General features: G+C 35.9%; 3 protein-coding genes across 15 annotated transcripts; 1 reads left to right on the top strand and 2 right to left on the bottom strand.

Moving 5' to 3' along the window:
* Positions 1–30,517: 30,517 nt before the first annotated feature.
* CUNH18orf54 (chromosome unknown C18orf54 homolog) lies at positions 30,518–50,653 on the bottom strand. 7 transcript variants are annotated; one of them, XM_046419489.2, is made up of 9 exons: positions 50,472–50,653; positions 49,889–49,966; positions 47,511–47,839; positions 45,710–46,495; positions 45,244–45,394; positions 42,283–42,385; positions 37,752–37,880; positions 36,153–36,223; positions 30,518–34,075 (listed from the first exon to the last, which is right to left on the bottom strand). In XM_046419489.2, exons 3-9 carry the CDS (start codon positions 47,791–47,793, stop codon positions 34,003–34,005), a joined length of 1,596 nt encoding a protein of 531 aa, XP_046275445.1. In that variant the 5' UTR covers positions 47,794–47,839; positions 49,889–49,966; positions 50,472–50,653; the 3' UTR covers positions 30,518–34,002. The 7 variants fall into 7 exon arrangements, with proteins under 7 accessions (XP_046275445.1, XP_046275446.1, XP_046275443.1 ...); XM_046419490.2 differs by having other exon boundaries at positions 50,507–50,653; XM_046419487.2 differs by lacking the exon at positions 49,889–49,966.
* Positions 50,654–50,707: 54 nt separating this feature from the next.
* On the top strand, positions 50,708–68,884 carry Stard6 (StAR related lipid transfer domain containing 6). The gene is given in 8 exon segments (XM_046419497.2): positions 50,708–51,488; positions 52,246–54,409; positions 54,557–54,606; positions 59,532–59,610; positions 59,612–59,659; positions 61,410–61,527; positions 63,925–64,018; positions 68,656–68,884. Coding segments are annotated over 7 exon segments (708 nt in total). The 5' UTR covers positions 50,708–51,488; positions 52,246–54,319.
* Positions 53,607–113,012, bottom strand: Poli (DNA polymerase iota). Of its 7 annotated transcripts, XR_009224504.1 has the most exons (13): positions 112,856–113,012; positions 111,084–111,209; positions 107,871–108,035; positions 104,418–104,570; positions 101,541–101,777; positions 99,738–99,916; positions 98,136–98,227; positions 95,510–95,640; positions 94,633–94,838; positions 91,227–92,041; positions 73,006–73,184; positions 66,742–66,895; positions 53,607–54,241 (listed from the first exon to the last, which is right to left on the bottom strand). XR_009224504.1 is itself a non-coding variant. In XM_058571335.1 (12 exons), exons 1-11 carry the CDS (start codon positions 112,893–112,895, stop codon positions 73,022–73,024), a joined length of 2,307 nt encoding a protein of 768 aa, XP_058427318.1. In that variant the 5' UTR covers positions 112,896–113,012; the 3' UTR covers positions 59,441–66,895; positions 73,006–73,021. The 7 variants fall into 7 exon arrangements, 6 of the variants coding, with proteins under 6 accessions (XP_058427318.1, XP_046275450.2, XP_046275451.2 ...); XM_058571335.1 differs by lacking the exon at positions 53,607–54,241 and having other exon boundaries at positions 59,441–66,895; XM_046419494.2 differs by lacking the exon at positions 53,607–54,241 and having other exon boundaries at positions 59,441–66,895; positions 111,084–111,206; positions 112,856–112,990.
* Positions 113,013–144,179: the final 31,167 nt, after the last annotated feature.

The raw sequence follows: 144,179 nt of genomic DNA, 5'->3' as shown, positions 1-144,179 counted from the left end.
ATGACACAACTATGTGATACAGTCAATTGAGCATTTCAAACTAATGAAGAGAACTCTCGAAAGTATCCAGTCTTTTCATTAGTCTAACTATTCATGCCAGAGAAGTGCTCCCTATATTCACACTGAAGCTTCAATCACAATTTACATTGATCAAAGCAACCAATGTTCAACAGAATTTTCCTTTTCCTTTTGTCCAAAAGAAGTCTGAATCCAATCTAAATCTCACAGTTCATCCATTTGAATGCTTATCAAAATATTTTTCTCAGACAGGCACAGTGATGCACCCCTGTAATCCCAGCAGCTGGGGAGGCCAAGGCAGGAAGATCTGGAGTTCAAAGCCAGCCTCAGCAAAAGTGAGGTGTTAAACAACTCAGTGAGACCTGCCTCTAAATAAAATACAAAATAGAGATGGGGATGTGGCTCAGTGGTCAAGTGCTGAGTTAAATCCATGGTACAAAAAACTAAAAATAAAAAAATTCTCAAATACCTGATTAAGGAATTCACTGAAAATTTTCTCATTGTTGCTGAGTTCACTATCATTCCTCCAGTGTTGTGCCTTTTGTATTACTCCTCCTGGAAACTGATATTCTTTTGAACCTGAGTGAGATGAAGTTTAAAAAACAAAATAAGGGGGCTGAAGGTATAACTTAATGGTAGAGTTATGAATAATCCTCTCGGTTCAATCCCTGGCACCACAAAAAAAACGTTTTAATTTATTATAAAAATAAAATCGAACAATAACAACGTACTCCAATGGAAATCCAACCAAGCGTGCAGCTCTTCTTGTCACAGAAAACTTATGTAGTAGAAATCACCGACAGTGGAGCATGGGGCCCCCACAATATTAACCTGACCCAGTCAGAGTCTATCCTACCCTCTAAGTGCTCTCAAAATTTCTAGCCTAGAGTGTCCTCTTTAGGAAAGTGTTCAACTCAGAGGACTGGCTAGAAAACTTGGGAGTCATCCTGCACACCATTTCCTATCCCACCTCTCACGCCAGTCAACCATCAAGGCCTGTTTGCCCTGCTTCTTTAAGTATTTTGCTTTGCAACCTTTCTGTCCCTGTCACCACTGCCAAGTACAGACAGGCCACCATCCTCCCTACCTGAGGGATTGTTACAGGCCCTTGACTAATCACCCTGCCTCCTGTCTGGCCCCTTTCAATCCATTTTCTACAATTCAGCCAGAGTGTTCTTCATTTCAAAGAGCAAAAAGGACTGTATTCCTCTCTCCTTTTAAACTCCTCAATAGCTCCTTTTTTCCATTAAGATACTGTACATACTCTTAGAATGGTTTCTAAACCCTGCATGATCAGATCCATCCTCTCTCTTACTTAGCCTTCTTTCTTGCAGCCTCCCCCAGCCCCAACACTCACCCCTCACACTTTGAAATCCACTATCACATTCTACTGTGCCTGCAGGACTATTTCTCAAATTACCTACTCTGTTGAGAAATATGGTTTTTCGTTTTTCTCTTGGTTATGGCCCACCATAAAACATACACATACACACGCACATGCACACACATGCACATTGATTCAATCCAAACATATATGATTTCATATATAAATGCTTAATTAAGATGGTTTCATAAAACAGCATGCTGTACCTTTAAGGTCATAAAAGTATCTCCACACAAGGCTGTCAGGAGACTGTACATAACTAGCATTCATAACCAGTTCTGCCAAGTTGGAAGAAAGATTGACCGCCTGATCCTCTTTTTGCTTTTGGAATTTTCTAATGAAATCAATTCCACCTTCAGGCTGAAAGACATAGGAAAGCAAATAAGATATTTGTGAAACATTCTACAAATAGACGGGTAAGTAGCCAAAGGCAGGATAACATCAGTAGCATGGTTTTCAGTAGCCCAGGCAGAAGAGCTGATCTCAATAAGACTTATGCTTGTGATCTTTATGAAAATTCCATAGATTTGCAATGTATCTTAATTTTAAATGGTTGGTTTCTTTATGGTCAGTACAAACTCTTGCAAAATTATACATTGGCTTCTATACTTACTGTTATTCTCCCTAATGAATCATTTCTCATACTTATCCCTATTGCTCTAGACTACTAGTGTCCACTATAAGGTAATCTCAAAAACTTCCTATGCAGATTTCTAAACTTAATACAGAATGCCCTCCAACTGCCTACCAGAAGCCACCATCAATTCTGCACATTTATACTCTCAGCATCCAACACTGACTCCCTGTAAGCAGCAATATCATTTGTCCCTCCAATGATAATATAAATATATGGAGAGATCAAAAGTAGTGATTCGTGGTACTAATTTTACAATTAGATAGAACCAAGAAGTTCTGCTATGCTATTGGTCAGTAAGATGACAACAGATAAAAATAATGTAATGTGAAAAATTATATAAATATAAAAAATAATAATGTAATGTATATTTTTTTAAAACTAGGAGGGATTTTTAAGGTTTTTACCATAAATAAATGATGTTTGAAATATATAGATATATATGCTTAACCTGATTTAAACATTACATCCTGTATCCATGTATCAAAATATATTGTCATACCTCATTAATATATACAATTTTATGTTTATATATACATCAGTTAAAAATGCATTTTAAGGGTCTGGTGTTGTGGCTCAGCAGTAGAGCACTCGCCTAGCATGTGCAAGGTGCTGGGATTCGATCCTCAGCACCACATAAAAATAAAGAAATAAAATAAAAGGTATTGTATCCACCTACAACTAAAAATATACATTTTTAAAAATGCATTTTAAAACAGTATTAAGTAGTGATTATTTAGAAAAAGTATGGGATCCTCTGCATGAGACTAAGAAAATATGTTTCCATTATCTGTAGAAAACTTCTCCCTACAGAAAGAATGAGTGAACTTATGGTTCCTTAGGAATATAAATTACAGTAATTTTTCAGTGATTACATTATATGCTTTCTGCCAATACATTAAAGTTTCCTATGGAAGACCTTCATGAAAGAAAATAAAAAGAAACTCAATTTCAACAAGTTTCTTTCTTCAGTAGGGACACAAGATCCCTTTGAGTCAATAATTCAATGTTTAGCATACTTATTAGCCAATCTTCTGGATCTGTACCAACTGCTGCCCTACAAACACAAAACACTCATAATCCCTTCGTGCCTACCTCACCTTCATGGTGAGATGTGTTTTTAGAAATGGTGCATACCTTAAGTGACCTTGAAGCAATGTCCTCAGGTGTAGAAAAAAATACATCATCAACATCCAGAGTCTGAAGTTCATCATGCGTAGAAAAAAAGAGTAAGAAGAAGCAGTCTTCATCGCCCACATTCTTTATCCAGTGTAGTGTGTTTTGGGGGAAGAAGATCACTTGGCCAGCTGTGACATTGTATGTAGTAACTATCTCACCACCATCATCAACCACCCCAATCCATGCTGTTCCCTGAAACATAAAAAGAAAAGCACACCCCACTTTGCTTTAGAGCAATGTTTCTCAACCTTTTTTTTTTTATTACCTTCTTTCCAAGGTATGTTTTTAAACTTTTTTCCCTAACACCATACAGAATTTTAACATGACAGATAGACTCTAGATCAGTGTTCTGGATACTAATACTGCTTATGAGCCATTATGTGTACCTATACTTTATGTGTATCTATCCCCCGCCATGGGGGCAATATTCCCTTCATGGAGCTTCCATTCTACAGAATCTGAAAAGACTCAAACCACATGTTGAGGATATGTGCATGTTCATCGATGACTGTGCAAATACCCATTTGTAAGTATGCTTGTGTGTATGTATGCATACAGATGTGAGTGTGCTTTCCAGATAGAAAAAGTTTACACACAACTTTAATAATAAGCCATCTACATTTTAGTGACAGGGATCCAAGCATTTTACTCAATTCAACTCAATTATTCCTTATATCTACCCTATGAACACTAAAACTACCATTATCACATTTTACAGATTTAAAACTAATTTAAAAAATTAGTTTGGTAAGAACATAAAATTTCCCCAGAGTTACTCAGTTTGTCAAGGGCAAAGATGGTATTTGGGCCTAAGTAGTCTGCTCCAAAGTAGACACATTTTTATCCACACTGCACCATACTTTGATTCTGCTGATATAAAATTCTATGCTTTCTCTCATTCTCTACTTTTTCTTTATTACACTTTGAGGCAGGTAGTGAAGATACCATTATTTACGTTTTACCACAGACTCATAGAGTGGAATGTATACAAAAAATATGTAAAATATATATGAAAAAGAAGTCTTTGTTCTGTCTGCACAGACAATATGTCTGAAGTTCATCATGTGTAGCTTGGATTCACTTGGGTATTAAAGATAGAGGGGAAAAATGAACCTCAAAGAGCTCTTTTTTCAATCCATACACAGAGAAGGAACATCAGAAATCTCCATCTATCCCTAGCAGGGCACCAACTATTCCAGATGCAGAGCAGAGAGAGTAGGGTGCTAATGGGATCCTCCTTGCATACCAGGCGTACCAGCCACCTCATCCTCCCTCTTCCCTCAGGGCTGCCTGCTAGTCCCAGGAAGACCCTCAGAAGCACAAATATCTCATGATGAGTCATGGAGGGACTCCTCCTCATCCTATTTGATGGTTCCCTGCTTTGATTGTGACAGTTGGTGATCTTACAGTTTTCCTGGGATCTAGAGAATGTTCTACTCCACACAGTTCACATTTAGAAGCTCACATTATAAACACTCTCTGGACTTCCAGAAGAGCCTCCCCAGGCTGAGTTAAGATTACAGGGCTGTTATCTCTGAAGTATGTTCCAGAGCAATGTCCCTAGCATAGAGTTTATTGTATAGTTCCCCTTCTAAGCAAGTCCACTTAGCAGCCTTATCTTTCAACAACCGCTCTGCCACTGCTCAGTGAGGGCTATGAAAAATTAGTCTTTTGGAGATCATCCTCCTTCACATATTTTTATATGTGGAAAAAGACAGGAAGTCAGAAAGCATGTCAATAACCACAGTATATCTTATAGCCAACAACTATAGGACTTCTTTAGAAAAGTCACCTAATCTTTCTCAGTCTTTCATGGAAAATAAGAAGGGCTTGGTCTCATATAGATGAAACTCCAATCTCTTTTCTTGTTGTACATTCTAAAACTGAATGAATCATCCAAATGCAAAAGAGGTTTAATTAATTAAAACAAAAAGATACACCATAAAATTGACTGTACATCCAAGAACCAGATCATCAGAGTGTGACCAAACTCTGAAAATTCTGGGAGGAAGACTTATTCACCACTGCTTTCCCAGTATCTAGAATACAGATGGAGACCTATAAATACTTTTTGAAATTAATGAATTCTTTGAAAATTCAAGTAAGTTCACTCATTTCAACTCCAGCCATCTCCTCTTACTTCATTTGAATTCAAAATATTCTGAAAGGTCTAAACCACAAAAAAGCATCCAGGTGGCCTAATCTTGGAGACTCAAAACTCAACACAGAAAACTAGTTAGTCATTCAAGTTGCTGGTTTTCTCCATGGAAGAGAGCTGCTGTTTCTTTGCTCATTAGATCATAGCTACTACTTTTAGCTTTCATTCACAGGACTAAAGAGTGATCTTATTATAAAAAATAGTGTGTGAAAATGATTTCATACTGAAGAAATTGATGCCAAAAATAATTACAATAAACAGGCTGATACTTAAAGGGACTGCTAAGTAATCTAACTAAATCTATTTGAAACCCTGGATGGTTGTCTGTCACTTAGTTAAGTAGGCTTTGTGACAAAATAATACCCAGAAGACATACAACATATATGCTTAAGAGCAGAGTGTAGGCGAACAGTTATACCTGTACCAGATAGCCATGTTCATTAGCATTGAAGTGCCAGTGAGGGGCCCGGAGCCCCTTGCTTTTTATTCTCAAGGTCCCCAGAGTCATATGTGATTTCTGACTGTTCAAGCTAGTTCCAAAGGCCTCTTCTTCATCATTGAGATAGTCTTTGACATTGTTTCTGTACCGGGCCCACTGGATTGCACCACCAGAGAACTCAAACACCTAAAAAAATCAAATACAAGCAACCATCAATATGGAGGGCATCCCCTGAAAAATGTGAGGCCACTTATCTACAGAGTAAGAAAGAGGTAAGACAAAAAAGGCAATGGAAGTGATGTGAATTTTGGAGTCTCATAAAGGAAGATAATGATTAGCCAAGTTATATTGTTATATATTGTGTACACATAGGAATATGTAGGAACAAATCCTATCAGTATGTACAATTACAATGCACCAATAAAAAATGTGGGAAAGAAAGAAATAAAATGAAAAAAAAAAAAAGAAGACAAGAAATAGTTCTGCAAGAGTCCAGGAATGACTGACAATAGTGATATATGCAGAGCTATCATCTAAGCTCTGCCAAAGACATCTATACTAGCAAGAGAACATAGGGATTTTCATTTGTGCACCTGCAATTCTCCCTTCCAGACAAACACAGAATTATGTACTAAAGAAAATTTCTGCCTGAAGCTGACATCAACTAACTTTCCCTTCTTCTCTATTCCTCACCTCCCTTTATCATACTGGCACTTCAGGACAGAACACAGCTTAGTAACATGAAAAGGTCATTTTGAACACCATTAGAAAAATTTAAAAATTATGAATTGCTCAATTCATACCTTAGATTTTGGTAAGTGATTAAGAAACTGGAATTTTGGATCAACTGCCTTTTGCACTTTAGGATCCACTGTGGTTCGCAGAGGCCAGACTCCAGCCGCAAACTGAACATTTAAACGAGACTGGGAGTTGTTAATATAAACCAAGGAGAGAATCAGTACTCCTATAGCTGTGGTGACGACGCAGGCCAAGAGACACACCAGGAAAATGCTCAACAATGACCACTGCTTCTTCTTTTCCTAGGAGAAATGATGAAGCCATTATTCTATACCCAAGACACATTAAGAAGAAAGATTGCCTCCTTTCTCTATTTCTTAAATTTTTCTTTCCACGAACTTCAACTAAATTTGACTGACAAGTGTAGTAAAAAGAATATATTTTTTAAATAATACTTAAATTGTATGTCTTATCTATTTGGTATTGAATCAGAAAATGATCAGAACAGTAGGCACTACCTCCCTAAGAAAAGAGTATTTCCTGAGTTCTGGATCAGGATTCTGGGAGAAGCCAAAAACAAAAACTTGGCAGTAGAAAGAACCTTAAAGATTTTAGGTTAACCTGTATGTCCCATTTTCCCAGTGAGGCTCAGAAAAGAGCAATGACTTGCGAAAAGCTACACTGTTACTGCAACTGTAGATCTAGGAAGAAGTCCTTCTGAGTCTGTGCTATTTCCACTAAATCATAGTGCTACTACTTCATATCATTTGGCAATCATTAAACTTTGAGTCAATTCTTATGGTCCAATACTCTCAAAGGAAAGTTGTTGTTTTGTTATTTACATATGGCTCCAAGCTCACCTTTAGGTTAAAAACAAAAGGACAGCATAAAACTTTATACATTTCAAAGAGTGTAACTTTACTAGACATTAATATTTTTTCCTTGATCACTGACCCTCATCAATATTGCTCAAATACTTTACAATGTAATTAATACATTTCCCATTGTGACCTAATACAACACACATATAAACACACATGTATGCAGGCATGTGTATGTACACACACACACACACACACACATTTAAACAAAAGTTTCCATTATTCTTTCCATTTTTAAATGTATATTTTATGACTACTATATTCAACCTGTAGTTTGTCTGGATCCCTTTACATAGAAGAGAGGATGAACTCTTATTCTGCCTCTTCAAATTGATAGAGAAAGGAAACATTATGAAGAAGAACTATGAAAACCAGCTGAACAAAAAAATTCCTCCTTTAACTTGTCTGAAGCTCACTGATGAGCATGGATTAAAAACATTGCCTCTAGAAAGTCCCAAGTAAGAGGCAGGTTTTTAGCTGGTGATAATAACCATTAAGTCAAAAGCATTTATTGGTACTGTGAGCAACAACTCAGAGAGAGTTGTGCCATTAAAGAGCTAGAGAATATATGAGTCAAGTTTATGAGAGAGAAGGTAGAGCAGGAAATATTCAGAGCAGATGTTTCGTCTTCAAGAGGGTCTCTTAGAAGACCTGGGTAAAGCTCTTTCCTGAGCTCTGCATAAGGGTCTGGGGGGAATCTAACCTCAGGATATAAATCTCCATCTTACCATTCTGGAGATGGTATTGATCTTCCCCATAGACAAATCATTCTGTGCTCCTTCTTCATGCACTTCAAATGCTGGGTTGTCCATTAGCAAAAAAGTATAAAGAAGTTCACTGGGAAAAAAAAAGGATAAAGGGAGGAGAGGATAGCTTTAGCAAACTAGGAAATTCCTAGGAGAAGAATGAGCACTCCCACGTATGGGACTACATATATATAGCTGACAGTTAAGGAAATGAAATAAGGAAACAATCTCTCAAATTATAATCAGTTAGAAAAAAAAAAACCCTAGAAAGAATTGCCAAACAAGAGACCAATAAAATACTTCTCAATCCTTTGCCCACTGATGACACATACACAGATATCATACATACACATGTATGATAATAACATCAGCCTAGGTTCCAATAAGGCTTCAGGTAAATCTACACTTAAGTGATGGAGAAGTAAACTCAGGGCTTCCTTCTAAATTTAAGATGCACAATTTCCCACATTTTGACATCTGAAAATGAGATGGGTTTCAAAATGAATGGTCTTTTAAAGTCACTGAAACATAGTGTGACCTCTTTTGTTTGTTTTATCAGGCAACAGTATTATAGCAATCTTCAAAGCAAGTTTTAAACAATATTTTTTGTTTTACTATATTTTAAAATATTTTTAGTTGTAAATGGACACAATACCCCTATTTTACTTATTTATATGTGGTACTGAGGGTCGAACCCAGTGCCTCACATGTGCTGGGCAATGTGAGTTCTACCACTGAGTTACAGCCCCAGCCCTTGTACTCTTTCTTGGAAATGTGAAAATACCACCAGTATTATTTGGAGACTATACTTAGCGTTTATTTAAACGACAGGACCAGCTAATCATCAACCAAACTACATTAAAACTCCCAGATGGACTAAATCAAACACTGCAGCTGGATAAGTTCCCTTCTGATCTTTACAGATAAGAAAAGAAAGCCCAAAGAGGCTCAGTATTTTTCCCAAGGTAGCAGAATAAGTCACTTGCAGAACCAAAACAAAAGGCCAGCTCTCCCACTGTCAGCCAGAGGTTTCCCTACAACTTCTCTTTGCAGCAGGAGGACTTCATGCCTTTGTTACACATGTAAATAGTTCAAGGTGAATTCAAGCAGGACCAGGAATGCAGGAATATTATAAAAATGACATTAGGGTAAATGAATGTCATTCCATGGTGTGGTTCAAAGACCCCTCACTCCAATAGTGGGTATGTCAGCCATTCACATCACCCAGAAATGGATTTGGCCCTGTTAAACCAGAAATGCATAAAAGACTGGGAAGAAAAGAGAATTTTAAACTAAACCAGATTATACAAACAGAAGTCAAGCAAGTGCCAGACATACAGAAAGAGTAGATAACTAGTGACTTCATTTAGATTTCTTTGTATAATATTTAGACACACATCTAATAATCTTTTTTTTTATTTGGCACCAGAGATTAAACCCAGGGGCATTAACCACTGGGCTACATCCCTTTTTTATTTATTTTTTAACCATATGAATAATATTTCCTGATTTTCTAACATTGAAATTAATCTGCCACTGTGTACAAGTTTTACATGGAAAATTCCAGGCTCCCCAACTAGACTGTACATTTGACAATGGTTTCTGCTTTCTTCATTTACTCCAAAGCCATTTGTACAGAGTAGACCATCCACACACAGCATGGACAAGGACAGATGAGAAGAGGGGTGCATAGTCTACCCCCTGACAAGCATGCCCTGGGAGCTTAGGCTCTCTGTGTTTAATCCTTATCCAGTTCCTCATTCTCCAAGATCCAGAGAGGGGCTCATATCCCATTGGTACAGAATCCATAACCGGTTCTCAGTCTTGGCTCTCTGTTGGCATTGTCGTCATCTTCCTGGATGTGGTTACACCTCTCAAAGTTGCTTCACGTAGCCATGAAAAATTGATCATTACAAGTGTTCAGTGGGCCCTCAGTTCAGGTCCACTGTTCCTTTGCAGTTATCTGGAAAGCCTGTTTCATACTTTTACCTGCACAACACACACAGCTAAGCCCAGGCTGCCCTAGGGATATTATGGGGTATCCACTTTCTTTGGGGTTCCCCCATACCCACAAAGATTGGATATGGGACAAAGTTTCAGGTACAACAGAGACTGTAGGGAAAGGCCAAGTAAATCTAATAATCCTAGCAGCTTCTCTGTGACCAATTTTATTTCTAATCATCTTCTAGAAATAATACCTCCATTCCACTTAGCTCTTAAGTCTACTTAGCTCTTAAGTCTTTCTCTGTTTTTGTCAGACTCACAAGACTGAAAGCTAACACCACTGACCTGGAGAATAGGGATTGGGCCTATTTGCAGATGTTTTACTAAGCCCTTGACAGCTAGCTGGTAGCTTTGGTGCTGTTGCATGAAGCTGGCTCCCTGTGTCAGTTTCTCTGTGAGTGCAATGCATAGACCCATCCTTCCTGAATATTGCCTAAGACTTGTCTAACTCAAAGCCACTGCTACAAACTGCCTGATGATCCACAGCCACAGAACAAAATCTGCAGAAGAGGCTTTAGATCCAGGCATTTCCCTTCCCTCTCTTCTTGCTGTCCTTCTGTCTTGCCACACTTCCCCATAACCTGTGGAGGTTGTTTTCCTCGTTAGATGTGATGGAGTCTCTGGAAATGTTGCTCCCTGGGTCTGGATCGCTATCCTGCCAGGGCTGTCTATGCCCAGGCATTGACTATGTGGGCAGTCAGTGAACATCGAGCCTCTAGAGGAGAAAGACATAAAGAGACAGAGAAAAGACAGAGCTCCACTCATTTCTGATAAGAAATGCTTCTGTCTTATCCACTGGAAACTGAAAACTTGTTCATAGCATTGATTCCTGTCCCCTGGGTCCTCTGTCTCTGGGAGAGCCATCCTATAGGTATCATGGTTAGCAGATCCCCTCAGGGGCCATCCAGTAATTGCTTCGATGGCTGAAAGTGCCTCTTAGTTTTCCTCTCTCTCTGAGCCACTTAAAGTCATATATAATTTTTTATGCCAATACTTGTATTATTGAGAAAAGTATAAAAAATATTTTTCTGTTTCATCTTGTATTCTTTTATTCTTCAAATTTAAGCCATAAATGATCAGCCACAGGATGGAGCACACATTAGAGGATGTTTGTGGTCCTTTCTTCTGGCTTGCACACAGCCTCATCATCCCAAAAAGGGCATATCAGAGGCTACACCATCCCCCTTTCCCTCTGTAGTGACCACAGGGGCACATCCTAGCCCTTTCTTATATTTTATTTAGAGACAGGTTCTGAGTTGCTTAGGACCTCTGCAAGTTGCCGAGGCTGGCTTTGAATTTGTGATTCTCCTGTCTCAGCCTCCCAAGTCACTGGGATTACAGGTGTGAGCCACTGCACCCGGTTCTAAGAATCACTTCTAAACAAGAATCATACTACTTTATACTGTGGCCAAAGATAGGCATGCACTAAGACCTCGTAGCTGGAAAGAACAATTGCTAAATACATGTCCAATACTTCTATTTTCCCTTCACTGTACACCACCATCAAATATTTCTTGAGGTTTATTTATGCTGTCAAGTTAAGCATAATTAGGAAATACAAACATTTTTAGTTACCAGTGGCCAAGCTTACACCCTAAATATTTAACAACCTATGGAGCACAGGCACTGATGAATCAGAACAGAAGTAGTTGGTTGGTGTGGTCACACCAGTGGGGACTGGATAAATATGAGTTCTGCCAATAGCTACCAAGCTGCACAGGTTTATAGTGAAGTGGCTAAGAGCCAGACCACCATGGTTCAAATCTTGATTCCACTACTTACCTGCTAAATGAGCTGGGGCAAGTTGTTTAACCTTCCTGTGCCTCAAATTCTTCATCTATACAATGGTACAATAATACTGGTTTGAAAGGAATGAATTCATTACTATTTGTAACTCTCTTAATGCAAGGCCTGTACAATAGTAGATGTCCAATAAATATCAGCCTTGCTCCACAAGCCGACTTGATATTTTAATAATACATCTATTTTAATATGGCATAAGAACACTTTGAATTCATAAAATGAATAACTCCTAATTATTCAAAGTACTACAACCTCACTTATTATACTAAAGGATTGACAGTATTATCATTACACTACATATCAGAAAATTAGAGCAAAAATATCTCTTTATGTTAATCCAAAAGTGAATTATACCTAAATCTCAGCTTTTCTCATTGTCATCTCAGGGTACTTCTTATCACTACAAAGCTGTGGTGGGATACCCTTTATCGTTTAACTCCTTCACCTTTTCTAAACCACTCCTCACTATTCAGCATCATTGAAATCCATGGCCACTTTAATTTCTAAAATGGAAGGTGTGGGAAGAGAAAAAGAATTATTGATAGTCATGTAATTATCCGATATATACAAAAAAATATATCTATTTTTAATGAAAGAAATAAAATTATAATTAGAACATCACAGTAACAATTGCTGCAGGCAAATTTCCCTGATGGGTGCTAAGAACATTGGTTGAAAACTTAAGCTGAAAGCAGAATATCTGCATATCCTTAAAGTATCTCTCTCAAATGTTTGATAATTACAAAGGGAAAATAATAACTTGTATAACAGAGTATTGGAAGATGTTACCTTTTCAAGTGATCTATATTAATATTAACCTTATTACCCCTAGATATTACACACCCTTGATATAATGCACCGAGAAGGGTAAATCACCTCCAGTCTATGGTAGCATTCCCAGTGAGGCATAACTTCAACCTAACCTTGAAAAAAACAGTAAAACATACAAATCAAGAAACAGTTTACAAAATTAATGATTCTCCAAAGTAGCAGCAGCAAAAGAAGAAATCAACAGAGTGAAGAAACAACCTACAGAAAGGGAGAAAATATTTGTAGACTATTCATCCAATAAGAAATTAAAGGCTGGGGTTGTGGCTCAGAGATAGAGCGCTTGCCTAGCATGTGAGGGGTCCTGGGTTCAATCCTCAGCCCCACATAAAAATAAATAAATAAAATAAAGGTGTTGTGTACAACTACAACTAAAAAATAAATATTAAAAAAAGTAAATTAATAACCAGAATACATATGGAACTCAAAAGAACCTGACAGCAAAAAATAAATTAATAACCTAGTGAAAGAATGGGGAAATAACCTAAATAAATATTTCTCAAAAGGTTATGCATAAAGGAACAACAAATATATGAAAAAAATGTTCAGCATCATTTATCATCAGAGGAATTCAAAACAAAACCACTCAATGACATATCATCTTAGCCCAGTTACAATGGCTGTTATCAAAAAGAAAATAATAATTATACATGCTGGCAATGATGAAGAGCAAGAGGAATTCTTACCCACTCTTGTTGGGAATGTAAATTAGCACAGTCATTATGGAAAATAGCATGGTACTTCCTTGAAAAAGTAAAAATAAAACTGTTTTATAGTCCATCAATCTCACTTCTGGTTATATAGTCAAAGGAAATGAAATCTGAAAAAATATCTACACTCCCATGTTTATTGAAACATTGTTTACATAGCTAGATAAGGATCAACAGATCAATGGATAAATAAAAGGTAGTATATACACAATGGATATTATTTGGCTATATATACACAATGGATATTATTTGGCTATAAAAAAGAATAAAATTATATAATTTGCAGCAACATGACCAGAACTAGAAGATATTATGTCAAATGAAGTTATAGGCATAGAAATACAATATTGCATATGCTCACTTACATAGGGAGGCTAAGAAATTGATCTCATAAAGCAGAGGACAGCATAGTAGTTACCAAAGCCTAATGTGAATTGGGACACAGCTACAGAGAAGAAGAGCTTCTGGTGCTCCGCAGCACAGTAGGATAACAATGGTTGACAGTAATAAATTGAATATTTTAAAATAACTAGTAGAGAGGATTTTGAATGTTCCCAGCAGAGAAATGATTAATGTCTGAAGTGATAGTTAAAACAATTGCCTCAACCTAATCATTACACATTGCATAGATGTAGAGAAATATCACCCTGTAGCCCATAAATATGTGACACAATTGCCATGTGTCAATTAAAAATAAAAATATATTTAAAGAAAGGCAACTAGGTCATAAAGGCAGAAAAAGACATTGTTACAGATTGAGGTCACTAAATAAATGTGACAATTAAATAGATTGGATCCTACAACAGAAAAAAATGACATGACAGGAAAAACTAGTGAAATCTGAGTAAAGTCAGCGGTTAACAGTTTTGTGCCAGGATAATTGCAAACCATACTGTAGTTATGTGGGAGCTAACATAAGGAAGAGCTGAGAGAAAAGCACTCAGGAAATATCTTTGCCACCCTAAAATCTAAAATTACCTCAAAATGAAAAGTAAAGATGGGCGCAGTGGCCCATGCCTGTAATCTCAGCAGCTCAGGAGGCTGAGGCAGGAGGATGGTTCAAAGACAGCCTCAGCAAAAGCAAGGCGCTAAGCAATTCAGTGAGACCCTGTCTCCAAATAAAATACAAAATAGGGCTGGGGATGCAGTTCAGCGGTTGAATGCCACTGAGTTCAATCCCCAGGACCCAAAAAATAAAAACTAGAAATAAAAAAGAAAAAAAAAAGTAAAGAAGCATTCAGGAGGAACACAAATTCAAGGCAAGCCTCAGCTACTTGGTGAAGCCCTGTCTCAAAGATAAAAAGATCTGGGGATGTAGCTCAGTGGTAGAGTGCCCCTGGATTCACTTACAAGCATTGAAAAACAAAACAAAGTAAAAAGAAAGGGAGAGGGAAAAAAGGAAGAAAAATCATTTTTTAAAATCTATTCTTTTTTCCTAGGTACACAACTGATGAATATTTCCCAACATCCTTTAAAGTTAGGTGTTGTCATGAAATTGAGCTTTATTCAATAGACTAAGAGCAGAAGTTCCATGTGCCATTTTTAAGTTAAGATTTTCTTTAAAAGGCGGGTGAGGGTAAGCCCCCTTATACTCTCACCATCTGGGTTCTGTGACGTCCTGTGGAGGATGAGGGGAAAGTGGCAGAGCCACTGGTGAGAGGGGCCTGGGTCTCCCACTTGCTGTGCCAAGGAAACCCATCTGCCAATGAAGATCATTTCAAACCCCTGCATATACAAGTGCTTAAGTTTTGACACACTGTACCATTATACTTCTGGGCAACCTATTTTTTTTTCCCTATCTAAAATCAAAACATATTTATAATATTTCCAGCCCTTATTTCACACTGGAATATGCTATAAACTTTATTCCTTGAAATGTTTATCTCTATCACAAGGACTAAGAGCATACAAATAATAAATTTGGCAAATACAAGAGATGTTAACTACAGTATCTACCAAAGGGATAAACCAAATATATAACTCTTCACCTCATGACTTGAGTTTATTTTGCCAGAACACATACAATCACAAAAGGATAATGTTTTCCTCCAAAAACCTGAGCCAAGTAGATCCTTCCATATGTCATGCTGTTAGAGGAGAAAAAGCAGTGGTAGAAAATTACCTCTAGCTAGGGAATAGGGGTGGCAGGGAAAGGGAGGGAGAAGGGGGATAGCAAGGATAGTGGAAGGAGATGGTCATCATTATACAAAATTCATGTATGAAGATGTGAATTTGGTATCAACATACCATATATACAAAGAGAGATTTGATAAACTGTGATATAAAGGTGTATTAAGAATTGTAATGGAAAAATAAATAAATAAATTTTAAAAAAGAATTGTAATGCAAAAAATTATGAATGTAATGCACTCCACTATTGTCATGTATGTAAGAAATAATAAAAAAAAGAAAAAGAAAGAAAATTCCTCCCAAGGCTGGGGCTGGGGTTCAGCGGTAGTGCACTTGCCTGGCATGTGTGAGGCACTGGGTTTGATTCTCAGCACCACATATAAATAAATAAATAAATGTCTATCAACAACCTTAAAAAATATATATTAAAAAGTTAAAAGAAAATTTCACCCAAAGGACTTAAAATCAGCATACTACAGTGATGCAGCCACATCAGTGTTTATAGCATCTCAATTCACAATAGCTAAACTATGGAACCAACCTGGATGCCCTTCAACAGAAGAAAGAATAAAGAAAATGTGGTACATATGCACAATGGAATATTACTAAGCCTTAAAGAAGAATGAAATTATGGCATTTGCAAGTAAATGGATGGAACCAGAGAATATCATGCTAAGTGAAATAAGCTAATCCCCAAAAAACAAAAGACAGAATGTTTTCTCTGTTAAATGGATGCTGATCCACAGTGGGGGTGCTAAAGGAGTAGGGAAGAATGAAGGAACTCTGGATTATGCAGAGGGAGTAAGGGAAGGGGTGGGGCAGTAGGGATGGGAAGACAGAATGAGACAGACATTATTACCCTATATACATATATGATTACACTACTGGTATGACTCAGTGGCATGTGCAGCCAGAGGAATGAGAAGTTATGCTCCATCTGTATACAATGTGTCAAAATGCATTCTACTGTCATGTATAACTAATTAGAACAAATTTTTAAAAAAGAAATAAATTGCTCCTGTCTCTCAATTATCTAACTGCTAAATTTAACATATTTAGGAAATACAAACATTTCATCTACCAGTGGCCAGGCTTATACCCCAGATATTAAACAACAAACAGGACACAGGCACTGACCAATCAGAACAGAAGTAATTAGTTCAGTTGGCTACACTAGTGTGTATTAGATGAACATCAGATCTCTCTGTGGCTACAACCAGAGCACAAGTTTATAGTGAAGTGATTAGGAGTACAAACTCTGGAACAACCTTTTAGGGAAACAGAACTGTTGGGCAATCATTTGGGTGAAAAGGCTGATAAGACAATGTTGTGCTATTCTTTCTGCTTAATTCCTTTGAAGCCTCTACCAGTAACAGGATTTATCAATGTTCTCATTATGCAAATGTTTCTTATCTATTGCTCAACTTCCAGATGAGCACTAGCTATCAGGAACTGATGACAATGTTGAGTATTACTAAGTCCTAAGAGACATAGCCCCTTACCGCAAAGATTTTACAATGCAATGATTCATTTCAACTCACACATACAAGGAAAATTGAACATAAAAAATTGTGTTTTATGGTACCCTGATAACAAGATGGGGAAATCACCTCACTAACCCCAGAGATAATACCATCCATTTAAATTCTAGATCTTTGTGGGTAAAGGTCAACACATATCCCGAAGAATACTCCCACACCCACCGTTACCCTAGTACCACCCTTGTTTTTAGGAAAAACTTGAACTGTACTGGCATTGGATGGAAATGAATCTCCAGGAAGTGTCAGAAAATTCTGGGAAGGTACCTTGACCTTGTGAAAGTAGGGAAATGAAACTATTCTATTCATTCAGCTCTATGTCACGTAGTAATACAATTTTGGACTAATTTCTTAACCATGCTAAAGTGTTTCTTTACGTGTATGAAATGAAAGCTACAATCAATGACCCTTCTATGGTTTGGATATGGGTTGTTCCCCGAGGTTCATGTGCTGGAAGCTTGGTTCCCAGTGTGGCAGTGCTGAGATGGTAGAGCCTTTATGAAGTATGGCCTGGGAGCTGGGAATACAGCTCAGAGGTACAGCACTTGCCTAGCATGTACAAGCCCTGGGTTCAATCCCTGGCATCACACACACACACAGGGAGCCTAATGGAAAGTAATTAGGTCACTGGAGATCAATCCTCACAAATGGTTGAATGCTGTCTCAGGGAAACTCAAGTCTGCTACGACTGGATTAGCCCCTTTGAGAATGGGATGTTATAAAGCAAATTCAACTGTCTTGGCTTGCTTTCTTGAACGTGTGCCCCTTCTGTACATAACCTTTTCCTTTCCAATTCTTTATCATGTTTTGAAAACCCAGAGGGGTTCTTGCCAGGACACTGGCACCATACTGTCTGAAACTTCCACTCGCCAAAATCATAACTTTCCATATAAAGTTCCCAGTCACCAGTATTCTGTTATGGCAAAACAAATGAGACTAAGACAGACTCTTGACTGCCTAGCTCTATCACTTGAGTTGGTGATATAATGATTTTGAGAAATTGCATCAAACTCCTAGCTTCCCAACACTGCCATTCTGTTAAGATTCCATTAGATATAACAATAAAAACATAATAACAAATATATTTAGCATTTCAACTATTTGGTTCCCCCCCCCAAATAAATGCTTCATGTGTAATCTAAAATGCCAATCTAACAATATATTGGAAGTGAAGTAAGACATAAGGTACAACAAAATCCAGCTAAATCCAAAGTCAGGAAACTTTTATCATAACTTATGTGCATTTGCTCAACAAATACTGATTGAATGCCTACTATGTGCCGGGCATGGTTGTAGGTGCTTGGGTTTTATTAGTAGACATAACAGACAAAAATTCTCTGCCCACATGAAGCTTAGAGTAGAAGAGTTGGATAGACGGATGGATGGGTAGCTAGATGAAATAAAGTGATAACCCTCACACTGTGTTTGAAATGGTAAGTGCTTTGAGAGAGAAAAAAATTAAGGGGAGGGCATTAGTGCATGATGTCACAGGAAGCTACTGTAATCAGGTGGTCAAATTTGTCTTGTCAGTGGTTTAGTAAAATTACAAAGAAAAGAGAGTTCTGTGCTTGTCTCAGCTTTATTGGTGGTAAGCTGTGTGCCTTTAGGCAAAGAATACATATTCTGGTGTCTGTCTTTCTTACTCTTCAGGTAAACAGGTAACTTCATAAGCATGAGCCCTTGCCAACAACTTCTGAAAGCTGTGGTAAAAATTCAAAGAATACAAGAGACAGTGTTTTAGAAAAAACTTGAACTCATCATAAAATGGAAGGGAATAGTAGTTGTCTAGTCTTCTTCCCTTTGGAGGAAAAATAAATATCCATCTAGATTTTTCACACTCCTGACAATTTTTCATATTCAAAAGCAAAACCTCTGACTTGAGAATTAAATAACAAAGTAAATACTACACACAGTTCTAAGAAAGAAGCAACCAAATAAATCACTAAATTAGGTCCATGGAAATCTTTCACTGAATACCATTATAGCAAACAAATTGATCAACTGATATATATAAAGTTCTTGTTCAGTCAAACAGTGTGTTAAGAGGCTGAGAAGAAAATCAGAAAACAAAACATGATCTCTTCCTCAAGAACAAAATTTTCCTTTCATAGCAGCTGACCAAGGGAATAAATATGCCCCCCAAAACCTCTGTACCTTTCCAAGGCCTTGCTCACTAATGACCCAAGCACATAATGTAAGCCTGTGGGTAAGGAATGCAGCATCTCTGATGCAGTCATACAAGTTTGAGGGAACTTGTTTTGAACAATGTCAGTGCACATTTGCTGACAAACCCTGACGTTATGCTGCCAGTCACCACAGAAGTAGATTCTCACCTCAATGAATGCAATCTGTCAATGTTTTTTTTTTAATTTTCGTTTTGGTTTTGCTTTTTGTAAATTAACAAATCTTTGGAAGAAAAAGAAATTATTCTTAAAATTAATGGGTAAATGAACTGAACACTTTCCCAAAGAATAAATGGTCAAAAGTTATATGAAAAAAAAAAAAACGTTAAACATCTTTAGCCACCAGAGAAATACAAATCAAATCTACACTGAGATTCTATCTCACACCAGTTAGAATGGCAATCATCAAGAATACAAATAACAGGGCTGGGATTGTAGCTCAGTGGTAGAACACTTGCCTAGCATATGTGAGTCACTGAGTTAGATCCTCAGCACCACAGAAAAATAATAAATAAAATAAAGATATTGTGTCCATCTACAACTAAAAAAATTTTTTAAAAAAGAATACAAATAACAAAAATGCTAATGAAGTTGGATGAGGGCTTTTATATCCTGATGGTGGGAATGTAAATTAGTATTGCCACTAGGGAAATCAGGATGGAGGTTCAGCAAAAACCTAAATATAGAACTACCATATGACCCAGCTATACCACTCCTTGGTATTTATCCAGAAGAATTAAAGTCAGAATATTTTAGAGATACACATATACCCATATTTATCATAGCACAATTCACAATAGCTAAGTTATGGAATCAGACTAGGTATCCATCAACAGATGGACAAAGAAAATGTGGAATACACACAATAGACTTTTTTTATTGGTTGTTCAAAACATTACAAAGCTCTTGACATATCATATTTCATACATTAGATTCAAGTGGGTTATGAACTCCCATTTTTACCCCAAATACAGATTGCAGAATCACATCGGTTACACATCCACATTTTTACATAATGCCATATTAGTAACTGTTGTATTCTGCTACCTTTCCTATCCTCTACTATCCCCCCTCCCCTCCCCTCCCATCTTCTCTACCCCATCTACTGTAATTCATTTCTCTCCTTGTTTATTTTCCCATTCCCCTCACAACCTTTATGTAATTTTGTATAACAATGAGGGTCTCCCTCCATTTCCATGCAATTTCCCTTTCTCTCCCTTTCCCTCCCACCTCATGTCTCTGTTTAATGTTAATCATTTCCTCCTGCTCTTCCTCCCTGGTCTGTTCTTAGTTGCTCTCATTATATCAAAGAAGACGTTTGGCATTTGTTTTTTAGGGATTGGCTAACTTCACTTAGCATAATCTGCTCTAGTGCCATCCATTTCCCTGCAAATTCCATGATTTTGTCATTTTTTAGTGCTGTGTAATACTCCATGGTGTATAAATGCCACATTTTTTTTATCCATTCATCTATTGAAGGGCATCTGGGTTGGTTCCACAGTCTAGCTATTGTGAATTATGCTGCTATGAACATCGATGTGGCAGTATCCCTGTAGTATGCTCTTTTAAGGTCTTCAGGGAATAGTCCGAGAAGGGCAATAGCTGGGTCAAATGGTGGTTCCATTCCCAGCTTTCCCAGGAATCTCCATACTGCTTTCCAAATTGGTCGCACCAATTTGCAGTCCCACCAGCAATGTACAAGTGTACCCTTTTCCCCACATCCTCGCCAGCACTTGTTGTTGTTTGACTTCGGAATGGCTGCCAATCTTACTGGAGTGAGATGGTATCTTAGGGTGGTTTTGATTTGCATTTCTCTGACTGCTAGAGATGGTGAGCATTTTTTCATGTACTTGTTGATTGATTGTATGTCCTCCTCTGAGAAGTGTCTGTTCAGGTCCTTGGCCCATTTGTTGATTGGGTTATTTGTTATCTTATTGTCTAATTTTTTCACAATAGACTTTTATTCAATCATAAAGAATGACATCATTTTCAGGAAAACAAGACAACTAGAAACATAATTATAAGCAAAATAAATCAGACTCAGAGAAAAGTATCATGTGTTTTCTCTCATATGTTAAAGCTATATGGAAAAAATGGGGAAATAAAAAAAGAACTCTATGAAATTAGAAGGGAGACCAGTAGGATACAGGAAGGGGAAAGAAGAAGAGAGGGCAGGTATTAGGGAATTGATCAAATTATATTTTTATTTATGCAAAAATATGCCACAATTAAACCTATCATTTTGTATCATCCATATGTACCAATTTTTTAAAAAACCTAACTATAAGATAGTTGGTGAACAATGTCTTTGGAGAAGAATCTTGATCAAAATAGGAATATGAAAGTTGTCAGAAGGAAAATGGAGCCACTGAATCAAACCTCAACAAAATAAAGTCAGGAGGTTATAAAGGAGAGAATATCATGCACATATGGCTGATACAAACACTATCACAAAAGATTCTACCAGGACCGGGACCTTGCACAAAGGTTACCAAAACCTTACACACACACACACACACACACACACACACTTCTGCAAGGTAGTTGCTCCAGATTAGGTTCTCAGAACACCCTATTATCTTACTTTTGAAGTGCTTGTTTAACTATTTGTAAAATTATCTATTGTTAATGCTACCAATTCCCAATTACAGATTGCATAGAATGGAGATATCATCATTAAAGCTTAGTATTAGGCCTGGCACTTAGTAGGTTTAAATGAATGATTCATTCTTACATGATTTTTACAATACAGTACATCTGCATATCTTCCCCCAAGCTACTACCAACTAGTGAACAATGCAGTCAGGACTCATTAGTCTCCCCTTATCCTACACTTCTAGAGCACTGCTAACATAGGAGAAAATTTAAAAATTTTTTTAATGTATATGTTATAGGAATATAAGATGTGCTATATAAAAATATCAACATTAATTCATTTCAACATTTTCCAGTGGTTACCACTCAACAATCCAACTGTAGTAGCTATACTTCTGCCTTCCTAGAAGATGGTGTCTATGTCATAGAACAAGAAAATATCAGGAGAGTCTACAGCATCTTATTATTCCTCCTGTTGCCAGAGAGCAATGATGTTTTTAAGAATATCAACACAGGGTCAGGAGGGTGGCTTGATGGTAGAGTGATTGCCTGGCATGCATGAAGCCCTGGGTTCAATTCCCAGAATTAGGGGGAAAAGGAAAAAGAATGTCAACACAAAGGAGAATTTCAAGAGCTCCCACAAACCAGACTGCGATAATTTGAGCTTCAAATAATAGTTATGTTGTGGTTAATTGGGATATACTGAATCTATAAAAGGTCCTAAGTTCATAGTGATACTCTAAGGATAAAAAGTATTATAGAATGTTGATAAAGGCATTTTATTGTACTATGAAAATGTACATAGAATACATGCTATACTTCAATAAGCAAAACATTAATATGTAATAAAATTTTCTATTCATGATAAATGATTAATAAATTATATATACTTATTTTTGTGTAGGTACAACACTAAATATGGGGAAGGGAATGGGGAGTGTTCTGAGTAATCCTGGGAAAAGCAGATACTGAACCCAAACAGGAAGGACTGAGGATCACCAATGGCCATTTATAACTGGAGGAAAAGGGGATCCAGCATCCAAGCTCACACTGTCAATTTGTAAGCGTAGCACTGCAATCTGTAGTATGCTGAGCTGCGATGCAAAGTCAAGAAAGCTCCAAAAATGGTCTCTGCTGAAACTACTCAGGGATGCCAATGTAGTGCAGATTCATCCATAGAAAATCTATGATTACTTTAAGTTCCAATAAAATTTGTGGACACTGAAGCTTGAATTTCATAAAATTTTGGTGTCACAAAGTAGTCTCTTAATTTTATTCAACCATTTAAAAATCACTTATTTGATAGGCTGTACAAAAAACATCAGTGGGCTAGATTCAGCCTGTGAGCTATAGTTTGCCTACACCTGCTGTACAGTACATATGTCTTCTCCCTGTTCCCCAAATCAGGAACTTGTCATTTAGAAAGGTGTGTGATCATAATCCATTAATCATCATTTATTGGCTTCTCTTTCAAGCAGGTTGGATCCTACCTTATTATAGGGATAATTGTTCATAGGAGATTGCTAATGATCTAGTTCCAGAATAACCAGTAGTTGTCTACTTCTAAGTCAATAGCTTTTGGAAAATCTCTTATTGATGTTTAATTTGACCTTTACTTCAATATTGTCAACATCAAGTGCCGGGTTTCTGTTCTCGCGACTTAAAGGCTCAGGGGTCACTCCAGGTAAACTGGGCTAAGTGAGCTGCGCAAAATAACCACACAAGAGATACAAATACCTTTTTCTTTGGGGTCGCTGTGACGGCTCCTCTGAACTTAAGGGTCCGCGGGAAGAGAGAGAGAGAGAGCGAGCGAGCGCGCGCACGCGCTGACCCCTTTTATTGAGGAGAAGCTATTCAAATGAGGCAAGGGGTCAGGTTTCAGGGGACTGAGTCTATCTTCATGATGTCCACTGTCAGCAGGTTGACTGACACCTGGGTAGGCCACGCCCAAGGGCACAGTAAGAGAAGGGGACACACACAAGGCACTTCCATGGAAGATTCTATCCTAAACAGGGCAAGGGGTTATATTACAAAGGAACAGGTGAGCATAGCTTCACCCATGGGGCTGTAGCAAGACAGTCACTGGAACCCTAGAAGAGCGGAGCAGTCTAGCAGCATGGGTGCCTGACGCCACATTGCCCAGCAGGGGAGGGAGTTAACTCAATTTACATGCGAGGTTGGTCTCCCACAATCAAAAGTATTCCTACTTTGTCCCCTTTCTATGTACCTCCCAAATACAGAAAACTGTAGAAAGTATTAGCTCACTCTTGACAAGCAAGATCCTCTTAATATCCAGGGAAGCCCCAAGAACACAGTCAGAACTGAGTTTGAACTTTCTCATTCAAACCTGAAATAACAGATCCTAGGGAATGCTACTTTCCACAAATAGAACTGAGTTACAGGGCTCTGGCTCCCAGCTTTACAATTCAGTTTATGTCAGTTCAAAATAGTGATATAGTCAAACTTCATATTCTACCTATTTTATGTTGACCCTTTCTGTCATTGCCTTTGCCTACCCCATAGCTTCTCTAGATGGCTTAGAAATGATGTTGGAGAGACTATGCCATTAGTTCAGCCTTCCAACTAAACTTGTTTTAATCATATGGATGGGACTGTTGGCTCTCCAGGACAAGCCAATGTCTGATACACATTTATTCTTTTCTACTTTCTCCAAGGCCACCCCTTTACACTGGCAAAAGCATATGCCAAGGCACAAACAAAACCTTGAGCATGTGATGATATCTGGGTAGAGATTGGCACAATGTAAGTTCATGGTGGTCTAGTAGGAATCCAGGGGCTGATGCATACTAGAGGGAAGGGAAAGAAACTGGGGCCCAAGAGTCATAGTGCCTTAAGTCTAAAAATAAATCTGGCTTACAGAATGGTGAAATGCACTCTGGGGGAGTGGGAGTAACAGCTCTAACAGGCCTATGCCTTGTTCCTACAAAATAGACTGAGTAGTAACAAGAAATTATAATCAGCTGAAATTCTGACACAAGATGACATGACTCTGATTACAGACAATAGCTACTGAAGAGCACTTACCATATGCCAGGAACTGTACTAAGCAAGCACTTTACAGGCATCTCCTCCTTTAATGTTTACAACTGTGAGTTAGGAACCATACTAGAAATTTAGGGTCAGAGCTTCAATTTGCCCTAAGTATCCCACCAAATAAGAGAAACAGAGATAACAGTTAAATTTTTAAGTCTTCCTAAAAAAAAAAAAAAAAAATCTCATAAAACTATATATGTGCATGCATGTGCACATGTGTATACACACACAAAAAAGAGAAATAACTACAGAAACTTGGAGAACATTTGTTATACTTCGCTCATGTTTTTCTTCCAACAGCTTTTTTCTTTTTAACCTAAGAGTAGCTCTACATCTGAACAAAAATAATAGGTCTACATTCTAATTTCCAGTACTATCTAAAGAAATTTGATGCCATGGTTTTCAGGCTTTAAAAAACTGGTTACTGGAAAGTTAAATGGTTGGTTTTAGATTTTGAGGAAAAGTTCTACTTAACTGGAAGCACAAATCAATGATGGGACTATGAAAAATTATATTCACACTAGGCTGTATAAAAAATGGTCTCCTTCCTTTTAGCCTATATAGAGGACAAAATCCAAGATTCTTATGTGATTATACCAAGTGCTTCAGATGGGCCAAGCCACCATCTCAGATTCATTTACTCAGCAAACATTTATGAAGCACTGTTACTGCTAGGCACTATTCTATTGGGAATATAGCACTGAATGAAACCCAGTCCCTACCTTCAATATTGTGAAGAAAAGGAGAAATACGGCAAATAGCAATGGCATCAGGGGAGGTTGGTGATCAGGGCTGGCCTCTGCTAAAACTATCCTTGAACACAAAAGTCATGGAGTATTGGAGGATAGACTGTCCAGGTGGAGGACAGTGCAAAGTTCTGGAGGCCAAGGCATGTTTGTACATACTTGAGAAAAAGACCATGTGGCAGAATCACAGAGCAAACGAAATGATGGGAAAAGTTTGGGTTTGGGAGACAAAGGGAGGTGGTGGCATGCCACACAGGCCTTTTTAGATCTGGTAGGAATTTCAAATTTTACTCTGTGATAGGAAGGCACCAAAAACTTAGAAGAGCTGCATTACATCTGATGTGTCTGCAAAGGCAATATTCTTGCTGGTATACAGATCAAGGAAACAGCCTCCTATCTTACTCCTAGTGCCTCCTTCAACTAAATGACTGCATTAGCAGCTAGTGAGATATGGGCCACATACACCTTTTCTCAACTAATCCTAAAAATGAATCTTAAAGGTACAAAAATGAGAGTGGGGTGGGAGTATAGCTCAGTAGTAGGGTAACTTCCTAGCATTTGTGAGTCCCTAAATTGGATCCCCATTGGAAGAAAAAAAAGTGGGGAGGTGAACAGGCCCAGGCAAGGTCACATCACTTGACCACAATATTAAAGAGAATAATAAAGATCAGGATGATAAAAACAAATCTGATTCCAAAGTCCATACTTCTTCCACAACACACAACATATCCTCCTGATTCAATACATTCTGCATCAGAATGTTTTAGCACTCAGGTCTTTGTATTACCTTCCGGATGTTATAAATATACCTTGACCCAATTCCTCTGATGAAAACTTGTTCATTTATCTTGATCGACTTAAGCATCCTATACTGAGTGAAATTTTTCCTGATTTTTCTCAGGCCACTGAGTCGTTCCATCTTCGGTGCTTCATTATCAGTTGTTCCATCCCCATTTCTCTGAAGCAGTACTTACCTGGTTGTAATGTATCTTTACCTACTTATATATTTCCACCATTAGTTTATGATAATCATGCCTTCCTGCTCATCTTCATCCATCCCACCCATTACCTTCCCCTCCCCCCCCACACACATCCAGCACAGTAATTAGTAAGGAAATCAGAGTTCTCCCAATCAACCCTATGCATCTTAGATATAGGGTATCACATTTAAAATAAAAGAAAAACACTGAAAGCTAGAAAATATCCAGAAACTTGAAAATGAAGAAACAAAATTTTGTCCAAAGAAATATTTTAGAAACTGTAAACACTCAGCCTGAGGATGGAACATTGTTTTTGTTGTTTTTAATATTAGGAAGACTGAAATATGTATATGAGATGGTTTTGAAGGCAAAATTAAGAGCAGTATATGAAAAACACAGAAAATCACATCATGGCTTAATTGAAACAAGAAAATAACAAAGCATTCCAATTGCAGGGGATTTTCCACTTCCAGAAACATTTATATAAAAGCTTATAGCCACCTTGAGGAAAAGCAATGAATGCTCTATAGCCCTGATATTTTGAGGGTAACATTCATAAAACTCCAGAATACTTATAATAGTGCCTGATTTTTTAGTTCATGAACTGTTTTTAGAAAGTTATCATATTCATTGGGTTTTGGAAATAATGGCTCAAACCTTTTCACTGTTCTTCAGTTTTTTAAATGGCTACCTTTCCTATATGTCTGCATTTCTTGGACAGGCTCTGCAGTATGTTGCAAAACACAGGACAGAGGTGGTCAGCTGAGACATCTTTTTTGATGTTCCCTCCCACCAAAACCTTTCTAAAACCTGATTAACTTGAGTTGCCAATTTATAGACCCTCAGCTCCTAAGTCACCCTGAAGGGCTTTCCTGTTGCTCTCTGGCCGCTGCAGCATCACTAAAAGGAATGGGTGTGAAAACATCTGATAGCACTCTCTTCAGCCACAGTCCAAGATCCTGCCATTCTCCCTAGAGACTTCACAGCCTGGCCCAGGAGATCACGGTCCCCAACACTCCCAACAGACATCTCCCCCTCCAAGGTTCCTGACAACTCCAGCACCCCTTCAGCTGTGGTGTGTGCAAACCAGTAACCTCTACCATCCCACAGGCTAAGCTATTCTTCCTACAGTAAACTCTAAACCCAGAAGCTGGCCATTCTCTTCCAAGTTTGTCTTTCCTTGGATTCTCTTCCTGAGTTCTAGGGTATCACAAAGTTCCCTTAGTTTAAAATATTTTAATATTAAATCTCCCTTGTGGACTAAGGACGCAGCTCCGTGGTAACACTTGTCTACTATGTGGGAAGTTCTGGGTCCAATCCCAGTACCACTAAACAAACTTCCCTTATTTAAAACCACAGTGTAGCTGGTGTCTAGATTGGACTTAAACTGACAGTTACCACCAAGCCAGGGTCAGAGAAGCAACACAATGCAAAGCTAGGGTCTGAACGTGTGCTCCCAAATCCAGGTTTTTGAAAACTCAATCCCCAATGCAACAGTTTTGGACGGGTGTTTAGTATTAATGTCCTTATATAAGGGCTTAACTTAAGGAATTTGGTTCCTTTCAACTTACATCCCTTCTACCACCAAGACAGAAATCCTCCCCAGCTTCCCAGGATGCATCATCAAGGCACCAACTTGGAAGCATAAAGCAGCCCTCAATAGAGAGACAGCAGAACCTGCCAGCATCTTGATAGTGAACTTCCAAGCCCACCTGAACTGTAAGAAATTTCTGTCCTTCATGATTTACCCAGTTTTGAGTATTTTATTACAGCAATAAAGATGGACTAAAAGAGTCACTAAAATTTTTCTAGATTTAGCTCTGGGCATATAAAATGGATGGCAGATTTCATGAAATGCGAACTACTGAACACTTTTAAAAATCTTGAAGTTTGAGGGCTCAAGAAGTCAGAGGCTTATAACATCCATAATACTTACACAATTGTTGATCCTATTTAATGAACAGCAGCAGCAGCAGCAAAAAAGGAAGAAATAAGTCTCCAAAATATGTATAATTCACTTCATTTTAAAATGTGTTTACATAGCATCGAGAGAGGGAGGAATGAATAATAAGAGTATGATGATTTTTAGGGCAATGAAATACTACTCTGTATGTATGGTACTATAATAGACATATGTCATTTGTATCTTTGCCAAATCCACAGAATGTGTACCAAGAGTGAACCCTAATGGGTGAGGATATGACAAGCCAGGTTCATCAATGGCACCAACTCTATGACTCTGGCAGTAAATGATGAAAAGAGGGAAAGCTATGAGTGTGTGGGAGCAGGGAGCTGGTGGAAAATCTGTTACTCTTAACTTGCTAAAATTGTTTTTAATAATAATAAGAGAAATAGTTATCAAAATGTTTTTTTGTTTTGTTTTGTTTTGGCATCAGAGATTGAACTCAAGGGCACTCAACCACTGAGCCACATCCCCAGCCCTTTTTTGTATTTTATTTAGAGACAGGGTCTCACTGAGTTGCTTAGCGCCTTGCCATTGCTGAGGGTAGCTTTGAAATCGCAATCTACCTGTCCAGCCTCGTGAGCCGCTGGGATTACAGGCATGCGTCACCACGCCTGACAAAATGTTTTTAAATAAAAAGATTTGCAGAATATCATATAAGTAAAGGATGTGGTATCTTTTGTCTTAAATTCATAATTTATACAGAAAACTACATTTAGAATCATCAATGAATACCTAAGACTACTTTATACACAACAGAGTTTACTTTTTCCTGATTATGTAAAGAAATAGAAGCTGTACTATCATCAAAGAAATAAAACACAATCAATCAGCTAACATTTTTTGAGATTTATCCTCTCCTGAAGAAGTATAAGGAGAACTATCCAAACATCAAAGCAAGGAAAACAAAAGCTAAATGAGTGAGAAGCAACCTACCCAAGTTTGGAAGATGGTTAGAATGTCTGAAAAAGGAAAGGTAAACCTCGGTGACAGCTTTAAAAAACAAATATAAAAGTAAGCTTTAAAAAAAGAATGAAAACTGGATGAATACCTTTAATCTGAAAATCCTAACACTGACATAATGCTCAAAATTTTTTAGATTTGGTAGCATTTCATATTTTGGAATTTTGGATTAGGAATGCTCAACCTAAAGTCTATGCAAACATTCTGAAAATCTGAAAAATGCCAAATCTGAAACACTCCTGGCCCCACACATTTTGAAAAAGGGATATCCAATCTGTATTTTCAAGTGTGAGAAATAATATGCACAAAGATGAGGAGACATGTAGAAAGTTTGCAAGATTCTGAGTAAAACAATAGTGTTAAGGCAAATTGTTGAAATAAATCAGCAAAGTTAAGAGTAGTGGTATACAATGTTAAGTCCACTCAGTCTAGTTTCCCTATAAAAGTGAGCAGGGAGAAAAGTTTAAGGTAGGAATAGGCATTAGAAAACAAATAAACCAGTCCCAATGAATGTAATAAATGACTGATAAAGTTGTTTCAATCTGAGAAAAAGTGTTACTGTCTAGAATAAGGGCAATGTAGAATAAACAGGGAGAATAAAAAGCCAAGATTTTTTGCCCACAAGAGACATGGGATTATGAAAAAACAAAAATGAAGGAATAATATGAAATAACACAGGAAAAAATACCTAACAATATAACTTGTACAACCAGTCGAGGTTGAGGCCTAGATTTACCCAGTCTTACATAACAGACAATGCAATCCAACATATCATATAACCAAGTATAAAACATCTATACATGGAACAGCATATACAGTTTTGCACATTTCAAGAACTCTCACTTGCTCAAAAACTATCAACTTTATTGGCCTTTGCTTCTTTTTTCTCTTTTCATGCTACTTTCCTTTTGACAAGTTCATTTCCTGACAGTACTTCAACTAAATAGATTTTCAAATACAGGAGTAAAGGGTGAAACAGAAACAAAACAAAACAAATAAAAATTCACATCTGTAAGAGCAATCCCGTGTATTCAAACCACAGGAAAAAACAAGGAATCTTGTCATGATTTATCTTTGGGTGACATTGTTTTGTAACTACATATAATTTAACAAGGCATTATAAACCATTAAATACAAAATTCCAAAACATTGCACATTTATAAATTTCAAAAAGAACATAATTATAGTGATACATGTCCAAAAAATAAACCTCATTTTTGTCAGAAATCTCTAGGAAGGAGAAAAGAATTGTCACAGAAAAGACTGAAAGTAGAATTCACGCTGATAATGACGACAACATGTTTCAGTCTTAAACTCTTCCTATATTGATTATATCTTTATTCCTTGATCTCAAAAAATTTGGGGGATTAGGCTTTTGTAAAATACATTTTTCATATTCAATTAAAATTTTTGAAATATCTTACTAAATTTGTTAATTTTTTTCTATTTAACAATTTCTCAATATACCTAAAACAGTGAAAGAATTGATAAAATTTTGTATTCACAATATAATTTTTTAAATATAATTGTTCTCATTATCTGTCTTAATTAATTCTCTACTTAGCAGTCTCCATACTGCTGGTCCCTCTTTCCTCCCAAAATTTCAAAAACAAACAAAAAACCTTGAAATATTAACTAAGCATGTAACTAAATCATTTCTGTACAGAATTTCCTGAACATTTATTATTTAGATTTTTTTTAGTTGAGTCACATGTTTCTTTTGAGAAGAATGGATTTTGATAAATTCATTTTTTTTGGGGGGGGGGGGGGGGGTACCAGGGATTGAACCCAGGGGTTCTTTTAACACTGAGCCACTTCCGCAGCCTATTTAATTTTTTGTTTTGAGACAGGATAGCACTAAGTTGCTCAGGGCCTCGCTAAATTGCTGAGGCTGGCTTTGAACTTGCAATCCTCTTGCTTCAGCCTCCCAAAGCCACTGGGATTATAGACATGTGGCACCATGCCTAGCCTATAAATTCCTTTTTGTAGGTAAAAGAATAAAACTTTTCCATATTTAACACAAAAGTGAAAATACTGCTCTCCACTGGTATTATAAAGTTTCTTAAAATATTAGTTATAACATACAATTTTAGAATAGGATTATCTTGTTCATTATTGGAACTACATTCTTGCAAATAGGAGCACAATCCAAACTGGCACTATTCAAAGTCATTATAGCACAATCTCCAAAGAGATTATGGCTATGGTATATATTATGTTGGTCTACATACAGCTAACATGCAATTGGAAATCATTGCCTGATGTCTTTATTATCTCTGCCTTCTTTAGAATTTGTCTAATGGAGGGTATCACAAGGCCTGGAACTTGATCCACCCAGATCCACCTGAAGTTTACCCACTGAAAATCTGTGTTTTTAATAGCCAAATATAGGGCTGGGGATGTGGCTCAAGTGGTAGTGCGCTTGCCAGGCATGCGTGCGGCCCAGGTTCGATCCTCAGTACCACATACAAAGATGTAGTGTCCGCCAAAAACTAAAAAGAAATATTAAAAAATTCTCTCTCTCTCTCTCTCTCTCTCTCTCTCTCTTAAAAAAAAATTAGCCAAATATAATCTTCAAAGTAATTCCCTATTTGGTTATGCAAACTCTTTGCTGCACAACGGACCATAATCATAAAATAGAATGTCAGTGGTAAAAACATCTCCACAAAGTAAACAAAATAACTTTATTGGTAAGTGCCTCTTGAACCAGTCAAAGCAGTAAAGTTAAAAAAAAAAAAAAATAGCTGAGCACAGGGGCACACGCCTGTAATCCCAGCAGATCTGGAGGCTGAGGCAGGAAGATTGTGAGTTCAAAGCCAACCTCAGCAGCTTAGCAAAGTGGTAAGCAACTCAGTGAGACCCTGTCTCTAAATAAAATACAAAAAAAAAAAAAATGGCTGGGGATGTAACTCAGTGGTTGAGTGCCCCTCAAAATTATGAACATTTTCAAGGTTAGTTTTTTAAAAAATATACTTGAATCAAAAATACAATAGTACATGGCTTGTATTAACTCTGAAAGCTTAAGCAATAGGAAAAAAATACATATTTGTCCTGTGGTGACTATTTATTGTGGTGACAATTTTATTTTCCTCTTCACATTTTTCGGTAACTGTTTCAATCCCCAGTAACAAAACAAAACGAAACAAAAAAACCTCCCGGGCTGAAGGTAACCCACAGGATTTAGTCTTTAGTGTTTGACACTTCAGTTCTGTAACAAAGGTACTAAATACAAACAATATTTTGGGGAAAAAATTCTTTGATACTATGTGCTTAGAAATACCTGACAGTAAATCTACTTAGCAAAAATGCTGCCATTGGGTAAAGTGTTAGTATGTAGTACTTGAAAATATATTCAGATATTCTTTAATTTCATTAGGCTGTTCAATATGTTATATTAGTCATGCTTTATGACAATTTTTAATTGTTCATAAAAATGCTTCCTGTTTATTATAAATAGTTATAACACCTGCTTGGAAGAAATTACAAAAATCAAAGAGCTATGTTCAGTTCTAGCTAGAGTCAAACTCTGAAGACTATAGAGGCTTTAAAGAAAACCCAACTCTTAAAAAATATCTTTAAAATACACAAGTTGATTTCCACACTTTTAAAGTTTAGTTTCAAATTTCATAAAGCAACTGGAATCTAAGTCCAGTTTTTAATACCTAACCTTAAGACTAAAATCTGGAAAATAATCTAATAAAGTTCATATGTCTCCAGCAAAGTGATTTGTAAACTGTCAAGTATTATAAAGATTATCTCACATAGAATCAAAGCATTAGTTGAATGAGTTGTTAGATGTCACAATAAAAAATTCCTTTTAGCTCTATATAACCCACTGTTAAACTGATACCATAAAAAAGTACAACATATCTTAGAGATATTTGATTTCTGAAATTTTAAAAGTAACAGACTTCCAAATAAACTATAACAATTTTGGTATTCCTTTAAGCTGCTTAAAAGTGAATGCTATATTTTTATTTATTTTTTTTTTAAAAAAAGGGAATACTAAAGAAGGTTAAGCATAGATAAAAACATCAAGAATTAAAATCATCCATGTTTAAATATTACACATTTCCTGGTCTAAAGACCAAGTAACACTTTAACATAAATTGTGGGTCCTTCAGTTCACATTCTACTATTTAGGCACAAAATGAAGATAGGTCACAAATTTATGAACATTTTCAAGGTCAGCCTTCAAGAAATATACTTGAATCAATGACAGAATAGTGCATGGCTTGTATTTACTTTGTCAGCTTAAGTAATAGGAAAAAAAATACATATTTGTTCTGTGGTGACTATTTATTTTGGTGACAATTTTATTTTCTTCTTCACATTTTCGGTGACTGTTTCCCACTGGTATCATCAACCAGGTCTCTCAGGCGAGATAAGTGGTGCAAGGCCCTTCATTAAAAAGTATAGAATACATTATAAACCAACATTAAGGACTGAATAGCCAATGAAGACAGCAACAAAGGGTGATTTACATTGTTTATTAACTTCAAAATTAGTAGAAAAAATGAACTCAAGAGAATAATATAAATATCAAACTACTGAAAACTATTCCTTATAAAACTTTTCAGATCTGAATATTTGAGGGTTAAAATAATTTCCTAATCTTCAATAAACATTTATTTAGAAATTGTATTTTTGACATTCAATTTTTAAGTTAATCTGCCAAGTAACCTAAGAAGAAAGAATAACATATCATTTGTATCATACTTAACAAGTGACAGCACTTTTAAGGTCAGTTACAGTTGTAAATAAAACACATTTTTATTGAGTGGGAGGAAAATCAATGACTTCTCCAATATGAGTGAATAGTGTATATTATCCTAACCATAAAACATGGAAAAGATGACCATATACCTAACCAGAATACTTTGCAACCTAGAAAGCATAATTCTGGAATTGAATTAATTTTTAATTACCCTTAAAAAGTCAATTTACAGACTAAAAACAATGAAAAGTATACTGACACACTTTTGAACATCTGAATTTACTTCCTAACAGTTCAAATTCTTTACTGACAAAACTTTTCAAATTTAAGATTGCTCCTGTTATCCCAACAAAATCAACAACTAAATGCAATCTAACAAAACATGAATTTTGTTCTCCTTAAAAGTAGAATTTTGTAGGTAGCACACTCTAAAAGCACATATGGATCAGTATCAGTTTTTATGGTGACTTACAGCCCAGTGTTTATTTTTAACCAAGAAAAAGATCTCTTAAGATACGTACTTTATCTCAGAAAACACACTTGGGTCTGCAACACAAGTACAATATCAATGTTTTTAACAGCAATGAAAAGCTTGAAATCATTCACTTCAAAATCTAAAGCAGAATGATGTCTTCATCCTAGATGATCAGCTAAGGTCCTATTCTCCATGAACAATTTACACTACCATTAGTGTTAGAAATAGGTTTTCAATCCAGACTGCCTACTCTGTCTGAGTCCCAATGCTACTTCTTACTAGCTTTGCAACCTTGAGCAAGTTTATTTATTAATACTCTATAACAATTACGTAATCTATATTATGAAGACAAAAATAGTACTTTCCTCAAAGGGTCTTAAGGATTGAATGAATTATACTCAATAGCACTTAGAACATTCAAATATTCAATAAATGTAATCTGTCATTATACACTGATTTCTACTAAGTATAAAACACCATATTCAAGTACAATGACAAGCTACAAAGAAACAAGCATTATTTCTACCAAACATGTATATAATTAAATTAGAGTCCTAAGTTCACATCTTATGTTTATACTTTTCCACTACTTATTTACTTAACAGAATCCTAAGCAAATTTTGAAAATAAAAAAGGTAGGAAACATTTAGTTAGCTTCACTTATTGTCAAGTTTTGAAATAAGTTACAAGAGAAAAATTTTTTATCTTATTATTTCTTAAACTTAAACTCAGTAATTCTATCTTCTGAGGACACTTCATGGTCACACAACCAAATTCATAAAGAGCTTTCTCTTTTGTCAATATCATAACCATAGAAAAGATTTATATTCTTCACTTTTATATTAGAGAATTTAACTAAGAAACTTAGATGTATCTTTATATTCAAATATTATACTTTATATATACTTTGTATATAATTTTAGATGTCAAATAATGATACATTTGTTGCTATTATATGTATTCTAAACAAACTATAAAAATTCATTTCACAAGTTATTATTATAGGATATCCATACATACTATCTCAAATTATTGCTATTACTCAGAAATTAAAAGAGAAAGTGAGCTGTTCATATCTGTTATATTTTAAGTGTCTAAGGATATCTCATTAGGTCCTTAGAACATTTTAAACAGGAAATAACAGATTTAACAGAAAATGTTTTTCTAAGAAGCTTAAATATGCCTACTATGCATCTATTTTTGAAACTACTTAATTCCATCCTAATTTTGGTCAAAGGACTGTCGATTAAGTTGAATTTGTATCTATATTAGTAAAGAATACTTACTTTTGAAGAGACCTAGTAATAGGAATCATACTTCCCTTCAATTGTAATTTAGAGAAATCATCCTCTGAAATCTATTATTAAACACCAAAAAGCAAAAAAAAAAATATTTTTTTAAATTTCAAAATTAAATGCTATTAAAATATGATTAAAAACATAAAAAATATATTTTCTCCATTTTCAAGAATTCATTTTACCATCAAGTTAAGAGAGCATTAAATGTTTTTATTTTTCCTTTATTTTAAAAATACAACTACCACTTAGATTCATCTTTCAATTATACATTAAAAATTATACATCCAGGAGCTAGGGTTGTTGTTCTGTGGTAAAGCACTTGCCTAGCATGTGTGAGGCACTGGGTTCAATTCTCAGTACTGCATACAAATAAATGAACAAAATAAAGCCCACCAATATCTAAACAAGTATTAAAAAAGAAAAAATTCTACATCCATTAAAAATTAAATCTTTGCCTCAAATTACAACTTCACTGAATAAGGTGGTATCTCAATGATGCTTAAAAGGGGAAGGGAAAGAAGCAGGGTTACACTCTGTATGTTAATGTTATGATTATTAGAATGTTGGGAGAAAAATTTTTAAAATATAATTCAAATGAATAGGTTGTAGTAGTTCTCAAGAGCTGATCCACTCATTAAAAACTGAATTTTAGGGCTGGGGTTGTAACGCAATGGTAAAGACATGGGATTCGATCCTCTGCACCACACAAAAATAAACAAATAAAATAAAGGTACTGGGGTTGGGGTTGTGGCTCAATGGTAGTGAGTCTGCCTAGCATGCATGACGCACTGGGTTCGATTCTCAGCACCACATACAAATAAATAAAATAAAGATCCATCAACAACTAAAAAACAAATATTAAAAAAATAAAATAAAATAAAGGTATTGTGTCCATCTACAACTAAAAAAAATTAAAAACTGAATTTCATAAAACTCTATTGACTAATAACAACAAAACAATGACAACCAAAACAAAGCTAACATTTATTGAGTATTTACCAGTTGCAAAGCACTATATTAAGTACTTTATATCATTTGTTTCAATTTCTCAACAACCTCAGGTCCAAAAGGATAAATGCTACATGATCTCACTTATATGTGGAATCCAAAAAAGTCCAACTAACAGAAGTAGAGTAAAATGGTGGTTACCAATGGCTGGTAGTTGGTAGATAGGAAGGTGTTGGTCAAAGAATACAAAATTTAATTAGGAGAAATACATTCAAGGGAGCAGCTGTACAACATGGTAACTATAGTTAATAATAATGCACTGCACACTTAAAATTATTGGCAGTATATTTTAAGTGTTGGTAATATATGTCAATTAACTCAATTTAACCATTCCACAGTGTATACATATTTTAAAGCATCATGTTGTACACCAAAAATATACACAATGTTTATTTGTCAATTAAAAAAAATATATTAAAACTGAAACTAAGGAGGTGAAATGATATGTACAAATGTTCTACTTGCTAGTAAGTGGCAGAATTAGAATCCAGACTTTAAAAACTATACCTTTATGAAGAAAATTCATCCCCTATAGAATAGCAGCCCAGATCTCAATTTATAAGTCAAGTTTTTGCTTACTTTTACCTCTTCTTTTGGATCTGCAGTTCTATTCTGATTAAAACTTTCTTGTACTGCTTGAAGATTAAATAACATTTGTTTCAAAGCTTCAACAGGACCATGATGTTTGCCTCCAGAAAGGGTAGAGCTCTACAGTTAAAACAGATAATAGTAGACCATTCAAATGTGAGAGAATTTAATAAGAGTTTTATTTTGTGTTATTTTCCCCCAAAATAAAATTAATACAAAAATCTAAATAATGTACATTAAAGTGTTTTAAAAAATCAAAATTGTAACTTAACCACTTCCTCATACCCAGTCCCCAGATGAAGCTATTTGGAGATAATATGATTAAGTTTGGCATATTCTTTCTAATCCCTACTCTTTCAAAATGAATAGTAAATGTTTATATTTAAACAAATTAATTTCGTAGGCTTAAAATTACAGTTTTTTATGATGGAAAAGATCTTCAGAGAGCAGGGAAACCAGCATGCTCGTTTCAGATATGTAAATGATACTAGTTATCAGCTGAGTTAGGACTAAAATTCCAAATATAGCTTTCTCTGCAAACTTACATGTATGTTTTCATAAAGAGAATACTGACCTTTCACCTCTTCAGGTGAAAGAACTACCTAAATATCACATCTCATTTATCACTGACCTTACCTGTGTCCAAAAAAGGCAACAGCACTTAGCCAAATAAGGTGGACAAATAAGGTAAGATAATTTGTAAGGGATATTTTAAAACTTCTTTTAAAAAGCCTTAACAGTCTATATTTTTTCATATTTTAAATGAGTTGCTATGTCCTAAAGGCTATACACAAAGTAGCAAATAAATTTCTGAAGATATCTGTAATTTAACATATTTCAGCATTGGCTATGCAAGTATACATAATATTTAAACTTCACTTAAATAGGAAGTGTTTGACTTATGTAAGACATTCAAGGAAAGCAGAATGACTAAAAAGATTTTAAAGATCCTCCCACAGTTAGATGAACAGAATATAAGAAACAGAGTATGGGAATATAAATGGTACATCCACCATGAAAAACAGCATAATAATTCCTCAAAATTCTAAACACAGAATTACCCTATGATCCTGCAATTTGCCTTCTAGGTATATATCCAAAAGAAGCAAAGGCAAGAACTTAAGCAGATATCTGCATACTCATATTCATAGCAGCATCCATAATAGCAAAAAGCTGAAGAACCCCAGTGTCCATATGTGGATGAATAGATAAATGTGGCACATGCACAGGAATATTATTCAGTCTAAGGAACAAAGGAAATTTTTGTCATATGCTCCAACATGAATGAATCTTAAAGACATTAAGTCAAATGAAATAAGCCAGTCATGATAGGAAAAATATTATATGACACTTCATATATGTGGTTCTGAGAGTAATAAATTCAGTGACAGAAAGTAGAATGTTGCTTTTACCAGAGGGTGGGGGGAGAGAAAATGAAGAGTTGGTGTTTAATGGGTGCAGAGTTCCCATGTGGGAAGATGAAAAAAGTTCTGGACTTGAATGATGGTGATGGCTATACTATGTACAAATACTAAATGCCTCAGTAGTACACTTAAAAAGGGCTAAACTAGGTTAGCACAGTGGTACAGCTGTGCCTATAATCCTTGATACTAGGAAGGCTGAGGCAGGAGAAACACAAATTCAAGGCCAGGCCCGGCAATTTAACAAGATTCTGTCTCCAAATGAAATTTAAAAAGCAGGTGGGGATTTGGCTCAGGGACAGAGTATTTGCCAAACATGTGCAAGGATCTGGCACCAGACACACAAAAAAAGGTTTGGTTAAACTGGCAAATGTATATATATTTTTTGCTATAAATATATATAAATTTAAAATTTTAAGAAGAAAAAGAAGCAGAGTATAACGATTCAGTTGGGCTTAATAAATGTTGGTATTGTGATATATATACATATATATATACATGTATACACACACACACACACACACACACATACATATATGAGATTTGTCATTAAAACTGGTAACAAAGTGGGGCACAGTGGTGAATGCTGGTAATTCCAGAGGCTTGAGAGGTTGAGGCAGGTGGATCACAAACCAGCCTTAGCAACTTAGAGAGGCCTTAAGCAACTCAGCAAGACCCTGCCTCTAAATCAAATATAAAAAAGGACTGAGGATGTGGCTCAGTGGTCAAGCACCTCTGGAATCAATCCCCAGTGACAAAAAAAAAAAACAAAACAAGACTCTAGTAATCAATGTCTCTGGGTACATCTTTTTGTTTATCTCTCTCAGAACCATAGTAATGTTTCAAACATTCAAAAAACAGACAATTTAAATTAAACGGAACATGAGGGAAGCCCAAAATGTAATAGTAAATTACCAACAGTATAATAAATAAATACAACCACACTAAAGGGAGTTAGTTGGGAAGAAAATAATTAGAAATAAGGAAGAAAGCATGGGTGATGTATACCCATAATCCCGTGACTTAGGAAGTGTAGGCAAGAGGATTGTAGGTTCAAAACTAGCCTCAGCAATTTAGTAAGTAACCTAGTGAGACTCTATCTCAAAATAAAAAATTAAAAAAGGGCTGGGGATGTGGCTCGGTAGCTGAGTGCCCTTGAGTCCAATCCCTGGTACCAAAAAAATAAAAATAAGGAAAAGCTAAACCAAACCTTGTAGAATTAAACTGAAAATCTTAAGTATCAGTATGAACTCCTGGTTTTATATATATCTATATACACATATACAGGTATAGAAACATAGATGTGTAATAATATATGGTTTGGTATAAACATGCTTCCATCAGCCTGATGAGTCTAGAATGAATAACAATCCAACAGCAATAAGCACATCCAGTGCCTAGCTCTTTGTTTCTAAATACCATTTTCTAATAAAAACAACCACAGCTCCTCAGAGAAGAGCTCGAAAAAGAATGGGGGCATGTCAAAAGGACACAGGAACTAAGCGCAAGGAACTCTTATGGTCCTAAACTGTAACAATTTGAACAATATAAATAATTTTGTATTATAAAACTAGAATTAAAAAAAAAATCTGAGTCCCTACTGATGTCAATAATTTCATAAACAAATAGGGGAGAAGGCATAACTATTATTACACAAGAATTTCAATTAATACATGTTGAAGACAAGATTCACCAATGATATTAAAATTAGTGGATATAACTTTGCAGTCTCCAAGTACCTTCCCTAAGATACATACTAATTATAATGGGAAATGGTAGCTTTACTAAAGCTAATAAATACCACCTTAATCAAGCACTCAAGTTTAACACCATCAATATGAACAGAATATTATACTGTTATATTACTATTATTTTACTGTTAACATGTCAATATTATTATCAATGACATAATACTGTCAACCATCTAAAATAATGCACTGAAAAGGCACAATATTACTTCATTGGTATTCTTGCCAAAAATGCACAACCCCATCCTCCTTATCATGAGAAAACTTCTACAAACAAACTATCTACAAAAACACTGACGAGTACTTTTCAAGTGTGTCAAGGAAAGACTAAAGAGCTGAACAGAATAAAGTCAATTGAGGAAACACTACAACTAAATGTAATGTTGGATCCCAGAGTGGAACCTGGAATAGGTCACTGAGTAAAACTTGTGAAAGCTACACACTGAAGAGTTCTGTAACTAAGACAATGACCTGCTAATTATTGTACTATGGTTCTATAAGTTGTTAATATTATGGGACTCTGGGAGAAGGGAACACAGAAATTTTTATATTATTTTTGCAACTTTCTATACATTTAAAATTTCAAACAAAGCAAACCTCAAAAAAGAAAAATGATCCTGGTAGTGAGGTTGTGTATGTGTGGGCAAGGGTGCTAGGGTATCATTGATTAGTATTAATACTCATCTATCTTAATCTTAAAAAAAAAAAAACTCCCAAACTTATTCTTCTACCAGTACTCCTTCTTTAAATAAACGCCACCACCAATCCCCTATATTGCTTGGCTCAATCATATTGTATTCATCCTATCAGGACTATCTTCAAAATATATCTCAAGTCTAACAATTTGTGACCACCTCCAACATGCCAACTCTAATCAAAGTCATTACTCTTCCAATTCCAAAAGACTGCAATAGCCTCCCAATTAGGTTCCCGGCTCCTTCTCTAGGTAGTTTCAAGATATGCTTCACACAACAGCTAGTTTCTACTTCAAAATGTAGATCTGTCATTTTCTATTTTAAAATATTTATAAATGTATATTAGAAACACAAACCTCAATATTCTACTGACCTGAGAAAATAAAATTTCCTGTATAATGGTCTATTTACATGTTTTCCAGAAACAAACAAACATTATAATAATAATTTAGCCTATCTGCAGAATTCAACCCCAGGTCCTTCTACTTTAGAATATTAAAATAAAATTACCAATAATTCTGAAAGGAGTTATGGTTTTATGGATGTGTGTTGAGAATCTGGGCTATTCTTGTTGTAAAACACCTAAGAACTTAGAAATTAATAACTATATATTAGTCATAACCCTTCTTTTAATAAGTTAAGATTTAATTTCACTCACCTGATTATCATTGTTTAAAAAGTCTTCAAGAACCTCTTTAGCATACTTTTCACTTGAAGTTTGTCGAGTACTATCATTAGAATTAACAGGAACAGGAGATTTGCTAAACAGGATTGAAAAGATATAAAACAGCAATTAAGTTCCCAAATTCCAAAAATTATACAATATATTACTTTAAGGATTTTCAAATGCAAGTGGTCACCAAGAAATAACCATCATGAATATGACTCACATCAATGTTGGATGGTAATTCCTCTATCTTCTCCCTAAATTGATACTAGAATCCAATCCAATCCCCCCCTCCCGTCCTCCTGATTCACCTTTCAAGCTTTGAAGAAAAACTTTAAAAAGAAACTGAAGATACAAGTCCTCAACTAAATGAATAAGCCCTTAACCACAGAACAGTCATTAAAAACTCACTGTTTAAAATGAGCAGTACAGCCGGGTGCTAATGGTGCACACCTGTAATCCTAGCAGCTCGGGAGGCTGAGATAGGAGGATCATAAATTCAAAGCCAGCCTCAGCAACTGCAAGGTGCTAAACAACTCAGTGAGACCCTGTCTCTAAATAAAAAATACAAAATAGGGCTGGGGATGTGGCTCAAGAGTGCCCCTGAGTTCAATCCCAGGTACCCCGACCCCTGCCAAAAAAATTGAGCAGTCCATTTTTCCAATTAAACATTGTTAGGACTGGGGGTCAGTGTGCTCAGTAGTAGAGCACTGTCTAGCATGTGCAAGGCCCTGAGTTCAATCCACAGCACCACAAACAAATAAAAAGATTTTTAAAGCTATTTACCCAATGATAATAAAAAATCCCACAACTCCATAAATTTCTACTGAAATGGCAGTTAGATGTTCTCCCACTTCAAGGTGATAGGACAGACCACCCCTCCAGAACTGGTTTTTACATGTGGATAGATTATAGATTATACTGGGAAAAGGATTACTTTTGAAATTAAAATTCCTGAGCACAATCCCAATCCCATTTCATAATATGATCTTAGGTAATTTGTCAGAACTTCAGTTTCCACATTTGTCACTACTTAAAGGTAATGCAAAAATCACAGTGTTAACTCTCTATGAAGCTGGTACATTTACTATAAATACTCATTTCTTTCTTAATGATTAAGTAATAGAGGAAAGAGCACTCTCAGCACTCTATTCATTCCATTTGTTACTCATATACCACTAAAAAGAATGTAACTCTCAAGAACTCAGAGATCTGAGAATCTTTTTAAATAATTTAAATGTCACGTGCTAATATTATTTCTTTATAAAAAGCACTTCTTTATTGGCATATTCAATTGCTAATTTACCATAAGCTTTTTCTCACTTTAAGTAGTCTTTTCCCTTATTGTTTACCAATAAAGTTTATATATCCATCAACCAACTGTTGTAAAAAGACATTTTCACACCCAATCACTGAAGATGATGTGATTATTAATGCAGAATTAATTATGTTATTCCTCTACCTTTGTATTTGTTTGAAATTTTTCATAATAAAAAGTTGTTTAAAAAACAATTAACTGTTATGATTATATTCTTCCTTTTAGAATTCTACCTTTAGTTGCTTCACGTTCTATTTTGTTTCAGCCTAATGTCAGGTTGATAATAATTTGTCAATCTGAAACAGATTTGTTTTATCTACAAATATAAGCATCAAAATGTTAACTGATCCTTCAAAACTGAACTACTCTGTATGCAGATTGGTAGGCCAAACCAAATTCAAGAAATTAAGCTAAAAGAAGAAAATGAAATATTCTGGATGATCATCATCGCTACTACGACTTATAAAAATGTTCATCCTTAGTCACAAATTATACTAAAAGTAATTTAACACTCTAACCAATTGACTCTTCATAACAATTTCAGAGCAGTTATTTTTTTCTCCAACTCTAAAGGGCAAAGATGGGAATCCAAATTGGAATTACAATCAGTGTCAACATTCAAAAATTAGGTATTTAATTTAGAAGTAATCAAAAATAAACCCAGGAATTAATAAACTCTAACAAAATGAAAGCCCAGACAACTAAAGATAATTTAGAAGAGGCTGGGAACAGTGGCAGATATCTGTAATCCCAGGAGCTCAGGAGGCTGAGGCAGGAAGATTGCCATTTCAAAGCGAGCCTCAGCAACTTATGGAGATCATAAGCAATTTATCAAGACCCTGTTCTCTAAATAAAATACAAAAAGGGCAAGGGATGAAACTCAGTGATTAAGTGCCCCTGGGTTCAATTCCTGGTACAGAAACTAATGATAACAACAACAATAATAATAATTTATAAGAGCCTAAGGCATGATATGTCACCAATAATGCATTGCTGGTAAGTCCAAATGTAATAACATCACTAACAATAAAAACTAACTCCACATTCACACTCTCAGGTGGCTAGGTAAACATTTTTAGAATTATTCTGAGAAACTATATGATAGAAAAATTAAAAACAACAAATGAAAACAATTTTAGAAACTACAAAAACCTAAATGATAGACCATATAAGAAAATGCTCATCATTTAAGGAAAATGGTAACTAAAAGATAATGTAAAATATAAATGAAAAGGAATGAATAACTAAATATAAGGATATATATTTAGTGAACATGGGGAGGGGTGGAGCTTAAAATTGAAAAAAGGAACAAGAATTGCCTAACAATTCTCCATTTGCAAATTAACCATTTTTGGTTCTAATCCCTCATATTGACATATACCAATATTTAACAGTGAAACAAAATGAATATGTAACAAAGATAGAAATTACATAATGTACCTATGGGCATGAAACATTACACCATCTTGTGGTAACAATAAACACTGCAATTTAAAGTAACCAACACTGAAGGATGCATTCTACAGAATTACAAAGTTATTATTAATTACCATTAAGTTATTTAAAAAATAAATCTGATGTTCACACAGCATTTTTCATTTGGGAAACTCAACAGCTTTTCCATTGTCACTTACAAAGTAACAGGAATATTTTCCCATGATCTTTCAGCTTCAAGTTTATCTAATGAACAAGGACTGTCATCCTTTTCCACAGACTTTGGTAATTCTTCAGTACACTGATCCAGATTTTTCTTGGCCTTCAGGATAAGCAGTTCAATTTTGTCACCTAATTTAAAAATATTATATTAATTCTTCAAAAACAAATGGAAAGCACTACAAAATCTCACAAAGGCAACAAGATTTAAGATAATTAAGACATTAACAGCAAATTATACTAAATGTTAACACTTCAAGCAAAGAAAAAAGGGGAGAAAAAAAATAAACCTAAAGAATCTGCATTAAATTAAGGTTAAAAGCATTCTAAAGACATATATCATTACAGCAAAAATAAAACATAAAAGATCCTAGATATTAGTCCAAATTTTCAGTACTTCCTTTTGTTTAAAAAACCAAAAACAAAAAACTAAAAACAAAATATTACCACTGAATGGCTTTTTGGATTGTCCTGAGAGAAGTGGATTCTCATACTGACATTGGCTATGTTCAGAATCACATCTGTATTCATTAACTAATCCTTTATCATCACTCAAGTAATTTGAAAAATTTGAGGGCTCAAAAGAATATTCACAACAATCTAACTTATTTGTAAGCCGAGAAGTTCTTTGTGCCTGATAACTATGTCTAGAGGAAGAATGGTCTTCTTTAAATACTTTATAAACCTTTTGACTACTTGCATCAGGTAGCAAGTCTTGATTGTGGAGCCAGACTGGGTATTTGAAATCAGGTAAACTACTTATCCCTGAAACATTGAGGTCAGATTTCTGGCTAGTGAGCCATCTTGGATAATTCTTTTCAAGACTGTGTTGTGAACTCTCTTTCAATGATGATTTCTTGGGAAAAGATAAAGATGATTCAAAAATACATTTATTGGTCCTATTCATAAGTTTTGGGCTTTTTAGTTTACTACATTGCTTTCCATTTATATTTGTGTCTACAACACGTGTAACTAAGTTATCCTTGCCCATGGAAGTGCAGGAATCTTGAAAATTCAGATGCTTTTTAATGGCCGAGGAACCCAGTCTTCCAGTGCATTTCTTGTTTTTCTTGCATAGTTTTACTGGTCCAACATCAGTGAAAGAAAATAATCCATCTGCTGGAAGTCTTAACAGATCATCAGTTGTTAGGCTAATGGAATCTATGTCATTAACAATCTCTCTTCTATATGATAAGGAGTTTGAGTGCTTTTTGTGACCAAGATTTTCAAAAGCTGAAAAATAAAACATAGTTCAATTTATCTTCCTTTATCATCTATACTTAGTAACATTCAACAGTAAACAAGAATTAAGGAACTGAGAATTGTTTTTGTCACCTCATTATCCTCACTAAAGTTTTAATTGAATGTATAAAAGATACAGGTTAAGAAAACAGAACATGCTTGCTTTCTCACATCTCTTCAATGTTTAATTTCTATACATTTCTCTCCAATCACCTAAATTTCCCCATGTTTTTTACTTTAGGATTTCTTCAATTTTCTTCATCTAGACATACCCAATGAATTAATACAATCAAATCAACATGGTTCATTCAATATTGGCTGTAACATAGAAAAATATGCGGTTCAACTAGGTGGAAAAATTAATTTTTGTTCTCTCTTACCCTGCAAAGGCATGGTTACAACACAGAAGACAGGTGTTCTAATTCTATTCTTCTGAAAAATATTGTTCATAACTAAGAATTTAATGCAAACTTTTTCTATTCTAGGCCTATTCTGTAAGTGCTCAATAAAGTGCTAACTGGTTTATCAGCAACTGCATTATATGAACTTGTCTTCGTGGAAGTTTTATCAAGAAAACTCTTTATCTTTTGAACATTATTGTTCCATAAGATATAGATCAGAAAGACTAATACAGATCTATCTTATCAATTGAAATTGAGCAAGAATAAACTTAGAAAGGGTGCACTTTAAGGTCATTAAGCTAGTTAATGAAAGCCAAAAAGCACATCAGTACTCTATCCATTACAAGATAGTAAAATGACTTAAGTTAGGAGCTACCTGCTCTTAGACTCATCAACTTCCCTTGCAAGGTCAAAGAGGAATTTTTAAGCTGAAAATTTCTGAGAACCAGAGAATTATGCAAGCATTTCACAAAACTATTCAGATTTTTTTTTACTATAGGTTATTTTTATTCTGACATAACAAAAAAAAGTTTAACTTTATAAGACTACAGTCAATCTCTGAAATGCTTCAAATTATTAGACAAAGAAAACAAATAAAAGCATACCATTGTTTGGTTTATAAATATATTTGGAGAATTGAGGCACATTCGCAGATCTCTTATCACTGCTAATTTTTCCAGTGCTTGTATCAGAGTATATTTGGCTTAAATCAAAATCATCAATGTAGGCCTGCAGAGCCTGAGAAGCAGAACTGTACAGTTTATCCTTATAGTGAAAAGGGCCATTAGAGTTGGAAGAATTACCACCATTCAGATTGCAGCTTGCCAGAAGGGAAGAGACTGAAGATTCCTGAGAACAAACTCTGTGCTTTGTGTTTGATTTTGCCATGGCTTCCTCAACATGGGTTACTTTTATCCATTTTCCTTAAAGACAACTGTAACATGAAAACAAATAGTTAAGGCACCAATTAAAAGGAATAATGATGATATACAGAGAAAATTACTAAATACACTAACTTAAAATTTTTCTTTAAGAAATAAAATCAGGGTGGGGATGTGGCTCAAGCGGTAGCGCGCTCGCCTGGCATGCGTGCGGCCTGGGTTCGATCCTCAGCACCACATACAGACAAAGATGTTGTGTCCGCCAAATATTAAAAAATAAATATTAAAAATTAAAAAAAAAAAGAAATAAAATCAGTTATTTATAATAGAAACTCCTTTTCAGGCATTGTAGGTTTCCTAGTATTTTACAAATTCTTTCATCAATGATGTAGAAAACACTTATTAAGCAGCTACTATGTGCCTGGAAGTATGTATACAAAAGTTGTCTGAGAATATACATGAGAAGTATCAATGAAAGAATACTCACATTTAAAGTCCTAAAAACCACTGATGAAAGTCTGTTTGCTAATGGTGACATATTCTATGACATCACAAACCTAACATTCCCTTATATACAATAAATCATAAGCTTACAACCATTCACTGCAAATAGTAGGTACTCAATGAAAAGGAAAAAAGAAATTTGTTGCCCAGGCTGGCCTTGAATTCTTGAGCCCAAGAGGTCTTCCTGTCTCAGTCTTCTGAATAGAGGAGACTACAGACACATACAACTGTACCTACCAACTTCCAATACATTTTTAAAGTCATTAACCATTGGAAGCAAAAAGAAAAACATCCACTTTCAAAATTGTAAATGCCAAGATGAAACTTCAGTCATTCTCCCAAAAAAAGACTAACGAACACAAAATATAAATAAACTATAAGTCTTACTTCAGAATGAGCTAACAATCTGAACTTTTCCTAAAATAACCTTTTTTTGACAGAACTGGGGATCAAACTCATGCACACTTGCACACTAGACAAGCACACTACCATTGAGCCACACCATTCAGCCTTTTTTTTTTTTTTTTTTGGAGAGAGGGGGTCTCCCTAATTTACCCAGAATGCCTTCAAGCTTGCAATACTGTCTTACCTCAGCTTCCACAGTAGCTGGGATTAGAGGTGTGCACCACCATGCCCAGCTAAAATAACATTTTTTTAATACCATCCTATTTTCAATTTTTATGTTGACCAGATTCAGCTCATCTTTCAAAATAAGTTTAGATCATGTGAAATTAACTTAATGTATTCATCTTGATGGGGTTTTTTTATTACTAAAACAACTTATTACAGGAATAATAGGAACTATATTTAAAAACCCAAGAAAAAACAGAATGAACAGGCACTAAAACTCAGAACATGATATGACATTTGTTGAGAAGTAAAGAATTTTCTATAATAAAAAAGAAGAATTAATGTCTAACACTTAACATGCTATGATGTTATAGTCAGTATGTTTGTTTTTTGGCTATCATTTTGGAAATATTTAAGTCACAATAGCTTTTTAATTTAACCTTAGCAACTGTCAAATTTGCCTTTAAATTATAGAAAGTTTTAATCAAAGAGATGGTAATAACACCTCCTGTCCACAGCCTCAGAGCGTGCCTTTCCAGAATTCTGACAGTGTTCGGACAACAGAACATAAGAAAACGACTATTTAGCCTCTTCCATATCCTTGAAATGTCATGATATAGGGAGATCTCCACAGAATGGCTTAAATGCACAAGAAAATTTACTTCCCTAAGTTTAACTGACAGTCCCCCCGCCTTATCTGAACATATAACAGGTTACGATTTTATTTTACAAAACCTTAACTAATTGGGTTATGGTTCTTCATAAGTGGGTGATGACATTCACCATGTCATTTTAATTCACAAGCGTGACGACAAGAGAATCCACAATTTAATTTCTATTTTATGGAAAGTTTTCAGACCTATGCAAAAGTAGGTAGGGTCTTTGAATAAATTCCTCTGCATCCGCCACGCTGCTTCCACCAATGAGCAACAAACCTCAACTATCCAGATCCCCACCCCCTTCTCCCCACGTCAACCGCGGGATCATTTCGAATCTCACGCACTTTAAGCAAAGTCCGAGCGTCTTACCATTTCCTCCATAATCACTTCAGTTCGAATATCCTAAAGCAAATCCATCATGCTCAAGGGAACGTCAAAATTTAAGAGCTTAAGAGCAAAAAAAAAAAAAAAAAAAAAAACCCTGATGCAAAACAGAGAATGTTCCGTGTTAAGAAGCCAAGAAGCGGCTCCCAGTTCCTAAGCTACGGAGGCGAACGCTGCTCTACTCTGCAGCAGGAGGACGGGACGTGCAAAGCCCCGGCAGCCGGCGCCACCTCCGGGGCCGGCATCCGCGCATTCGGAGCGCGACGGGTCTCAACTTTCCGCCCGATTTCTCCAACACCCCGGCCCCCGGCTTCAGTGGCTTTTCACTCCGAAACCTTTAATGCAGGGCGCCGCGGCGGGCATTCCGGGGCGACCACCCAGAAAGCGCAAGCCCGGGCCCCTCTCCCGCCGGCCCCGCCCGCTAGCGTTCCTCCACGTCCCCACGCGCGCCCCCCCTCCCGAGGCCTCTTCCCCGTCCCTGCGGGCGCCCGTCCGTTAGCCTTTCCCTCGGGCGGTCCGAGGATGGGGCGCCGCTCGAAAAGACGCCCTTCTTTCCCGCCTAACTCACCCACGAAGGACCCAAATGAAGTTCAAAAAACGCACGTTTCCACCAGTCTCCGCGGAAAGCCCAGACCTGCTACGGAATGCAGGGGACGCGACAAAGCATCACCTCAGGCGCCCCAGCCCGCAGCCTCCGCCGCCGTCACAGCGCCAGCCACGCCCGCGCTCGCCTTCAAACCGACCCAACATGGCGCGGGCCTGCGGTGCGCGTGCGCGGCGCTCGGGCGCGGGCGGGGGTGCTGGGGCGTTAGGTCGCGGAACGTGGAGTTCTGCCGGGTCTGCTCTTTGGGTTGGGAGGGGGCGGTTCTGGACTCGGTCCACGTCGCAGCGCCCCACGCCCCCGCCTCCGTCCTCGCCTCAGTCGCCGCCGTTTTTCAGCCACTCTGCGCAGCCCACAGGCCGACCCTGGCGCGGGGCTGTAGGAGGCGAACGGTGGGGAGGGGACTGGGGGGCGATAGCAGCCTGGGTTCCTGTCGCTGAGAGGCAGGCCCCTCGTCCTGGTCTTTGCACGTGAGCTCGGCCTCCGGCTTCCCGAGAAGGCCCTCCCAGGCTGAGGCGTCCCGAGCAGGCAGCTTCCCCGCCACCTGTTTCCCGCGCTCCTTAGTCGCCCGTCCCACGCGGAGCCGGCCCTCCTGGGCTCGCAGCCGGCTCCTGGTACCCAGAGCAGATGCAGGATTGCAGAAGGCAGCTGGGCCTGGGATGGGATTTAACAAACCCCTTGGGGACCTTGATTCCCAGGGAAGAATGGCAGTGACCACCACGGATTGGGGGCCCAGTCAGGCAGCCCAGAAACAGGGCGTTCATACAGACAGATGTAAAGACCCAAAACCAGCATGTGTGAACCTACCTCCACGGCTGGGACAGGATGTGAGGCGCCAAGAATCCAGTTCATCCAACTGGTGTGTCAGAAAAAGATGCCATCTCAATATTTGTTTATGTTTATTTTCCACTGACCCTGTGGGTGAAGACGTCCTTGTCTAATACTCCATCTGAACGCTTTCCAGCTCATCCAGTATGTCACCAGGTAACACCACTGAAGTCTTGTTGGCTGTTTCTACTTTCCCCAGGCTGAGGCATCCCGAGGCCTTAGCCTCTCTCACCTGCTAAACTTTGCCTTCCCATTTCTTTTAGCAAATAAAAGTCCAGAAGCTATAAAATTCAGTTTAGTGGTTCAACGAAACTGAATTTAATTGAAATTAAATTGTTACTGATCAGAGTTATTGATAAGAAAACAATAAGACAGTCTCTGCAGGAGTTTATAGCTAGTGATAATCTGAAATTTTTAGATCAATCAATGTCAAGTAAGTCGCTGTTAGAAAATGATTATATGTTAGGAAAAGCCCAGGTCAGGGATCAGCCAAGGACAATTAATGGCATGAGCTTAAAAAATTAGGACTTGTTTAAAATTAGGACAAATGACCAAACTGGGCTTAAAGATGAGTTGGTGATGAGTTAGGGGAGAAAAAAAGTTTATGCCACAGTTACTTTCATAATTTTAATTAAAATCTATTCAGAAAAAAAATCTACATTCTACTAAATATTTTATAATCTGGTTTTTTTTTTTTTTTTTTTTTTTTAGTTTCTAAAGGCTCTTCATAAACAGTATCTTTAAAGTGTCTTGTACTAACTTTTTCTTCTATCTTGGGTCATATAGAGCAAAATTTCCTAACAAACACACAAAGTATAAATGAAGGACACTGAGAATATTTGAAGGAAATTATCAAATATATTGACCTAATTAATGGATCAAAGTAATTCTTTTTCACTTTGTTTCCTTCCAGGTTAACAGATATGGAGGTTTCTATGAGGATTTGGAGAAGAGTCTCAATGACTGCTAAAATTCTGGACTAGATTTGTTAGGAAAGGTAAAGAAACAAGGATCTACTAGAAGTAAAGAGGAGGTTATAATGGTTTAGTAAAGCTTTTCTAATATTAAAAAAAAAGGTATCTACCTGTTGTGCCTTGCTGGAGAACTAAACAAGAAATAAATTTATGATCCAACATAAGGAGTTTTTGAAGAGGTTTAACATGATAATTAAACTCTTAAGATGGTTTATTAATGTGCTCAAGGAGGCAGCGTTTTGAAAAAAAAATTAATGATGATGTTAAGTGTGTCCATTTTAAGAAAAGACACTAACTTTTTTGGTCAATTATCACAAGGCCCTCATTGTTTCAGGCACTTAATCCTTGTAGACTCCATGGGATATTATTATCCCAACTTATAAATGTGGAAATTTAAGTTAAAATTAAGCAACTTATTCAAAAATACAGCTGCTGATAAGTGGCAAGGTTAGCATTTGAGTCCAGCTGTTTTTGATTCTTTGCACCATACCTGTCAGCTTTCCCTAATTGAAAACTGGTTTGATGGGCAGAAGGGCCAGTGAGTCTACAGCTTTCTGAACTCAATTCACAGGAACAACATTATGTTACTCAACTTCTTTGCTATTCCTACCGCTGTACCTTTAAGTTGCTTCAAGATTACTATAAACTGGGTGGCTCATAAACAGTAAATGAATTTGTTCCTCACAATTTTGGAGGCTGGAAGCCTGAGATCAGGCTGCCATCATATTGGTTTCTTGTGAAAACCCTCTTCCGTGTTGCATATTGCCACCTTTCGGCTGTCACTTTCTGGCTTTGTCCTCACATGGCAGAAAAGGCAAATGAACTCTGCGATTTCTTATTTGGACACTATAGTCTCATTCATGAGGTCTCTGTCCTCATGACTAATAATTACCTTCCAAAGGTCCCATCTCCTAATAACATTGTATTGGAGGTTGGGATTTTGACATGTGAATTTCTAGGGAGACAAAAGCATTCAGTCCATTGCAGTACCTAAGTTCAAGTAGCAGTTCAGTAAATGTGTTTAAATTGAATAGATTTAAATCTGATCCTTTCTGAGGACGTGGCATTTAAAGAAAGACACCAATCAAACCACATCAGTCATGTAAACACATTGGAGAAGAGTTTTCCAAGCAGAGGGAATAGCAAGTACAAAGACCCTGAGGTACAAAGTTGCTTGGTTATATTTAAGGAACAGCCAGGAGGTCAGTATGTTTGTAGCTAAGTGAACAGGAAACAAAGGATCAGATCATGTAGTGTCACTGCCACTCATTTTTAAAAAGTCAATTCCCAAGAGCACATGAACAAAATAATAATGATTTATTGAATGACTCTTATATAACAGACACTGAAATACAATATTTAAATACAGTATCTCATCTAATCCTTATGCTAATTCTACAGAATAGGTATTATCTCAATTTTACACCAAGAGGAAAATTTAAAAAACAAATATTAAGTAATATGCTTTACAAAATAAGTGGCAGAAACAAGATTTAATTCAGGTTTGTGTGTTTGCAAAAGTTTGGCTTTTCCTACTATTACCACAGTTTCTCATTTGAAAGATTATAAAAGAGAAAGGGATTCACCCATGCATGCAATCAAAAAGTAATTATGTTGCATTGCTAGATGACAGGTATTATAGAAATTATATTAAAATGGAATGCAGCATTTTTAAAATTGTTTTTTTATTTAGGCAGAGGCGGACACATATCTTTATTTATTTTTATGTGGTGCTGAGGATTGAACCTAGTGCCTCACGCATGCTAGGCGAGCGCTCTACCTCTGAGCCACAACCCCAGCTCCCAGAATGTAGCATTTTAAAAGTTTGTATGTGAGCTAGGTATACACACCTGTAGTCCCGCTACTTGGGAGGTGAGGAAGGAGGATCTCTTGAACCCATGAGTTGAAGACCAACCTGAGCAACTTGGTGGAATCCTGTCTTAACAAGAGAAAACAAAGTTTTCATATGATTATGTTCTTATCAATCATTTGTTTCTAAAACTTTACAGATAGATGGACTATAAGGCAATTGCCCAACAAACTGCTCAAGAAGTTTTAAGTTACAATCAAGATACATCCGGCTGGAAAGTGGTTAAAATTTCAGTAAGAAAAGTTAAATATATTTCAAGAATTTTTTTTTTGAGAATTTACTATAAAAACATTTTTTTAAATATTTTTCTTTTATGAAGCAGAAAAATGTATTTTTTCTATAATTGACAATTTATTTCTGGATTTTTATTCCCCTTTGAGAAAAAGATAACTGTTTCCAGTAAGGCATCTAGAAAATTCCTCGGAAATCTGTGAGTACATGTTCCTATTTCCATTCATTTTTTTAAATTCAATGGCATTATTTTATCTGGAACTTAATTCTGCTTCATTAACTACAACATTATATGATAATAATCAAGAAACATTATTTAGTCAATAGGCTGAAATGTAGTATTAATATAATAAACCAATTACATACCATCTCATCCTTTATTTTTACACCTGAAGATAATCACACAAAAACATAAATAAATCCTTTTGAACTGGGTGTGTAGCTCAGCGGTCAAGCACTTGCCTGGCATGTACAAGGCCCTATGTTCAATTCCTAGTACCACCAAAAAAAAAAAAAATCCCTTCTAGTGAATAATTCATGAATATAGGAAATTTGCACTTCAAGAAATAATTAACTTATAAAAGCACATTGGTATTTTTTAGCTAGCAGTAGTATTTTATGGTCTTCTAAACTCTTCACCTTTCCTTTTAAATGAACCATAAAAAGTAGTTTTCTTCCTCATTTTATTTCTCTTGCCGATACATGCAATTTTTTCTAGAGGTTGCTTTTAAGGAAATATTTGAGGATCCTACTTCTTCATATGCAAGCACATTAAGGGAAATTGTGCTGACGTTTTCTAACTTCTTTAGAGTTATTCACTTATTGCCTATGATATCACATCAGTTTCTTCAGATCATCATGTATTGTTAAGAAGACCAAATTTTATTCAATTCCTTTTCATTTAGAATCCACTCCTTTGAACTGCTTACTAAAATGTATCTTGTACATCTAATTTTCTACTATTGGACAAAGCTGGTATGATTTTTCCCATTCATTTTTAACAGTTATGAGAAAAATACTGCTTTCCTGTTATCTAAATAATTAGTGACTAAAGTGGCACTTATAGAAACAATGATGCAAAGAATGAGTACAGTCAAGTCTAGGCCCTCCAAGGAAATAAATTTTTGGATCATGTGACTTTTTATTACCTTTCAGACAAAACCAATGTAGGCAGAAACCTATGCATCAAAGAAACTTTGAAAGTTGTTCATTTAGTCTACAAATATGTCTGGAGTATTTATTTAAGCAAGGTACTATATATAATGCAAAGATCCTGTCAAATAGCCTCCCTTAGGCTGTTTCAAACTCTCTGTTTCAAAGTTTATTGAAATTTTTTATCAGAGATATTTTACTGTTGCAAAACTAAACAATTAGAACTTTTTGTACTCACATTTTGAATGGAATTTATGTGCATTGTGTACCAGTTATATATTGATGCACAAATTACACTATAATTTAGTATCTTAGACATTTTTCCAGGCACAGCTTAGCCTGATTCCTCTATATCAGACAGTTTCTCAAAAGTGTCCCTAAGATGTCAGCTGGGGCCTAGGGCTCACTTGAATGTTCAGTTAAGGGAAGGTCTATTTTCAAGCTCATTCACATAGTATCACAAATTCAGTTCCTTGTGGGCTTGTTAGACTGAGGGCCTCAGTTCCTTGATGGTTCTTGGCTAGAACCTTCTTTGTTATTTGATCTGTGGGCCTCTCCATAGAACTATTAAGACATGACAGGTTGGGCTATGGCTGTGGCTCAGTGATACAGCACATGCCTAGCATGTGTGAGACACTGGGTTTGATTCTCAGCACCACATATAAATAAATAAATATCCATCAACAACTTAAAAAAAAAATACATGACAGGTTACTTACCTCAGAGTGAGGGATCTAGGAGAGAGCAAGAAATAGAGCAAACAAGATAAAAGCCAACCTAATCCACAACCTAATCTTAGAAGTTACATCCCATCACATTTGCAATATTAAGTGAATTACCACATACAGTCCTGACTCAAAATGGAGGGGATTACTCAGGGTGTCAATATCAGGAGGTGGGGTTTATTGGGGAGGTTTTAGAGACTGCTTACTGCACAGTGGATTTGTCAAACCCTTCTTTAATTATATTTCAAAACTAAAATTAATAAAAAGTACATGAAACTTAATTTTGCATGCATGTTTTTCAATCACAGCCCACTGATTCTTCTAAATTTTCTATGGTTATGTCCAGAAAGAGTATGATTGGTGCAGTTTATACTTGTTGAGATATATATATATATATATATATATATATATATATATATATATATATATATAATATTTTTATTAGTTATGGCATATATTTAGGTGCTAACAAAGAAAATCAAGTTGGGCATGTTGGCCAGGTTGGTATGCCTCATTTGAAAGTTTACATTACCCAGAGGAGAGCAAGAAAGTGAGACTACCACCAATCAAGGGGAGCTTACATTTTTCCATTGCTTCACATCTTCACAGTTTAAAAGAACTGCAAATAATCAAAGTAAGAAACATACATTTGAATTTAGAATGAGTAACCAGACATAAACATTATATACCTATGAGATATATACTATTGTCCAATATGGTTTGCCAAACTAGAGTCTGGGAGAAATGTAAACTGTCAAAATGCACTACAGGGGAAAAATGATTTGCAGGGTCAAATAAATTTTCAAAACACTCCATACAGTCTCTTCTTGGAGATTCACTCTTAAGATTTAAAGAAGTCTTAAAGTAAGACACCTACTTAACATTAATTCATATTTTTTCAAAAATAAAAAAACTTTGTTGATCTGAAGGAAGGAACATTTACATGAAGGAATTTGAGAATAGCTCACAGAAAAAATTAGAAACCAACAATTTTAAATTAAATTTTTATTTTAGTTTATTTTATGGGGATTGAACCTAGGGGAACTCTACCTGTGAACTTCATCCCCCAGCCTTTTTATTTATTTTTTTATTTTTTGGTACTAGGGATTAAGCCTAGGGGCACTTAACCACTGTATTGTCCCATCCCCAGCACTTTTTTAATTTTTATTTTAAGACATGGTCTTATTAAATTGCTTACACTCTTGCCAAATTGCTGAGGTTGGTTTTGAACTTGTGGTCTTCCTGCCTTACCCTCCCCAGCCACTGGGATTACAGGCATATGCTACCATGCCTGGCTTTTTTCTTTTCTTTTAAGACAGAGTCTCACTAAATTTCCCAATGGCCTTAAACTTGCAATCCTTCTGCCTCAGCATCTAATTCTCTGGGATTTCAGTCCTATGCCACCAAGCCTGGCTTCAACTAAAATTTTAGAGAAAAATTCACATACAGAGAAGTAGTCTAATGAATTCCTTGCTTACCAAAGTATAAAAGCAAAGGCTCAGAGTAATAATGTTTTACAAATATAACAACTATTTTCTATAGTAATAGTATTATTTTTTACCTCACTTCCTGAAGAAATTTAAATTTCAAAAGTTTAGAAGTTTGATTTTTCTTAAACTTATTCCCTTGCTTTGAAAAGAAAGACAAAGGGAGAAAGAGTGACCCACACTGTTCTGACTTTATTTTCATCTGTCAATCTTATGTTAATATTGAGCTTGAATTCAGTTTTCTCACACTGTCTTAATTTCATTGGTATACAGCCAAACATACACGAAGGTTTATTTTCCCATGTTGTTGATGGTAAGCTGGAATTTACTCTTGGAACAGTGTTAGTTCCTTTAGGCCAGTGGTTGACAAACAACTGCAAGCAGAATACATCTGGACTGCTGCCTATTTCTGCACAGCCTTAAAACTAAGAATGACTTTTATATTTTTCACATGGATGAAACAAAATCAAAACAAGAATGTTTCCTTACATGTGAAAATTAATGAAATTCAAAACTCAAAATCTATGAAGCTTAATTAGAGCACAGCCATATCCATTCATTATGTTATCTATGGATGTTTTACCTCTACACTAGCAGAGTTTAATGTGACCTGCAAAGCTCATTATTTATCATCCAGACTTCTACTGAAGAGCCAACTGACCCTGCTCTAGACCATATTATGTTCTTAAATGTCAGGGCTCCAGATGCAATGGCGCCTGCCTGTGATCCCAGTGGCTTGTGACACAGAAGCAGAAGGATCCTGAGTTCAAAGCCAGCTTCAGCAACTCACCAAGGCCCTGTCTCTAAATAAAATATTAAAAAAGGGCTGGGGATGTGTGGCTCAGTGATTCAGTGGGCCCCTGGGTTCAATCCCCAGTACCAAAATTAATAAATAAATAAAAATCAGAGCCATGAGGTACAAACCACACAAATTTCTCATCAATGATCATTGGCTTATGATAAAAACAGCAGGTAAATGTTAGTGGAAAGACTTCAGAAAACTATAAATAAAAACAACCCTTTAAAAAAGATGATCATTGAAATATTGCAAACAAAATTAGTAGAAAAATTAACTTGGAAATTCAATTATTGCAGTACACGTTTAAATAAGCATTGCTACTTCCAGTTGGATATTAGTGTACTAAATTGCTGACACAAGTTGAAAATCTGTAATTCAAGGCTGAAACCTGAGATATTCCAAATGTAAAACTTCATAAGCACAAAACATGATACCATGAGTGGGTAACTTCATACCATGAAGCTTTGTTCATTCACAAAATTATTTAAAATATTGTGTTACATTATATTCAGCACCTGTGATCCTAGTGACTTGGAAGACTGAGACAGGAGGCTCCAAGTTCAAAGCCAGCCTAGGCAACTTAGTGAGGCCTTATGGCAAAATAAAATAAAAAGGGCGGGGGATGCAGCTTTGTGGTGGGGCACTTACTAGCAAGTGTGACGCCTTAGGTTTAATCCCCAGTAACATACACACACAGACAAATCACCTTCAGGGCTATGTGTATATGAAATGTAAATGAATTCTGTGATTCAACGAGGTTTCTCCCAAGATATCTTATTATGTATATGCAGGTACTCCAAAATCTAAAAAATCCAAAATCTTAATTGCAAGTATTTCAGATACACGTTGAGTATTACCTTCAGGGTTTTTATTCGTTAAATTTGCCTGTCTTCAAATTTGATAGCAGCTTATTATCAGCTTAAACTTAAGTATTAAATTTTCTTTATTTTGTTAACTATAGATATCGTGTTGAAGGGATAATTCCAGAATCAACATTTAAACTATCTGATTTCCTCTACCAACCTGGAAACAGAGTTGCATTGGGATAAAGCATTGAAAGTATACAATATGATACACAGGATTGATTCGGTAATTTATTTTTTTAATACTAGACTTTTCTGTGTCAATGCATCTTTAGTTTTATATCTTAATGATTTGTTTATTGAAACAATGTATGTAGACACTTAGTATTTATAGATTCAAATGAGTGAAAGTTTTTATAAAATTCTTAAAACTTTTCTCCTTATTAATCAAGAGTTTAATTACAATTAACATCATTCTGTTTGTAAATACATATCACATTTTGAATCTGGCAAAGTCTCTTGTACCTTTTGTTATTAGGGATCTGAACTCTCGGGGATTTACCTCCATGACATAGAAAACAAAAATTAAGCATTCCTGCATGGAAATCAAGACATATTTTAGTTATATTACATTACAAAACAGGAACAATGCAGATATCTGCTATTAGGACTTCCAAACAAACAGCATGTGGCACTGAGGATTAAAGATAAAATATAAAGTAAAGAAGTATCATTACATAAAAGGCTGCAGTTTAGAAATACTTTCAAATACATTGTCTTAGTTAAATAGATATGAAGAGGGATAATAAAAAGAACAGAAAAACATAGGTGATCACAGTAGAAAGTTGAAGACAGGTGAGAGGAAGAGTGAACGTGAGAGGTGAGTATTTTAAAAGGGGATGGAAGAAAAGATCAGGAAAGTGAAAATAGAGTGAAAAAGATCAGGAGAGGATGACGTAGAGAAAGAATGATACGTGGTAAACAGGTAGAAACAAGGGGAGACAAACAACGTAGAGGACTCTTAACATTCATGCAGCACACGACAGATCTCACTCATTAAAACTGCTATAAAAGTAAGCACCCAAAATGAAAAACAATTCTTACTGTGATATATTAAAATTTATTCTCCATTTATGTTACTGTTTGTTTTTTCCCTCTTAAGAATCTGTTTGGGGGCTTGGGATATACTCAGTTGGTAGAGTGCTTGCCTTGCATGCACAAGGCCCTGGGTTCAATCCCAGCACCATAAAATAATAATAATAATAATAATAGAAGAGAAAAGGGCTGAAGATGTGACTCAATGGCTTAGTGACACTGGGTTCAATCCCTGGTACCAAAAAAAAAAGCTTGAAAACATTCTTCTTATTATTATTATTATTATTATTTAATAATAATATTTAATAATAGTAATAATAATGAAAAAAGAATCTGTTTTGTAAAAGGATCCTGATTTATTCCAGTCCCTTCCTCCCCAGACAGATATTTATGTTTTTTTAACAAATGAATTCATTCCACAAATACACTGGAGCACCCACTATTCAGGCATTGGGAATACAAGACAGAAAGTGTCCATTCTTTCACAGAGCTTACATTCCCTCAGAAGAGACATAATAAGCAAGTAAGCAATTAAAAAGATAATATCAGATGATATTAAGCATTATGATGGCTAGGACTTGACAAGAATAGTATGACGATTAATAGTTCCGGCAATGAATAGGAGAATGGGTTATAAAGGGCAAGAATAAAATTGGCAAGAACCGCTAGTTACACCTCATAGTAATCCAGATTTCTACATCTAAAAATTAAAAGAGTAGACAATCTTAAGTACTCCCTGAATCTTCTACACTCATAATTGTAGATCTCATGCCCCTTCAACACTGAAAATGCAAGCTGATTTGATGATAATGATCTGAAAACTGCAAAGCCTTGCTTTTTCCAAATAGAGATGCAACGTGTGCAATATAGTTCCTTGGGGAACAATACAAATGGTAAATATTAAATAATGTTTGCAATCTTTGTGATTTGATTTGTTGCAGGACACATTTATATGTCATACCATAACACAAAGTTTTGCCATGGGCTCCATTTCCCCCCGAGACTTTATCGACTTAGTATACATCAAGCGCTGTGAAGGGAACATGAACATTATCAGTTGTAAGTTGAAATGTTTTGCTCACATCTTGGAATTACAATGAGTCATTAATAAAACTTTTCCCTTATATGCAGTTAGGAAGAAACTCTTATTTTCAGCTATTTCCTTTAATTTTTTATTTACTCAGTAGGACAAATACATACATGCATCAAGTAGATAAATATATATTTCACCCAGCTTAGGAGGTGTCATGTATATAATAGTCAATGATTATATCATCTTCTGGACTTTTACAGCATAAACTCTGTAGGACTTAATAGATAGAGGTGCCTATAGACTAAAACTTCAAGATATACATTTTTTAAATCATAGAAGCAAAATTAAATTTTTGGATATATAATTTTATACTTCAATTTCTTAGAATGGCCATATATAGTAAATGATTGAAGTAACTATTGAAGAAATTTCCACTAGATGGGTCATTACATAAATGTGCTTTAATTTCTTTTAAAAACTGAAGACCTTGATATATGCTTAGCATCTCCTTTGCAAATATGTCATTCTGTAAAATGTGAATGTGTAACCATTTCCTTGCTTGCATTATTGACTCAAAACATACCAAGTTGTGGTAGACATTAATAACTTATGGTGGAGAGACTTTGGGAGAATAGTGGCAAAGATCCCTGGTTTTCTTTGTAATTGATTTAATTTTACCATTCTTTTCTGAATAGTTTCCTCTACTGTGGGGATAGAGACAATTACGTTTAATTAGCATTTCCCAACAAAGTTTCAGTTACTCTGCCCAGTCTAACTAATTGCTGTCACTCAAATCCATTTTGTTCTGTTTTGCAGCAGGCCACTAAGAGCTGATGTTCATCATCTTCACATATTTTTGTCTCATTTTTGAAATGACAGAACATAAAATGTATCAATTACCTACAATACAAAATGCTGTCTTGTCTGAATCTGTTATTTTCTATATTTAGATATCAGACCATTTCTATCTGTTAGTGATCAGATAGAAATTTTTAAAAGCACAGAGGGTAAAACCAACAACTAAAGGTAATCAGTCATTTAGTGCAGAAATCACTACTGAATTTGCTATAAGAAGTTTCTATTGAATGAATTTTTGATGAATACTTGTGGGTTATTTTCTTAGTTTTATTTATCTTACTCTGAACCTTGCTTTGAGCTAAATATTTTGCATGCATTTTCATTATTGACAAAACTGAAGTTCACAGAAGTTAAGCAGTTAGGAAATTAAGTTGCATACTAATAAGCAGCTGAACCAGAAATAAAAACCTCTGGTCTGATTTTCCAAAATAAGTGCTGACTACCATACTGTGTACCTCATAAAAAACACATGCATGCCTGTTTGTAGACTTATTTCTTTGAAAACAAAATACAAGTATAATCTTCATATTTTAAATAGAGAAAAATATTTTACTGTTACTTCTGGAAGTACCATTAGGCCAATGTAATAGTCTCTGTTAAGATACTTATACAAAAATGGAAAATTCATTCAACCATATAGGCTTTTAAACCTGTTTCAGATTGTATTTCCCATATAACAGATTGCTTATGTTCAAATCACATAATAAAATTAACCACCTCTGACAAGAACAGGATTTAGTTGTGTAGAATAAACATATATTTAAAAAATTTTTTTAGTTGTAGTTGGACACAATGCCTTTATTTTATTTATTTTTATGTGGTGCTGAGGATCGAACCCAGTGCCTCACACGTGCTAGACAAGCGCTCTACCGCTGACCCAAAACCCCAGCCCCCAAATAAACATATTTTTTAAAAAAGATTTTAGAAAGAGTATATATAGCCATAAATTAAATCATAATTAAATCACCTCTGTCTGCATTTACATACAATTTAGATACTTTTCTGTATAATTACTAAAACAAATTCTACTGATCTTTATACTTTGCAGTTAGCTATAGGGAATTAGCGAAAGAGAGCATTTTTAAACTAGTCACTTTAAACATTTTATTTTTTTTTAATTAATAAAAAATAATTCAAACCATGACATTAATGGTCTTTTTGCTATTTCTTCTTTTGTTTCAAATCTCAGGAAGTAATTTTTATACAAGAAAAACTGTTAAAAGCAATAAATATAATAGCAGGGATCTGGGGTTGTGGCTCAGTGGGGAGAGCACTTTCCTCCCACATGTAAGGTGCTGGGTTCAATCCTTAGCACCACATAAAAATAAAAACAAAATAAAGATATTTTGTTCATCTATAATTAAAAAAATTAAAAATTAAAAACAAAAAGATAACAGCATGTTTAGAAATACTATTGCAAATGTATATACCTATAAAATTAATGCTAATGTTGATAATTGATAACTAAATTAAAATAAGTGTTATATATTTCTAAAATATGCTTCTGGCAATAGTTTTTATCTTTGTGAATTAGGTTTCATTTTAATATTTTTTTAATCTCTTAGCTAAAAGTGTGGATTTCCCAGAATATCCTCCATCTTCAAATTATGTCCGAGGTTATAACCATCCTTGTGGCTATGTATGTTCACCTCTGAAAGAGTAAGTGTTATTTGCATTTATGTATTTTAGCAGTTTTTTTTAGTTCAACTTGTGATTTAGTTCAGTATTCCTGTTCATCAGTAGAAACGTGTGCCAGCATATTCTGTTGGGGGTGGGGGATTGTTGGGGCTGGGGTTGTAGCTTAGTGGTAGAGCGCTCACCTAGTGTGAGGTACTGGGTTTGATCCTCAGCACCGCATAAAAATAATAAAATGAAGATATTGTGTTCACCTACAACTAAAAAAAATATTTAAAAAAACTATCCCTAAGTGCCATTTTTAAAATAACTTTTTTTCTATAATTTACAATTTTAAATACAATTATAATGGTTCTGAAATTGCTTACTTCTGGGTGGGAACCTGGATCTAACATCAGTGAGGATTAATCTGAAGTCTAAGTATCTGCTTCCTCTACAGTCCTATGCTCCTATTGCAGTCACATACACAAATTTGAAAAAAATTCCAACAGCCTAAAACAACTTTTCTAAACCTTATTTTCATCTGAAGTATGATCAGAATGGGCAATTTCCTGTAAAATATAAGTTGAGGTTTCTGGGATTAGTCAAATACATACAAACATTCCCCTGTGGTTAAACTTTCCCTGATGTTCTCCATTTCTCCATTACTCACTTCTATAAATTATTAGGGAGTCTTGTGAATTAGAAATAAATTCCCCTGAAATTTACCAGCAATGATTGCTTTATCTTAAAGAAATTTTTTCAAATGGACTGCCTTGCTCCAGCAGACAACCTATACAATGAGACATCCAAATAGGTACCTTCAGATAAGGGAAAAGCTGGAGAAATCAGAGATAGGTTACTGCTGACCGGTGGCCAGCCTAGGGATAAAGAGATAATATAAAACATGAACTCTATTTCAACATATATCATTTCACAAATTCCTTAAGCTTTAATTTATGCCTAATGATTTCTTATTAAGTAGAAGGTATTGCCACATAAAAAAAGGTGTAAAACTTTGTATTCATACAATAAAAGCTAAAATAAAACGAATTGTTAGACCTATGATCCTCAGTGTTTCCTGTACTGAATTGGGGAACTAAAAAACTATTTTTTAACAATAATTGACAAGATCATTGGTATAAATGACAATAAAAATCATGTGTGCTCTTTCCACTCATTTGTTTTAAATGTATGGCCCAGATTTTATTCCCCATAGCAGGAGAGAACAAAACAAAGAAGTATTACTTTAAATCAGTGAGTTAATCTGTTATCAGCAGGGATTTTATTTGGGAAATTATACATTCTAAAGTGTGCTTCACAGGCAAGCACCCTTCTTGCACCTTGTCACTCTTAACTTTCCACTGCAGAAACCATGGGGCCAAAGCTCTGGGTGGGAACTTTGCCTCCCATCCTGCTGGAGTAGGATATATACAGTCTCATTCACAGATTCAGGGAAAGATACTGATTTTTTTTTTTTAAATTAAGATTTTTTTAAAAGATTCTTTTTTTACTTTCTCTTTCTATGAAGCCCAGTATTTTGATCAGCCTACATTCGTGAACAAGGCATGCAGGTCACTTGTAAAACATATCATCAGCAGTAACTTAACTTGCTAGTAAATACTGGAAATGCTTCCTTATGTGTATCAATCCATAGTAAATTCAGATAGAGATTTGAGCGCCATACAAACTGCTAGTAAGTACTTGGCAATCGAGCCATTTCAGGCATTGTAAAAATAGTCTAAGCTCTGAATAGAGAAGAGTTTGAGAAAATGGACACGCACACATTGGTTGGCGCAGCAGTCTTCATATTGCCCAAAAGAATTGTATAGAACTGTATTCCCCCTTGCATGTTTTAAAGTTCACATTCAATTTCTTCATAGGACTAAATTTATGAAAAGGGTATAACTCCCTTAAAAATGTATCTTATAGATTCTAAATACCATAACAACTTGAAACCTACCATTCCCTTATCCATCACAAATGCAACCTATAGCAGTCAGAAATTTTATGTCCTCCTTAACCTCAATTTAAATTAAATTCTTCCCCTCACATAATCACATCCTAATGGAATAGATTTTAGGCTTTGAATTCTTTTTTAATTACCCTATCATAATTTTCTACAAAAATACATGGATTTAAGTTTTTTAATTTGTTTTTATTTCTGTGAACATAGTATACATAAGTTTTTTTTTAAATGCCTTCTTTTTTAAGTTGTTATTATTACACATTAATCAAAATTCTAAATTATAACTTTTGTCATACACTTACTAAGCATAAAGTAAACTTCTATGGAAACAGTTTTTTATTAGAAAAACTTTGCACTATTTCCAGGCATTGTTATAAACAATTTGCATACATTGACACTTTTTTTATATTTGTCTTTTAGTTGTAGGTGAACACAATACTTTTATTTTATTTTTATGTGGTGCTGAGGATTGAACCCATTGTTTTACACATGCTAGGTGAACGCTGTACCTCTGAGCCACAAACCCAGCCCCACATTGACTCTTTTCTATCCTCAAAGTGTCCACAGAAATAGGTCATATTCCTATGCCCAGTTCATAGAAAATAAAGTGGAAACCCAGAGATTAACTTTCTCAAGGTTACACATAGAAAATAGTAAAGCTCAGTTTCAAACTAAGACAGACTTCTGCTACCTCATTTTGTTTAACTGTAAATGGATATTACTAATAAGTGAGGCAACTTTCAATACCAAGTCTATTCTTATTTTATAAATAAAAAATTAAGAAACTCCTTTCGCCTACCCCTTGCCCTGGTACTGGAGATTGAATCCAGGGGCACTTTACCACAGAGCTACTTTCCCAGTCCTTTTTTAATTTTTTTTGAGACAGGGCTTTGCAGGTCCAGGCTGGTCTCCAACTTGTGATTCTTCTGTCTCAGAGGCATGCCCCACTGTGCCTGGTTTAGAAATGAGAAACTTTATTTACATAAATAAATAAGTTAAGATGAAAAGAATATAAATGACATTCTATGCCTTGGAATCCTTCTGGATCCTATATCATGAATCATATACCTATCAAAAATATTTTTAATGAGGATATTAGAAAAAGATTTATTATCCAATCATTAGTCATTCACTTTCTCAACTCACTTCCAATAAATTAATTTTTCATTAGCACATGCCACAATAAAGTACTAGGGGAGTATCCAGGACTTTTCAATGTGGATGACAAACAAGCCTTTGTTCTGTAAAGCAAGGAAAGAGTTATTTTAAATAGGTCATGGGAAACAACAAGCCCACATCTCCATCAAAGACATATTCTGAGATCAAATTAAGTTAAAAATTTGAAATTTTATTCCCTTAAACGTATTCAAGCTGGATGTGGTGGCACATGCCCATAATCACAGCAACTCAGGAGACTGAGGCAGGAGGATCACAAGTTTGAGTCCAGCCTCAGCAATTTAGTGAGGCCCTAAACAACTTAGCAAGACCCTGTCTTAAACTAAAAACTAAAAATCAAAATTCTAAATTTGATGTGACCTTCGGTTCAATCTCAAGTGCAAAAAAAAAAAAAAAAAGTGTTCAAATTCTCATACCCCAGTTTGAAGATCTCAGGGTTGAATATAAAATACTAGTGCTCTGCCTAACATGGTGACTCATGCCTGTAACCCATGCTCCTCAGGACCCTGAGAAAGGGAGGTTGCAAGTTCAAGGTCAACTTGAGCAATTTATGCAGACCTTATCTCAAAATAAAAATGAAAAAGGCTGGGGTGTAAACTCAGTGATCATTCACTTGCTTGATATGTATAAGGCCCTGGGTTCAACTTCCAGCACCACAAACAAAACAAACGATTATAAATACTAGTCTTCTTAGAGGGCAATTTGAAAATAGCACATCCAAATGTTAAATGATCAACCCAGATATTCTAAGTACTAATAAAAGTGTGACTGGATACATCACAAAGATGTTTTGTTGCAGTTTTATTTATAGTAGAAAAAGTAAGAAAAAACCTAAATGATAGTCTATAAAAGGAGTACTGAGTATAAAATATTATAGATGGCCATAGGAAAAAATTAAACAGATCTATAAGTAAAAATGCAGATGAAAATGCACTATATTCTATTAAGAAGAAAATAAAACTAGTTGCAGAAAAATAAATATGTCTCATTTTTTAAAAAAACTTTATATATATATATATACATGTACATTTGACAAATGCCTATAACTTTTAAATTATATGCATATTATTTTTGAAAGTCAATAAAATGAAAAAAAGGAAAAGATGCCTAAAGCTAAAGATTTTAATATATATTCTGTTGAAGATTTTAATATATTTTCTAAGTACTTAATAGTTTTAAGTAAAATTTTTATTTATAAGAATGTAACTACAGGGGCTGGGGTTATGGCTCAGTGGTAGAGTGCACGCCTTGCACATGTAAGGCACTGGGTTTGAGTCTCAGCACCACATAAAATAAAGGTATTGTGTCCATCTACAACTAAAACAATATTTAAAAAAAAAGAATGTGACTACAAATCACTCTATCATCCCCCTCCACCCCACCCTCCACTCCCGCCACTTCTTTCAGTAACTAGCCTATCATAAGGACTATGAAAGGAATCCATGGTGAATAAGACAAGAATCCTGCTTTCCATAAACTGGCAAATTCAATAGATAAATCTATAAATTATTTATCTTAACTCTTCCTTTGCTTACAGAAACCCAGCATATTCCAAACTAGTGATGTTTGTCCAAACCGAAATGAGAGGAAAACTGTCCCTATCAATAATTGAAAAGACCATGCCTTCTAACTTGGTAAGCTTCATCCTCAGTGCAAAAGATGGAATAAAGACTCACAAAGCCCCATCAGGACGTGGACATCATAATGGTCATGCATCATTCCAAAAGAAGAAATAAGGCCTTTCTGCTATTAAATCAGAGATTTAAGACCATACAAACTGTTAGTAAGTATGGTGAAGGAAAGAACATTGGAATAGGTAAAAATACACTATCCTCCTAAGTGTATTAAATCGTATTTGATGTTGACAAAAGATCAAAGGCAATTCAATGGAGTACAGGTAGCCTTTCTGCAAATGGCATTAGAGCACCTCATATCCTGCGGCTTTGACATGTCCTTACACCATACATAATAATTAACTCAAAACAGAACATGTAAATGCAAAGCATAACACCATAAAACCTTTAGGAAAACATCTTCGTAACCTACATCTAAGCAGAGTTCTTTAACATGAACCAAAAAAAGCAGGATTCATAAAAGGAAATTTTTATCATAAAATTTAAAATGTATACTATGTGAAAGATGCTGTAAACAGAGGATGAAAAGACAAGTGTAGACTGAAAGTATCTGCAAGGATGTGTATCCAAAACATGATGTATTTAGATAATGAGAGAGAGCTTTAAAACTCCACATTTTAATTAACAATCCAACTAGAAAACAGACCCAACGCCATGGACATTTCACTGAGCAGGATACGCAGATGGAAAATGAGCTCATGAAAAGATGTTCAACATCATTGACCACTGGTTAATACAAATAACAGTCAAAACGAGACGTCAAAACAATTATTATTATTATCAGAATGGCTAAGACTTTTAAAAATAGTGATAACAAGTGTTGACAAGGATGTGAAAAAACTGGATCAGTCATATATTGCAGGTAGGAATGAGAAAAGACACTGCCACTCTGGAAAAGTTTAGCAGTGTCTCATGTAACTAAACATGTGCCTAGTTATTACACACTTTCCCACAGAAGTGAAAATGTTCACACAAAAACCTGAGCACAAATGTTCATGGTAGCTTTATTCTAAACAACCCTAATCTGGAACCAATCCACAATTCGTTTAATAGGTGAATAAACTGTAGTAATCTATACATGAAATACTAATGAACAAAAAGAACAAACTATTGATACAACTCTAATGGTCTCAAGGGAATTATACTGAATAAAAAAATGCCAATCTCAGAAGGTTAAATAGTATATTTTTCCATGAATACAACATTCTCAAAACAAAATGATAACTAGAAATGAAGAACCAAATTAGTAGTTATTGGGGTTGGAAGGGGGCCAGAAAGAAAGTAGTTATGGCTTTGAAAGGGCAGCAGGAAGGATCTTTGTGATAAACCTGGTCCGTGCCTTGACTGTGGTGGTGATCACACGAATCTACACATGCAATAAAATTATACACACAGAGAGATTCATGCATGTAAAACTGACGCAATCTGAATAAAAGTGGTATCGTTATCAGTTTCCTAGTTGTGATGTTATACTATAGTTATCCAAAATTTTATCATTGGAGGAAACTGGGTAAAGGTAATATTATTTTTTTCAACTTCATATAAATCTATAATTATCTCAAAATAAATTTTTTTTAAAATAGCAGCCAGGCATGGTGGTTCACACCTGTAGTCCCAGCTCCTTGGGAGGCTGAAGCAAGAAAATCACTCAAGCCCACAAATTCAAAACCAGCCTTAGAGAACCTAATGAGACCCCATCTCAAAAATGTAAGTAAATAAAAAGAAAAACCTATCTAAGCTAAAAAGTAATGAGTCATGCAACTGTAAAGACATATCATAGTTGATAGCATTGGTTTTTAAATTTTCTATTTTAATTACCTGATATAACTCTTCTTATTTACATAGTTGATATGTTTGCATCATTAATACTTTTTTGATTTTACAAGCAATTTCTCTAGGGAAGATTTTTTTATCTTATTCTGGGGATTGCAGTGATTGTTAAGGAGATACTTAGTTTCAGGATAAAGTCTGCATTATTTGTAAATATTAAATTTCAAATCATAAATCTAAAGAAGCACACATATTTTTGGAATTATGGCTTGAATAGGTTTGATATTTTATAGAAAATAATTTCAAACTTCAAGTGTAGGAAGATAACATATCATTCCCATGAAGAATAATTAGATCTGTCCATGGTAAAGTCACATCTAACACGCCAATAATTGCCTTTTAGGCTCAGATGTTTGTCTTCCTGCCAACTTTATGTGAGAGGATGCACAGAAACCTGGGAAGGGAGAGAAGACATAGTTGGGGAGATGCCTGGAGTTGGGAAATATAAAGAAAGCTCCTATGGTTTAGAACTAAAGGAAATCTCTACTTTCTGTTCCCAACTCTGAATGTTCTTCTCTCTTCCCTGAGTATTATTTTTCCTTTTCTAATAAATTTTTAGAAGACATAATTAAAGGTATAATTATATTGATTTAGAATATGCCTTAGTTTGTTGAGATGCCACTTTAACTATCTTCCAATTTATACTCTTAGAAGAAAGTGAGCCTTTTTAACCACTAACTCCATAAACACACATATCACTGAACTACACATTTTAATATAATATATAGTCATCCCTTGGTATCCTCTGTAGTTTCAGGATAACCTCCCTCTAATCCATAGATGTATTCAAGTTCCTTATATGAAATGGCATAGTATTTGCATATAGCTTATACACATCCTCCAATATACTTTAAATCATCTCTAGTTTGTGATAACCAATATAACTAATATAAAACTATGTAAATAGTTGTTATACTGCATTACTTAGGGGATAATGGCAAGAAAAGAATCCTGTTCTGTCTAGTACTAACACTTTTTTTTCCAGTATTCTTAATCCAAGTTTGGTTTAATTTTTGGATACATATGGTTATGAACTGCCAGCTGCATATTCCTTTGAAATAAGAAATTACATCTATTATCAATGAAAATGAAGTTCACCTGAAATGTCTTTCACATTTTGACCAATGGTCCAATTACAGTGGTACAAATTTATAATTTTAGAGTAGTAAAAGCAATCACATTGAATCAAATGCACATTTTTGCCAAAAAACTAAGTATTTAAAATCAGTATTTGACCTGGCTAAAGCCAGCTCCTATTATCATCATCATAGAATGAACTACAATACAAGGGTAAGTCTAGGGTTTCATCCAAAACTATTTATTATTTTTTTTTTAATGTAATAGCCAAGCATGGTGGAGCATGCCTGTTATCCCAGTGACTCAGGAGGCTGAGGTAGGAGGACCACAAATTCAAAGCCAGTCTCAGCAACTTAGTGAGACCCTGTCTCCAAAAATAAATAAATAAATAAAAGGAGTGGGGGGTTGGGATGTACCCCTGGTTTAATCCCCAGTGCAAAAAAAAAAAAAAAAAGTAATAGTCAACATTTTAATTTGTTGTTGTTTTAGATTTGGGTTTTTTGTTTGTTTGTTTGTTTGTTTGTTTTTTGGTACCAGGGGTTGAACTCATCCACTGAGCCTATTTTGCATTTTATTTATAGACAGGGTTTCACTGAGTTGCTTAGTTCCTCCTTTTGCTGAGGCTTGCTTTGAACTCTTGATCCTCTTGCCTCAGCCTCCTGAGTAGCTGGGATTCCAGGCATGTGCCACTGCGCCCAGCTACATTTTAAATTTTGACATTAAGGCTGGGGTGGTGGCTCAGTGGTAGAGTGCTTTCCTAGCATGTGTGAGGCACTGAGTTCCATTCTCAGCACTGCATATAAATAAATAAATAAATAAATAAATGTGCATCATCAAATTTTTTTTTAATTTTGACATTAAAATGTAAAGGAAAATAATTTCTCAGAACTTTCAGATACTAGACTATATATATCTGTAGATGCTATATTGTACATCTTCAGTACTACAAAATACTTAGGTTCAAGAAATGCAATTATCTTACTTATTTGTACAAATAAAATCTTAAGATTTTTTTTCAGTCATATGATTTTTAGAATTAGCCTTGATTTAAGATTCATAGATTTGCCAAATCAGAAACTTCTTGATCTGCAACTATTGAAACTGGCAGTTTGCAATAAATCATTATGATAATATAATAAATTCAATTCTTAAATTTTATCCTTGCTGTGAAAGAGGTGCTTTGGGATTTAACTGGTCAGAACAAAACAATGTTTTTCACTAACACTTTCTTCATATGCTCTTTTCCATATGATGAAGATAATTTATGATTATATGACTACCAACGGCCATAATAATGATGTATAACAATCACAAAATATTGGGCTCAGAATAATAACCTCATTTACCTCTTAAATCTTTGGGTCAGTGATTTATGTGGGACCAGCTGAGCTCCCTCACATGCCTGGCAACTGCTCCTGGATTGCCTGAGAAAGGGTGGTGTGTACTACAACCGTTGGGGTGACTTATCTCTGCTTCAAGATTTTCATTCCACAGTAGCATAGCCTGGTGTGTTCTCACGAAGTAGCTAGGGGAGGAAAGGATAAGTGCTGTTTCAAGTCTGAAGTCCTATGGCAAAGTCATTCCAATAAGCAAAGAAATAGAATTTACTCTTTTAGTAAAATTATAAAGTCATATGTTTGTAAAAGGGTACAAATACAAAGAGAAGTGAAGAATTGAGAGTATCAATGCAATTCATCTACCATATTTCACTCTCTGGCCTATAATCACAATTCCTTCAACATATAAAACATACTCAATCCTAAGACCCTAGAATATCAATCTTCAAGTCTAGGCTTTCACAATCCATGTCAGGTTCAGATGCAGTTCCTCTTGATCTATAGACAGTGAAGCCCCCCGCCTCAGTGCACACACACACACACACACACACACAATCTACAATGATAAATAAGGAACCAGTATACTTTGGAAATGGGAAAGAATGGGAACTGCATAGTCACTGGTTCCTAACAGTTCTGATAACCCAGCACTGAGAGCTGCTCTGATTCAATTCTTCATAGCTTTTGGTTATACTGAAATGTTCTCCTTTTCCCATCACCCTCATCTGTTTTTTATGAAGAAGTGATTGTTATCTTAGTAACTTTCTCAGGCTGCTTCTTAAGCCAAAGAAAACCTGGGGCCCAGAGACATTTTTATAGCTTGAACTATCTTTTAGTACAGGCACATGATGTTTTGAACTATGCTGCTGCCTTTAAAACTGTTGAGCTTTCTCTACCACACAGCAAAGCCACACCTGTAATGGGTATCAACATGCTTTCCTGAACTTTTGCTATTACCTTCGGTTAAGGCTTCTGTAGGACCACACCCTTAAGCTTTGTCCACCTCAGACCTATGCAGAACTGTAACTCCTGAAAGCTTAACAAAATATCTGATAGTCATAGTCTTGATTTGATGTTTGACTTGTCATGTCTCTAAGACTTTTGCTAATTTGAGAATGTGGAGAAAAGATGACAATTTTACTTTCCTGGCTATTTAATTTGTACTTATGAACTGGTATGCTTAAAAAAAATAAATTCTCTATTCTATGCAGCTAAATTCCACCAGGTGGCACTCTGTACATTTTGCCTGGAGAGAGCCTAGGCCTAAGCCAAATGTTATTAGGTACGTTTTGTTTTCCAGGGAACCACAAGGCAGCTGTTCTGCCAAATGTTTCATAACTTCTTAGAGAAGTTTCCTCATCACTATTCCAACCTTTATTGACAGTATTCTCAACTCCCTGGTGCCCTAAAGCCTAAATACCACATATTTTCTGTCCTTGTTGTGCAGCCCCTCATTTCCATGTGCCAACCTTTGTAGCCGTTAATCTATTACTGAAATAATGCTACAAAATCATACTTTTTTTGGTGACTCATAGATATTTGCTTCATTACAACTGATCTAGTATACTTTATTGGTATTTATATTAACTGTTAATCTTTCCCTGTTCAATAATTAATAAATGTAAATAAAATTGACTTTATAATTGTTAGTTCAACATTTTTTCTTTGGAAAAATAATTACAACTTTATACTTTGATGAAATCACAGCAGAAAGATCAGGAGATTTAATTTCATTGATTTTTTTTGGTACTGGAGATTAAACCCAGGGGTGCTTAACCATTAAACCCCATCCCCAGTCCTTTTTATTTTTTGAGACAGAGTCCCACTAAGTTGTTCAAAGGGCCTCATTAAATTGTTGAGGCTGCTCTCCAACTTTTGATCCTCCTGTCTCAGCCTCCCAAATCGCTGGGATTATATGTGTGTACCATTGCACCTGACTCATATGAGATTTTTATAAGATAATATCTAGAATGCTTAGCTATCATTTGGAAATGGATATTCAGATATTAATAAATCTAAACATGAAGTTTGTTAATACTGAAATCATTAACAGCAGTTATGATGGCAACTTACATGATCACTTAATTTCATGTACAGTTTCATGGAATGTCACACATGATGCTAAAATATGTACTTGATTATTTGGCCATCTAAAACCAAACAACTGAATTTGGTTGAACACCAAGATTAGAGCTGAACACTTCAGTAAACATGTACAGATCCCAGGAGTACATGCTTCCTTTTCACTGCCAGGGTATTACATCAAAAAACAGAAAACTGAACAGGAATGCTATAGTATGGCTGTTTGATATGTATCCAAATAAGTGGTTTAGATAAATCAACTGCAAAATCAATTTTATTATGAATTTGTGATTTCAAACAAAAATTACTATTATGAAACAACCACTTTTAAAAATGCAGTAATTTCAGATTGGGGTTGTGCTCAGTGCTAGACCACTCACCTAGCACATGCAAGGCCCTAGGTTTGAACCTCAGCACCACATAAAAATAAATAAATAAAGGTATTGTGTCCACCTACAACTAAAAAATACTTTTTAAATGCAGTACTTTCTTTGTATATATACACACATACTATAAATATATGCAAACACGTTTGATAGATTCTGTGTACCGGTTACTCAACTCCATTCTACGCTGCTTCTATTTGAAAAGTTCAAAAGATGCTGGACTTTCTTACTACTTGATTGTGGGAGGCCAACCTTGCACAAGACTGAGTCACTCCCCAGCTGGGTGATTGAGGCCTCAGGCAGCAGCCATGCCGCTAGATACCCCGCTCTTCTTGGGTTTGAGGAATGGTGTCTTCCTGCCAGGCATGTCTTCCTACAAGGGGTAATTGCGCCCATGGGTGGAGCTATGCTCGCCTGTTTCTTTGTACTATTACCCCTTGCCCTGTTTGGGATAGAATGTTCCATGGAAACATCTTTTGTGTGTCCCCTTATCTTACTGTGCCCTTGGGTGTGGCCTTCCTAGATGTCAGTCAACCTGCTGATAGTGGACATCATGAAGCTAGACTCAGCCCCCTGAAACCTGACTCCTTGCCTCATTTGAATAGCTTCTCCTCAATAAAAGGAGTCAGCACCTGAGAGCTCTCTTTTTCCTCTTCCCACAGACCCTTAAGGTCAGAGGAGTCATCACAGCAACCAAAAAGAAAAAGGTATTTCTCGCTTGTGTGGTTATTTCGCTCAGCCCAGTTAGCCCAGTTCACCTGGAGTGACTCCAGAGTGTTTTAGTCACGAACAAAACCCGACACTTGATGTTTTATGTCTTGGCTTGGGTAGTTACATAGTTGTTGCTTAACTTATTAACACATCCATTTATGTTTATGCACTTTTCGTTATACAGATTTTATAAGCTTTTTAACACTAAAAAAAAATCTACATTTGATGAAAGACCAAGAAAGACCTAAATTCTAATCATGATAAAAAAATCTAAACCAAGACATATTATATTTTATTATATATATATATATATATATATATATATATATATACACACACACACACACACACACACACACACACACACACACACACATACACAGAGCTCCAAAGATAAAAGAGAATGTTAGATCAGTTCTAAATTCATGGTTATAAAGACTATTTTAGAAAGTGAAAAGAACTGTACTTGAATGTCTGAGAAGTCACCCAAAAAAAAAGATAAGCCCTCTCAAGATAAATATTTGAGCAAACATTGATTATATAAAACACTAACAATATTCTAATCTGGAGATTAAAGAACTAGAGGAATTTGATTAAAGTACATCAACATCTTTATGTTGTTTGAAATCACCATAGAACCTTACAATTTGTTATATGTTCAAGCAAGGTATATTTTTAAGGGAAATCAAAAAGGACTTGTAATAAAATGTTCACATTTCAAATAAATAGAAAATATATACTAAATGGAAAACTCAACCAATCAAAAATGAAGACAAGAGGTGGGGAAAAGCATAGCACAGAAAAAGATTGCGTGGATCCATCATAGGGGGTGTAGGGCAGAGGACATGGAGGTAGGAAAGCTGGTGGAATGAGATGAACATCATTACCCGAGGCACAGGCATGACTGCATGAATGATGTGACTCTACATCACATACAACCAGAGAAATAAAAAGGTGTGCTCCATCTGTGTAAAATGAATCGAAATACATTCTACTGTTATGTGTAATTAGAACAAAGTTTAAAAAAGAAAAAGCATGAAATAAGACAGCAAAAGTAAATCCAAACTTTGTCACTCTGGTGGAACAGACACTATGAAGAGCTCTCAATAACACTAGATTCTGGGGAAAGCAGACTTTTAAACTCATTGCTTGTTTGTCTTATATAGGAAATCTCCAGGCCTAACCCCTCTTGAGTCAACACAGGAAAACAAAACAAAAATGGAGCTGAAACAAAAGCAGGAAAGGAGCAGGAAGCACCAAGCACCAGGCAAGGAGAAGGTTCCAAAGGTAGGATTTGCCCTGAAGATAAATGCTGATGACAGCCTGGCCTTAACTTCTAGAGAACAGTAGCTAAGTCTAGGGAGCAGACACTGAGACAGCAACATTCTGACAGGACACCTGAAGGGGGCTGAAGTGGTGCCAAGGGGCCGAGGTTCTTACCACATGGCAACAAATGCAAATCACTAGCTGAAAGAAAGCGTCCGTCCACCATGTAGGTTTTCTGACTTTCCATAGATTAAACTAAGCCACATACTCAAGCTTTATAAAGCCTTCAAATAATCAGAAATGGAACACAACATATTGGACTTTTTAAAAACATAAGAAAAGAATTTGTTACTGAATTCATAGACCTGAATCTGGGGTACCAACTAACTGGATTGGGTTGCCCACCTGCATCAAGATGAAGAAAACAGTAACAAAAAGGAAAAAATAAATTGCAGTTTAGCCCAAACTGGGAAGACAGCTAATCTGTCTTCATTGTTCCTCCAACCCACAAAAACATCACATTTTAAAGGAGGGACCATGTATGGAGAATAAAAGCCAAGAAAAAGATTTATGTAGATTCAGCCAGGCTCTGCTAGCAGACAGGATGCGTCCTCTAAGGGCCAGGACTTTGGGGAGGCTTTGGGCAGTTTCAGTTTCCATTCTGGGCATGAAATGATTGCCCATAGGAAGCTGGGATGGAGAAAATAACTTAACAGATTAGCAAGACAATAGATGGGCTGAGGAAAACAAAACATAAAAACCAATCTGAAGCTTATTTTAAATTTTCTAATTTTAAATGGTCCCCATTAACAGATTTACAAGAAACTGTAAGTGAATAAACAAGATTAAAAAAAAAAACAAAAGAAAAATATTGGATTGCAGCTCATTCAGCCATAGAACAGGTAATTTCAGGCTGCCATTCTCCTGCGTCTCGCAGACAAATTACTCAGGCTCAGTGCTAAAGAACCCGCGGAAACTGCTTCTTGGAGACTGCTCCTATCAGAACATACACCGAGCACAGAGCGGCCGAATTCCGGCTCCCGGAACTGCTCTGGCCCAGGGCTAAAGAACCCACGGAAACTGCTTCTCAGTCCGGGTCCTGCTGAATACTGTGGAGGTAAATACCAACCGAGCCTTCATAGGCAGTGGCAACAGGACTGACACAGGGCTTGTGAGGGCCGGTCAGGACTCACCCGTTGCTTTGGTCACCCGGCAAAGGGAACGAAATGCTGCCATTCGCATGGATACCAACATGGCAGAGATCTGATGTCATCAGAAAGCGGCGGAGGAGAGAACTTCATCGATACCAACGGCGACAGAAACAGTTGGTCTCCTGGTAAAGAAAGTGAGTCACAAACACCCGAGTCTCTCTCACTTTGTCATCAAGCCAGAGGGGCAGAGCAGAGCCGCCGCCCGCACCCGGAAAAGGCCCAGGGACCCGCCGGCGTGGTAGTCACGTCACCCCAATTGGAGTAGGGGCAGAGCAGAGCCGCAGCCCGCGCCCGGAACAGGCCCAGCGTCCCGCCGGCATGGTAGTCACATCACCCCAATTGGAGTAGGGGCAGAGCAGAGCTGCCGCCCGCGCCCGGAACAGGCCCAACGACCCACCAGTGTGGTAGTCAGGTCACCCCAATTGGAGTAGGCACAGAGCAGAACCACCTCCCACGCCCAGAACAGGCCCAGCGTCCCGCTGGCGTGGTAGACACGTCACCCCAATTGGAGTAAGGGCAGAGCAGAGCCGCTGCCCGCGCCTGCAAGGTAGGCAGACATGCGACCGACCGGCAGAACAGGCCCAGAAGCCCTTCAGCGTGGTAGACAGATCACCCCAATTGGAGGAGGAGCACAGCCGCCGCCCGCCCCTGCAAGGGAGACTTTTCAACTATACAAAAGCAATATAAATATATAGGGGGAAAATTTCAAAAACACAACAGTTTCACCAAGCAGAAAGAAACGCGAGCAGTATGAAAAGACAAGGAAAGAAAGGACCACAATCAATGCAGGTCAACTCAACTTTAGAAGAGGTAATAGCTGCAGCAGATGGAATGTCAGATAAAGAATTCAGGATATACATGCTTCAGATGATCTGGAGTCTCAAGGAAGACATTAGACAGCAAAATCAGACAATGAAAGATCACTTCGACAATGAATTACATAAACAAATCCAAGAAGCAAAACATCAACTATACAGGGAGATAGAGGTTATAAAATACAAACAGAAATCCTAGAAATGCAGGAAGCAATAAACCAACTTAAAAACTCAATTGAGAATACTACCAGCAGAGTAGAACACTTAGAAGACAGAACATCAGACAATGAAGACAAAGTATTTCAACTTGAAAAGAACATAGACAGCTCAGCAAGACTGTTAAGAAACCATGAGCAGAACATCCAAGAAATATGGGATAACATAAAGAGACCAAACTTAAGAGTCATTGGGATACAGGAAGGTATAGAGGTCCAAACCAAAGGAATGAGCAATCTATTCAATGAAATAATACGAGAAAACTTCCCAGACTTGAAGAATGAGACAGAATCCCAAATCCTAGAAGCCTACAGGACGCGGAATGTGCAAAATCATAAGAGATCCACACCTAGACACATTATAATGAAGATGCCCAACATACAGAATAAGGAGAGAATTTTAAAAGCTACAAGAGAAAGGAAGCAGATTACATTTAGGGGTAAGCCAATCAGGATAACAGCTGATCTTTCAACACAGACTCTGAAAGCTAGAAGATCCTGGAATAACATTTCAAACACTGAAAGAAAATGGGTTCCAACCAAGAATTGTGTATCCAGCGAAATTAAGCTTCAGGATGGAAGATGACATTAAAACCTTCCACGATAAACAAAAGTTAAAAGAATTTGCAGCTAGAAAACCATCTCTTCAAAACATCCTCGGCAAAACATTACAGGAAGAGGAAATGGAAAATAACAATGAAAACCAACAGTGGGAGGTAGGACAGTAAAGGGGGGAAAATAATCAAAGAGGAAAACAAACCATGTTTAGTAACAGAAATAAACAAATATGGCTGGAAGAACAACCCATATCTCAATAATAACCCTAAATGTTAATGGCTTAAACTCACCAATTAAGAGACACAGTCTAGTAGAATGGATCACAAAACAAGACCCAACAATATGCTGCCTACAGGAGACGCATTTGATAGGAAAATACATAGACTGAAGGTGAAAGGTTGGGAAAAATCATATCACTCATATGGACTTCAGAAACAAGCAGGAGTGTCCATACTCATATCAAATAAAATAGATTTCAAGCCCAAGTTAATCAAAAGGGATAAAGAGGGACACTACATACTGCTCAAGGGAACCATACACCAACAAGACATAACAATCATAAATATATATGCCCCAAACAATGGTGCAGCTATGTTCATCAAAAAAACTCTTCTCAAGTTCAAGAGTCTAATAGACCACCATACAATAAACATGGGAGACTTCAACACACCTCTCTCACCACTGGACAGATCTTCCAAACAAAAGTTGAATAAGGAAACTATAGAACTCAATAACACAATTAATAACCTAGACTTAATTGACATATATAGAATATACCACCCAACATCAAGCAGTTACACTTTTTTCTCAGCAGCACATGGATCCTTCTCAAAAATAGATCATGTATTATGTCACAGGGCAACTCTTAGACAATATAAAGGAGTAGAGATAATACCATGCATCTTATCTGATCATAATGGAATGAAACTGAAAATCAACGATAAAAGAAGAAAGGAAAAATCATGCATCACTTGGAGAATCAACAATAGGTTACTGTATGATCAATAGGTTATAGAAGACATCAAGGAGGAAATTAAAAAATTCTTAGAGATAAATGAAAACACAGACACAACATATCGGAATCTATGGGACACATTGAAAGCAGTTCTAAGAGGAAAATTCATTGCTTGGAGTTCATTCCTTAAAAAAAGAAAAAACCAACAAATAAATGATCTCATACTTCATCTCAAAATCCTTGAAAAAGAAGAGCAAAACAACAGCAAAAGAAGTAGAAGGCAAGAAATAATTAAAATCAGAGCTGAAATTAATGAAATCGAAACAAAAGAAACAATTGAAAAAATTGACAAAACTAAAAGTTGGTTCTTTGAAAAAATAAACAAAATCGACAGACCCTTAGCGATGCTAGTGAAGAGAAGAAGAGAGAGAACTCAAATTACTAGCATACGGGATGAAAAAGGCAATATCACAACAGACACTTCAGAAATACGGAAGATAATCAAAAACTATTTTGAATCCTTATACTCCAATAAATTAGAAGATAGTGAAGGCATAGATAAATTTCTTAAGTCATATGATCTGCCCAGATTGAGTCAGGAGGATATAGAAAACCTAAACAGACCAATATCAATTGAGGAGATAGAAGAAACCATCAAAAGACTACCAACTAAGAAAAGCCCAGGTCCCGATGGGTATACAGCAGAATTTTACAAAACCTTTAAAGAAGAACTAATACCAATACTTTTCAAGCTACTTCAGGAAATAGAAAAGGAGGGAGAACTTCCAAATTCATTCTATGAGGCCAACATCACCCTGATACCTAAACCAGACAAAGACACTTCAAAGAAAGAAAACTACAGACCAATATCTCTAATGAACCTAGATGCAAAAATCCTCAATAAAATTCTGGCGAATCGGATACAAAAACATATAAAAAAAATTGTACACCATGATCAAGTAGGATTCATCCCTGGGATGCAAGGCTGGTTCAATATACGGAAATCAATAAATGTTATTCACCACATCAATAGACTTAAAAATAAGAACCATATGATCATCTCGATAGATGCGGAAAAAGCATTTGACAAAGTACAGCATCCCTTTATGTTCAAAACTCTAGAAAAACTAGGGATAACAGGAACATACCTCAATATTGTAAAAGCAATCTATGCTAAGCCTCAGGCTAGCATTATTCTGAATGGAGAAAAACTGAAGGCATTCCCTCTAAAATCTGGAACAAGACAGGGATGCCCTCTCTCTCCACTTCTCTTCAACATAGTTCTCGAAACACTGGCCAGAGCAATTAGACAGACGAAAGAAATTAAAGGCATAAAAATAGGAAAAGAAGAAATTAAATTATCACTATTTGCAGATGATATGATTCTATATCTAGCAGACCCAAAAGGCTCTACAAAGAAACTATTAGAGCTAATAAATGAATTCAGCAAAGTGGCAGGATTTAAAATCAACACGCATAAATCAAAGGCATTCCTGTATATCAGCGACAAATCCTCTGAAATGGAAATGAGGACAACCACTCCATTCAAAATATCTTCAAAAAAAATAAAATACTTGGGAATCAACCTAACAAAAGAGGTGAAAGACTTATACAATGAAAACTACAGAACCCTAAAGAGAGAAATAGAAGAAGATCTTAGAAGATGGAAAAATATACCCTGTTCATGGATAGGCAGAACTAACATCATCAAAATGGCGATATTACCAAAAGTTCTCTATAGGTTTAATGCAATGCCAATCAAAATCCCAATGGCATTTCTTGTAGAAATAGAGAAAGCAATCATGAAATTCATATGGAAAAATAAAAGACCCAGAATAGCAAAAACAATGCTAAGCAAGAAGTGTGAATCAGGCGGTATAGCGATACCAGACTTCAAACTATACTACAGAGCAATAGTAACAAAAACAGCATGGTACTGGTACCAAAACAGGCGTGTGGACCAATGGTACAGAATAGAGGACACAGAAACCAATCCACAAAACTACAACTATCTTATATTTGATAAAGGGGCTAAAAGCATGCAATGGAGGAAGGATAGCATCTTCAACAAATGGTGCTGGGAAAACTGGAAATCCATATGCAACAAAATGAAACTGAATCCCTTTCTCTCGCCATGCACAAAAGTGAATTCAAAATGGATCAAGGAACTTGATATCAAATCAGAGACGCGCCGTCTGATAGAAGAAAAAGTTGGCTACGATCTACAGTCGGTGGGGTCGGGCTCCAAATTCCTCAATAGGACACCCATAGCACAAAAGTTAATAACTAGAATCAACAAATGGGACTTACTCAAACTAAGAAGTTTTTTCTCAGCAAAAGAAACAATAAGAGAGGTAAATAGGGAGCCTACATCCTGGGAACAAATCTTTACTCCTCACACTTCAGATAGAGCCCTAATATCCAGAGTATACAAAGAACTCAAAAAATTAGACAATAAGAGAACAAACAACCCAATCAACAAATGGGCCAAGGACCTGAACAGACACTTCACAGAGGAGGACATACAGTCAATCAACAAGTACATGAAAAAATGCTCAACATCTCTAGCTGTCAGAGAAATGCAAATCAAAACCACCCTAAGATACCATCTCACTCCAGTAAGATTGGCAGCCATTAGGAAGTCAAACAACAACAAGTGCTGGCGAGGATGTGGGGAAAAGGGTACACTTGTACATTGCTGGTGGGACTGCAGATTGGTGCAGCCAATTTGGAAAGCAGTATGGAGATTTCTTGGAAAGCTGGGAATGGAGCCACCATTTGACCCAGCTATTCCCCTTCTTGGTCTATTCCCTAAAGACCTAAAAAGAGCATGCTACAGGGACACTGCTACATCGATGTTCATAGCAGCACAGTTCACAATAGCAAGACTGTGGAACCAACCTAGATGCCCTTCAATAGACGAATGGATAAAAAAAATGTGGCATTTATACACAATGGAGTATTACTCTGCATTAAAAAATGACAAAATCATAGAATTTACAGGGAAATGGATGGCATTAGAGCAGATTATGCTAAGTGAAGCTAGCCAATCCCTAAAAAACAAATGCCAAATGTCTTCTTTGATATAAGGAAAGTAACTAAGAACAGAGTAGGGACGAAGAACAGGAGAAGAAGATTAACATTTAACAGGGATGAGAGGTGGGAGGGAAAGGGAGAGAGAAGGTAAATTGCACGGTAATGGAAGGAGACCCTCAGGGTTATACAGTGGAGGGGGTAGAGAGAGAGGAGGGGAGGGGAGGGGAGAGGTGGGGAGGGGGGAGGGTGGATGATGGGAAAGGCAGCGGAGCACAACAGACACTAGTATGGCAATTTGTAAATCAATGGATGTGTAACTGATGTGAATCTGCAATCTGTGTATGGGGTGAAGGTGGGAGTTCATAACCCACTAGAATCAAAGTGTGGAATATGATATGTCAAGAAATTTGTAATGTTTTGAACAACCCACAATAAAAAATTAAAAAAAAAAAAAAAAAAAAAAAAAAGAGTGTAAACTGAAGAAAAAATTGATAATGTTTATTAAAGGTAAAGATGAGGAATGCTCTATGAAGATAATGTTTATTAAAGGTAAAGATGAGGAATGCTCTATGAAGATAATGTTTATTAAAGATAAAGATGAGGAATGCTCTATGAACTTTCAATTTCTTTTCTTGGCGTATATTGTAGAAAAATTCTTGCAAATGTTCACAAGTAGACTTAAAGAAGAATATTCACTGTAGCAGTTTGTAACAGGAAAACAAACAGACAAAATCAGTCTAAAACAAAACAAATATACCCTGGAAAGAGTTTAAAGGTACACAAAAAAGGAATGGATTTTTAAAGCTCTGACTTAAGCAATGTTATGCAACAATTCATCGTGGTAAAAGGAATGAATCAGCTCAACATATTTCCATATGGATGAGTCTTTACAACATAAGATTGAGTGAAAACCCCAGCAGCTCAGGTGTCAGCTATGCTATCACTCAAATGTTCTTAATTATATGGACAAGGCCTCAGATTTTCAGAGGTTGAACTGCTGATCATTTGCCAACAAAGAAGCTTTTGGGGGTCTCGTGATTTGTGTGTATCTGTAATGTACAGAGAAAGCCACTTGTGTTTTGTGTAGGCATGGATTTGATGTGCACTGATGAACTGAAACAGAGAGGCAAGCAGGAAAACAAAATCAAAATCAACTCCCTATCACAAATGGAGAAAAGGAGCAATGACCTGGTTAAAAGAATGCAGATAAGTGGGTTTTAATGAGAATGTGTTAGTCAACATAAATCCAGACTGGACTGTTCAAGAACAGATTGCACTGTTTAACCTACCAACTGAGTAAAAGAATTAGAAGTGTTTTATTTTTTTCTTTACTACAATATTAAATCTACTCAAAGGATCAAAAAAAAAAAAAAAGAAAAAACCAACAAATAAATGATCTCATACTTCATCTCAAAATCCTAGAAAAAGACGAGCAAAACAACAGCAAAAGAAGTAGAAGGCAAGAAATAATTAAAATCAGCTGAAATTAATGAAATAGAAACAATTGAAAAAATTGACAAAACTAAAAGTTGGTTCTTTGAAAAAATAAATAAAATCGACAGACCCTTAGCCATGCTAACGAAGAAAAGAAGACAGAGAACTCAAATTACTAGCATACTGGATGAAAAAGGCAATATCACAACAGACAATTCAGAAATACAGAAGATAATCAGAAATTATTTTGAATCCTTATACTCCAATAAATTAGAAGATAGTGAAGGCATAGATAAATTTCTTAAGTCATATGATCTGCCCAGATTGAGTCAGGAGGATATAGACAACCTAAACAGACTAATATCAATTGAGGAAATAGAAGAAACCATCAAAAGACTACCAACTAAGAAAAGCCCAGGACCGGATGGGTATACAGCAGAGTTTTACAAAACCTTTAAAGAGGAACTAACACCAATACTTTTCAAGCTATTTCAGGAAATAGAAAAAGAGGGAGAACTTCCAAATTCATTCTACGAGGCCAACATCACCCTGATTCCTAAACCAGACAAAGACACTTCAAAGAAAGAAAACTACAGACCAATATCTCTAATGAACCTAGATGCAAAAATCCTCAAAATTCTGGCGAATCGGATACAAAAACATATCAAAAAAATTGTGCACCATGATCAAGTAGGATTCATCCCTGGGATGCAAGGCTGGTTCAATACATGGAAATCAATAAATGTTATTCACCACATCAATAGACTTAAAAATAAGAACCATATGATCATCTCGATAGATGCGGAAAAAGCATTCGACAAAGTACAGCAAACCCTTTATGTTCAAAACTCTAGAAAAACTAGGGATAACAGGAAAATACCTCAATATTGTAAAAGCAATCTATGCTAAGCCTCAGGCTAGCATCATTCTGAATGGAGAAAAATTGAAGGCATTCCCTCTAAAATCTGGAACAAGACAGGGATGCCCTCTCTCACCACTTCTGTTCAACATAGTTCTCGAAACACTGGCCAGAGCAGTTAGACAGACGAAAGAAATTAAAGGCATAAAAATAGGAAAAGAAGAACTTAAATTATCACTATTTGCAGGTGACATGATTCTATACCTAGCAGACCCAAAAGGGTCTACAAAGAAACTATTAGAGCTAATAAATGAATTCAGCAAAGTGGCAGGATATAAAATCAACACGCATAAATCAAAGGCATTCCTGTATATCAGCGACAAATCCTCTGAAATGGAAATGAGGACAACCACTCCATTCACAATATCCTCAAAAAAAATAAAATACTTGGGAATCAACCTAACAAAAGAGGTGAAAGACTTATACAATGAAAACTACAGAACCCTAAAGAGAGAAATAGAAGAAGATCTTAGAAGATGGAAAAATATACCCTGTTCATGGACAGGCAGAACTAACATCATCAAAATGGCGATATTACCAAAAGTTCTCTATAGGTTTAATGCAATGCCAATCAAAATCCCAACGGCATTTCTTGTAGAAATAGAGAAAGCAATCATGAAATTCATATGGAAAAATAAAAGACCCAGAATAGCAAAAACAATGCTAAGCAGGAAGTGTGAATCAGGCGGTATAGGGATACCAGACTTCAAACTATACTACAGAGCAATAGTAACAAAAACAGCATGGTACTGGTACCAAAACAGGCGGGTGAACCAATGGTACAGAATAGAGGACACAGAAACCAATCCACAAAACTACAACTATCTTATATTTGATAAAGGGGCTAAAAGCATGCAATGGAGGAAGGATAGCATCTTCAACAAATGGTGCTGGGGAAACTGGAAATCCATATGCAACAAAATGAAACTGAATCCCTTTCTCACCATGCACAAAAGTTAACTCAAAATGGATCAAGGAGCTTGATATCAAATCAGAGACACGGCGTCTGATAGAAGAAAAAGTTGGCTACGATCTACATACTGTGGGGTTGGGCTCCAAATTCCTCAATAGGACACCCATAGCACAAGAGTTAATAACTAGAATCAACAAATGGGACTTACTCAAACTAAAAAGTTTTTTCTCAGCAAAAGAAACAATAAGAGAGGTAAATAGGGAGCCTACATCCTGGGAACAAATCTTTACTCCTCACACTTCAGATAGAGCCCTAATATCCAGAGTATACAAAGAACTCAAAAAATTAAACAATAAGATAACAAATAACCGAATCAACAAATGGGCCAAGGACCTGAACAGACACTTCTCAGAGGAGGACATACAATCAATCAACAAGTACATGAAAAAATGCTCACCATCTCTAGCAGTCAGAGAAATGCAAATCAAAACCACCCTAAGATACCATCTCACTCCAGTAAGATTGGCAGCCATTATGAAGTCAAACAACAAGTGCTGGCGAGGATGTGGGGAAAAGGGTACACTTGTACATTGCTGGGTGGGACTGCAAATTGGTGCAGCCAATTTGGAAAGCAGTATGGAGATTTCTTGGAAAGCTAGGAATGGGACCACCATTTGACCCAGCTATTCCCCTTCTTGGTCTATTCCCTAAAGACCCAAAAAGAGCATGCTACAGGGACACTGCTACATCGATGTTCATAGCAGCACAATTCACAATAGCAAGACTGTGGAACCAACCTAGATGCCCTTCAATAGACGAATGGATAAAAAAAATGTGGCATTTATACACAATGGAGTATTACTCTGCATTAATAAATGACAAAATCATAGAGTTTGCAGGGAAATGGATGGCATTAGAGCAGATTATGCTAAATGAAGCTAGCCAATCCCTAAAAAACAAATGCCAAATGTCTTCTTTGATATAAGGAGAGTAACTAAGAACAGAGAAGGGACGAAGAGCATGAGAAGAAGATTAACATTAAACAGGGATGAGAGGTGGGAGGGAAGGGGGAGAGAAGGGAAATTGCATGGAAATGGAAGGAGACCCTCGGGGTTATACAAAATTACATACAAGAGGAAGTGAGGGGAAAGGGAAAAATAATACAAGAGGGAGAAATGAATGACAGTAGAGGGGGTAGAGAGAGAAGAGGGGAGGGGAGGGGGGATAGTAGAGGATAGAAAAGGCAGCAGAATACAACAGACACTAGTATGGCAATATGTAAATCAATGGATGTGTAACTGATGTGATTCTACAATCTGTATATGGATAAAAATGGGAGTTCATAACCACTTGAATCAAAGTGTGAAATATGATATATCAAGAACTATGTAATGTTTTGAAGAACCAACAATAAAAATATAAAAAAAAGAAAAATATTAATGAATTTAAAGTCATCACTAATGTTTTAAATAGTGAGATGCTACTGAAAAACAAATTAAGAGGAAGACAACTAATGATATCATTCAAAATGCAGCAAAGAGGAACAAGAAAATGAAAAATAGGAGAAATTATGTAACATGAAGGACTGAGTAAGAAAATCCATCGTTTTTGCAATCAGAGTCCTAGAATAGAGGAGAATCGGTATTTGAAGAGCTAGTGGCTGAGAATACTACAGAATATGAATTGTAAAATACAGGAAGACAGAATTTACCAAAAATAAAAAGAAATTAAAGTTCCAAACCTAGTAAGTCTATAACGTGGGGATGGGGGGGGGGGTAATTTTAAAAGCAGAGAGAGAAAAGGTAACCTGACAACCTAATTTTGAGACCCAAAGACATTGAAAGACTAAGTTAAGGCTATAAAATAAGTAGCAGAACTGATTACAACTCCTTAAAATTTTACTCCAGAAATTGTACTTCTATACTGAATGCCTAATTCTGGCTTCACTTTTAACAACTATTTCATCTTCAGTTTTAAACTGGCCCAAGGACATCATTATCCAAAGTACATGTATGAAGGCTCAAATTGGGTGTCAACATATTTTATATATAAACAGATATGAAAAATTGTGGTATATGTGTGTAATAAGAAGTGTAATGCAAAAAAAAAACAACAAAGTACATGTATAAAGGCATGAACTGGCGTGAACATACTCTATATATGAAAAATTGTACTCTATATGTGTAATAAGAACTGTAATGCATTCTGCTGTCGTGTATTTAAAAAAAAAAAATCAAAAAAAAAGAAAACCTGGTAAAACTTCTTAATGGTTAGTGAATTTTTCAAATCATAAGTAATCTGAAACTTACCTAAAATTTCCAATCTGGAAAAAAGTATCTTTCAGGCACTCCTCATTCACATTTTTGTGCTTTACTTTTAATATCTTTTTAAATTTTTTTTTAGTTGTCGGTAGACGTTTATTTTATTTATAATTCAGTGCTGAGAATTGAACCCAGTGCCTCACACCTGCTAGGCAAGCGTTCTACCACTGAGCCACAACCCCAGACCTTAATATCTTCTATTTAGATTATATCTGTAAAAATTATGAACTTGAGACCAGGACTCCTCAACTCAGTGCTGAGAGTTCCTCTTATATATTTTAGAAACATCCTCTATTCTTGTGAATTATAAAATGTCCTCAGTTTTATATGCAATTTTTAATCTAGCAAGCAAAGGGAGGGTGAAACAGGGCCCCCACCAAATTAGTAAAGGTCTATTTGTTTTTGCGAAGATATCCATACAATCATGTCCCAATGCAGAAAAGATTTAAAAAAATAAAATCCATTGCTCTTAGACCCTACAAACTGACTAGAAAGAAATGGATCCCTTCCATTACTAGTTTTCCACCACCTTGCCTTTTTTTTCTTTTTTTTTTTTTTTTTAAGTCAGGGTCTCGCTTAATTGCCCAGGCTGTACTTGAATTTGAGATCTAGAGATCCTACCTCAGCGGAATTACAGGTATATGCCATACATATGGCTACTACCTTGCATTTCTGATATCCATCTTTCCCTTAATACCCTTGCATGGAGAGTTCCTTCTACCACTGTCCTCTAAAATAAATACACACTCCTCCCACACCCAATACCCACCCTGGTGTTGGCCACACAATTTATTTATTCAAAATTTAATGAATGCCCTGTATGTACTAGGTATTGGGATAGGTTCTAAGTATATGAAAAAGTATTAATTGAGTATATATTGCCATGCTATTTTACAAGTAAACTTATGTACACAGTACTTTAAACAAAGATATTTACATTTTCAATAGGTTAGTTGGCAGGAGTTCTCATTTGACTATTAATAGGTTAAATTTCTAGACATTCCATTTTTCACAGGGGCAAAAATAAATAAATAAAAACCCTGTTCTTTATTCTAGCATGACAATGATTTGATGAGCCTATATTTTATATGCAAGCACATATGTCTTCTCCCGAATTTATGGAAAATGTACTAGTTCTGACCATGATATTCCTTTTATTGAAAAGCAACACAAAATAGCTGTGGAAATAAGAGAAAGATAATATTTTTACATTATTGCTTCTGTTAAGAGGATTTTTATGTTTTGTGCTGGAATTTACTTCCTGTAACAACTCTTGCTTTACCTGAACATTTTACATTGGACTGCTACATTATTATTAGTGTTTAATTTAGAAGAGCTTAATAAATTGCTAATCTGAGGACAATGATACTTTCTTTGCTTTTGTAGTCCTTTCTCTGAACATGCTTACTTATGTACAATGTGGAAATCTGATCCAGGTCTCCTCCACTCAGCCAACAGTTCTTTTTGTACCTCTTCTGGAAGTTCATAGAATACTTGAGGATCAATGACAGATGGAAAAATAATCTTCTCATCAGCAGAATCTTGCTCTCTATTTTCTGTGGATCCTTGACAAGAGGCTGTTGCTGTTATTTGCTTATGACTATCTGTAGCACAGCGTTTGGAAAAAAGTTGATCACTCTGCAAATTTGGAAATGAATGGAAAGCAGAAACAGCAGGCTTTGTATTTGAGAAGTGGAATCCTTCAGATTCTTTAGGTCCTTGACTCATTTGTTCATCTTTTAATTGATTATCTATATAATATGAATAATCCTTTGGGCTAGACAGGTAAGAGGAACTACTGCTACTTAAGCCTGATGTTCCTGGTTCACAAGGAGACACAGACTGTACCTGATTGTTACTGGATAAATTATCTCTAGAATTTAAGGATCTATCTTGCATTTGTTTTGTAGAAAAGAAAGATAATACTCCTCTGGAGGCATGTAATGGACAACTTAAACTTCCTTTCCCTTGAAATTTTTCTCTAAATTTTCCAGAAAGGATTTCTTCTTGAATATCTACTGGAAGCTGCTTGAAGACTTCTTGGTCAACACCCTCAGGAAGTGAACAGAGTGGGAATTCATTCATATCTTTTTCTTTAGAAAAATCTGTAGTATCTATTGGAGACTCGCCAGTTCTTGTACTTTCAATTCTTCCACTTGGTAGAAAATCCCAGTTTGTTTCTTTGTCTTTGGAAATATCTTCCATATGACTCTCTTTTATTTTCTAGAACACAAAAATAATAAAATAATTTGGATACCTGATACCTTTTTAAATAACCCTGCTGCTAGAAAATTCAATAAAAATTAAGTGTTCCATGAAGTTCTGGTATAGGCCTGAACAACAAAGGTGAGCAGTCAAACCGTTATGGAATGGAAGAAGCCAGACACAAAAGAACGCACTGTACTATTCTACTTGGAATCATCCCTACATATCTGGGGGACTGGTTCAAGGTCTTTCCCAGGATACCAAAATTCACAGCTGCAAAATAAACTAAAATAGTTGAACTGTATATTTAAATTAAGTGAGTTTCATGGTTTGTAAATAAAGTTTTTAATTTAATAAATAAATAAATAAACATCCCTGCTGCTGAAGTATGCCTGTAGTATTATCTACAGCAACCATTATGTTTCAAACCCATTCAGTACTTTGAATCCTTCGAGGCCAGTTTCAACAACTAGAGATGTTTAATCTATCACAATTAGTCACACTATTGTGTAGATCTTTACTCATTATTCCAGAAAGAGGTCTCCTTCCTACACAGCACTGAGCCAGGTAAATATGCCTTTAAAGATCTGGAAAGGACCTCATGGATTTAAAGGTCCAATTCTGTAAATAAAAGAATGGTGGACTAGAAAGAGTGATTCACTTAAAGGTATTTAAAAGAAAAAAAATACAGGCATGGAGATTCAACTACTGGTTTTGCAAAAATTATTGTTCTGAAAGATAATATTTAGCAGAGTATGGTGGTGCACACCTGAAATCTCAGTGACTCCTGGGAGCTGGGACAAGAGGATCCTTAGTTCAAGGCCAGTCTCTGCAACTTAGTGAGTCACTGTCTCAAAATAAAAAGGGTTGGGAATAGGGCTCAGTGATAAAATGCCCCTCAGTTTAATCCCCACTACCAAAAACCAAACAACAAGAACAACATTTAACAGAAAGAAAAAGGTGCTTTTATGGTAAAAATCCAATATTATTTTTAAGATAAATGTTTTATATAAAATTTAAAAATACTTCCAATTCTAATATGTATAATTTTTCTATAAAGTTTTTCACTTGAGTTTCCCTTCTAGTTTTAAGCAAAATAAAAATATATACAGTCAGGGGGTAGAAAAGATGGTGGAATGAGATGAACATCATTATCCTAGGTACATGTATGACTGCACATGTGGAGCGACTCTACATCATGTATAACCATGTGTTGTGCTCCATTTGTGTACAGTGAATTGAAATGCTCTGCTATCATAAATAACTAATTAGAATAAAAAATAAAAATTAGGGGCTGGGGTTGTGGCTCAGTGGCAGAGCACCATGTGTAAGGGACTGGGTTTGATCCTCAGCACCACATATAATTAAAAAAAATAAAGGTATATCAACAACTAAAAAATATTTTAAAATTTAAAAAAAAATAAATCAATTAAAAATTTTTTTTAAATGTATACAAATATAATAGCTTAGTAAACTTCAAGAATGTAAAGGGAGAAGAAGAAATTCAGACCAGTATGTTTATTGAGTATCTAGTGTATGCCAGATATATACAAGCTACTTTGACTTCTATTGACTTCACTAATGCCACTATAAATTAGAGACCTTTAATTTCCATCCTATGGATTAATTAAAATGTAATAATTAAATACCTTTTTAATTTCTAGTTAATAATGGAATGGAAAAATGATCACAGAATAAAGTAATCTAAATCTAAAATAAAGTAATCTAAATAGTATTTTCACAATACTATTCCATTCTCATTTTAAACTAAAAGTGGAAATAAAAATATTACTAAAATTATACTGATTAAAAATTTTAAAATAATATTTTAAATTAAGAGTTAATTATAGAGATTAACCACTTAGAAAAAGGTTATTTAATTATAAAGCATCCCATATTTATAAAATAGAGGTTTGCTTCTTTGGGACTGTGTTCTAGTCACTTGAAAATGTGACTGACTTCTGCCTCTGCTACCACACTATTAACTTTTAACAAATGTAAAATTAGTAGCAAATCCTTTCTTTTTTTAATATTTATTTATTTATTTTAGTTGTAGATGGATACAATGCCTTTATTTTATTTATTCATTCATTTTTATGTGGTGCTAAGAATTGAACCAGGGGCCTCGCACGTGCTAGGCAAGTGCTCTACCACTGAGCCACAACCCCTACCCCCAAATCAGTAGCAAATTCTAATGTTGCTATCAGAATTCAATTTAATTTCAAAACTAAGAAAATTTAAATACTTATAATAGTGTGCAAAACAAAGCTTGTACCATATGTAAAAACTGACCACAAAACGATCTGATTTCTAATTTCTGGAAATCTACTTCATATTTAGGAGCTAATCCATCATATTCCTGAATGCTATTAGAAAATGCATCCATACTTCCAAAGCAGAGAAGTTCCATAGTTTCTTCTCTAATCCAATATATTTCTACATAGATCACAATATATTTAAAGCCAGCAACCATTATATGATAGGCACCATTAACAACTAAATCATCTAAGCAATATCAGCCAAAAGAATCTAACACAAACTTAGATTTTTCATTTATCCACACAAGTCCAGTAAGAGTATACTTACAGTATACACAACAGTGTACTCACAGAACTGCGCTTGCCAGAACATGACGTTGTTGACAATGAGGATGTTAAATAATAATCCATGGGCCCTTTCTTAGTGGTATTTAGTGCTTTAAGGTTGCAGAGGCACACACTTAAAAGGGTAAGGTGAAAGGGCATTTTCACATTCACCATATTTCGAAAAAGTTTCATAAGTATATCCACCATTGGTGTCATCACATCATAATTTCCTGAAAAAGAATGTTTAAGACAGTATCTAAATAGTTTATATCATAATTAATTAATACTAAGAGATTACTGTAACTTATATTGCTTAGATTAAAAAATAAAAATCCTAATTGGCATTTTGACATTATATAATTATCACTTATTCCCTTTGAATTTAAGGGACTCTTTTTTTTTTTTTTTTTTTTTTTTTTTGGTGGTGGTACTGAGGATTGAACCCAGGGCTACCACTGAGCTACATCCCCAACTCTTTTTCTTTTAATTCTGAGAGAACGTCAGACAACAAAATTGCAATCCTCCTGCCTCAGCCTCCCTGGTGGCAGGGAGTACAGGTTTGGGGAAAAATTACTATTTTTATCTATCTATTTAAAAACATTTTCTAGTGAGAATTCCTGATAGAATTAAAGCATATAATTGCATGCCACACTGCACAAAGACCCACTCTCCTTTTGGGGAGCATATTTCTAATTCAAAAGTTTATTTTTAAAAGTCCAATGTTGGGCTGGGGTTGTGGCTCAGTGATAGAGTGCTTGCCTCACACGCGTGAGGCACTGAGTTCAATCCTCAGCACCACATACAAATAAATAAAATAAAAATATTGTGTCCATCTATAGCTAAAAAAATATTTTTAAAAAAAGTTCAATGTCAATTAAATTCTTAGAAAATAAGTCCATACCTGCCCCTAACTTCTGAATTACATGGGATGGAATAGGGCACTGACGACTCTCGCGACAACAGTACTTCTCTGATGAATACCTACGGATTACTAATCTTATTGTATGGGGTTTCCTTCCATCTCGGGATACTCTAAAATGGAAATAAAGAATTAGAAAAAGTACTGAATAATACTTCATTTATTGAAAGGTATAATACTGAGTAACTATCAAATTATACATTCAGTAGGTAAATAGTAAACAATAAATCTTCCAGAACACCCAAATAAATATCTCAGTTTATGCACTAAGACTATGAAATTGAAAATGACAGACTCATAGGCCTTACTCAGAATTGAGTGCTGTCAGAAATAGGACAGAAATACTATATAATCATAACAAGCTGTTTTATAATCCAAATCTAAAGCAGAATATTAACACCTGCAGGAAATCTGACACAAGCAAATAACTGGAAAATTAAAAGAGGAAAAAAAAATGTTTATAAAAAACAAGATTACTTCTGTTAAAGTAAAGGGCTTTCTGCAAATAGACCCAAGAGAGCCAGTAAGATCGCCATAATATGATGAAATTTTAAAGCAATAATTTGAAAGATCAGTTACATATTATATTTAGGAAGATTAATCATGTGCAAAGGGTCTTGGTTTTGGTGTTAAAACAAAAATTTTATTGGTAAGGAAAATTCACTTAAAAAGTAAAAATTTAATTATTGAGAACAGATGTCACTCAAAGATAACATTTTCCTTTTTATCTGCATAGCAATATACAAAGATAATGAAATCACAAACATGAAATGCAAATATTACACCTTGTTAAACATGCTCAAAATAACAATTCTAAAGTGAAAAAATTAGTTTTGTAGCAAATAACTTTTTTCTTTCTCTTACTGCTTTTCAGAAAAGTTTTTGATGGATGCATAACTAGGATAATAAAATGTCATAAGTGATGTTACTCCTTAAATATCTTTTAGTTAAATTTGTTCTTTTAAGTAATTGCACAATTCAAAGAGTGTGATATGCTAATTAGAGGAAGGTTAAATACTATTTTATTTTAAGCTAGTGCCTAGAGGATGAATTAAAGATTATATGATTTTTACATTTCTTTCATATCTGTAGAATTAATCATCATATACTCCAAAAGGAAAAAAAATAAGTAACTACTCATACATACACACACATAGTTATATTTTTTTTACCAGTCACTTAAATGCTATTGTAACTCCGTCATTGAACTAAGGAGCCCTGGTGTAGAATATGAGAACTGTCAAGAAGAGACATGGGTAGATGCTTAACATCTGCTATCTCACAGGTTTAGAGCACCTGGTCTCACATTTGGGTTAATGCTTCAAATAAGAGAACCTGTAAAACTTAACACTTTTGGGGATTTCTCTATGTGTAGAACTGTTTGCAATGGGCAGGCATTTCAGAATAGTCTTACACCTAGCTGAAGCTGAGCAGATAACCCAATTTCACTAGCACACTTCCCCCAAAGCCTGAGTCATACTGCTGGAGCTGGGTCACAGAGGCAGCCTCGATTGCATGCAGCAAACAATGAACTATATAGTTCTGCTGCACACATAAGCGGCACACTGCACATGACAGCAAAGTTGTAGGAAATATCACTTCATCAGTTTTCTGAAACTTAGAATCATCCCAGAACTGTTTACTGTTTACAGTTAGCCCTCCTAGAATCATTACAGAAGCATGCCTACTCTAAACTGTTAGATCTCTGACACCCAATTTAGAAATTTCTAACAACAAAAAGAATCAAGAAGTGAAAGAAAAAGAGATTAATAATCTTCTATGAAGTAAAGAGAAATACATCAAGAAATACGTGATGCCTACTAAGGAGCAACAGAAAACTAAATTTCCTTGCTCAGTTTGTTATGCTGTTTGTATATTCATAATCCCAGTAAACATATTATGTCAACTTGCAGATCAGAATCCCTGAACACACTTGCAGTCACTCATACATGGCCCCATAAGTATTCCTTCCTTTAACTCCATTTTCTTTTACATAGTCTGAGACAAAGAAAATACAAGGCTTCTCCTGCTTGGTCCATTATTATTGTTCTAATAACTTCCTGTGTTCAATAATCACGATCTATTCCTATGTGAGAAGTTTTAGAATTGTGAAAGAATTATTATTCCTCTCTGCATTTTTCCTTTTGTGGAAAAGCAAGTAATACTAAATTAAAAGCAAATGCTCAAAATTGCCATTAGGAAAAATTAAAACTTATTCCTTTTCACCTAAGGACTAGAATAGGTCTAGGAATATTAAGAGATATCCACAAAACCCCTTTTAGTAATAATATATAGCTTAAGAATCCACAGAATAACTGTTGTAACTGTGTTGTAACTGTGTATTAAGACTAAAGGAAGAAGATGTATTAAATTGGTTAACAGCACATAATAATGTCTTTGCAATAGTTTATAATACACAGAGATCAGTGGGAAAAAATCTATTAGGTCTAAACATTGAAAGAAAAAGAGATTAATACTATTCTGTGAAGTAAAGAGAAATACATGTATTAAGTTAACCTGTAACATCCAAGACACATCAAGAATTTTTTGCATGTATGTACTGCATAAAAATTATGTAGAATGTTTTGGCAAAATGGATTAATAATACCTGTTCAAAAGGTTAGCAAGTAGTTCTTCAATCTTTTTTTTAGCTTCGACTTCTGATGAACATTTTTTAAATGAATCTTCTTCACTAAAGGACTACCAAAGAAGCGTAAGTGAGCATTAATGTAAACTCAAATAAATATACCCAATTATCAATGAATATGTCAAATATATATTTAATACATTCTTTACTAACTTTACCTCTTGTGCTTAATTTGAATCATTTAGTACACTGTTACATTAACTCATCTTATTTGCAAGTAATTTGTACTCCACTAGAAAATATACTGAAAGTCAAGAAAACGACAAAGTTCTAGTACCAATTCCAAGTTTTACTTTATGACTAATGTGAGTCTCTTAATGCCCTAGGACTAGAATCTGAGTTTATACTTGAATAAATTATTTAGCCTATCTAAAATACAGCATCCTCATCTTAACAAAAAAGGAGAAAGAAAGGAAGGAACGAAGGGAGGGAGGAAAACAAACAATAGTACTGCCCACCTCCAAGGTTTGTTATGAAGATTAAATGGACTAATCAACATAAAGCACTTAGTAAAGTACTCTTTACATAGGCAGAAAAAGCCAATCAATTTTAACAGGGCGATGACATCTTTTTCCACTTATTAAATCACTGGACTATTCTGAAAATAAGATTTTTAAAGAATTAAAATATTTTGCCTTATGACCTATTAACAATAAGCTGTATTCAATCAAAGTAGCTAAGCTGAGATTATCAAGCATTAATGCTCTCAGGGTGTGGTGGTGCCTGCTATAATTCCAATTACTAAGGAGGCTGAGGCACGAGGATCACAAATTTGATGCCAGCCTGGGCAACTCAGCATAGTGGTTTGGATCTGGAATGTTCCCCCAAAAGTTCATGTGCTAGTCAATGCAAAAATGTTTAGAGATGAAAAGATTAAATTATGAGAGCTATAACCCCAAAAGGGGATAAATCCATTTGGTGGATTAATGATTTGAATTAATAATAGGCAGGTGGATCTTGCTGAAGGAAGACATCATTGGGGCTATGCCCTTGGGGACTATGTCTTGTCCCTGGTTCTTCCCCTCTCCTTCCCAGCTGCCATGAGTTGAGCAGCTCTCCTCAGCCACACCCTTCCACCACAGTGTTTTGCCTCACCACAGGCCCAGAGCAAAAGGCCAACTGAGACCCCTGAAACTGTGAGCCCAAAGTGAACTTTTCCTGCTCTAAGCAGTCCTTGTCCATCATTCTGCTGCAGCAACAAAAAGCTGAGTAACTTAGCAAGACCTGTCTCAAAAGAAAAGTTTAAAAAAGGGAGCTGGAGGTGTAGCTCTCTGTCAGAGAGCTTGCGTAGCATGCGCATGGCTTTGGTTCACTCCTCACTACCACAAAAAATGAACAAATAATGAATACATTAATGTTCAAGTTTCAACTTAAGAATATTTATTAATCTAATATAATAAAGCAGCAGCCTTCTCTTAGGAAAGGGAACATGAAAAGCAAACTACAATATTCTGAATATGCAAAACTGGAAATTTTTATCCAGATGTGACAACTAGTACAGTAAACATAAATAGTACACTACATATAACTAGAACATTAAATATAAATATCATTGCCACATACCTGAGGTGGTCCTGAAGGTGTCACAGGAGAGTTATCCTCTCCAAAACTGAGCTTCTGAATACGCTGAGCAACTGAAATTCCTAATTCCTTTTCTAATATTTTAGATGAAAAGGTTTGGAGATCATGCACACTATTGATTCCCAGTGCTTCAAGGCGTTTGGCAGTTTTATAGCCAATACCTAAACAAAAACAAATGCATATGGTGCTACAACAGCTTTCTTCCTTAAAATAAAGATAATTAAAATCTTAAAAATACATCAACCATATCTTAAGTTCCATAATTAATACTTTGCTAAGATCAAACTCAATTGCAAAGTAGATTATTATTCTTTCCTTCAGGGTCCCTGAGTAATATGTAGCTCCTTGAAGCACTCATAACATGTACTATTTGCAGTCAATACACTCTTTTGATAAAATGAAAATTTTACCACCTGTTCTGCAACACTGTGGAATAACTCAGGAATAATGTTTATTATTACTGTAAAAAGAAGAACCAAAATTGATTAATATATGCTTATGGGCTAACCTGATTTCTGTGCACAACATTACACTCATCCATAAATCACATATCTAGCAATATTTATCACCCAGAACACAACTAAGTGTGAAAAAATATAAAAACTAACAAAACCCCTACCACAAAGTTTTTGCACTAAAACTTATATTTTCTTCATCAGAGAAATAGGTCATTTAAAGTTCGTTCTTTCATTTTTAAAAAATATATTTATTCTTAAGTTTGAGGTGGACACAATATCTTTATTTTACATTTATGTAGTGTTGAGGATTGAACCCAGTACCTTGTGCATGCTAGGCGAGCACTCTAACACTGAGCCACAACCCCAACCCCTCTTACTGTCATTTAAAAAATAATAATTCTACAGTTATCTGGTTTCCTTGCAAAGTTAAAGCAATAAATCAGTGAAGACAGGCATGTAAGGGGAATTATTAAAATGTAGTGACAGGTATTTTTGCAGAAAAAAAAAAAAGGAGGCTTGGCAATTGGCAATGAGGGAAAAAGTAGAAAGCCTGTAAAAACAGATGCAATAATTCAAAAGGTAAAGTAAGAAAGAATGTCCTGCTTCAGTATATAGTCAGTTTATTATGATCTGACATTGTTCTTCAGAACACAGATCCAAAATCTCAAATTATAATTATACTACTTGCTAAGGAAGGCAAGGCATTATACAATTTATTTTGGAATCATACGGGCATAAGTTAAAAATGGGAAGCTATAACACTAAACAGTTAAGTTTCCGTTGTCTTAGAAATTCACTTCCACAGAAGTCTTTTATTACATCCTATTCCCCAACAAAGCAAAAGAAAAAAGTTCAACATATTATTGATGGTCTATAAAAATGCAGGTTATCTGATTTTCAAAGATACAAATTTGCCCTATGAACTGAATAGATCAGTGAATTTCTCGAGGAAATCCATTCCCTGATCTTTAGAATGAAGTATTTGTTTTAGAAGTTTGGAAGGTCCATTGTAGCCATACTATTTTATATATAAAAACTAAAGAGAATTAATAAATGTTAAACTCCCTTCTAGATGCAATGTACAGTACAAAAATATGAACCCAGGACTGCAAATCAAGGACTTTATGTTTCCAGGTTATCACTTGCATGATAAGAAACATAAAAGTACTTTTGTGTATTTCCTCATACAGATTTGCTCCATAAAACACTATAGTTTTTTCTCCAACAGCTAATTACCTCTAGAAATTGTTATTTACATCTATAATTTTTTATGATTAAAGAAATACAATAAAACATAATACATATTCTTCAATTATATTTGTCTTACCAGGCATTTTCTTTATATGGTTCAAACTATAAATGAGATCTTGACAACTTTCAGGTAACAAGACTGTTTGTTGATTTGGTTTAAAAACACCAGAAACTAATTTTGCCAATAGTTTATTACAAGCCACTCCAGCGCATCCAGTGAGCCCCAACTGATTATACATGGCTTCCCGCATTTCTGCTGCAATCTGAGATCCAATTAGTAGTCTGATGTGCATGATGTCATGCAGGTTTATAGCTAAAAAAAAAAAAAAAAAAAAGATACTGTTAAAAGTCACAAAAAAAAAAACATTTTCTGTTTTCTTTTTTAAAAAAGGATTTTTAAAAGATGCAGGGTTTAATTTATATCCAAACCCTCCTACCACTACTACTACCACCCTGCCATCCATTTGACTTATTTCTTTAGTTCTTCATAGGAACATTGTAAACAAATAATACAAGTGAATTCCAAGGGTCTGTGACATGAGTATACTGGGAGTACTTAATGATTTAACAGATTATAATATGAAAACTGATATCTTAAAAATTTTCTAGGGATATTAATAAAACTTAAATCCACACTCACCTATAAATATGCATAAGTTGTCATAAGAATGCTACCATTACAGCTTTAAAGATCTAAATCCACACTTTACATATTAGCTATATGTGATGCCAAAAATAATTTCTGGCCTATACATAGTTTAAGAGGTCTTTTATGAAAAAGGTAGGGAAATTACATAGAAACAAACTTTCTTAGGTGTAAAAATTTATATCGGACCATCCTTATCTCCAAGACTCAGCCTAGAAGGATTCAGGGATGAAGTGTCATAGTATCTACAATTTATTTCCAAATGGCTCATCAATCTATCAACTTTTCCACAAAGAGAGCAAAATAAAAAAAAAAATGGCAAATGAAAACTGGTTTATCTATAAGAGTGTAATTAAAAGGTATTTATTATATTATTCCATCAACTTTTCTGTAAGTTTGAAAACTTTTTAATAAAAGCTTATGTTGAAGAGGAAGAACTAATAAATGATTAGACATTTTCTATCTAAGATATAAAGTCTAGCTCTCTGTCCATGATATGTTCTAACTAATAAAGTCTGAATTTGCTTCAAAAATTATATAGAAGTTATGTCTGGAATCATCTTGCTAGTACTTAGCCCTTATTAAAAACAAAACCAAACACAACAAAAACAGCATAGGTACAAAAGACACACAACAAGCTTCTAGAAATTCATCTCTACCCCTTTTCTTCTGTGGAGAGCTATACTAGAGAAGGATAACCAGGCCTCACAACAGGTGGGGTTCGAGAAACACAAGTTAAGAACTATAACCAAAAGGATCAGGCAACTCTTACACAAAAGAAAAGCAGCTTGTCTTCTATTTGGTATAATATAAAAGTTACCAGCAGAGTCACAAAATGTATGAAAGCCTAATTAAATATTCACCAGCGCCTACTAAAGCTATTTTCAAATGCAAATGGAAATACCACCAGTGATTCAGGACTTACTATGTGAAGGAAGGAGACAGTTGGTAATAATTATTAGAGCTAATTAAATAGGAGCTTGAAGAAGATACAAGCACATGGCAGATGATGGGGAACAGACATGATAGGGGACAAACAGTTGTGAGGGATGGGAATATGAGGTTAAGGAAAAATTCCATATACTGGGCCCACTATGCTGACCCCCATAAGCTTCCCTTTAAAAAGCAATTTACCTGCAGCCCTGCCTGTTTTAAGTAAATAGGCTATATTACATCCATCAGCAAACAACTGGTTGTCTGCAAGAGACATGCAGGCCTGAAATGCTGAACACATTTATTCTGAAGGGGCAGGGGAGCAGATTGTGAACCACACACAGACCAGATCCCAGAAATCAGGGAGATAAAGATAGTTCTACCTAACCAGAAAATCTGTTAGAACAGTTTCCAATTAGAACTGGTCAGCATGAGCCAAAGTGACCTAGAATTATCATGCTCTGTGGGGACTTGAAAGTCTGATGGCATCCTCTGCTGTCAGTCAAAAGTCAAAAGGAAGACCTGAACAGGACTCTAAGGACACTTTAGACCTGGGACACCCCCCACCCAGCCCCACACTCCAATAAAACTAGAAGGTATGAGGGACATGCCATCTTCTCCTCTCTATGGAAACCAACTCTCTTTCTGGAGAGTGTTTCCTTTTCTATTTTCCTACCCTTTTAATAAACTCATACCCGCTACTCTGAATGACATGTCTGAAATCCTTCTGGCATGATTTTAAGAACCAGTGAGAAAAGACCTCCATGGCTGCCTTAGCTCCACAGTAGACCCTTGCCCTATAACAGCTGACAGGCCAGTGACAGGTAGGCCTGGAAAAGATTCCATGGGTGGTAGTCTGAAAAGTCAGAAGAGCACCATGAGAGTCTTATAGCCCCAGAGGAACAGAAGGGAAGTTCAGCCTACCTCAAAATTTTGCTTAGAGATAGTTTCAGGAGAATCAAAAATTATTCTAAAAAACAGTAACAAGTTGACTGCTATAACTTAAGGGTGACCTAAAGAGGGACTCTTAAAAATGTGAACAGATATACTATGTCAAAGAGATGAAAACTGCACAGATCTACATGTCATCAAAATCTTATTTTCTACATATTTGATATGGAATAGCAATATCTGATTTTAGATATCTTAGATTACTGACCAAAAAAGTCATAAATCTAACAGAATGTCACAATAAACTCAATGAACATTAAAAAATGTATAGACTTAGGCTGGGGCTGGGGCTCAGTGGTAGTGCACTTGCCTGGCATATGTGAGACACTGGGTTTAATTTTTAGCACCAAATAAATAAATAAATGATAAAGATTAAAAAAAAAGTATAACTTTTAGTTAGTAAGTGGAAGGAATAACACTCACGCTGATTATTATACACATGACCTGACACAGTCAATGCAGAAAGTTCATCACTTTGAAGTTGCTGGAGTTTCTTTTCAACTATTTCTGTTAGATCCACAAAATTTTCATCAAATCCAAGTCTCTCAACAACTGGACTAAATTCTTCCAACAATTCTAAATCAAAATAATATTGGTGCAGAGGTGTAATTAAAGTTACAACTAGAAAAGATTTAATGCTTAAAAATATACCAAATACATAATTAAAGGTTTTATATATATTCACAATTCCATAATATCTTTAATGAAAAGTCTCAGTTAACTGTTATCTTTGTTTTTCTGTACCATATTTTGAGTAGAGGCAATATTTCCCAACAAAACAAGTCTAAAAATGACATTCTCAGAGCAGTTCCTCATAGAAATACATTTTTAGCTCAATCTTCTATATGTAAACTTTCTATATCTGTAGTACATTAAATGCCAATGATTATAGTTAATTATAATCTTGAAGCACTATGTGAAAGAATAAATTATAAACTGCTTAGGAAAGTAAAAACAAGTAATAATATATTTTACCTATGTATATTCTCCACAACAGTTTAGGCAAAGCAAAATTTAAAACTTCCACTTATTAGACAGCCGTGGTGGCACATGCTTGTAATCCCAACAGCTTGGGAGGCTGAGGCAGGAGGATTGAGAGTTCAAAGCTAGCCTCAGCAAAAAGATAGATGCTAAGCAACTCAGTGAGACCGTGTATCTTAAATAAAATACAAAATAGGGCTGGGGATGTGGTTAAATAGTTGAGTGCCCCTGAGTTCAATCCCTGGTACCAAACAAAACAAAACAAAAAAATTTTTTTTTGACTTATTACTGAGTCAAACAGAAAAGTCACTTAACAATATATAACAGTATTTTGATTGGCCATTCCCAAACATATGCCTTAAGCGTAAAATGGCAGATATGGACCACAACTTGCAGCTATTCACATGTGCAGCATCTGCAAACTACCTAGTCCATAAGTCAAATTTTACTAAATTGAATTTAACATGTAGAATAAATTCAAAAGGACTGTCAATTCTCATATGCAAGAATTAATAATAACTTTAAAATCATTTAGAAGAACTATTTTCTTCCCCCCTGAATCACCTTCTATTGAGACCTGTTGGATGTCAGAAAACAGTAGATCTTCAATATTCAGAGGACTGGTTCCAGAACCACTCCCAAGGAAACCAAAATCTGAAGATGCTCAAGACCCATATATAAAACGGCACGATATTTGCATATATCCTATACATATTCTCCTGTAAGTTTCAAATCATCTATACTTACAGTATCTTATATAATGTAAATAGTCTTATGCTGTATTGTTTAGGGAATAATGACATGATAAAAAAGTCTGTTATGATTTCAGTACTGAAGCCTTTTTTTTTTTTTTCAAATCCACAGGTTCAATCTACAGATGCAGAACCCATGGAGAGCCAACTGTATGGCTCTGAGCATACAAAAACGCATATATTCTTAAGGTGCCATAATCTGAAGACTCAGAATAAAAGGACTAAATAATTCCTCACTGATCACTTTTTTACAAAAATACTAAGTTATTTTATTTTACTAATACTAACATAGATATTTAAAGGGAAAACAATAAAGGTAATAACGTGGGGCTTGGGTATAGCTCAGTGGTAAAGCCCTTATCTACCATGTACAAGGCCCTGGGTTCAAACCCCAGCACAGAAAAATGAAAAACAATGTGACTTGTGAACACCAAATATAACTCCAGCCTACACAGAGAAAGCTATTATCTCCTTTGAGGAGAGACTGACAGTGTGTCTGATTATATAAGATTGTTTTGTACTTCGTTCATCAATTTCTGTAATTTTTTTTCAAAAGTATCTACCTGACATCCAAAAGTCATGTAGGAAATAAAACCTTTTATCAAAAGAATGTAGAAAAAAAGAATCAAAGTTTTAAGCAGAAAAATAAGTCAAATACAGAGTAATGCACAAAGCTGGTCAACCACTAAATATTTTTTAACACATTGTTCTATCACTGGGTCACAGGGACAAATCATTTAACTATCCCATTCCTGAAAATTAATCTCTTTTCTATCAATTATGAACCAGGCTAAAATAAATCTTTTTCTATACATGTTATTTATGTACTTATAATTTTATTTCTATTTGATGAATACTCAGCAATGATATCACTGGTTTGAAGAATATTAATCTTTAGTTTCTCATGTGTGTGTGTGCGTGTGTGTGTTAAGGATTAAATGCAGGGCCTTGCACATGCTAGGCAAACTATCATCTCCACCCTTTATCTTTAATAAATGTTTCTTGATTGCTTTTTTAAAAAGCTACAATACTTTATATTTCTACTTTTTGTCACATTTTTTGACAAGTATCACCAACATAAAATAATGTCTTACTAATTCAAGTTTCCTTAGCCAGTAATAAATTTGAGCTTTTTTCCCATATAATTGTTAGATACTGAATTTGCTCTTCTTTGTCAACTGCTTACTCACATTCTTTGTTCACTTTTATTGTTTCTTTTTCTTAAGTTGTAGGAGCTCTCTATATATTATAGATATTAACCCTTTACATATAAAAACTGCTACAATTAACAAAAGAAAAACGAGCAAAAACAATTGAAAAGACAGTATAAGCTAGTCACAGTGGGGCATATCTATAATCCCACCAACTCAGAAGGCTGAGGCAGGAGGATCACCAGTCTCAGCAATTTAACAAGATCCTGTCTAAAAATTTTAAAAGGGATGGGGATACAGCTCAGTGGTAGAGTGTCCTGGGTTAATGATGATGATGATAATAATAAAAACACAAAGTTGATTCTTACACATTTTTAAAAATATGTATTTGTAATATAACAATGTACAAGCATTTTCCTTTTATTTTCCTCTAATTCACTAGAACACTAAGATTCACACTCAAGCCTCAGCATAAGGGAGTTCAGTAGCTACAGTGTAATATGTAGTGTATGTGTATGTGTGTGTGTGTGTGTGTGTACACAAAAAGACTAATATAGCCATTATTTTTGCTAATATTTCTTAAGAAATCAGTTTTTAATTATGCTAACCAAAAATTACAAACACTTCTTTGAATTATCATCAGTACATTAGAAAACAATGTATTTCTTCATAATTCATGTAAGCTTAAAATTTAAAATTTACAGTATGTCTTTACAGTATATCTTCTGATTTTATCACTTATAAACTTTATATTTCCTGTTATTTATATAAACACTAGTCACAACAGAATTCAAATTACTTACCAACATTATTCATAATATAGAAAGCCACTCTTTTATATAATTTTTAAAGTGGAAAAGACCCATAATAAAAAGCTATTAGGAAAAAGGAATCTGGTTTATGGCACTTTATTAAGATTTATAAAATTATTTAAGTGAATAGGCATCCTACATAAAAATTAATACTAAAAATAGATTGCCTATACTTTGTACCTGTAACCTTATAAGACATCTCCCTATAACGGGTCAAGTCTTCTCCATTAACCAATACAAGTTGTGGACATTTTTCTTTTGCATCTCTGACATTCATAAGTTTTGTAACTCCAAGTTTCCTGGCTTCATAGTTGCAAGTAACCACCAAATATTTCTGCTGAACACCTATAAAAAATAAAAATTCTGTAAGAAAAATCAAGCAGGATTATACAAACATTTTAAAACATAATTTACTACTTCCATGTTATAATTGTCTGAGCTATAAGAATAGCATGTGCTTTTGTTAAGGATAAAAAGGTGTCTCAGTTTTAAAAAGTAGATTCTGTTCATTAAAATTCTACAAAGAATCAGGTTTTTGAGCTATCTCCTACTTATGAAAAGTATTTTCCCATATCATACTTTTAAGCTTTGGATATTTGTCTATTTGGGGAAAAAGTTATTATTAAACAGAAAAACAATACATAAAAGTAGTATAAATCACCTGTTAGAATTCGGACCGATTATTTATACAAAAGCTAGATGTGTATATTCCTCAAATTTAGCAAAAATTACCATAAATCAATAAATATAGTCTAAAAATTCTCAGTGATAAGACAGAAATCAAATCCTTCTTAAAATGTTTTCAGACAGTACAAAATCTGCTTGGTTTATACTGCCATATCTATAGCTCCAGGTATGTTGACCAAAAAATAAGCCAGCTGAAAATAATTGAGTACAATTAAATACTGGTTGCTACTAGAAAAACTCATTTGTCTGCCAATGAACAAAAGAATGTTCTGTTACAATTGGCAAGCTACAGCAACTGTTAGGGGTATCTCCCCAGTAATTATCCTAGTACTGAACTTTTCTTTATAGTTATCTGCTGATGATTCAGTAGGGCATTATGAGCTCCCTATCAAAATGAATACAATATGATCATCTACAGACTGAATAAAAATTCTAGTTTATTGGTGACTTAGATTGCTAAAATTGTTTTTCTCTTTTTAAACAAGTTGACTACTTCATGCCACTATAATAATGTTTATCAAAAATATGTAAAATGCATCTCCAGTACACACACAAAAAAGTAAAACGCAAACATATAGAAGAAAAACAATAGTTATATCCATTTCCATTACACATCTGTTTTTAAATTTGGGGTATTATAAAGAAGACAAAAAACATTATTTGCACATAAAGTTTTCTTATATATCAGATTATACCCCAAAATAAATGTCAAATAAAACATTCATCAGTGAACTAATATGAAAAAATCAGACTAGTAAATTCCTTAACTAAAAAGTCTTTTTTAAAAAAAAAAAAAACTTTTTTTATTTGAGACAGGATCTTGCTAAGTATCTTATGGCCTCGATAAATTGCTGAGGCTGGCTTTGAACTTGGAATCCTCCTGCCTCAGCCTCCCAAGTCGCTGGGATTACAGGCACGCATGACCATATCTGGTCTTTTAATGCAGAATACACTATATGAACTCCACATGGTATGTCACAACAATATTTGTTTAGAATAAAAAAAAATCACTGGGGCTGGGGTTGTGGTTCAGCAGTAGAGCGCTCGCCTAGATCGGACCAGGTCCTGGGTTCAATCCTCAGCCCCACATAAAAATTTAATTAAAGATATTATATCCAACTATAACTAAAAAGTAAATATTAAAAAAAAAAAAAACATTACTTTTGTTTTCTCCAGGAAACTTTCAGCAGTCACAACTTTTATTTCATGTCCATAATTTGTACATCTTAATCACACAATACTTTTTATTAAGCATAATCTACACAGCATTTTGTTATAATACTACTAATTAGACATGCCTTTAGAAGAAATCATTTAGGTCCTCTGACCCTAAAAACTTAAAGACATTCTAGGAAAGTTTAAAGATCCTGGCCTCTCTGCCTAGCACAGTAGCAGGCCTGTAATCCCAGCTACTCAGGAGCCCAAGGAAGGAGGATCCAAATTCCACTCTAGGCAATGTAGCTAAATAGTGAAGTCTCTCCCAGGGTCAGTGGGTTCAATTTCCAGTGTCACACACACTAAAACACACAAAAATGCCAGCTTCACTTTGGCATACCAAAAACTAGCTACTCCTTTGTTCTTTAGTAAAATCAATAAAACGAGATTTGTATTTATTAAGCCAATCTAGGCACAAGAAGATAGCAGCCAAGAGAACCAAAATAATTTTCTAAGTTTATAAAATATCCTTCCTGCACACATGAAGGAAAAAAATCTCTGCTCTCCCAATTTAAGGTACAATAAAAATGTTAATAAAACATGCCAGAATATCAGTAAGCTAATCCTCAATGCAAAATTTCTCCTTGCCTTTAATTTTAAAAGATGCTTGTTATTATGAAATGCTTGCTCTATCTAAATATTTAAGGTTCTGCTTAAAATTCAACTGTTTGTTAGACATTAATATTCAACTCATACATTTAATTTGCAAAAGAGGAAGATGAAAACTTCCATTAAAAATGTAACAAAAATAACAAGATTGTTTTTGAGCTCCAAGACCTATAAAGTTTGAAATACTGAGTAAAAGCAATCTGACAGACATGGTGGTGCACACCTATAATTCCAGTTACTTGGGAAGCTGACATAAGAGGATCACAAGGTTAAGAACAGCCTGGACAATTTAGCCAGACTCTGTCTCAAAATAAAAAATTAAAAAGGCTAGGGACGTAGCTCAGCAGTAAAGCGCCACAGGGTTTGATTCCCAGTATTGCAAAAAAGAAAAATAAGAAATCTGCCTAGAGAACTAAATTATAACATAGAATATTAACATACAAGACCAAAACTTTATGCTGCTTTCTGTTAATTTGTTCAGTTATGCTAGTCTCAGATTCACCATTTCTTATATAAGGTTTATGAGGTTTACACTTGGTAGAAAAGCAAAGGTAACTGTAAGAATGGCTTCCAGGTAGGCATGGTGGCACACACCTATAATCCCAGCAACTCCAGAAGCTGAGGCAGGAGGATTCCAAGTTCCAGGCCAGTTTTAGCAACTTAGCAACTTAGGGAGACCCTGTCTCAAATTTAAAAATTTGAAAAAAAAAAAAGGACTGGGATATACTTCAGTGATGAAGCACCCTTGGGTTCAATACCTAGTATGGAGGACAAAAAAGGCTTCCAAAAAAAAATCTTTCTTAATAAATCAGAATACAGTGACATAAAGAGTAGCCCATTTTATCATTATACAACAAAAATACTATCAATATGAATAATTACCTAAAGGTTTGTCCTTTAATTCTGGGTTTGAGATCATTTCTACTTGCGCATAAAAGCAATCCAGATCCACATGTATTATGACTCTGGATGAAGAATTTTGTGTTGGCACCACTTGATCATGAACTGCTGCACAATATGCAAAAAAGAAATACATATATTCAGGCTGTAAATCATTTTTGAGCAACTGACACTTTCTAAAAACATTTTATCTGGGAAAGAATCCACAGAGTAGTTTTAAGTTATTTTCTTGGATTTATTATTTGTCAAAGCAGCTACAAATCACATGAAACTCTACAGCAGGGTCTTCAGTCCTATTTACTGAATTAGCATATCTTTGTGCACTACATTTTTCTCAGTATAGTAATTTGAGAGGGAAAAATCTGATCAATGAATGATGCAAAAGGCAATGCTATCACTTAGAAGTATAGAGTAACTAAACCAGAAAAGGCAGAAAAGCTGAAACAATGTTAATTGTCCACCAACTTAAAGATGATTCCAAGTGACCTGTCCCTAAAATTCAAAAAAGAAAGAAATTTTGAAATACAAAATAACAATCTAGGAGCTGGAGTTGTAGCTCAGTGGTAGAGCATGGGTGAGGCACTGCCTTTGATCTTCAGCACCACATTAAAAAAATAACTAAATAAAGTTATTGTGTCCATCCTACAACTAAAAATATTTTTTTAAAAAAATAATAACAATCTGTGGGTTCCAGTGAACTCTATTTAGCTTTCACAGGATAGCTAGATTGCCTGTTTGAATGCTAAAACCCCACTGCCTAGAACTGCACCTTGGGTAAACAGATTACCAATAAATATTCACAAAGTTGAAACAATGATTATTTTCTAGATTTTAAAAACTAGGGGCTGAACCAGGAGCTGTGGTGCATATCAATAATCCCAGCAACTGAGAAGGTTGTGGCAGGAGGATTGCCAAATTCAAAATAAAACAGATGGGGAGGGGTACAGCCCGGTGGTAGAGTATTCCTGGATTATACCTCCAGACTTCAATCAATCAATCAATGTAATGTGGTATTATACTGTGGGTCCTGGAACAGAAAAAGAGTATCAGTGGGAAAACTGGCAAAATATGAATATAGTGTGACCTTCAGTGAGGAGTATATCAATTTTAATAAATGCATCATGGTCATGTGAGATATTAACATTTGGGAAAATCTCTCACACTTTTCTGTAAATCTACTCTCCTGCCCTCAGCCAAAAACAAAAACAGGGGATGAGAACCAGGGCCTTTGCCTTCAGACCCTGGAGTCCTGAGCTCCAAGATAGAGGCGAGAGCCTGGAGGTGGGTCCCCAGAGAACAGACCACAGCTGACTGGCCAGGTTCGGAGCCATTCCTTCCTACCTGGGCTGAGCCCAGAACTCGACCTCTGCTAAGCAGGCGAACTGTGGGCAGCTGCTCCAACGTGACACCTCCAGGGAACCTCTGCAGTTTTCACCAGGCTGGCCGTGCGACTCCGGCCCGGCCCCCCGACTCCAGGGGTGGACAGAAGGTACAGATGCACCCTGGACGCGCACGTGTAGGCCCCAGGCGCCCTCCCCTACTCCTACTGGGGGAAGCCATCCCTCTCGAGGTTCTGACCTCGAAACACGAGGCAAAGAAAGACAGTATTCTAGGTGGGGAAGACGAACGGGACCAAGCGGGGCAGGGACCGTCGCGTCCCAACGGCCACCGCCCGGAGCAGCCTCCGCCCGCCCCGCCCCAACCTTCTCATTTACACCCGGCGGGGCCACCGGGCTGCTCAGGCCCCGACGCACCCTGCGAAGAGCCAGCCGCCCCCGCGTCCGCCAGCTCCATGGCCGGGGCCAGTCCTCTTCCTCGCCGCCGCCACTTTCCTCCTCGGGCTCCGCCCCCAACTTCTCCGGGCCGCTGGGCCAACCGCAGCGCAGCTTCCGGCTTCCGCCCGGTCGCCAAGGAAACCGCGGGCCGACTGCGGCCAGCCGCTGGGGTCCTAGCGCCGGCTGGGTGGTGGCCGACCAGCGTGCTGCCCGGAGTGAGCGCTGCCCACGTGCTGGACTTTGCCGCAGCCCAGTCAAGGCCGGAAGTGAGGGCGTGACATTCCGAAAGGCTCTTTTTTTTTTTTTCCCCTTGAGGACTTTGGTGTTAGACATACTGCACAAATTTTAGTTTTTTATCTTTGCTCTGTTCACCTGATCACTTGTTCACAAAATGGCCAGTCCCTGAGCCTGAGGGATTAGTGATGATGGGGAAGAGGAAAGGATGTCAATTATAGTAAAAACAAGGGGGTTATGTAAGTTTAGCAAGTATTGTAAGTTACATTGGGTTTATTTTACTTAGAGACCGGAATATAGTGGATTCCTGAATTTTTGACATCAAAACTGAATAGGACTTTGATACATGAATTTTGGAGTCAGATAAAAATCTCTCATCTGCGTCTTGCTCACTGTGGGACTTTGGGCAGATTAAGCAACAGCTCTGAGTCTCAGTTGCTCCCCAATTAAAAAAGAAAATCGTTGAATAACAAATAAAGTAGTTTAATATTCCAGTGTATCTAAAGCACCTGAAACAGGAGGCAGGTTCAAGATTAGTTCTTTGCCTCCTATTAGGATGTCATGTGTGCCTCTGTGTTGGTAATTTTTTCCATGTATTCCTTACAAAAGAGGAAAATCTAAACCAATCTCTCTCCTTCCCGGCCTCCCTCCCCCACCACCCCCCTTGTTTTCTCGACCTTGACTAAAAACAGGATGATTGTGGAGAGATGGAATGTTGCAGGTCAAGAGCCAAAATTCTCTTGGACTACTGTAGGCCCTGTAACCATTTACTTTTAACCTTTGTATCTGACCTAACATTCTCATCCAAATTAATTGTTAATTTTCACAGACCACCAACCTCCACTGAATGCTATAATATCTGGAGACTATAGGAGAGATTTTTCAAGCTCTGCTGTTGTCCATTTCACGAATGTATTTATCAATTGTATTGATTTATGACTTTTTTTATGTAACCTCTTTCATTTCATGTGGTTAAGGGTAACTTGGATCCATGTTCCCAGGCTTTGGTTACTCATATTTGATTAAGAAGCTATTTTCTTATTTCCTTTAAAGCTGAAGATTTCTGTTTTGGTTTTGCTTTCCTCTCTTCATATTGGGAATTAAACCTAGGACCTCATGCATACTAGGTAAAGAAGAATTCTTATTTTATGTCAACAATTTTAATATATACATATAAATTTATGTGTGTATATGTATACCCACATGTGTATATTTGTGTTAAAATAGGTATATACATATTTTAACATTCTGTTTTTCATATGATTCTGTTTCTTATTAAACAAGATGCAAGAACCTTGAGAAGTCCTACAAAGGCCATGTTTGATGCATCCATAAAGAAGGAATAGAGAGTTGGAGCTCAGTGGTTTGGAGACCCAGTCTTTCTCTTTCTTAGACATCTGTAGCAGTTCCCTAAAAGTCTGCATAGGATCTAAATCACCTGTTAAGAGATAGCCCTGCATTCTTTGTGAATACTGTTTGATAAGTCCAAATAAAGTGCTTTAGAATCAAGTGCCTCTTGGGCTATAAATCAAGGGTCCTGTTACTTCTAAAAAAGGGCTTTTTTTTTTTTTTAATTCTTCCAGATTGAGGATGATGCAAACCACTGCAGTATCCTAGCAGATGAAAACAGTCCCTTTAGAAGAGACCTAGGCCAACACTGAAAAAAACCACAGTTGCACTTATTTCCTGATTCGTTTTGAAGATTGGAATTTCATATAGTGGAAGGTAGACAGGTGGACCCTGGGAAACTCCAGGAGAATAAGCAGTGCTAGCTATATGAATAAATAACCGAGGCAGTCACATGGGGCCCCGCTTAGAAGAGTCCCACACTTGGTTTAAGGTTCTGCTGTTGTCTTGAAATGTTTAAGCAAGAGACCCTTCATTTTTAATCTGCATGGAGCCCCATGAATTATTCAGCCAGTGTTAGGAACAAGGAAGGGCTGCATAGAAAATGTCACTTACCAGATACATGTATATCAGGCATGGAGCTTAGAGCTTGAACAGGTCATTTATTTCAATATAAGAGCTCTGGAGGGTAGATATCATTGTTCTCATTTTACTAAAGATGAAACAGATTAGGAGAAATGAAGGTGCTTGCTTGAGTTTATGAATTCAGTAATGGGTCCACTTTTCAGAGTTCTCCACAAGGAAGAATTACTTAATGATATTTCTCCATAGAAGAAATCAGCTCCCTCTGGCTGTTTTCTTTGGTACTTCAAATAGCAGATGACTTGTAGTGGGGAGAATAAACATCCCTCAAGTATATTAGGATACATAAAAATAAAAGTTATGTGAGCCATCATATGTTGCTTTATTGAGTATTTTAGGAAAAGAATTGTTTTCTTAATTCTGTAAATCTCTCCCCAGGGTTTTAACTAATAGGCTAAAATTCAGGATGGTTTCAGGAAATAAATATCTTGAACTTGGATCATAATTGTGTATTTAAGAGCCAAATGAGAAAAACACTTGTGAGGCAGAATAAATATTGTTAATTAAATAAAATCACGGTTGAAACAATATTCATGGGGAACCTAGGACTGCAGAGCAAGGCTAGTGGATGAAGACACTGAGGACATCCAGGTGTGGTCACATATACCTATAGTCCTGGCTACCTGGGAAGCTGAGACAGGAGGATCCTTTGAACCCAGAAATTTGAGACCAACCTGGGCAACATAGCAAGAACTTCTTCTCTTAAAAAGAGAAGAAGAAGCTGCTGAGAGCCATAGCCAAGTAGAAATGACTCATAGCATTTTTGGTTGAAGGTGACGCCAGCAAGCCATTGAGATGATAATGGTTATGTAAAGATGTGTATTCAATTGGATATTAGACCCCTGCTGTCTGTCTGGGCCTGCTACTTTGGAGCTCTCGCGGGGTTTCCTGGAGAGTTCCCATTGGTTGAGGAAGTGCGGTAGGAGGGATTTCCGGTTGGTGTGGCGTGTCCTGGGAGAAGACCGGGTCCGTGGCTTTTGGGGGAGTTTTGGAAATAAAATTTGTTCCTACTTGAGTGGCTCGTGATTTTGTGCCCAGCCAGACTGCGGCAAGAAGCAGCTAGGGATAGTTCAGAGCATTAGAAGTCAAGACGTTATGAACATTAAGGACATTAAAAGGGATAAGAATGACCACTTGGGGAGGTGGTTGTGGCTCAAGCGGTAGCGCACTCACCTGGCATGCACAGGGCGCTGGGTTCGATCCTTAGCACCACACAAAAAATAAAGATATTGTGTCCGAAAGCTAAAAAATAAGTATATATTAAAAAATTAAAAAAAAAGAATGACCACTCATTTCAGTAATGAATGTGAACAGTGACTGCTTCTCTCCTCCCTAGCCAAATTGGCCACATATAATTGAGAGGACGAATCCTAGACAATATTCAAAGGCTTTAACATGAAGAATATGAGGGGAACAGGGCTGGGGATATAGTTCATTTGTAGTGCTTGCCTAGCATGCAAGATGACCTGGATTCTATCCCTAGTACCACCAGGAAAAAAAAAAAAAAAGAAGGGAACTTGAGTGAGTGTCTGTATTTATTCTCATAGAAAAGGATTGGTTTTGTAGGGTCTTTGGCTTATTGCGGTAGCTCTCAACAGAGAATGATTTTTTTACCTTAAAGAATGTTTAGCAGTGTCTGGAGACATTTTTGGTGGTCACATTTGGTGTTTGGAGCTCTGCGCTACTGTCATCTAATGGAAGAGGCCAGGATGTTGCTGAACATCCTGCAAAGGATTGGATATACCCCCACAACAAAGAATTATTCAGCCCAAAATGTTAGTTGGTCCAAGGTTGGTATCCTAGTAGTGTCTATACCACCTTGCTCCCAACTACCCTCTTCACATTAAACTTTCTAGTTGTAATGAATAATTGGCCTTCAGTTAGCTTTTAATTATAAATTGGAGTTTATTTTAAGTTTTGTTGTGTTATAAATAAGACATTTTAGAAAATGGAGGGCAAAAAGGGAAAAACAAGTATTTAATTTCTTTAACTATGGGAATTTACATTCTTTGTCTAAAAAACAGGTATTTTGACTTGCAAAGATATTTAAGAAAAATATTAGGTCTTTTATGGAGCTTGTGAGTTGCCCCTAGGGTAAAAGCCTAATGACTCAGAACTAATTTAAAAGGCTAAGAAGCCCAAACCAGAAAACACAGAAAGGCTTTGGATGATTGGAAGCAAACTATAATTACGCTACACGGGCTGATGTACAAGGTTCATGTCGTGGAGCATTTACTTAATAACTTTCATCCAAAGGTCTCAAATCCTTGGCATAAACACTTAAATTGTCATAAAGAAAATCTCTCTTTTTGCTACCACATTGCAACTTCAAGCTTTTTCTGTGTAACCTGAAAGCATTTGTTATGAGCCATTTTAGGGCTAAGTTTTTCTAACAGTCAGCTTCTCCTTGCTTTGACCTTTCATTGTGGTTCTGTTAAGTCTGATGAAAACCTGCATAGTCATTTTGGTAATGACATTTTTAATGTTGCTTGCCAAAATATGCTCCACTGGCCCAGTCTTGTCATTTTGGATGGAGAGAGGTGAGGACCAATGTGATCACAATGTAAATCATTTGGTTCTAGTGTATAAATAAAAATCTGCAAGGCTTAGTCATTGGAAGAGAACTACTTGATATCATATAGAAATCATAAGCAGATTGACATAGAACAGGTATACCGTGTTAAATTAGAGACATTTAATTTAATGTAACAATTTTTTTAAAAGAATCTCTTTTCTGATAACAAAAGTAACATGATTATTATGACGCATTTGGAAAATATAGAAAGGAGCTAAGAAGAAAATGAACATAGACTGTAATAACCCATAACCTTGGTGCTCAAAGATAACCATACTTCATAGTCCTTCCATAAAGCACAACTTAAAATGAAACTTTTGTTTTATTTCACCAGTGAGTTTGTGTATCTATTTCTTCACCAAACCATGAAAACCATTGTAGATGCATTGCTTAAATAAATAACACAGAAAGAATTTTATCTACTTGTTTTTTAATATTAGTTTGAAGAAAATGAATAAAGATATTCTCACTACCATCTTGGAAATTAATTTCAATTTAATCAATAATCTTTTTCATTTTCCTGGTTTGAGACGAATATAAACTCTTTATAAAGGAAAATAATCCATATGTATAGGACTTACTTCCTAACATTGATTCAAAAGTTTCAATCCTAAAAGTGTTTCTTGTGCCTCTGCTTAAAAAAAAAAAAAAAAAAAAAAAGGTATTTTTTTCTGATCTATTGTTTAAGAAATTAAGACAAACAAAGTATAACTATCCTAGTGACTCATGATGCTAAGGCAGGAGGCTCACAAGTTCCAGGCCAGCCTCAGCAAGTTTGAGACCAGCCTGGGCAACTTAGTGAAAGCCTGTCTCAAAATTAAAAATTAAAAAGGGCTCAGATATAATTCAGTGGTAAAGCACCCACACCCCATGTTCAATCCCCAGTACCAAAAAAAAAAAAGTATAAGTATAAAGTCAAAATCCTCATAATTCCCACTGTACCCTGTAGTGACCACAGTTAACAAAATTTGATAAATTTGTACTTTAAATATTATTTATAATACTTAAAATAGGTAGATTCGATGATAACCATCTCTAATCTGCACAAATAATACCATGTATATTATTCATATTAGGCTTTTCCACTTACAACGTCTTGAACATCACCTTTTTTCAGTGCAAACAACAACAACAAAAAATTAACTGCATAGCCAATGATATTCTTTCTCTGCATTTGGACCACACCAACCCTATACTTAATCCATTGTTCATTGCTTTAATGAAATACCTGAGGCAGCCTACTTATGAAGAAAAAATTTATTTAGCTCACAGGTTTGTTTAGTTCACAAGTTCAAACAGCATAGCACCAGCTTTGGCAAGGGTACTCCCTTCTTGACTGTGTCACCTCATGGCAGATGACAATGCTGAGAAAGCATGTGACAGCCAACAACCACACAGCCAGACAAGAAGTAAGAGAAGCTTAAGGGTCTGGCTTAGATTTTTACAAAAAACTCTCTTGAGAACTAACTGTGGTCCTATGAGAAATATCTCAAGTTTCTTCTAAGGCACACTCCCACTGACTTAGCAGCCTTTTATAAGGTCCCACCTCCTAAATGTCCATACCATTGCCCAATACCACCTCCCCAGGGACTAAGCTTCCAGCAAATGAAACTTGGAGGGATTTTGTCACACTTAAACTATACCCAAACCTTTCTGTTCTGGGGACATGCATTAGTCTGTAGTCAGCAAGCTGAAGACCCAGGAGAGTTGATGGTAATTCTAGGCCTGAGAAACAGGATAGCTAATGTGTAGGTTTAAGTTCAAGTCAAAAAACACAGGAGAACAAAGGCAATCACGAAGAGAGCACAGAGTCCCCCTTAACTCCCATCCTCAGCCCTTTTGTTGTATTTAGATCTTCAGTGGATTGGATCATGCTGACCCATTCTGGGGAAGGCAGTCTGCTTTATCAGTCTACGGATGGAGAAGCTAACCTCATCTAGAAACACCCTCAAACATATAACCAGAATAAAGCTCATCCAGATATATGGGTTTCCCATGACCTTGTCCAGCTGACAAATGAATAACCATCACAAGACCATTTCCTGTCTCTAGACCATTCTATAATTTCACACAATCGGCCTGTTCTTTTTTTCAAATTCTCTATTAAAGGTCAACACCTCCAGCTGACCTTTCCAAATAGTAATCTCTCAGATACCTCCCCCAGAGTTAAACACATTTTCTCACGTCTTACTGAGTTTCATTTATGACACTTATCCTAATGTGTACTTACATTGTTTACTGTTTATTTGAGTTGGGGTTTTTTGGTTTTGTTTGTTTGTTTTGGAGCAGGGGATACTGGGAATTGAACTCAGGGATACTCAGGGATACTGGTTGAGTAACCAGTGAGCCACATCCCCAGCCCTGTGTTGTCTTTTATTTAAAGACAGGCTCTCATGGAGTTGCTTAGCATCCGCCGTTGCTGAGGCTGGCTTTGAACTCACAATCCTCCTGTCTCAGCCTCCGGAGCTGCAGCTCTGATTACAGGTGTGTGCCACCATGCCTGGCTTGTTTATTTGTTTTTATTTCGTTTTTCCCTCTCTCTCTGTTTTTCTCCCTCTCTTTGAGTGCTTTGCAGTTTATTAGAATCTACCAAAAACATGTAGAGTAAATAAACTATTCAACATCATTTCACATGCTGAGAAAGAAACTCTTAATGATTCATGTAGAAACTCTTTCAACATCAGTGAAAGAGTTGGACACCTGCATAATGTTAGATTTTTTAAAAGGCCTATAGACGGGGCTGGGGCTGGGGCTTAGCCGCAGAGTGCTTGCTTAGCATGTGTGAGGCACTGGGTTCAATTCTCAACACCACATAAAAATAAACAAATAAAAGAAAAAATTCTTCCATGCTGAAGAATTCCAGAAAACATGTATAACTAAGTCCTGCTCCAGAGAGTGGAGCTTAATCTACTGCTTTTACTGGTGAGCTAGACATATTGACTTGCTACCAAAGTATAAGGTGCAGAAAGAGAGGAATAATAAAACCTGCAGAGACCATCTTTACTCAATGATCAAATGGATATCACCTACCCTACTCTCTGAAGAGCTCAGCATCACTTCTGTGGAATCCTTGCTGAAAATGTATAACTTCAATCAAATCATAATAAAACTTCTGACAAATCCCAACTGAAATAATTCACCAATATTCATCAAAACAGTCAAAATCCTTTAAAAAAAAAAAGGCTGAGGAACTACATAGGTTGATGGAGGAAAAGGAGACATAACTAAACGCAACACGGCGCTCTAGATTGGGTCTGGAACAGAAAGAGGACATTAATGGAAAAACTGGTGAAATGTGAATAAAATCTGAAAAGAACATCAATGTTAGTTTCTTAGTTTTGAACTATGTATTATGGAAATGCAAGATGTTAGCCAACAGGGGATCTGGTGAGAAGTTTGTGTGAACTCAATTATCTTTGTAATTTTTCTATAAATGTTATTTTTTCCAATATAAAAGTTTATGTAGCCAACTGTGGTGATGCTTGCCTGTAATCCTAGTGGCTTGGGAGGTTGAGGGAGGAGGATCCCAAGTTCAAGGCTAGCCTCAGCAACTTAGTGAGGCCCTAAGAAACTGAGTGAAGGGGCTGGGGATTGGCTCAAGTGGTAGCGCGCTCGCCTGGCATACATGCGGCCTGGGTTCGATCCTCAGCACCACATACAAACAAAGATGTTGTGCCCGCCGAAAACTTAAAAAAAAAAAATAAATGTTAAAAAAAAACTTCTCTCTCTCTCTCACACACTCTCTCTTTAAAAAAAAAGAAAGAAAGAAAAAGAAACTGAGTGAAACCATGTCTCGGAAAAAAATTTTTTTTTTTTTTTAATTTTTTTTAACAAAAGGGCTGGGGATTCAGCCTGGGGAACATAGCCCAGTGGTTAAGTGCCTCTGGGTTCAATCCCTGGTACCCAAAACAACAAAATAAGCTAATGGGCTGAGGGTATAGCTCAGTAGAAGGGTGCTTGCTTGCGTAGCATGCACAAGGCCCTGAGTTTAATCCCCCAGCACTGCAAAAAAGAAGAAAAGAAAAAAAAATCCAAAACCAAAGCTTACAAAAAAGAAGAAGAAGAAGAAGAAGAAGAAGAAGAAGAAGAAGAAGAAGAAGAAGAAGAAGCCAATCACAAACCAAAATCTAAATGAGCTACAGTACATGTGTTTTTTAATCTTTACAAATAAAAGAGGTAAAAGGTGAAATCACAAAGTCCTCTAGAGAGTAACCACTCATGTTGCTGCTGGCATTTTAAATTTTAAAACATTCTACATCTCAACTATTCTTTTTCATTTTTTACCAAATTTTAAAAAATCTTTAAAAGATGCTATCATTGCAGTCATGCCCACTGAATGTTTATAGTTGAAGGATTCTTTTTAATATACTGGGGCTAAAACAGAACTAATTGCTGTTGAAGTCAATCATTAAGAGTTTCTACATGAACTGATTCTCATTTGTCCATAAGCTTAACTTTTTTTTTTCATTTACTTAAAACCCTAAAGATTATTAAGAAATGAATGGTACTTAAAGTGAGAATTGCAGAATCTCCTGTCCACCCAAGGTGTTAGAAATCGAAAGATACAATAGATTTTTCTGCCAGTGTCTGAGATGGCTCCTTCTAGAAGGTAGTAACTACAGAAAATTAAGAGTAGTTTGTTCTTTTTGTTATCAGTCAGGCAGTTAAATGCAACTGGGATAATGTCCTTGACATTCTTTTGTGTAATGACAATAAATAATCCATTGTAGAGAATATCCTGGTTTGGGATTTATACAAAGATATCTGGAAATCAATACTTAAGATATTAAAATGTATTGAATTATTTAGTTTATCTTCATACAGTCACAAATTAAAAGTCATTGGAAGACTAAGAAAGACTGAAAAAACTGTTACAAGTTGGAATAGATTAAGAAAATGTAACAAATAAATGAAAGGTGGGATCCTGGATCAGATCTTGGGACAGAGAAAGGACATTAGGAGAAAAACTAGTGAGATGTGAATAATGTCTGTAGTTTAGTTAATACTTTTGTGCCAATGTTTACCTCCTGGTTTTGATAATTATACTATGGTTATTTAAATTGTTAACATTAGGGGAAAGTAAAGAGTCAATACAACTTTCTGAACTACTTTGGCAATTTTTTTTTCACAACTTCTGTGGGTCAAAAGTATTTCAAAATAAAAGAAAAAATTGCATTGGAAAATTCCTCAGGAAGTTGCTACTTCAAAGTGGTATATAATATTTCTCAATATTTCCAACAAAGCCAGTTTTTCCTCAAGCCTGGAAATGGAACATTGTTTCTTCAGTGGAGCAGCTGATAAAATGCAGTGGTTGGCATGTCCTTTAGGAGTATTTTATGCAAAAATACATATTTCAAAATACCAGAATTATACTCTGTACCCTGAGATGTTCACATGTTAAGAGGCCCACTGAATGATTTGTATTTCTCAGTAATGTTTATGCCAGAGTATTTGCTCATTAAGTACAATATTGAGCCAATTTGTCTAGGTAATTGAAAATTATTTCTATTTTTTCTTTTTTTGTCAAGTGCATATGATTGAATGTGAATAAGTCAATTGCATATATCATGTGACCACTATAATCCAACGGAGGAAAAAAATACATAGGAAATTTACTAAATAGACAATTGGAGATTGAGTTCTTGAAATTACTTTGTAAGTGACAATCATTAAAAGAGGTCCTTTTACAGTTCAACAGTTTTACCCTGTTTTAACTCACAACAAAATCCAGGTAGGAAATGTCCCATTTCCTTACAGATGAGAAATGGAGACTCAGAAAAGTTAAATACCTGTCCCAATCTAGGCTTCAAATTCAGATTGGGATACCTCTAAATACCTAACTATATGTAGTAGTTGATCTAAACTGTAGAAATTCTACCCTTGGTGAGTTGTGTCATAGTGAGATTTCAGTAAATCTTTTTTTTTTTTTTTTTTGGTGCCAGGGATTGAACCCAGGGGCACTCAATCACTGAACTACATTTCCAGCCCTATTTTGTATTTTATTTAGAGACAGGGTCTCACTGTGTTGTTTAGGGACTCTTTAAGTTTCTGAGCCTGCCTTTGAACTCACTATCCTCCTGCCTCAGCCTCGTGAGCCGCTGGGATTTACAGGTGTGCCCCACCACACCCAGCTCAGTATGTGAGTCTTTTTATGTCCTTGAAAATCTTAATTTTAACTATGATATTTCATTAGAAAAGTCACATATAATCATATTTTCTTCAAAATATAGAAATGTATAAGAAAATCCAAGATATTAAAAACATTCACTAAATTATTAGGTTCTATGAATAAGTAGCCATATAGATTAACCTAATAAATTATGTATTTTATTAGTATATTAAATATATCAAGATTCTAGGGTCTTTAAATTGCCTTTAAATGGCTAAATTCAAACTTTCTATTCTCCTGTCCAGAGGGCCTTTTAAAGAGTTATACTATTATAGTACACTAAATGTGTTTTTGCAAAGCTTGAAAATTTTTCAATGATCTAAAAGAAGTAACTCTCAATGTTTGTTTTGAAAAATAGTAAACCTTTGGCCCTTTATTTACCATTCAAAACTATAGTGAAAAATGTATCTCCTTGGCTGAAAGTTATCCCTTTCAAAGCAGAAATAAATAATTACCCTTACTCTGATCTCATTGAGAATTCTGAATAAAAAATTTAATTATGGACTTTGGATATGGGAAATATTTTCCAGCCGAGATTTTTACTCTACAATACAGATACTCTATAATTGGATCAGTAGACAAAGATCATTTACCTGATAAAGAGGGAAAGAAAATTTTGTGGCTATTGTTGCTTTCACCTTACAATTAAAAGTGACATAATTAGACACTGCACTTTGGCACCCTGTTATAAGATACAGGTTGAAACCTCTCCCTGACATCATGAAACCAACAAGTTTCATCCTGTGTGTCCCAGTATCCCTCTCCATGAAGATGAGGTGCGTTAAGGGCTCTCAGATCCTCTTGCTAGGGTAGACAGTATTGTCTCAAACCGCTCTTAAAAACACACACACACACACAAAAAAAACACCATCAAGTACTTAGCTGACTTTCAAAACTACAGTGTAACCTGGATGATTGTTTCCTGGACATTTCTGATCACACTCTTGGTGCAGGTTAAAAATACCTTTTCCTAGGCACGTCATCTAGAAATTCTGATTTAATAGATTGAGGTGAGCCCTGGGGATCTGAATTTTGTGTTTGTTATTGAAGTGCAAGGATTGAAACCAGGGCCTCACACTTGCTGGGCAAGCAATCTATCACTGAACTACATCCTCAACCCAAGAATTTGAATTTTAGATGAATGCCACATGGGCATAGTTGAGACACATTGGTCTCAAATTAAAAAAATAAAATAAAATAAAATAAAACAAAGTAGCTGTTACTCTTGTGGCGTATTCTTAGGGTACTAGGAAGAGTATGAACTTTGCTAAATGGATAAACTTCAGGTTTCCCCATTGACAAATTATTAAACCTCTTTTTCAGTGTATGTTTTATTTTTTTAATTTTTGGTACAGGGAATTAAATACAGGGGCACTTACCCACTGAGTCACATTCCCACCTTTTTTGTTGTTGTTGTTTTTCATTGTGAAACAGGGTCTCACTAAGTTGCCTAGGACCTGGCTAAATTGCTGAGGCAGGCAGTTCTCCTATCTCAGCCTCCTGATTCACTGAGATTACATGCCTGAGCCACCTTGCCAGGTGGTGTCTGTTTTAAAAGATGATAATAAAGTCTACCTCTAAAATTTATTACAAAGATGTGAAGGGTCCAGGCTCTTGCCTTCACTAAGTGTGATTGGGGAATGAGCAGCCAACAGTCCCCAAAAAACGTGTTGAATATTGAATATGCGAAATCTTGGGTCTAGCTCTAAACCTGGTGAATCAGAATATGTCTGCTATTTTGATGACTCATATTAGAGTTGGAGAGGCGCTGCCCTAGTCACGGAGCAAGTGTTCAGGAAATGCTAGATTCTTTCCTGTCATCCTGATCTTTGTACCAATATTTCAGTTCAGCTGGAGCTTGTCCGGCATCAACACTTACTGTTGGTTGAAGTCCATGGGGTGCATTGTGAGCTCTTATACTGGGAACAGCATTCATAAGCAAACAAATGCATGCACAGGAAATCAGGCTACTGCAAAAGGTAATTCTGAGGATTTCACTCTCAGACCTTTGCTCCCACACGCCGCTGCAGGCCGGAAGCTCCTGAGCATTTTTCAGTTTTTTCTAAGGATGACTGTGGAGTTTCTCGTATGTGCCTCACTGACAGTTTCCCACAAAGCTTTCTTTACCATTTAGGAATTGTTGCGAGCATCGCCAACCTATAGCTAATAATTAATGTGGCCATTGCTTGAATAATTTAGGGAAAGCCTCTTCAGAAGGCCTTGGGTTTTCCTATTATTTATTTACTTTTTAATCTTTAAAGTTTATCGTTGAACCCCGAGGAGTCAGAAGAGGAGAATTAGGTAGAACCTGTCTTACTGCATCAAAGACCTTTTCAGTAATTACCTGTGTTAATATGTCCAGCACATGTTAATACATGACAAAGAAAAATGAAGGTTATATTTGAAAATTTAAGGGCTACACTCAGGGAACAATGGAAAAGACTGGCTGTTGCAATTAATATTTTAGCTGAAATGTCATTATTAAAACAGCAAGTAGATTTAATTTTATATTTTAAAATAAATAAATGGCTAATTCTTGGATTTATCTATATTTTAGCCATGGAAAGGAAGTCTTCTTCCATATCTCATATTTTGTAAAGCATGCACCCCAACAGAATTCATTGAGATCTGTATTTGTTCTGCCACTGATATGTTCCTTATAAGATTTTCCCCTTACCAGTCATGAACCCCCATTCTCAGAGGCTTCTGTTTATTCTGAATTCTGTCGCTAAGGCAGCATGCCTTCATCGCAACCACACGGCTTCCATGTATTTTATTGGTCTTGCAGAAAGTGAAAAGGTGCATTTTAACCTATCACTATTTTTGGCATGTAATTGTGTATACAAGAACTTTAAAAAAAACATGCAATCTAAACATCAAGTTGATATCTTTTCCTAGTCATATTTTCTTCCAAAACAGTTTACAGTAATATGGTTTTCATATATTTCAAATAGTTTTCATCTATAAGTGTTCCCTTTAATTTTTCCCAACTCCTCATTCCCTACATTTTTGTTCCTTTAACCTTTCCCCTGTATTTTATCACTATTTTCTGTAGAGGAGCCATAGCCAGGCGCAGAGGTGCACCACAGTGATCCCAGAAGCTCTTGAGGCTGAGACAGGAGGATGGTGAGTTCAAAGCCAGCCTCAGCAAAAGCGTGGCGCTAAGCAACTCAGTGAGACCCTGACTCTAAATAAAATACAAAATAAGTCTGGGATGTGGCTCAGTGGTCAAGTGTCCCTGAGTTCAATCTCCAGTACCAAAAAAAAAAAAGAGAGAACATAACTGAGTCATAGCTTTGTTCCACATAGTGCCCTCATACTACCACCCACGAGAGCTTAGCTGTTATTTTCAATTCTTTGAAATTCTTCCCTTACTCATATTACAATATAGCAAAGTTCATTCTATTATTTTTTATTTCTGTTGGTTCTTTGAGTTTGAGTTTAGGGTGGTTTGAGTAACTAAGGAACAAATCACTAGCAGAAGTAACTCTTGCCTAGAACCAATTTTTCCAAACAGTTCTGCTTGGTGTTTCTCTGTGGCCTACATAGAAATTTGCTCTGGTTGAAAGACTTCAGTTCATGTTCCACTTCTGCTATGTATAAGATAATCTTCACCAATCACTTAATGTCTCCTAACCTTAGTAACCATGTCTAAAATGATACTTATCTGTCTGTATACTAAAGTGCCTTGTTATTTCAGGGTTTCTTGTGAGGATAAAATCATAAGACCTTAGTAAAGGGCTTTATAAAAAATGCCAAAGTATTTAGAAACAAAAGATATCCAAGTATCCACAGTGTGGGCGGGGGGGATCATAGAGATTACTCAAGCCAAGTGGGTTATTTTACAGATGGGGAAACTAAAAACCAGAAAGATTGAATAACTTATTCACGGTAACTGAACTATTTGGCAAAGACAAGTTTCCTGGTTCTGAGACCAGAGCATTTTTAACCTCAGAGAACTGTCTTCCTAGAGAGAGTCTACTTCTCAGATTGCCCAAGTTTGCCTCCCCTTGTCATCAGTTAATGTAAAAGACACAACCACAAGAGCAAATGTACAAAGTTTAAATCAATATGCAAGTTTAGAAAGAGGTAGACAATTTAAAGAAAATACACAAGGAATATGGAAGGGTTAGGATTGTGTCTGACATTATTTGAAAGGTGTCAGGAAATCATTCTTGCCCACCAAGGTACAGATTTTGTAAAGGTTCAACAACCAGAACATATATAAAGCTTCTGCAGATTAGCCCCTAGTTCAAGGTCAATAAATGAGCAATAAAAACTGCAATAATCTTTATCATTTTTCAATGGATTTAATTACAAGATGGAAAAAGAGTGTCACAGACTAATAGCAGAATAGTCCTGCCTGAAGCCCAATTCAATATCGATTTGAAAATTAAGACTTATAATTCTTAATTAAGACTTGAAGATACTTTCAGAAGAAACAGGCAACAAATTAATTTGTCTGTCTTGTGGGGTGTTGAAGGAGTGCCCTCTCTGACACTGGGTTAAAGCTACTCATTGGAACAGATCTCATTGTTGGAACATGAAAAGGCAAAACAGTCGGCAAGGCTTGGAACTCACATGTCTCAAAAGGTTATCGAGGGGCTGGGATTGTGGCTCAGCAGTAGAGTGCTCAGCTAGCAAGGTGGGACCCGGGTTCAATCCTCATCACCACATAAAAAAATAAAGGCATTGTGTTGTGTCCATCTACACCTAAAAAAATAAAAACAAATAAAGGTTATCAGAACTGTTCTGATACCAAAACTTCACTGTGTACCTTTTATAATTGGAGTGAATTATATGAGGGAGTACTACTGGGTTTGAGAGAGAGAAAAGATTGCAACCTGCCAAGGTCAGTACAATCGCCCCAGGAAAATACAGCTGCACAGGCCTCCACGATTTCTGCCAGTTCTGGGCCCTGATAACTCTGATCTACACCAGAGTTATCCTATTGTCCTCAGTGAAGGGTTCAATGACCAGATCCAGGATTTGACATTAAATAGCTAATTCACTTATAATTAAACTAAAAAAAAATCAAGTTCCTAGATAGTCTCATCTAGTTTTTACCTCTAGCTAACTAATCAATCATGGACTTTTAAACCTGAGGATAAAGTCAGTTTTAAGATTCTAATGGAGGGCTGGGGTTGTGGTTCAGTGGTAGAGTGCTTACCTAGCACAGGCAAGGCCCTGGGTTCAATCCTCAGCACCACATAAAAATAAACAAACATATTGTGTCCAACTACGACTAAAAAATAAATATATAAAAAAAGATTGTAATGGAGATCTGTTTATAAATATTTGAGACAAATTTTATGAATAATCAATGTAATTTGAAAGATCACAATATTTTATCAGAACATTTATTTATTGATTTTCTCTCTAATAACCTTTCTCCAAACGTAAAAGCAACATGCATGAACTATGGTGTTATATTCCTGAACGGTACTGTGGTAAGCAGAACTAGTATTGTTAAGATCTTAAAAAAAAAAAAAAAAAAAACACACACAACCCAGACTTGAGGGGAAATGCATGCTATAAAAGTATTCTGTGTTGGGCTGGGGAGATAGCTCAGTTGAGAGTGTTTGCCTTCCATGTACAAGGCCCTGGGTTCAATCCCCAGTACCCACCCCCCCAAAAAAAGTATTCTGTGTTTTTAACTCAGTAAATAAAAGTAAAAGGCATCTGCTCTTAAAACAAATCAGTTTTGTTGGCATTCAATACTAGTTTCAGTAGGTCATCCTTTTCCTGATTACCTTTATCAATTATTCAGGGAAAATTGCTGAGGTGGTCTCTCATGTTAGCATCATGTTATCAGACAATAATTCAACTGCTTTTGAATCAGTTCTTTCTGCTTTGAAATTCACTGTTCCATTTACTATGTTGCCCTCTGTTTCTTGCAAGTGTCAGCAAAGGCTTTTGTAACACCCAACCCTTTTTTTTTTTTTTTTTAACAAGGTATCTCAATATTTAAGAATTACTGAAGTATTGGAAGGGAGAAGAGGAAGTACTGGTCTGGAAGACTTAAACAGAGAGGGTGGAGCAAAAACCCACGCTCTCCACCAACCACACCTCTGAACTGAACAACACTTCCATGAGGGAACAGAACTAAGTCACACACATGCATAACTCAACCACAGTTGTGCTTTGCTTTTTTAAATCCCAAAGCCCATAGTTCGTCTCCTACTCCAGGTTTCTACTAATTCAAAAATAGGTCCAAGAGAGTGCAAGATATATATATTTTTTTTTATTCTCAATTTTATTAGTGGTCAAAGTCATTTGGAAAGAAAAAGAAGCCTCCGAGGGCTCTTCCTTACCAGCTCCACAGCCCTACCCGCTGCATATAAACAGCCCCGTGTGACAGCCAACCCACTCTTCCACCCAGCAGTGGGGTGAGAAGTTGGTTCTGGGAGAAGAGAGGCCTGTTGGGGCCTGTGGGAGGCTGAACACACCTGCCAGTTCTCCGATTAGAACCTGAAAGCTGGGTGAGCCCCACAGTGCCCTGGGGGAGGCCAGCAGAAGGGTTCTGAAGGCTGGGCTACCTTGCCATTAACACCCCCACTCCAGCCTTTTGATGGTTGGGCTCTCCTCAGTGTTTCAACAAATACCTGCTCTTGCCTTGGGGAAGAACAAAGAGGAGATGGAGAGACGAGAGAAAGTAAGGCAGCGCCTCTGGGAGAGTGCAGCAGAACTTCTCTTCATTATTAGAAAGTTAAAGACCAACAGTCTAAAACTCCTGCATCTGCTATACCCACAGTAGCTGGAAAAAGAAATAACCCCTAGCGTTTTGGATGTGATTCCATCTTTTTCATTTTGTTTCACCAGAAAGTATTGATTTCAACATCCAATTACGCTTACAGTTCAGCTTGGAGACAACTATTCAAGATTCAGAGCAAGGGGCTATTAGTTACTGTCTATTGGGTCCAAAGTATGTACCCTAAAGATGGGAGCAAATAATGTTCAATCATCTTTAAAGTAACCTTTCTTGAATTGAAGAGATAATGCTGTGTCTAAAGGTAAATAGGTTTCCCTTAGATTTCTACCAGCAATATCTTTCTTGTTATACTTATTGATACATTTAGAGAAAAGCATTCCATTTAAGTTGACATATTTCCCATAAAAGGATCACCCATAAAAACAACAACAACACACACACACACACACACACACATATTTGTTCCATTCTTTGATCTAATCAGGCTTTTGGTAGCCCCTGCACCAGTTCTAATGCTCATGTCTTTCACAATGGTATCTGCCACAGATATCAGATATAGTAACAACCAACAATAAAGAGGGCATTGAACGGTTACAGAATAGATTGAGCAATATATCAGGTATTTTTTTTGTATAGTCACCTTGATTTGGTAGAGATCAAAGTGGTTGGGTTCCCCCCCCCACCCCCGAGCAAAAACTTTCAACATGAAGATATGGGTTTTCTGAAGACCAAGTCTTTCTCAGACATTCATTCAAAATAGGAATATAGGGGGCTGGGGTTGAGACTCAGCGGTAGAGCGCTCACCTCGCACGTGCGAGACCCTGGGTTCGATCCTCAGCACCACATAAAAATAAATAAGTGAAATAAAGGTGTTGTGTCCAACCACAACTAAAAAATAAATATTTTAAAAAATAAGAATATAGGCAAGATTTGACACTTCACAAAAGAATATATTAAAATGGCCAATAAACACATAAAAAGATTTTTTTAAGATGCAAGCAATTTATTGCCAGCATTACGAGGGAGGGGAGAGGACCATGTAAGTCTTTATTCTCCTTCTCCCGAGTCTGTCAAGTTTGCAATCAGCTTTGGTTGAAGTAGTGCAGAAAAGGGGCTCTGTGTTCCTGACACAAACGTTTGGCACTTTCAGTGCCTGGATATCACATTTTCCACACTGTCATCTCCAGAAGCTCTGTCCTTCTAGGTCAATTAGCTTGTCTACATCACTTTGTGTACCTAGAACTTGAATATCTACTACATTCGTCCATGTTTATTTTCAGAGCCCAGAAAACTGTGGGAAATTGGGAGTCAGAATGCCCTTGAGTATCACCTAAGTTCCATGCCAAGTTAACCTTTCTTTCTTTTTTGGACTGGGAACTGAACCTGGGGTGCTTAAACACTGAGCCATATCCCCAGCTCTTTTTATTGTTTATTTTGAGACAGACTGTCACTAAATTGCTTAGGGCCTCACTAAGTTGCTGAGGCTGACTTTAAAATTGTGATCCTCCCACCTCAGCCTCCTGAGCTACTGGGATTACAGGTATGCAACACCACACCTGGCAACTTAACCTTTCTTATTTTTTCCACATCCATGAATGAAGATAGTGTTGGTCTCTGGAGCAGTACAAGGTTAAGGGATACAAGGTTTGTTAAAGCCTTCTTTCTAGTACTTAAAAAGGTGCATGAAAGCATTGCTCATCAGAGAAATACAACTTAAAACCACAATGAGATATCACTACATTACTAGCATTCTACTACACATATAAGAAAGGCTTATGATTTTAAAAAAACTGACCATGCCAAGTGAAAGTAAGAATGTGGAGCAGTTGGAATACTCATAACTCTTGATGGGAATGCAATATGGTACAGTAACTCTGGGAAGCAGTTTGGCAGTTTCTTAAAATGTTCAACATACACCTACTATATATCATTCCCCTCTTGGGTATGTACCCAAGAGAAATGAACACACATCTGCATAAAGCCTTGTATATAATTTTCATGAGAGATAATTTGTAATAGTGAGAAAACAATCCCAACGTCAATCAATATGTGAATAAATAAACAAATTGTGGTACGTCTATGTAGTGGAATAATATTTAGCAACAAAAAGGAACAGACTATTGATTTTCACTGTTCACCAATATGAATGAATATTAACTAACTGAGTGAAAGAAGTCAATCAAAGGAGTCAGGTACATACTGTATAATTCTGTTAATTCAGAAGTTCAGAAAGTTCATTAGCATTTGGTGCCTGAAAGCAGATCATTGGGTCTCTGGGGAAGAGGCTAGAGGCAGGGAGGAATTACCAAGGAGCAAAGGAAACCTTTGAGACTAGTGAAAATGTTTGTTATCTTGGCTGTGGTACGTACATATGTTAAGACGGATCAAACTGTACTCTTCAAAGGTGTGTGGTTTGATATACTCAGATTATACTTCAATACAATTGTCAGGGGGAGCAAGCATATTGAAAAATCTAACACTAAAGGTTCTTTAAATTTGGGTTCTTTTCTGGCCCCATTCGAAGAGAGCAGTCTATATAAATTATGAAGCATATGGATACTAAGGAATCTGTGTTTAGACAACTGTATAATGGACCGTATGCAGCCTAGGCTAACTACAACTGAAACTGTCAGATAAAATAAAGTCAGATCTTAGTGGTAGGAAAGTTATTTATTCAGATACATGGCTTGACCTAGCATAAAATGGGTAATCGTATAGAATTATAGGAGAGCACAGAAGCCAAGAGGATGCAATGAACTCAGCTCAAAGAAGTGAAGTCCATAGTCTTGTTATCAGGGCTAGGATGTAGTTTGGGGGACAAAACAATTGCCTAGCATTTGCATGGGGTATTGGGTTCCATCTCCAGTACAGGAAAAAGAAAAATACTATTATCAGACTTGGTGGATCTGATCAAATTATAAGATAGCTCTATAAGTTCCATTAACGGAAGAACAAGTTTACGTATTGCCAGATGAGGCTCCTGAATTTCCTAGACGTATTAGCCGCAGACCCAGGCTTCTCAATGTTATTGTTCAAATTCTTTTGTGGCTTTCAAACTTTTTTAAAGCAATAGACTGTTTAATTAAGCAAAAGCTCATTTAAAACACCTGCCTCAATTACCACCTTAGCTGTAGATAAAAGTAGAATCTTATGATTACAGGTGTGTGCCACTGTGCCCTGCTTAAGTTTACTTTTTAAGTCATAATAAATAGGAACATGCATGTCAAGCAGGATTTGTGAATGATGGTTGGTGATGTCAACGTCAGCACCCTTTTCTTCGGTACCAGGGATTGACCCCCGGGGTGCTTAACCACTAAGCCACATCCATAGTCCTTTTATATACTTTATTTAGAGACAGGGTCTCACCAAGTTGCTCAGGGCCTCACTAAATTGCTGAGGCTGGCTTTGAACTTGTGATGCTCCTGCTTCAGCCTCCTGAACCTCTAGGATCACAGGCATATGCCACTGCGCCTGTCTAGGACCCTTTTCTATATCTTGGATTGTGCTTGGATTGTGGTCTTCAGAAATTTTAGATCACACAGACAAGCTCTTTCAAATATTTTGATGTTATCATTTTGTTTTTGCAGTGCTGAGGATTGCCCCCAGGATCTGGTGCATGCTAGCCAAGTGCTCTACCCCTAAGCTATATCTCCAGGCCCCAAGTGTTTTGTTTTGTTTTTTTTAAATCAGAGCCCTTTGGAAAGTGAGTGTGCTCGTCAATCAAACTGACCCAGAAGCTTGAGAGGATTCTAACAAATGTGCACTTCTAAGTTAAATTACTAATGAAATCAAAGCTGATTTCATTCCTTATGAAATTTTTACTCCATGACAGGCACGTAGAGCAGACATACCTGTGTTTTGCCTGACATTTCACAACAAAGCAATTTATGTCGTAATGGTGTTTTTACTTGACAATTCTATGTGTCCAGACATGCAAAAACCTAAAATAATACTGAGAGAAGGAAAAAAAAATCTGAGTCAGAACAGAGTCAATAACCAATGAAGTAATATAAGAAGTCTAAGTATACTGATCCAGATGGCAGAAAAGTTGTGGTGGTCAGGATCTTTGAAGTGGTCCCTAAAATATCTATGGCTTTGTATAATCCCCTCCCTTTTGAGTGTGGGAAGAACTTTTAAATTACTTTTAGCTAATAGAATATGGCAAAGGTGATGAGCTGTCACTTTGATAATTATGATGTATGAGATGGTAAAGGTACAGATGTAATTAAGGTCCCTGATTAGTTGGCTTTAAATTAATCAAAAGGCAGATTATTATTGGTGAGCCAACCTTAACCAAATAAACCCTTTAAAAAAGGATCTCAAGAAATCCGAGAGCTGGGGATATAGCTCAGTTGGTAGAGTGCTTGCCTCACATGCACAAGGCCTTGGGTTCAATCCCCAGCACCACCAAAAAAAAATTGGGCTGGAGTCCTGGTTCAGGGGTGGAGTGCTCTCCTACCATGTGTGAGGCACTGGGTTCAATCCTCAGCACCACATAAAAACAAAATAAAGATATTGTGTCCATCTATAACTAAAAAATAATAAGTAAAAAGAAATCCGAGACTCTTTGTATACATGTATGAATATGTAACAACAAATCCCACCATTATGGATAACCATAACACATCAATAAAAATATAGAAGAAAAGAAATCTGAGACTGTCTTGCCCTTCTTGAAGACACACACCACAAAGAGTTGTACAGATGCAAGCAATGAACACTGCAAACAATTATGTGAGCTTGGGAGAGGGCACTGGGCCTCTGTTAACACCTGGTATATACCCCAAAACAGAGGATCCAGAGCTCAGACCATTAGTGAAGGACCCAACTAAACCATGCTCACTTTCTTGACCAACCAAAATTGTGTGATAATAAATGTATGTTGCTTTCAGCTGCTAACTTTGTGACAGTTTGTTATTCAGCAACAAAAAACTAAACAGATGTTTTATTCCCAGGCAAATGAACACTGTGAGTAGTTCAGTGCTATCAGTCAGTGTTAAAATTTCTTTAAGCTCATAATTATAGCCAAAAGCCATCTCTGAAATTTGGGTCAACTAGAGGAAAGAACAATATTATGAACTATTCAACATTATCCACTAAGAACCCGAGCTTGTAAACCATTTGCTGAAACTCTCTGCAGATATTAGTTGAAGTGGCAATATAAAATGATTAAAAAGTTGATTTATACTATATTAGCATGTATTTTTATCATTTTAACTTTTAAAACTATAAGCTTAAATACTAATAAATTTCAAAGGTAATAAATATAACTTTACAGTGTGTGTTGGGGGAGGGAAGAGGGTCAGGCAGACATCACCTTGATAAGTTGATCAAAATTAACATCCCCAGTAGTGGAAAAAAATTGAAATCCTTTGTCAATGAAAAAGATGGAATGAGAGGAACGCATTACCACCTCTGCTTTGTTCCTGCCAAAGATGTAAAACTGAATATAATCATGAAGAAACATCAGACAATTTCAAATCAAAGGACATTCTGCAAAATAACTCACCTGTAATCTCTTGAACACTTCTAGGTTATCCAAGGCAAGGGAAAACTTAAAAACTGTTCCATAATTGAAGGAAACTGAAAAGACATAGCCAGATCCTTTTGCGGTAAAAGACAATGCTGGGACTGTTGGCAGAACTTGAGTGGGGGCTGAGGCTTGTAGCAAAACATTAATGTTACTTTTTGGATTCTGATAGCTATGTTGAGCTGTTGAGGAGAAGAATGTCCTTGTTTGGAAGAATTACACACTGAAGATAGAATATCATACTGGGAATTTTTAGTTTAAAATGATGAGGGAAAAGATGCTATTGCAATCTTTCTGGAAGTTTGAGGTTGTTTTAAAATAAGAAGTAAACAGGGCAAGCACAGGGTGCATACCTATGATCCCAGGAATTCTGGAGACCAAGGCAGGAGTATTGCAAGTTTGAGGCCATCCTCAGCAATTTAGCAACTTAGACCCTGTCTCAAAATAAAAACAAAAAGGTCTTGGAATGTGGGTCAGTAAGTGCCTCTGGGTTCAATCCCCAGTAAGAATAAAAAAAAGAAAAAAGAAATCAAATAAAAACTAATATTTGGACTTTTAAAAAAATTTGTATTTGGGTAAACCCAGAAGTAATTCCCATGAAGCACTGTTATAAAAATATATTTTTCTTTTTCTCATAATATATGGCAGTGCTAGGAAAATTATTTACATGGCAACTGCACAATTTTTCTATTTATTTTAAAAACTAAAATTTATCATTTTTTAATTTGTGGTTTCACTAATCATTTTTTCTTTTGTAATTAATTGTGATTTGCACAGACTTTGAAAAGTACATAGAAGATATTGACTAGAATAAGTACAAATGTCTCTTTATTTTATTTTTTTTTACAAATGTCTCTTTTTATACATTCATCTGTTCATTAATTCTACATTTCTCCCTAAAAATTAGTTTGAATTTTTCCTCATGCATCATTGAGTGCTATTGATTATTCAGGAAAAACTAATTACTGTATTCTACAAGTCATAATGGCTAACAGCAAATCCATCTTAGATGTACAAATGTTATTTAATATTTATTAGATATACAAATATCATTTATTTTCATTGTTACTAGATTCCAAAAAGTATTTTCTTCATACATATATCAATAACTCTAGACAAATTACATATTTGTAAATATTTATGTCTTTTGAAGAAAAGATATTTCCCATTAAACTTTTGGACATGAATCTTTTCATTACTTGCTATTCTCATGAAACTTCTACATTAGAATAATTAGCCCCTGATTAACAGATGAAGGGAAAGGACTAAGGGCATAGCTGTCACTCAAGGAGCAGGCTTTGTTCTCTCTCCTGGGACAGCAGCTGTAATCTTGGACACTTTGATCACTGACCCTACAGAAACTCTGATCTTTGTCAGTGCAAGTCACCTTTTTGTACTAGCACTTCTCCTTGCATAGTAGACTCTTGCAAGATTACCGGCTATCAGGGCTATCATTCAGGGTTTAAGTTTTTTTTTTTCCCCTGTAAGTTAAGAGTGACAGCTAAAAACAATCTCTCATAGTCCAGCTAAGAAAAAAAAAAAAAATATATATATATATATATATATATGAAGAGCCATTTCAGATTGTATTCTAGGAACCTTAGGAAAACAGCAAGCTAAATGCTGAAAATATCGATTTAAGGAACAACTGCCTAATAGACAAAACTGACCCAAACACACACACAATGTCCACACAGGGAATAATTAGTTAATATATGTCAACATTAAAATTACATATTAACAAAGGAAAAGCGCTATTTAACTTCAATGTGTAATCAAAAGAGTTCAGGTTTTAAAACCAGGTTTTAAAATCAGGTGGACATGGGGTACAATGGTGCAGACCTATAATCCCAGAAAATTGGAGGCTGAGGCAGGATGATTCCAAGTTCAAAGCCGGCTTCAGCGACTTAGTGAGGGTCTAACCAACTAAGTGAGACCCTGTCTCAAAATAAAGAGGGCTGAGGATGTGGCTCTGTGGGTACCCACCCCTTAGCCCCAGGTTCAAAAACCAGTACAAAAGAAACAAAACAAAACCACAAATAAAATGAGATGAACCTAGGCTCAACTCCAGATTTGTGTACCAATTGTGTAAATTGAAGGGTAATTCAACCTCTCAATGCCTTACTATCCTTGTCTGTAAACTGACAATAATAATATTTATTTTGCAGGGCGTTATGACAATTAAATAGAATGCAGGGAAAGTGTCCAACACAAGAGATGGAATGTAGTAGTAACTTAGGGACAAAATAGTAACTATCCTTAACATCATGAGACTTTTGAGTGACAGTACCAAAAGGAAAGCCACATTATATTTTTTAAAATTTGAGATATTTTATTAAAATAATAAATGTACATGATTTAAAAAGTTAAATAATACTAAAAACTTTAAAGAAATTTTGTAACAGTTGGCCCATCTCTATTTCTCTGCCTTACTTCCTGGAGGCAATAAATTTCTGCTTCTTTAGCAACTTCCTCTAGTATAGATTCATCTTCCCAATTTTGGGTTAGATCACTCAATTATTAGTATATATTATAGAATATCACAATATTGTGACCATGATTATAGTTTCTTTTTTTTTGCCCCCTGATGATTTCTTTAAAAAACTTTTTTTTATTTATTGTTCTATACAATTATCACTGATTTTTCCCAATACCCTCAAAGAGCTTTTAAGTATAATTTTCTGCATAACCATCAGACTGGGTACTTAATCATTTTTTTCCCTAGAGATGTGCCTCTTATGTAGAATATTGCTCCTGGGCCTGTTGTTCAGGTAAGAGCTCCTTTTAGGTAGATCTGAAAAGATTAAATCGCATATATTCTAAAATGATATATCATTAGTGAAGAAAATTTCCACTTTCTCAAGATGATCCTAAGAGGTTCCCCCTTTGAAAGCATATTCAGAAATTATTCTCTTATTTCAAATGCTTTATGGTAAAGCAGAGTTGGGCAAAAACTAGGCTCAAATAAAATTATATTTCTTTTAAATCACATTACTGACTTTCCTTATGTTCCCCTAGACATTGAAATAGACATTGATAGACACTTCTCTACTGAAATGTTATGGCAGTATCTTGTCCCTCTCTTTTTTGGGACCATTTAGACATTTTTTCTAGTTTAGTATTAACTTCTCTGTTTTCCAACCCCCCTCCTCTCTCTCTCTCTCTCACACACACACACACACACACACACAGCCCTTTAACAGATGGTTTTGAAGCATGACATGTAAAGGGATAATCTTCAACACTCATAGTTTTGGTACTTTTAGAGGGGAATGTCTCTTTTCTTTTGTTTTCAAACATTGAATTCTTTTTCCTTCTTCGTATTCCCAGTTAACTACTCCAACTCTGAAGCGCGCTCAATTTGGGAAAGAAAGAATCTTTGTAGCTCAGGCCCTTCTCTTCTTTTCCTGTCTGGAATTTTCCTGCTTGCCCAGCCATTTGTTTATGATTATTCTGACTACGTTTCAAAAAGTAAAGGTTGCCCTCCCCATCACCCTGGAGATGAATGGGGAGATCATAGACCGTCTAGTCCTAACCAAGTAGGTTAATCCATTAAATATTGCAATTCAATGACAAGCCCATTTAGCGCTCGCTGTGTGATAGCCCCTAACCTAGTCTTTCTCAATGATGGAGTTATTTGAATGTCATTTTTCTTATTCCTTTCTTTACTTAGATTCACTGCTCAGGAGGGAGAGAAGGGTACTAAACTTTGGACTCCCTCAAGACTTCAACAGTAGCCAATGAATGTGATTCTCTTCTTTATCTGGGACATCGATATAAGGTGCCTACAGAAGGATGATCTCACCAGTGCTGCCTAAGCCATATTGTCACCAGAAGGCAGGAGTCAATTCCTGTGGCTGGATCTGGCGAGAAGGTGGCATTGCCAAGAGTGATCGTGTGGAATGAGAAGACCAGGCCCCTAAAGATACAGTTTGGAGGAGCATCATCATTTGAGGAAACACGCCAAAAAGAAAGTATAACAAAGACAACTGAAAAATAATTACGAGAGAGATGGGGGGGGGAGGGAATATGAATCAGAAGAGAATGAAAACATTTTGAGATGTAAGGACCACAATGTTCATTTCTCAAAATTCTCATTTCATACAAAGGAAGGATTTGACTACAAGAGTATAAATTAGGACACCGTGCCTTAAATTTGAGAAAGATACATTCTCCTTTTACAAGAAAAATAATTATCCAAGACCCCTCTCCCCCAGTGTTGAGTAAAATTATTATTCTGATGTTTCTTAAGTATGTGAAAGCATAAAACTAGTTTTGACCTCCTAATGTTGATGGCTGTTACATAATTATAAATACTAAACAAATTCAGAAGGTAAGTACAAGTGAAATTATCAAATATTAGTCACATTAAATAACTTTCTGTTATGGATGTTTTCTCCTCAAGAAACCAAATTATTGATCCCAAAATGAATATGGTCGAAATTGCCAGTAGTCAATTGGGTTTTAACCTAAAGGTTCCACTGTTTTCTATGGGTGACTAAGTTTTCCTGCCACTCTTCTCTACTTGAATACTTGTAAAACTTTTGTTCAATGTGCCCTAAATATATTTGAACTTTACACTGCATAACTTTATTATTAAATATTATATTGGCATCTGTTCTTTTACCATTTATTAGTCAATATCATTGAAAATAGCATGGCTTGTTACTAACTAGGTCAAGCTTGGGCAGTGTAATAATGTGGCATGATTCAGATAGCAGGTGGTTATGCAGACAGTTCATTATGTTAGGACTTGTGAACCAAATAGCATTATTATTGTAATGAAAATTTCAGGTTAAAATTTTTGGTAGTGAATTGGCAAACTGAGTCCATATATCTCAACTGCAGAAACAATTTCCAAGGCTATCCTTCCTCATATCTGTTATTCAGAGAATAGAACAGCTGCTGTGAAATGATCAAGTACAAAGATAATTTATTGGACCATACTCTTTGGAACTGGAATTTTCAAGGCAAGCATAGGTGGTCTCTTGGAATGCTTTTCCTTCCATCAGGGTGTGAAAGGGAGACTCTCCTGGTTTGCAACCACCAAGGAAAAGCCTCCCCAACCACTCTACTTTGCTCTCTTTTAATTTCTCTTTGACTCCCTCTCAGGTCTTTTAAACAAGGGTCTCAAGCTAGAAAGCTGCCTGAATTCTAGCAAAATTTATACAGTTCAATGGGGTAAGGAATTGTATCTCAGCTAAGAATGCTTTCTGCTGCAAGTGTCCAAAAGACCAACGGTGATTTAATCCAAAATGGTCTGGTTTCCCATATAAGAAGTTTGGAGATGCATAGTTTTAAGATTCTGTTTAGCTGCTCAGTAATGTTAGGTTCTTCATCTGGTGGTTCTGCTCTTCTTAGAATGTTGGCCTTTTATCTTTGCTTCATAGTTGCAAGATGATTATCACAGTGTTAAAAAATCAGGTCCACTTCCATCAAGGACAAAGGAAAGAGAGTAGTGCCAATCATGTCTTTTTTAAATTAAAAGTAAATGCCTTCTTGGATCCATTCCCCCCTCTCCTCTGTCCTCACCTAAGCGCTTGCGCTCTCTCTCGCGCGCGCTCTCTCTCGCGCGCTCTCTCACTCTCTCTCTCTCTCTCTCTCTCTATATATATATATAGATAGATAGATAGATAGATAGATAGATATACTTAACTTATATACTTAACTGTAATGTGGCACAAATACTTGGGCTGTTGGTGCAGGAGTGGAGGGGCTGGGATGTTAGGAAAGGTTTCTTGGATTAAGTAATGTTTAAGGTGAGATAGAAGAGATAAGTAAGAATTAGCCAAACTGAGGGCACTGGGATAAGGGTGGGGGTGAAAACAGACAAGCTTTTTTTTGGTTGTTGTTTTTCATTGTAGGTAGCAGAAAGTGTGAGGGTGAAGAAACCAAAGAAAGAAAGTAGGGCAGTTTCAAGCAGCCTAGTAGATAAAGTTCTGGACATGGGGTTAGGAGTTGTGCTCTGGACTTAGTTCTGCCCCTTGTGAGACACTGAGATGATGGGAACTTCACTTAGAGGCACAAGGACTCTGCTAAGATGTGTTTCCTGATTTATTGTGTTACTAAGCCTCCCAGTTTGTGCACAACAGCCATAGTCAGCCCATATTCTCCTGTATCATGTGTCCTAGCATTTTGGTGTTTTGCAGTCAGGATTATGGTTTAAAACCACTGTTTAGCATATGAAGAGGTACCTCAGGGCTCTGAAACCTAAAGACCTTTTTTTCCCCTTCTGGTAGAACTGTATTCTTTATTTTAAGGGGTCAAATTAAGTAAACATCTCTGTGTCTTTTTAACCTAAACATTTATTTATGACTAAACTAATACTACAACTAGCAGGAATTTGAAAAGTCAAACACTTCTTAAAAGATTCCCATTGGTTCAGAATTTACCTCTTCTTGTATTTGCTTGCTTTTCGGATAATTAACTCTTCTCTTTGGTTGGAGCTATTTAGTACAAGATTCCTCTGTAGTTATTCCAAGTAGAAGGTTATAAATTTTTTTAAAATTTATACTGCATATACTTGAAAGTGTCATTTGGCCCATTGACAGGCTGTGCCAGCATAATTTTGTTTTAGTTGGGAATTAGGTGAACAGTAGTTGGACCAACAGTGAATCATAAAACCTGCTAATTAGAGCTGGAAAATGTTTTTTTTTGGTGGTGTCCTCACTCCTATGTCACGTCTTAATAAATTCTGATCTGATTATTTGGACTCAGTAACAGGGATAGTGTTGCCCTTGTTATCACTTGATGCAAATATACTCATTGGAAAAAGTAAGAATTCCCACTGTTTAAATTCGTCTCCTGGTGGGTGTTTTATCACACTCAAAGATTCAAAGAGAGCTTATGTATTTGTCAATAAAATGTGCACATCTCAAAAGCAGCCATTGCTTTCTAACAGTTCTTCCTAGTTTTATTTTCTGAATCTTTTCTATAGACCACAGTAAAAATCCAAACTAACACTTATTTTTCTTGAAAAAACTTTTATTTAATAGTTTAAGCTTAGCTCTATGTGGTAAGCAATAAAGGGAAAAATATTTGAAAGAATGGATCATCTTTCAGGGGTGACAGCTGGTGTTTCAGCACCTGCCTTTACACCTGGGAGGCAGCGATCAGGTTAAATCTCCATTGTTTTGTTTAATGGGCAAGATTTCATACATAAGCGGGTCTTGCTTTTGTCTTTCACTTCATCTATACAACAAGCCAGCAAGACCTTTTCCATTGGAAGTGAGATAAGTTGAAAATTTGATCACAATTTTATAATGTTGGTATGCATTGAGAAGTGATGAAAAATGCACTCACCTAGACTTAGGAAAGATTTATTATTTGTCCATTGTTTTAAGAAAAACAAAGGGGTCTGTCTCTTAGGCATTTAGAATCTGTTCTCAATGCTTTTAGGTAATCACTCTAGTTCCTAACTGGGATATCTTCTTCTTTTATGGGTGAACAAATTGTACCCCCCACCACCTTTTTGTACTTAGCTCTGTGATATTGCAGCAGAAAAATTCAAGTGTGACTTAACAGCTTTGAAATGCCTAAAATGAAATTTTTCATAATAGAAGTAACATTAAACTTTACTGGATTAATTAAATGGAATCTAGTTGTAGAAGTCAAAGTAATGACCTTAAATTCATGTAACTGATTCCTCCATATATGCTCTTATGTTGACTATATATTTGATACATAGCCTTGTCAGGTGCAACATAGATTGGTAAAATGTCTTTTCCCATCTGTTGTCTCAATTATTGTTTCCACAAAGATTTTGCTCATGTTTAGTCTACAATATTCACTAGGTATGAAATCAGGGTGCTCTGCTTACAGTTTCATCCAAACTCATTTCATTTTTCTTCAACTTTTATCCCTTCCCTGAGCCTTAAATGTTGCCATTCCTTAAGATTCAGTTTTTTATCTTCTATTATTATTATTACAATCTTTTCTTTCTTCCTTCCTTTCTTCCTTTTTTTTTTTTTTTAAAGAATTTGACTCTTCTGATTAACAGAAGAGTTCACTCTCTTTCATTTTTTTTTAAACTTTATCTTATGTATTTGTATGTGGTGCTGAGGAGGATCTAACCCAGGAGGATCTAACCTGTGC

Source organism: Marmota monax, unplaced genomic scaffold (assembly GCF_021218885.2).
Source record: "Marmota monax isolate L192 unplaced genomic scaffold, Marmota_monax_Labrador192_F-V1.1 WCK01_AAM20220418_F8-fsc00088, whole genome shotgun sequence".
In the NCBI taxonomy this organism is placed as follows: Eukaryota; Metazoa; Chordata; class Mammalia; order Rodentia; family Sciuridae; genus Marmota; species Marmota monax.
Note: the sequence above shows the minus strand (reverse complement) of the source record. Positions and strands in the feature narration are given on the sequence as shown.

What these genes read in the sequence shown, in the direction of transcription:
- CUNH18orf54 (XM_046419489.2), bottom strand. Translation starts at nt 47,793, where the DNA reads ATGGCAAAATCAAACACAAAGCACAGAGTTTGTTCTCAGGAATCTTCA. An exon ending in ATCCAAAAAGCCATTCAGTG is followed by an intron (nt 45,395 to 45,709) that starts GTAATATTTTGT and finishes TTTTTAAATTAG; the next exon opens with GTGACAAAATTGAACTGCTT. An exon ending in ATTACTAGGTCTCTTCAAAA is followed by an intron (nt 34,076 to 36,152) that starts GTAAGTATTCTT and finishes TTTTTAATGAAG; the next exon opens with GGCCTTGCACCACTTATCTC.
- Poli (XM_058571335.1), bottom strand. Translation starts at nt 112,895, where the DNA reads ATGGAGCTGGCGGACGCGGGGGCGGCTGGCTCTTCGCAGG. An exon ending in GGCGGCTGGCTCTTCGCAGG is followed by an intron (nt 111,210 to 112,855) that starts GTGCGTCGGGGC and finishes CATATTGTGCAG; the next exon opens with CAGTTCATGATCAAGTGGTG. An exon ending in ATTAAAGGACAAACCTTTAG is followed by an intron (nt 108,036 to 111,083) that starts GTAATTATTCAT and finishes TATTTTTTATAG; the next exon opens with GTGTTCAGCAGAAATATTTG.